We start from the raw sequence: 104931 nt of genomic DNA, 5'->3' as shown, positions 1-104931 counted from the left end.
CAAAGCAACTTGCCATGGCTTGGAACTTGAAGCTGGCAGTCAACTGGTACATCTGGGCTCTGCTGTAGACAGTGACTGTCCATTTCCACCAGCCAAGGATTTAGCCTTAAACTGTAATTAACTGATGTTTTATTTATCAATATTCTTGCAGTGAATATTCTGTGGCTCTTTGGCCATGTGGCTCTTCTTCCTGGAAGCTACATTGTTTTGCATGTTTTAAAGGAATTAATAAATTTTTAATGGATTCTTAAGTGAGACAGAGGTGAAGGTAGAAGCCTTACAGCTGAAATAAAGTGAATAAGCACTATGTTTGAAAGAATAATGAAAGCACAGAGAAGATAACATGTTGAGGGATTTTTAGTACTTTTAAAATACTATTTTTTTTTATTTTATTCTATCTGCAGAAGCATATATTTTACTTAATGATTTTTGAATTTAATCTTATGCCACTACATATTAACAAAAACATATTTGTTAATAAAATGGTCAAAAACTTTTGAAGTATTCTTCATATTTTACTTAAGTGTTAAAACTTTAGTTCAAGTGTGTAGCAATTTTACCTCTCTGTAAAACATTCCTGACGCTAAGGATGGAGAATTAAAAAAAAAAAAAAACAACTAAGTTCTCTCTAAATCAGCACTTGAACTTAGCAAATGGGCAATCTTTATAAGTCTTATAAGGGAAGTACTGTATTTAATTAAGCATATCATGGTTTTCAGGACTGCAAAAGGCAATCAGTTAACAAAGATGGCAGAATTGCATTCTATTTGTCTAACATTTTGTTAATAAATGTGTTTATTTTACACAAGTTTCTGAAGGTTTGTTTACATTTGTTTAATTCAGTCTTGTTTGAGTAACATAAGTTTCTATTCTGGTTTATTAAATGCCTAGGGGACAGAAGTCCTCAAAATAGTAATTTCTAATTGCTTATGACCATAACCATTAAATATTTTGAAGGCAGCAATAACTGTCTTTTGCTATGTACACATTCCTGACCAATGGCCTTAATAGCAGTATAAATGATTAGCACCAATCATTATATGTTATTCTGAATTTAGTTGAAAAGATTGAACTTACTACAAAGACATAAGAGACTGAAGAAGAGAATGAATGAGGGATGTCTAATTAACATGAGGCAAATTTACCCCTGAATTGCTACACTACAAGCATGGACCAGGAGCAGCCAGATTCTTGTGTGATGGTTTGATTCCTGCTTACAGTCCAATAGTTCACCATGTGAAATATTTCAGCTTTATCTTCATACCATTACAACTGCACTGGCAATGAAAAGGAACTGAACTCTCAGAATAAGGAAGGGAAACAAACAAATATCCTCCTTTAGGTACCAAAAGGACCAAACATTTTAGACCTAGTTGACCTTCTTGGAAAGGAACAACTGTAAGTATTCTTAGATTTATCTAGGACACTTTGACATTTAGAAGTACTTGATATCAAACCCTTTCTACGAGTAAAGCTGCATACTAGTATATGGATGGACACTGCTTGAATACTATCTATGACATGCAACTGAGAACTCTGGGCTGAGTTGTTAAGACCTGTGCAGGGTAATTTAATGCCCCATAGCTGAATACAAGTGTAAACAGTCTCTGAGTCCTTTAATTTCAGGGTCATTAAAGCTGGTGGAAAGATAGTCACTAGGAAAGAACAAACTCTGTTTCCTGAATTAAATGTTTGTAAGATAATTTTTCATCAAAAGAGTGATTCTAAACTGAGTACTTTACCCTAAGGAAAAGACTAATGGCAACCACCTATTTGGATATGAAATCATATATCTTTTGTGACTTATATATGCTACTTCTCAAGAACAGCTCTCCTTTATCTCTATAATTGCTTGCTTCTCTTTCCTTTGTACTTTTCAGCAATTTTTATTGACGACAGGACAACAGAATTGAAAGCTGGTTTTAAGAAAAGTGAATTTATTTTATGATCATAGGCACAGTTTATCATTCAACACAATAAAAAGTACATGAACAGCAAAACACTGTTTTAGTAACCCAGCAGGTCCATGCCTCTTCAAGTCACCCTTACCAAAAACAAGTATCACAAATTATTTATTATATTAAATCATCTTTCATAAATTGATAAAAAAATGCCTATAGAGTTCAAAAAAGTATTGAGCTTTGTTGCAAACCTTGACTAAAGACCACTGCTGATGAGTGAAGCTCCTTGTGTATTTTCCAGAAGTTGCTTCAGAAAGGTCAGTGTATTCAGTCACTTGTAACATATAAAGCCTATGGAAAACTGCAATTCCTTCCTGAGAACTGCAGTACCTTTTCTGAAATCTGAATTGGAAGAGTCCAAATGACCTTGAATGCCAACATGCATTTATATGTAGAGTCAGTCTGCTTGTCTATAGGAAACAGCATTGTGCAGATTGAGCTGCCTACTCAAGGACTGAGAAAAATATCCACTGATGGACAAGACTGTGTCTAATTCTTCAGGTTGGGAACAAAGCTTTGTATTTTCTATGAAAAATAAGTTAATATTCAGCTGCTTCAGTTTCTTTCTGTTAAACAATCCCTTCACATTTTACTTACATTCATTTTAATGGCAATTAAAGAATAAGATACACGGTGTCATGGGTAGGGTAATAAGTACTTTTGTAAGCACTTTGACCTTTTTTTTGGTTATGCAAAACTACTACATCATTTCCATAGCTTACTGTTTTGTATCAGTCACATTCAGTCTCACACAAGCATTTGTGTTTCTGAATTCTGTGCCTAAAAGCCACATATTACCATCTTCAAGCAGTTCTTCACTGATGGTAAAACACCAGAATATCTCAGATGCACAGAGATACAACTACTGCTCTGCTGTAGAAAACACAATGAGAACAGAAATTTAAATAAATTACAGAAAGACTTTTTAATTATAAACCCTGTGGCATTAGGTATACTCCCTGAAAACATTTTTAAATGCTTGCAACACAAAATAATTTTTAAATTTGTTGGAAATTTAAAAGTCTTCTACAGAAAATGTAGATTATTTGCCATGTGCTTAATGTATGCCTGACACTCATAATTATTCAGGATAAAAGAGAGCTGCCTTCTGAGTGACTGCATTGATAGATTTTCCAGCCCTGTCATTACCACCAAGTCAGGAGTACTGACGCTGTTGGTGGGTCTGTCTTGGAGGAAGTGGAACAACTCCAGAGTGGTTTTCACTTCTCTTGGCTGAGCGTGCCTGTCACCCCAAGCATGACGTGCTGGTTGAGCAGCTTGTCAGAAATTCACAGCCCTAGGCTGCTCCTGGTGTCAAAAGGGCCTGCCTTAACAACAAGGTCTTCTGTTAACATCTGCAAGTTTGGGAGCTAGCAGTGAGCTAACACATGATTCTCCTTAGAAAATGCTGTTTGGGGCAAGGACATTGAGAACTGGGAAATCTCTAGTCCCTGAATGCTTGTCCTTGCCTGACAGGCAGGAGCAGTCAGTCATGCAGAAAGTCTCAGGTCTCTCCACTTGTAAGGTAGAGGTCCTTTCAAGTCCTCCTGTGAGAGACCACATCAAGCACAGCAGGGCTTGCCCTCGGATGCAGACATCAGGGAATGCACTCATAAATAATAGATTCAAATGTTAATTAAAAAAATCTGCCACTGTCCCCAGCCATGCAGAAAGCATACTTTGCCTGTGACAAGGAAAATCCATCCATTGCCATAAAAATGTGGGGTAATATATTCCATCAGTCCTGCTTGCTCTGAAAGTCCAGTCACTTTAACACTGCTTGGTCTTTTTGAAAAAGACATTTCACAAAATAACCATAACAATGAAATATTTTAAACTATCCCCAGGCCTGTAGGAGCGTATACTTTATATAAAATAATAGACAACCGTTTCTGAAATAAATATTGTGGTATGACTGGGAGCAGGTGTTTTAGTCTTTTTTGCTGACTCTGAAATGCCAGGCTATTCCTCTGCATACCAGGACAGATCAATACTGGGAGGAGTGTCTCTTTTTTAACCAGTTAATGAAACCTTTTTCCCAATTCTGAGCAGAATAGCAAGTTAGGCTGAAAAAACACACAAAAGAGTTGGATAAAGTTGTATTTTAAAAACAGGATTTTCAATTTTCTTGACAATAAGGCAGCTGTTAAAATCATGGCCACAGTTTTCAGGTGGCTTATTGTTTTCAGCATGTCATAACTGAAAAAAAACATTCATAGCAGCCTTGAAAGCTGAGCAGAGATGCCTGATCTACTCACTATTTAATTTCCCTTGTTTCATCTTGCTTTGGTTCTAGATTGAGAAAATCTGTTGATTGGGCTGAATTGATGGAGTGTAGTCAAAAAGCTGAGAGTAAAGGATTTTTCTGTGCCTAATGAGCTAGAAATAGCTAATGAAAAAAAATGAAAAGTAGCTTTGTCTATTTTAAGTTCTTTACACAGACTAATTGCTTTATGCTGCTTGAATTAAATTATCATATTCACAGAGATGGTTTGGGAAGACCTATTGTTATTTTTTTGTGAGCTAGCCAGTTTTCTGAGGGTTAAAATAGTGACATGGCTTACAGTGTTGTAGGAGAACCAGAGCTGCTTTTTGGCCTTTATAGCATAGAATCTGTACTTGAGCCTTCTTTAACAGGACAAATTTGCTCTATCATGCTAGGTGCACCTCCATTTTTCTCTCTCCATTTCAAAAAAGAAGCGAATACTGTCTGCTGGTGATGACTTCAAGCTATAAAAGACCCTAACTTTTGGTACTAAGTTTAAAACATGAACCTGTTAACATGTGTGAACCTCCCCACACACCTACACAGAGCCATTCACACACAAACACATTGTCTGGCTGCACGATGTGTACTGTGTGATGGTTTATGTAATGGTGTAGCTGCAATTCTTGGCAACCACAGGGCTTCTGATGACAGGTAGCATGTGTTCAGCATCTCTCCTCTGCCTGCTGGAAGCACACATAAGTTCAGCTCATCTGGCCAGTCCCCTAAAAGCCCTTTCACACTATCTCACTGCTGCAACACAGGAAGTTCTCACTTCTGCAGTGTGTCTCTGTGGGTTACCTGCCTCGACTGCTGACAAACACACACCATCCACAAGCTCCCCTCATGGCACACGTTGTGTGCTGCACCCTACAGAGCTCAGAGGTCAGCTTTTGCTATTATGAACATTAGGGCAGAGGCTGTCCGAGGGTGTTATGTCCCCTACTCCAAATGTAGATTGCATCCCAGAAAGCTTTCGTTACCTTGTGTGTAATGAAGAAGTTCCCATACCATTGCCTAGAGTGAACAAAGGGGTGTTGAGAATGTGCCTGGAAAGTCTGGAAGTGTTAAAGAGAACACTGGAGAGCCTACAGGCCTGTACTAACTGCCAACAGGATTTTTGAAACTGCTTCAGCCCATAAACAATTCTTCTATACATTAACCATTTGCAGGAATACATTTTTAAAATAGTAACTTAAGACCAAAAAACCCTTTCTATTACACACATTAAATACTTTCTTTTGAAGTTTTTGTATTTATTTTAATGAGTTTTCTTTTTTGAGAAATTAGGTCTCTTGAGAGAAGCTGAGGTATAAATAAAATGAAGTTGCTGTCATGCTGAAGGCTGTTTAGAGAGCCAATGGATGCAGCCCACTACCTGTCAAACACACACTTCCCAACACCACAGATAATAAGTGCAACCTTCAGCAGAGGCCTCAGCAGAGACCTTGCTGCAAACATGTCTGAAGACCAGGATATTCTTCAGACAGCAGTTTTGATGCAGAATGGCTAATGAATGTTGGGAAGCTTTTCAACAACACTCTCCTCTGGAGCTGAGAGCAGAAACATCACGTTTTCACAGCTGTCAGGACTGCACTTTTCAAAAAAACATTACTCTGTGTCAGAGTTTTAATGGAGAAAGGAAGGTCCCCATTCATTTCACGCTCCTCTGCACAGCACCAGGGAAGGGCTCCTTTGCTGCTGTGTCTGGCTGAAGATCCACTGGCACCCAGCCCATCAGAAACAGGGTTGTTTGAAATTGATGGAATCTCTGTCTTGTTTTTTTTTTGCCTTTATGAAAATCATAAACAACCCATCAGTGCTAAAGCCTAAATATGCACAAGAATAACTCTCTCTCATTTTAGGAGTCTGTTGAAGGTCACACAAAAAGGTGATTTCTTAAAAATTCCTTTTTGGATTCAGCAATTTCCATTCTGTTGAAAACTAACAGTTTGTATGTACATGAGGGAAAAAATAAACCCAAAAGACAAATGATTAATGGAAAATTTTATCCAAAACTAAACCAAGTACAGTATGTACCATCTTCATGGCCTAATTCTGAATGCACAGAGGAAAGGTGGGATATTTGGAGTATGTTTTCTATTTTCACTTGGTATCAGGACTAAAAATAAGAGCAAAGGAGAGAAGTCTATAACACGGAATAGAGGAAAAGTCCAAATTAAGCAGCAAGACTATGCCCTAAGAGCAGCAGAGATTAACTAGTATAAAAAGGCATTTTTATTTTTAAACAGGAATAAAATCACTGAAGCACCAATACTTTGGAAAGATGAAAGAAAATAATGTTGAATAATGCTGATATTTGAAAAATCCAGAGCTGCTGGGTCAGATGTCACACTGGGAGAGTGAACAGCTATCAGTCACCAAACAAACAGGTGGAAGAACAAAACTTAAAAAAATTTGGCAAACAAGCAAAGATTAATCATTTTAGATTGAATGACACTCTGTGAGGAGGATAAAAATAACTTCATCCTGAATAAGTAAAGTAAACAGATATTGCTAGGATTATTTCTACAAGTAACAAGCACAGAAGATGAGAAGGACACTAAAATGAAGAGAGTTACTTCTCTGTTCATCTGGGGTGTCAAACCCCATAATCAAGCTTCTTTTACCTAAAAAATTACCTGCCTTTGGACTGCACCCATGAGGACAGTGTTAATTAATATTCAGCAATCTTAAGACATACAAATTTTGGGGTGTATGTAGATATTTGAAAGAGGTAAAAGGTATCTCTCTAGTATTACTTACTACCTTACTTGGCAATACCAGCCTTTCCCTCTCCACGCAAGTTTGCACTTTGCCTCTCCAGCTGTACATGTGGATAAAGCCCAACACAGCCAAGCCAGATTGGAGACTGCTGTGTGAAGAAGCAAAGCAGTGGATTCTGTACAGAAGTAGCAGAAGTTGTCTGCATTATATTCAGGGGGTATTTCCACAAGAGAACATGCATAAGTATTATAGAACCATGGAGCACCTATAAGGCACTAGAAACTAAAAGAGGGTTAAGATTAGCATCCTCTGTGGAAAGTCTTGCTTGCCATAGAATTCATCAAAATATTGATCCCAGTGCATTTCTTCTTTCACTTTTCTTTAAATACCCATAATGCCATGCAGCAATGATTATTCTCAATTCTCCTGCACTTCAATGCACTTTCATAAGTACACAGCTTTTCAAGAACAGATTGATACCATAGCTGAATAGGATAAAGTTGCACCATAACCAATGTACAGTATGAAACTAAAGACATAATAAATTCCAATCAAAAAGCAGCACTGCAACACAGGAGATTGAATTTACACAGGAATGTTTCTAAGGAAGCCTTTCTTAGGCTTCCCTAAAGCTCGACAATGTGTATCTATTTAAATCACACTTCATGCTCAGATTCACTGGAGCACAGAAGTCAAGGCTGCAAGGAATGTGAAAACTATTGGATATGTATCATTTTACTCACCATTCAGTGTGGGAAATTATTTTAACACAGCCAGAGTCAGTCTATTTGCCTAATATATACCTATTTTAAAATGGAACAATCAATAAATAATCCTTAAATTCTGCAAATTTGTTATACAAAAAATATAACATATCAAGGCTCACACACTTAAATCATGAACTCTGACTGTACTTCACATTAGGTGTTCCCTGACAATTACATACACCACCATAAAAAAGATCCAAACCTTTAACAGCACAGTCAGTATGGTTCAGCATATTGACAAAAACTGGCAGTGATCCTACAGCCAAAATCTTGACTTCAGATTTCTGAGATATCCTAATAAATCTACCCATTCTTAATGTGTCAGATAAAAAAAAACAGGCACCCTTGTACCTTCTTCTGGGGCATGGTAATGTAGGATACTAAAGAACAAAGAGGTGTTAGAATTAAAGGCTTACCAATGCTGCCATTCACCTTCTGTTTTTCTGTATTCATTCTCTGGGGTGGCAGACCTCAACTTTCACCTGTCTGGGAGAAAAATTTCATGGTCTTTCTGCTCTGAAGGTGGGATTTAACTCATCTGACTTCTGTATCAAAGCTATTTATCTAAACTAAATCGACTTGGTTCCCTCTGTAGTTGGCAGAGAAAAATAAAGGATGTAGTGGATGACAGGTCACATCTACCTTAGACTTGGTGCTGCTTGAGTTAGTCATTAAATGTCAGTCTTCTTGCATAGCAAGAGTCAGCCTATGAGCCTTAAAAATAAATGTTATTTACTTTAGCTATAAATATTTGTCTAACAGAAAATAATGTCAACATAATCAGCAAACTGTCTATATGTATTTCTGTCACACAACTTTAACTCAGGCAGACCTAATTTATTCAGCCACCACAAGTGAAGCCTGGCATCTTTCAGGTGCTGTGGACCATGAATGCTTCTCCTTTTCTGTCTCTTATGTCTCTTTTAATCCTACCTGCTATTTTTGTTACTCTACATGCACATTTCATTTCTTCCTTTTATTTTGCTGGAGAGAGACCCCAAAATGTAAGAGCCTCCATAAATAACAATTAGCCATCTAACACTAATCTAATGAGTTAGCTGCTTGGTGAATTCTTCTTCCTTTTTTCCTGAACAGATTTTTCAGAAGTCAAACGAATGCTACTATACAGAACACAGAAAGTACCAAAGACACATAGTATACCAGTACATGAATAATCAAGCAACACAGAGTATTCAGATTCTGTCATGGGGCAGTTCCAAATCTGTCACTGAAAACAGAAATTTCCAGGGTTGTTAAGACCTTGTGGATTTTACCCCAGCAGCTCCAGCAGCTGCCTGGCTGTCAGCTGACTGCTGAATCCACAGTAAATGCCCCTGTTAACAGTCAGTCTCCTCTGTCAATTATCTCTTTTCCTTCTTTCTGATATTTAAAGGATACTGAGTTTAAAGTGAAAATGTTATCTTAATTTTTGTAAGAATGTATAAGAACTCCATGTTTGATGCAAATTATTAGTAATGGAGACTAGTAAACAAATATTCAAAGTAAGCTATAACTTCTTCAGCTTCCCACTGCAAACCCAATCTTTTTCTTGTAAAATTCAATACCTTCATTAGAAAGAAAACTCATCCTGATATTTTTTCTGAGCAAGTAAAATAAAAGGCAGTCACAGGTTGATGGTAAAACATTTATCAGAATTGTATGTATGAAATAATACTTTCTAGTAAATGGTGTAGTAAAAGCAACCTCAGAATTTATGCGCAGAACTAGTGACTACAGATTTTTGTATTGTGATTTTTTTTAAATTAATGTTTTGCAATAAAATTTATGTTTGCAAATGCAGCAGACTGATTTAACACTGTATTTCACAGAGTGACCACATTTATCAAATATGCTCAAATTTGCAAAGCTTGTCTATAAAACATGGCTGTTATCTCTTGGATTTTTAAACCAGAGCACAGTCAGCTTCCACAGAGGGCTCACCCCTATTTCAAAGGACACAACCTCATTCTTATACAGTACACCGTGAATTTAAAGCAAATTTGCATTTTAATCTTCTACCTTTGATACAGCACCACAGTAAAAAGTGAAAATGGGAACTTAAACCTCCACAAACTTGGGGAAAATTTTGATGGTGGCTCATTTTATGTGACATGAATACCTCAAATTGCTATTATAAAGTAATGCATGATTGTGTACCCTCCTTTAAATATTTCTCCATGAACTTTTATGCCTTAGGATTAAGGCAGCTATCTTGAAGGTACCATACATACTGCTGCACCAAAAAAACCAAAAATTCCAGGTGCCCATGCTGAATGTTCTGGTTTCCAAGTGTCCACACCAGGACTGACTTAATGAATGTGAGAGAGTTCCCTGCCAGCATGTCTCATTTTGAAAAACTGCATCATATTGCATCCTTCTTAGATCTGTTTTTATGCCATTTGTGCACAGTACCATCCTTGTTATTACATCCTTCTCCACAATAATAGTTTCTCTTCTAGAATGGCAAGGAAAAGAGAAGCAATGTGCTGACAAGAGTTTAAACCAGGAAAGTTAAGGAAGGAGAAACTAATGAATAGAAGTGGCTTGTCAAGGGAGGATTTTAAGGATGACACCTGCAGTAAATCAGAGGCATGACCCTCATCCCATGTAGACCAATTCACACTCCATGCTATAACCTGCTACTAAATAAAGCAGGTTACTAATGCAGGTTATAACCTGCTACTAATAAACCTGTTACTAAATAATTTTTATTGCTAAATGTATCTAGTCCCAAAGCTAGCCAAGGAAGTAAGTTTGGTCCAGGTATGTATAAAACACCATAAAAGCTATCATTAGCATTGATTTGTATTGTTATGTATCTATTACAAGGGCCTTCTAGAACTATCTCCTGCATGTCCCACAAACTATGATAAATGAGATTTGTACCAGCCCAACAATGTTTGACTTTCTTAGCTACAAAAATTATAAATTGAATTTAAAAGTAGTAGTACCAGTGGCACAGCAAAATTCTCTGATAGCCACTGTCCATACTTCTGTATGGAAAGACTTAGAATTATAAAACAAAGAAACAGCACAAAATATAAACTCCAAATACCAAAACCCAGACAGCAGCAGCTTTCAATGTCATGAAAAACCATCCATCGTACATACTGTGAAGCAGCCACTTCAGTTTTTCATGATCCAGACAGCACGTCAGCTGTGACATTTGACTTGAAACTAGAAACTTAATGGGAGCCTAATCAAAATTGTTGCAGGTGTTTCAAAATGTCTTGTAAAAATATTTGAGTACACACCTAGCAAACAGTTAGCATATTAGAATGAATCACTGCAGTGCTTCTTTTATATCTTTCTTTTAGGCAAAAGTAGCTATAACTTCCATTCAATTTTATCTTTCAAGTTATTCATATTAAAAATCTTTCATTCATGTCATGAAGACCACAATTTATAGAGTATATGCTCAAACATCAGTTACTGCATTTTTACAGGAAATGACCCACTGCAGTTGCTGGAGGAAACAATCAGGCAGATTCAAAGCTCATTTCATGGCATTTAAAAGTGGTTATTGCTTCAGTCTCATTGTTTCACACCTTAATTCACATAACTTTTATGACCTCTCTAAGTGTTTCAACACAGATATCAAAATACTTGGAAACCACCCGTGCTATTCATTTGACTTACCCTGCCCAGAGATTTTTCTCCAGCTGAATTCCATTCAGCTTTTCTCAGTAGCTTTTCATTTTCAACTGTTCTTTTCAACTTCTATTTTCAACTTTTCTTTATTAATAGCTCATTGGAAGAAATCTGCATAAACCTTCGAAAACACTCAAGTTCTAAAGTGCTACAGTGAAAATTCACCTCAGATCAAGGGGAAAAGAGGCATCCAGCATATAAAAATTAGATTCAGACTAATACTTCATGCACTCTATATCTAGGATATTTAATTACTAATCTGTTGGAAAACTCAGCATGCTTTACACTGATCATGTCACATCAGTTACAAAGACCTTCAGGAGACTGAAGCTAGGATATAAAGGTAGAACAGTTATCATTTTCAGTAAATTTGTTACTTTTCTCATTTGTCAGATTATTCCCAATTTTTCAACCAACACTTAAGATTAAGAATGTGGGACAAGCTATATACTATAGCAGTCCTTCCTGTTACAGGTGTTTGAGGTGGTAACTAATTAACCAGGCTCACCCACAGGGCAATCCAGGAAATCCGTAATGGTAGTGACAGCATTTCCCAGGAAAAAGGGCAATCATGTTGTGGCTTCCTCCTCTTCAATAGTTTCTCCTTAGAATCCAATAATAGTTCCTTAGCAATTTTATCTTCTGAAGTTGGCTGGGAGAAGCAGTAAATCAGGGGATCTTACTGCTAGAATTTCTATACATTCTCCAAATGTCTTCTTTTGCAGTGCAAAAGTTCTCAGGAAATTGCCAGAGCTTTATATTCTTGCCATTTAGAGACAGAAGTATTTGCCATCATGAAGGAGTCAATATACTGGCTTGAATTCACCTTTGCATTTGCACAGTCTCACATACAACAATAACTGTATAGTAGTTTCATAGTTCAGGGTGAATATGTGCTATTCATTACTATGTTCCCCAAAAAGCACCCTCTTAAATAGTGTCCCAGAAAATCACCTTTTCAAACAGTTAGGGCTGGTACAAACATAATCAGGCCCTTAAGTTAGAAAAACTACTGAAGAAACTTTTAAAAATCCCTGTATGACCTCTTTATAAAAAATGCATTTCCTTCTGTCTGTAAGATGGATACTTATACTCCTTCATTTACAGTATTAGGGAACAGGATGCTGAGGTGCCATGGAAGCTGGGAACTGAACTATTCATCTGTTAGCAGGAGCAACATGCTGAAGAAGAAGTAGAAAACTCCTATAGGTAGGCTAGAAGAAAAGGTATTCCTGCAGAAAAAGAACTAGAAAAAGGAATCATATCCCATCAAATGCACTGGTATAACTTCCAGCATATAAATTCAAGCTACAGCCAGGGGCCTTTGATATCTTCTCACAGCTTTCAGCTACAATTCAAAACTTTATTCCGTCAACCACAAGAAGTAGGATTTTTTTCTTCACCACTCTCCAACATTTTTCCTACATGTCACAAACTGACAAATGGCATGCTTTGCTAGGACTATGTTTCCTCACTTAGCTGTAGTATCAGGAATGTATTTCAATACAGCAAGAGTCCATATTTTTTAGCTTTAAGGTATGAATTTGTCACCTTGAAAGAACCTCCTCACAGTGACGGATGTTTATTTTTCTACTGGTCACTCCAAGGCGTTATAGACTTTTGTACAAATGTTTGAAAAAAACTACCTACTGGTGCATATTCCCTCTGCTAACAAACACTTGTTTTTTTCCTCATTCAGTGCAACAGTGGATAAACTCCAACCTGTTAGAATATTCACTCTATGAACAAATGGACCACTTCAGTTCCAGAATTCACACACAGAAAGTCCAAAACAACATAAAAACTCTTAAAATATTGAAGTACATTTATGGTGAGTGTCTCTCTTGCAGTTTGGTTGACAGACTGTGATCCTTTGCATAACGGATACACTGAACATTCTGGATTATGCTTCACCTAATTTTAAAAGGGTGGCAGCCCTATGAGTGCATAAAGGGACTGAGAGGAATGCTTGGTTTCTACCTCTGTATTACACAACCAAGCACCACCAGCAGACATGTTAAATCTTATGCATTCAGTAAGAATCTTGGAAACTTCTCCACCAAGGTCCCTGCAGTTGAGAACATAATCACAGCTTCTCTCCTGTTCCAGGTTCCCATCTGTCAGATCCATCTGGACTCTGATCCATTACGCACTGATTATCTGCATCTGGTACATGAAAACAGGATGGGAACAGATGCAAAGTACTACACAGGAGCTAAAGAAGGTGACAATTGAGCCACCACAATTAAAGGTTCATATGCAGTGGCAGGAATGCACTAGTCCTATCTATGGACCTACCCATCCTATACATGGGGTTACATACAGAGTAACATCCTATATATAGGGTTATATACAGGGCTGAGTGCTCTCTTGAACCATGGAAACAAGCAAGAAAATTTATACTAAAAGTACCATACTTTAAGTTAGCATACACCAATACTGTGGCAATTAAAAAGGCAAAAAACCCCAAACAAAGTAACCCCAAAAAACAACAACAACATAAAGACCACACACACCCCCCCCAAAAAAAACAGCAAACAAACAAACAAAAAAAAACCAACAAAAAACCAAAACAAAAAAAAACCAACAAAAAAACCCCCTCCAAAATCGCAAAACCAAAAAAACAAGCCTAAGGTCTTCTTACCTATTTTTGTGTTCCTGTTCTTGTGTTATCCATGCCCCTGAGCTAACACAAACATCTGTGAGGTTGCCTGTTAAATTGTGATCTGAAATATATCTGGATTCAAAATAGTCTATTTCTTGTCAGGTTAATTTCAATCTAAGTAAATTCTGAATATAATTCAGCACATAAATCACCACACCGCAATGCAAATGCTTACACTGACAAAGAAAGTAGGAAACATTGAGGTAGGAGCAGGAAGGATTGCATCTTCTAGTAGTAGATCTGTCTTATTCTAGCTTAAAGTGATCACAGTCTAATTATCATTGTGCTGTTTCAAAGCTCATCAAGATGATTTAAGAAGACAGTGCCACCACAAGCAGCAGTCCTCCTCATCACCCACATTCCCCACTTCCTTTCTTGTGTAAGATTTACTGAATATTCAGGTAAGTCTGATCAATTCACTGATCCCACTGAAAACTAACTTTCTTGTAAAATTGATTTTTGGCTGAACCACAGGTGAACTAACTGATGGCACAGTTACACAGCTGGACCAACACAAGAAAGTGGATGGCAGCTCAGACAGGTGAAAGAGTTCCCTTTGGGAGGCAGGACAGCTGAAAATCATTAGATTTTTCTAAGCATAAAACTTCACTTTTACTATTCCCTTTTACTGCTCATCTGACTTCTAAGCAAAGGCTTCTAGTCCTAGCTTATCAGCATTTTTAAACAAGCACTACATACAATTGTGGCACGTAAAGTCAGCAGAAGCAGGGGCTAATTGTCCCCTTTCACATGGAAGTTCTCTACAATTTTTTACTAAACACGTATCTAATGCTCACTCAAAACAGTGAAAAATATAAAAAAAATATTCATATATAAATATATGAAACAATATAAATAGCTTCTAGAATATTCCCAAGTAACTGACAAATAAAAATGTACTAGATAGTAATTTTTGCAGTGTTTCTCAAATACACTTTTTTCTCTTGTGTTACTCTATCTTTAAATGTTAAGGCTCCATGAAAACAGTGATGGTTTTGTGCTTTAGGGCATACATACTACATGATTCTTTTAGGTGGGACAAAAAACATTTTTCAGGTTTGATTGGACAACTATAATATTTCATATATCATGTTGCCAGCAGGCTTAGCAGTTTGAACAGAAAAAACAATAAACAGTCCTTTTCCATATCTTCAGGACTTCAGCAACGAAATAGGAACCTCTACAGCTATGAGGATTACAGTTCTTTGGTCAGACATTTACCAATAAAGCAAAGATCTGCATGCTGAAACCAAAATATTTCAGGCATTAAAATCTGTACACAACAAGCATTTTGGATTTCTTTGCAAGGCACTGCTGTCCTACAGCATAATCTGTTCCTCAGGGCTCTGTAGTAGACCCAGTCCTGTTTAATAACTTTATCAACAACCTGGACAAGGGAATTGAATGTACCCTCAATCACTTTGCAGAAGACACCGAGCTGGGTGGGAGTGTTGATCACTGGAGGGCAGGAAGGCTCTGCAGCTTTGAACAGGCTGAATCAATGGGCCAAAGGAAACTTTATGAGTTCACTTTGGTCCATTGATTCAGCCTGTCCAAAGCTGCAGAGCTTTGGTTATGAGGTTTAACAAGGCCAATGTCAGGTCCTGCCCTTGGAACAAAACAATCCCATGCGGTGCTACAGGTGTGGGGAAGCATGGCCAGAAAGATGACCACTGGAAAAGGACCTGGTCAACCGCAGCTGAACTTGAGCCAGCATCTGCCTGGGTGGCCAAGAAGGTCACTGGCATAGTGTGGCCAACAGGACCAGGCAGTGATTGTCCCCCTGTACTTGGCACTGGTGAGGCCACATCTTGAACCCTGTGTTCAGTTCTGAGTCCCTCACTAGAGAGAAAGGCATGGAGGTGCTGGAGCATGTCCAGAGAAGGGCAAGAGAGCTGGGGAAGGGTCTGGAGCACACATCTTGTGAGGAGCAGCTGAGAGAGCTGGGATTGTTCAGCCTGGAGAAAAGGAGGCTCAGCAAGGCCCTTATCACTCTCTACAAATACCTGAAAGGAAGTTGTAGCCAGGTAGGTGTCAGCCTTTTCCCCAAGTAACAAGTGATAGGACAAGAGGAAACATCCCCAAGTTGCACCAAGGGAGGTTTAGATTGGGTATTAATAGAAATTTCTTCACCAAAAAGGTTGGGAAACTTTGGAACAGGCCTCCCAGGGAAGTCGTTAAGTCACCATTCCTGAAGGCATTTAAAAGGCATGTAGATGTGGCACCTAAGGATGGTTTAGTCGTGGACTTGGCAGTGCTGGCTTTACAGTTAGTTTCAATGACCTTAAAGGTCTTTCCCAACTTAAATGATTCTAGTTAGGGATCCATGTAAGACTAAGACTCTAAATCTTCACCTTTTCATTCTCATGAGTTTTCTCATTCTCCTTTCACTAGAGATAAACCACTAGCTTTTAAAGTAATCAGCAAAAAGTTAAACACATGCCTGTAGTCTCGGTAACAAAATCTTCTCTCAAAATGCTTCCTCAAACTGCATAACTTTTTTTATAATTGACCAAACATTATTTTAGTAGCTGGTTCACCTACTAAATTAAGCTGTTATGACAACTAACTTTATTCAAAGCACTGGGACCCAGTACACAAGGTGATCACCATTCATATCTTCTCCCTAAATGAATACATGGGACTTTTTCTCCCCAATGCATACACAATATTCCCCCTGGGATTTCCATCCTTATTGACTCAGCTTTGGGAAGAAGCTGAATGTTAACCTACTGGACAGGGGATTTACAATTAGATCTCCCTGTGCAACTTCAGAAGCAGGCTCTACACTGTGGCAGAGTTTAGGTAGTGTTTTCTTGTGACTAGAATATAGACGTAGATTACCAGCTGTGCCAAGTTACAAATTGAGTCAACAGAGCAGTTGTTTGAAACTGAGAACAGAATTTGAAGATTCAAACCACATTAAAAAATACCCAAATCAAAACAAGCATTCATATTAGAGCAGGAATGGAAGACATCGAACTGAGTCTCTTTTTGACAGGTCTTTTTCTCCAGATGCTTCAGCAGTAATTCTATATGCTCAACTAAAACACAGTTTACATGTAAAATTATCTTGTGTGAAGAATATGAAAATAGACAATAATATGAACAAAACAAATAACTGCAGTGCTCAGTGCTCTTTACATGCAGATACCCTTTTTCTCATATTGCAAGTCTATTTTTGCTAAATGGACTGTGAAAATCAATAGTAAACTACATTTGCTAAATAACTTGTAAACCCTGACTAGGCTAAGGGAATCTGGATTCAAATGATTTGTGCAAACCTACCAACAAAGAACTCCATGGAAATTCTTAGCTTCTGCCATGTGGTCACTAGCAGGCAGCTTTGAAAGACCAAAGTAATTTTGAGATCTCCATTTTTGAACTTGCACCTATGCATTAAAAAAAAAAAAAAAAAAGATTTAGTCAATAGGCAAATGGTTTTCCCTAAATAAATTACGAGAAATAATTCAAGTATGCTTAGCAATTTTGCTGCTGAAGACACAGTCTTTTGAATAAATCAACACAATCTGAATATGGTCTTTTTTCAGGAATCAATGTGCTTGGTGATCTGACTGCTGACTCTCTCACAAAATTGTCATAATGCTAAAATCAGATGGACCCTCTTATTATTTTCTGTATTGTTTATCAGTTGGGTGGCAAAATAGCCAGGAACCAAAAAAAGCCACTGGAACAAATACAATAATAACAAATACAGTAATTTCAGCAGGAAAAGGGTGTTTTGCTCAAACAGATAAGTCTTGCATTCACCTTAGCTTTAGCAGGATTCCTGGTCCAGCATGTTCCTTAAAAAGTCAAATAGAGGTACCTGTAAGGCATCAAGTCGCTTTGGCACACATAATTTCTCATTTGGGAAATAGGGTTAAGCAACCTGGGCAGCATTAACTGCCTCTGCATTGGGGAGCTGACAGCACTGTACCTTTACTAATGCAGCTACAATGGCTTCGTTGTACATAAGGAAACAGGTGCTCAAACAAACCCCTTACAAGGCCTTAGCACACTGGCATGACAGCCTGGACAAACTCTCTTAAATGCTCCACGAGGAAAGTGTCAGGAATAATTTCCAAAGATTGTATTCCTGACTGATGCAGCGGGACCACAGGAATAAAGAAAAGACTGGGAAGGTTTGCTGAATGCTCCATAAGGAAGGTGTTAGGATTAAGTTCCAAAGGTTGTATTCCTGACTGATACACAAGAACCACAGGAATGAAGAACAGACTGAAAAGGCTTGCTGGGGATAACCTCTTTGCAGTGTGCTGGCTCTTCCTCAGAGGTTGGAGGTGCCCCCTGGTTTTCACAACCATCCCTCCTTTCTGCACACTGATGCTATAGCCTTGTTCCACTCCGCTTGAAAGATACACCTAGAACTTCTGCTCTTTCATTTCTAGATTAATTTCTAAGATTTTTTTTCTAACCAGATAAAAATTTTCTAAACCAGACCTGCTTTCAGTTAGCGCCAAATTCGACTTTTAAATACTAGTCTACTAGTACCTCTGAGTGCAAAAGGTAGTCCTGTTATGTTTTTGTCGCTTACCAGTTAGGCAAGGTCGACCTGAGCTTTTTATTACTTCTTTCAATGCTGTATACTCCTAGTGCACGTGCAGTGGGAAGAAACGGGGGATGACAGCACTTTAGTTAGAGGATACAGGCGATAGAGGGAGGGCAGCACGCGAACCCGCAGGTGCAGCGCCCTTCTGCACCTGAGGAGCTACAGGAGCAGGCGGGGCGGGCTGAGGAACTGCCCCAGGGAGCCCGCACACCTCCCACGCCCCAATGAGCTTCTCCCGTCCTTTCTCCCTGTGTGCCGGGGCTGCTCTCTCCTCGCTCCCCGTGAGCTGGAGCCCCGGGTGTTTCTCATCAGGGGAGGCGGCCGTGGAAGGAGGGCAGGTCCTTTCCCAGGGAGACCCCTTGCCCCAGCCCCGGCGAAGCCCGTCCTTTAGGGGCAGGTGGCGCATCCCGGGAGAGCCTTCCTCCTCCTCCGTCTCCTCCTCCACCTCGTAGCGCTGGTGGCCCGGAAGGGAAGCCCTGCCCCTCCTCCTCATCCAGCTCCCAGGTGGTAGCGGCCATCTCCGTGCGTCTCTCTTCGCTGCCTCCCGCGGCTCCGCTCCACCTGTAGCGCGGCCGCGGGGCGGGCAGAAGGCGACTGCCCCCCGCCCTCCCGCTTCCCTCCGCCCGCCCTGCCTCCCGGGACACCGCCGCCGCTTCCTCCCGCTCCGGCTGAGGCCCTGACGTCGCTTCCTTCCAACATGGCGAGGGCAGGTTGTTGCTGCGGCCGCCGCCGCCGGTGCTGATGGAGGCGGGCGCGGGCCGGGGGCGGCTCGGGGACTGACGGGCGCCGTCCGCGCACACACGCATCGGGGGTGGGAGGAGAAGGGAGGAGAAAGCTTCCTCTTCCCTCAGCCGCGGGGGTTGGCTGTCGGCGTCGCCCGGGCCCACCCCAGCCTCCCCCGGGGGAGCCGCCGAGCGGGTGTCGGGACGCCCTGCGAGGGAGCCCTTCCCCCGCGGCCGCCGCGGCCCCTGGCAGCGCTCCCGGTGGGAGAGGCCGGTGCCCCGCTCTCATTTCCCCCTCCACCCTCCTCCTCCTCTCACGGCTCGATCGCGCCCATGTATGAAGGGAAGAAGACGAAGAACATGTTTCTGACCCGGGCCCTGGAGAAGATCCTGGCCGACAAGGAGGTGAAGAAGGCGCATCACTCCCAGCTGCGCAAAGCCTGCGAGGTGGCACTAGGTGAGGCGCAGCCCGGGCGGGCGGGGAAGGGGCGGCCAGAGGTCGGGGTACGCTTCTAGGCCCGCTTTGCCTGTGTCTGTTTTTGTTTTGCGGGGGGGCTGTGGGGCTTCTGAGGAAACGAGGCAGAGGGGCTGCCCGGCAGGGAAGGGTCGGGGGCGGTGCGGTTGCGGGCTGAGCCGTGGCACAGGTTTGGGTCGTGCAGCAGAGCCCCCCGGAGGTGTGGGCGACTGTGCTGCGGGCGAGCATCGCCCCTCGCCGGGAGCGGCCCCGTGCTGACAGCAGCGGCGAGGGCGCTGCGGTGCCCGCCGGGCTCTTCTCCTCCTCCTCCTTCCCTCCTCCTCCTCCTCCCCGCTCGCAGGATGAATAGGCAGACACGGAGCTGAGCTGACCTGGAAGCAGACGGCCGGCGGGGAGGGAGCAGGTGACAGGCAGCGGTGAGGGCGGAGGGACGGGTGAGGAAGAAAGGGTGGCGGACATCGAGAGACAATGACATCGGGCCATGTCTGGAGCTGGTGGCTCTTCGGAGCCGGGAGGAGGGCTGGAGAGGGAGAGGATGGTCCGGGAGATGTGCGAGGGAGAGCCTTAGGCGAGTCGTTCCTGGTGGAGAAACAGCTGATGGGGAAGAGCACTTCCTTCATGCATGGCAGAGCTGGAGCGGCCACGGATGATAACAGAATCACAGAGTTGTTAGGGTTGGAAGGGACCTCTGGAGATCATCTAGTCCGACCCCCATGTTGTTAGATTCCCAAGGTGTGGGAGCGTTTACTTTTTCGGGCCGAAGGAGGGGTGTTGGGTTGGTAGTGCAGCTGTGTCAGCGCCGCCTCGTCTGGAAGCGTGAGGGAAGTACCGGTGCTGGATAGTACAAAGCACATGTAGGCATCCAATTACAGGCAGCTTAAGAGGACAACTTGGGCTTCACGATTCTGACATGATGAGCGCAGGCGGGCCTTGACCCTCTGTGGCAAAATACTGACATACTTACGGAAAGACTTCTAGAGAAAAACCTGTTTCGTTTAAGTAATACATAAATGGATTATGTCCCTCCCTTTCTAGTGTAATTGTTTCTGTTTTGGAGATAATTATCTTGATTTTGAACAGTAATGTCTGATTAAATGGATTTGTTTGATGAGATAACATTAAATTGAAACTTGCTTGTTTTAAAAATGAGTATAAGTAATTCGAAGTTGTTCCCTTGTCATTCTGTTAATTCGTATGTTAGTGCTTAATTTTATTTTAATAAAAAACCCATCCTTTTCTTGATTTCTTTGTCTGTGACAGATCCTGACAAAGGGAGGGGCAGAATATAACCATACTTCAGCTATTTATTTCTTTTTAATTAAAATAGATGTGAAACAGGTTTTTTATAACATTTTTCATATATCACTAGAGCAGTTAACAATAATCTTATGATTTATGCAGATGAGATTAAATTGGTAATGCTTTGGCCCTTCTGTTGACTTTAGACTGTGCATTCAAGTTAGAAATAAGGCAGAGAATTGTTTTCTTATTGTTAAACTGAATTTCTATCCAGTCTGTATGTCATCCATAAAATGATACTGGGGTATTAATCTTGTGTTTCTGCCGTACTTTATTTCAGTAGCTTGACCCATCTTAAGTATCATCCAGATCCCTCCAAGCATCGCTCCATTGTGTTCCACAGATTATAAAGCAGACCCTCTATACTGTACAGTCTGCCTCTTGTGTCATGTAAATTGATTTGTCTGAGGAGACCCTCAAGCACACATCCCATCTATCTTACAGCTTCATTGAATCCTTCTTCTGTGGATCTGATTAAACAGGAAAACAATGTGATGTTGGCAGGAAAGAAGAAATGGAAGGTTGTGTGTACTGCCTTACACATATACAGGGGCTTCATGAGCTTGAAAAATATCAGATATGGTGTTTTTCTGTAGAAGAGCCTCTAACTACTATAGAGGCTTATTGATTTTTTTTGTTTGTTTGTTTTTTGATTACAGCACAACAAAATACAGTTGGTGATTGTAAATTTAGCATGGTCCATTGTCTTTTTGTGCATGATCAAAAGTGGCAATATGTAACCCCTGAGTATAGTAGTGCTCATGTCTATCTATAAGAAAATTTTTGGAGAAAATATCGTATCATCCATGTTTCACACAGAGTACAGTTAGCTGTTAAAGCTGAGCTGTGATTTTTGTAGCAGTGTTTGAAATAGGATGCGTGTGTTGTGCTCTGTCCCTTTAGCTCCTCATCTGTTCAGAGTACAGCTGGATGCTTCTTTGCCATCTTAAGCAAGGGTTATGGACTTCTTACTGCTTTATTTTGAAGAGCAACAACATTAATGATGAAACATAAGTAAAATTGTAATTTAGAGTTGAATTTAATTTGGTGCTAAGTCTGGCAAAGTCTAATTTTATGGTTTTATTGGATTTTTTTTAAATGGTAGTTAAATAATAAGTAGCTTTTTAAAATCATGGTAGTACTTTCATATCTCCAAATCCATATCTTCCAAATCAACATCTTTTTTTTCAGTGTGAATATTTGATTAGTCATCACTGAAGTTATCTGTGTGCTCCATTAAGTCCTTTTTTTCCAGCTGCCTGATGGTAGTAAAATGTTGCTTTAAATTAACTGCTAATAATAGGTCAGATATTCTAACTAGCAGTTGTTACTAATTCAGGCTTTTTTTATTTCAATCTCTAAAGCCACTATTTGCATTGTTTTATATTATTTGTATAAAATGATCTGCTGTTGAAGTATTTGATAAACAATGATCAGAAATACAGTATCCCTGTGCAACAGGCAAACTAATAGTAGCTCTGCTTTTTAGATTGAATTTAACAAGCAGTATTTTAAGAATCCTTAATGCCCTCCTTTTGTCATTTTTAATCCCCATATATTTTCTTATAAATCTGTTGCATTCCATTAAGATTATACATCATCTATTTTTAATTTGTGAGTCTTAGGGAGAAAAACCTTGCAACATTCCAGACCTTGGTAGTTTGACCTCTGAACAGGTGTTAAGATGAGGTCCTTCTAGTATGACCATTTTTCTGGTGATTAGAAGATAAGAAAGCAAAATACTAATTAAGTAACACAACCTGAATTATAGATGTTCTTTAGCTTTTTAACAGGGATGAAATTAAGCCTGATACATGTATTTGATGATTCACCAGGTTGTGTCTGGGTTTATACAGAACAGTTGAGTTTAACTTTGTCGTTTCTGAGAGGTTTTTTCTCTATGTGGAAAACACAAGATTTATTTAGTCTCCCAATGAAGTACAGTTAAAATAGAGCTTTGTATTGTTTACTTTCACAGCAACAACTCTTAATCTGTGTAAGAAATGAGTTTATCCTTGAAATTGTCCACTTGCAGAAGGCATGAGGCAGCAAGCTGTCAGAAGGTTTATTGGATTTAGAAGCTCCTTTTCCAGTGAGTTACCTCCACTGCTGTTTCTGTATTGCTTTTTTAGCCATGCTACAGTCTAGGAAACCTTACTGTAAAAATGCTATGTCTGCATAAACAATGAGAGGTCTTGGGGGAAAAAATCCTCATCTAAACAGAGTTTTTAATAGACTGAACAAAAACTGTTAGTGCTTTGTGTCAAAATCTCGAGCATGGATTTTTCTGACTGAAAAGGTGGTTTCAGGGCACTAAGCTGGGCTCACCAGAATGGCCTGCACAGTGTGTAAAAAGTCTGCTAGTTCAACTGCAAATCAGGAGTCAAACAACTCTTCCATAAAACTCCAAGCCACAAGTGATAGAAAATGATACAGATAGTATGTATCATTTTAATAATGTACTTTAAAGAAAATTATGCATATGCTGCCTGGAGTTCTGGAGCTACCAACTGAAGAGGGTCAAAACTTAGTTCTGAAAGGTTCTTTAGTGCTCCTTGTATTGAGTATTTTAGTCTGTCATGCAAGGATCTCGCTGAATGATGTAGTGGTCTCATGCAGTGTGAAAGTAGCATCTCTGTTCAGTTTGTGCTGCCTTTATGGTGTGTGTAGGATGATAGAGCAGTGGGAGCTTATAGTTAAGCATTTAGTTTCTCTGGAAACAGGTACTGCTTGGAGTAGAACTAACCTAGGGATGTGAATATCTGTCCTTATCTGTGCAGGTCCGCAAATGACCTCGCACCTAATTAAGTTTTTCTGTCTCCCTTTTTACCTTTCCTGGTTTCATCTTGTGTCCTTTGCATATACAAGCAATTGTGATACATGAGAATGAGTGTGGTTAGTAGATATTGTGTATGTATAGGAAACTCTGAGTGCATTGGAGAATACCTTCCTATGCTACAATGAACAGTTAAAAATGTGTTTTGAAGACCGTAATTGTGTTACTGCACTGAAGTTAATTTTACTGGAGAAGTTGTGGATGAGCTAAATTCCTGTCTGTATTTTGGACAGTGCTGTTTTTGGTGGGCTGCCTTCTATTTTCCATGAAAACTAGTTGTCCTTTTGTAGAAACTGAAGATCAAAATTTTTGGAGTTTTTCTTTGCTGGATACAAAGAGATTGGTGTTGCAATATTGTGTGTTGTCTTCGTGTGCTATAGGCATTTATTTCCATAATCTACAAGTCACTGTTGTCCATTAAAAATTGTTTTCTGGTTGTAATTGTCCTTCTGAAAATCTTGTTTGTGAGCAAGGAGGATAAATGGAGATTTCATGCTAGTAAAAACCAAGATGTATGTGTTTTTTTTTAAAACCAAATCCCCTGAAAATTGCAGCTGCCCTTCCCTCTTATTACTTGCTTTACTGAGCTTGGGCTTTAACTAGCAGCCTTTCAGTGTGGTTAAAATCTCATCTACTTTTGCAAAGATTTAAAACTTGGCTTGGTAACAGTAAGGTTTGTTGGCACTATAACCTGTATTCCAGGTTGCCTTCAGCATTTCATATGTAAAGTGCTGTTTATGTAGAGTTTGTGGGGCTAATTTAAGGAAAGTTGTGTGTGTTTAGCTATTTTGTTGTTTCAGGTGTAATCAGATCTTGGCTGTGCAGAATGACAGTGCTGATGAGATTTAATCTCTTTTGAGAAAGAGGTGTCTGACAGGATATATGTAAAAACGCTTTTCTAGAAAACTTGGTGGATTGTATCTAGGTCAGTAAAATGTTAATGGAGAATGAATATCAAACACTTGGGTTTTGTCTTGGAAGGTAAAAATAGTATTTCTTTTAGATAACTTTGACTTTATCCTGAAATATGTGTTCAGTTAAAGCCTTTAATATTTTTAAAGTTTGAACATTGATTTTCACGATCTTTTAAAATTTATTCTTGAAAGACTTCAACATATCTTTGTGTCACAGGACAGCTTTTAAATACCTGTGTTCTGCTGTATATTTTAGAGCCTTAATTAGAATTTTGAAGCTTAAAATGAGAAGTTGTTGCCTTGTGACCAGAATGCATCTATTCCTGTAAGAACTACCTTTACTGTCTTTGGGGCTTTGGTCCAGTTGATTTTTCTTCCTATACCCCTTTCTAGTGTAAACTTTTGTGATTTTAATATTTTCCTTTTTTTTTCTTGGTTCTTGTTTCCAGCTAACCACTATGTCATTCAGGATGACAACTGTGTCTGTTCTTACGTATCTTCTTCATATACAAATAAAAAAACTTGTTGAGATCACTTGTACATTCCAGACTTTCTAGAATCCTTCAGAAAGCAGTCAGTATTGAGATAGTATTTTGATAAGATTTTCTAAATATGTAAACTTGTACAGTTGTCCAGAAGGATTTTGATGTTTATGGGTGTTATAAAGAGTGAGGCAACAACCATTGGTGTTCTAGTCAGTCTCTCCTGTTCTTGGCAAACATCCTGGGTGAAATCATGGACTTAAAAAGATGAGTAAGGTTTTCCTTTCTTGGGGGGCACCTAGCTGTCAGTTTGGGGCTTTTATTGGTGTTGATACTTCTGTCAGGTTGCTGATTAGTTTGTACTTTAAATGAATGCTGCCAGGAGCTTGGGAAGCAAGACCTGCAAACTTGCCCATGACTCAGTCTATTCTGCAACAGCTAGTGGTAGATCAGTGACTCGAATAGGCAGAGGAAAAGAGTTTTGGGTTTTCTATATCCAGCTGGAAAACTTTCCTGGGTGATGTGTTAATTGCAGGGAGAAAATATTCTGGTCTGTGAAAGACAGCTACTATCAGTTGAGCTTTGTAGCCTGAAAGGACTTGAGAAACAGCTCTGCAGATTTCGAGGAAGAAGGGAGATATCATGGAAATACAGCTGAGTAAGAACTTTGATAATTTTTATCTGTAAAGGAGTCAGACCTTTACTGTGTGTAAAGGCAGAAATAATGTGTAGTAGCTGTGCTAGTCGGATGCATACAGACATAGTTCAGTTAGCCTGTAGTTCTTTCTTGTAACTAAGTAGTAGAAGAAACTATGAGTTATACCTTGGCAAAACAGACCTTTAAGAAAAATCACGTACAAGAGGTCTCCAAACCAGGGAGAACATAAAATGCTTCTGTGGGATTTTATATAAAGAGAATATTGTACAAGGATAATTGAACAAGTAGTAGCTGGTGTTTCTATGAAAAGCACTTTATGTGGTAACCAAAAATGAAGAAGAAAACACAAAACCCCAAACCTACCAAACACTACCACCCAGCTTATAATTTATAGATTCTGTAATGGAATGCAGGGGAGTGTTAAAAAAATCCATTTTGAGGGATAAGGTAGATGATACTTGTTATATGATGCTTTCCATTTTCAGTATAAATGTAGAGAGACACTAAAAATAGGTCTGTCAAGCCCCAAGAGTTTGAAATACTTGACACAATTCCCTTATTGATTTCTAATCAATCTTGGGATGCTGAGAAGATTCCAAAGGACTGGAAGACATCTGCTGCTGTGCCAGCATGGTTACAAGGATGAGCTAGGTAATTACTGGTGTATTGGCTTAATGTTGATCCCAGGCAAAGTAATGGCGTGACTGATAAATATGTCAGTGAGAACAAAATTGGCAATCAGTAAAGATTTGAGAAGAATTTTAAAATAGTTTTCAAAAAAGGCAGGTCATCTACCAATTTTAAAGTTTCGGGGTAGATTATAAGGCATTTTAACCACTTATTAGTCTTTTGTAACTCTTATGTTCTTCAGCTCTTAACTTCAAATGATTAGAAGTAAAAATTGCAAAACTGGTAGAAAAATGGTTGATAACACTTCATTTGCATTGATAAATACTAACAGATTTTGGTGTGAGGTGTTATTTTGTGGTTTTTGGTTGGTTAGTTTGGTTTGGTATTTTTCCCCACTCTGTTTTTCTTGTTGCTTCTTTCTAGTCTACCCTTGGTCTTAGCTTTTAGGTATTCTTCGTGGTCTTGGGTTTCTTCAGGGGTTTTTGATTTGGTGGTATTTGCTGGTTTTCTTTAAGTTTTTCTTTAAGTTTTAAATGTTTTGGTTTAAATCTTTTAGTTTTCTTTAAGTTTTAAATGTATTAGTAGATTGAGATTTTAATTGAGAGGCATGAACATTTAAAAGAATTTTAAGTCTTGAGGAATCAGAGCTTCTGTTATGATGCTGTGGTCAAAAACAGCTTAAAAGCTGGGATAAGGAACGTGGATGTTGTACTAACTCTGTACCTTTCACAACTTAGAGCTGTTTTGTCATGCACGGATGAGGTTTTTTTGTCTTAAGTCCACGCTTTTTATTTTAGAATTGTATAAACAGTTTAATAGCATAGCTACATTTTTCCAAAACCAAAATCAAAGGTATCTTTTAATAGGACATTTACGGCATGATTGCTTTGGACATTTTTTTTTAATGATTTTCAGAAGGTTTGATTTCCGCCCCCCCCCCCCCCCCCCCCCCCCCCCCGCCGCTGCCCCTCTGTTTCTGGTACTGTCATATACTCATGTGGTACAAGATTTGGTAGTTATTGATGTTATGCTATTTATTACTTGTTTTTTCAAATGGTTTATGTCTGCTGTTCAGTGCTCTTCAGTTTTTTTTTCATTTCATGTATTTCTTATGTTAGAAAAATTAGGTTTTAAACAGAATTGAAGTTACTTGCCCTTGAGATAAATGGGTTTATTCAAGCTCTCTTTTTTTGTCTACTCAAACACAGAGGGAGATAAATTTCAAGAAAATTATTCATTAATAACAGCAGTTCTGCACATACTGCCTTTAGCACTTGATGTTCTAATAATCTCAACAGGGTTTGTAATGTTATTCCTACTTTTCAGTTAAAAATAAAAGTGTAATCAGGTTGGTAAATATTTTACATGAAGGTATTTTAGCCAGTGCTGGATCCAGGAGTGTTTTACTCCTTTTTTTTAATTCCACTTGGAGTCACTTGAAGTTACCCCAAGGTGTCAGTTTACACTGCAGTTGGTTTGAATGACCAACATCCTTCAGCATTGAAATGTGCACCTTTGCAGTTTTAGATAAATGAGGGAGGCGATATTTTTAGACTTTGAAATTGTTATAAAACTGTTGAGGTTTACTGAAGACATTAGACAGCATTTTGTACTATAGTCTAAGCTGTCCAGTTGAATAGTATGAGGTAGACTTTCAGAGTTTCAAATCAGTAAATTAAAAATAATTAGTGTGCCCACTGGTATGACTTCTTTGGTAGCTTCCCGTCATATTTTAGTTTTCAAACTGTTCTATGAATTGATGCAGATGTACTTGCACAGAGCATTGTAATTTTAATGCAGGTTGTAAGAATAAGGGGAATGCCCTTCCAAGTGAAGGTTTTTTTGCAAAGGTGTGGTTCTGTTGTGTGTAAAACTGACACTGCTGCATGCCTAGGAAGTGACCTTGCAGGTGTTAACTGTGTGTATAAAGATCTGAGTGGTACTGTTACCTGGACTGAGAGTGCAGGAGCCAATATAAAGTCAGAGTTCTTTCTGCAGCTCAGGAAAGCTGGAAAAGGCAGAGTCTTAACTTGGCTTGCTTAATTTGGCTGATGGACTGTGATGTGTTCAAGAATATTGGCATGGGTCTTGTGTAGAGTGTAGGAAAGAGGATAGGAATAAATTAATCTTTGTTTCCATTATTCTGAAATGGAGACAGAGCTTTATAACCTTAAGTCAAATTGCTAGAATAGAGCAGCTGCATTTGCATGAAAGTTTGAAAGCTGGATAAAAACTAAGTGTCTGAGAAGTGGGATTAAAATTTTGTTCACCTGCATCAAAATGAGACACTTGGATGTTCTCCTTGTGATTTAAGACATGAAACCTGATTTTGTGTGACTATGTATATAAATAGATGTTAAAAGCTTAGAAATTTTGCTATAAAGAGAAATAGTTTGCTTCTTTAAAATTGTACCTAACACTGTGTGATATATAGTCTGTGGTAGTTGGTGATGTTTGGAGAAGCTTCAGGTTTGCATCTTAGCTCCTTTTCTCTTCCACTCTGCACCTAAGTTTGACCTCCATCACAGAGTCTTGCTCAGAACAAAATCTGTGTTCAAGTTATTAACATGCTTTTATACTGAAAGAAAAGCAACACTTAGACCATTCTTTGCTTGTTCACCTTATCACATGAAAGCTGAAGCTGCTGTCTGCTTGATTGCTCTCTAGGCCTTTCAGTGATGAGTTTGAGACAGGTAGCAATTCCTTTGACTGACTGCTATAGTTTCTAACAGTTTTTATTTAAGAGTAATTACTTATACTTTCTCCTTCACTGATCTTGTGCCTTTCCTACTTATTCTTTAGGAGCACTTTAGGACACGTTGTTAAAAAACTGTGAATTTAACTGTATTGTTAAATAGAAAGAATTTGCGTAGTCAAGGCAAATACATTTTTTCATAATACTGTATTTAGAACTATGGGTGCAGTGGGTCCAGTAAATATGGAACTGAATGCCTGAAATTCTTCAGAGTTTGGAAAGCAGTGGTAAAAGAAGCACTTTCTTATAGCATGGTTGGCAACCTGAGTTAGGGTTAATAATACTTGAGTAGAGTTAATAACACTGTGTAGTGATGGCCTTTTAAGTAGCCTTCTACTTGCTGCCTTATGGGCATCTGAGAAAAGGAAGAATAGTTGTCATATGAGTAATTGTCTTAATTTATGCAGTCTGAACTTCTAAAAACACTACTGGATGAAAAATAAATTGTAAATAAATATAAAGAACATGGGAAATTAAGATTTAATTGTATTATTAAATTAATGTATATGTGCTGTACTGAAGGCGGACACACTGGAGCTTTCAATAATACTCATATTCTTATTTCTTATGTTATTTAAATATCTTAGTCTGACCTGCTTCCTATGTCAGCACTTAATGAAGAAATCAGGACTTCAGTAACAGTATGGTCACCTTGAATGCTTTGTTTGAAAGAGCTTGTGACAGGGCTTCTCATTTAAAGTTGGAGCTTTCTAATACAAGTTCAAATTTTTGTTTGGGTGAAAATTACTGACTTGATATGGTTATAACCTTTTGGGGGGGCATACCACAGACATAAAAATAAACTTAAGTCTATAGTTTATTGTCATCTTTTTTGTTTCCTCTATCGAATATGACTATGAGTTGTGAATTTTGTAAACAATCATTAAATTGTAGTCTTCTGGCCATCATCTTGTAGCTGGAAATGATAATCATTTTCTTATAATTTAGAGTTACAGTAGTAGGGAAATGGTTTAGTGCCCTTTTAATTAGAAGGTTACCAGTAGTATAATTCATGTATAGACTTACATGTGACCTTTTGAAGTTTTAGTGTCTGAAATGAATAAGAGTCTTGCAGTGTCACGTGTTTTGTTGCTTTTGAAGTTACTGTAGTGAGCAGGCTGCTTAATGGGAGTGTGTTGGGGGTTTGTTTTATGGGGTTTTTTTGTTGCAATTTACCTTGGAATCATGGACTTAAAATTACCTTCTATTTAAGTCTGAAATAAAGTTTAGTAATCTTCAACTTTTAAATTACCATTTAAACTACCCATTTCCAAAAGAGGAAAAAATAATTGCACACAAATATCTACAGCAAGGTTAAAAATAAAATGTAGATTTCCCCCATATTATGAAGGGATCTTGTTATTTGATTCATAAACCTTGACACTGCACTAGACCTTACTGTTGTTGGTTGTATCTTGTTTTTTGACAAAACATGGTTCTGGTCATTTCACAGAAGAGAAAAAGACCTCATGCACATTGAAAATGTTACAGCAAATGATTGTCCATGTTGTCAGGAGGATAATTAAAAAGCCTGAAGCTTCCCTTATTTCAGGATGTAGGAAAGGTTACTCCCCATAGTTTGATCAGCTTTAAATCTGGATTTTATTTTTAAAATATTCTAGTAGTCAAAGTAAATACCTATTTTGAGATTAAGGTGCTCACATGACTGGCTTAGAATAATCATTTTATTCCGGGATTTCGTTTATTCCATGAGTCTGTTCTGTACGTATATTACAACTATTTAATATGTTGATACTTGTGTTTATGGAGGGCCCAGCAGAGGTGTAATTACTTTTATTGCCTTGGGTAATCTGTGAAACTTGTATATGATAGTAGTTTGTGGTAGTTGGCTATACTAGAAAAAAGTATGGAATAAGGATGTATTATCACTGCTTTGCATGTGTATTACTGCTGAAAAAAAAAAAAAAAAAGGAATGTTCAAAGCATCATGTTACATGACAAAGTCTACTGAAGAGGTGGGCTGTGTGAAGAGGGGGACATGCAGCTTTTGTTCATACTGCCAAATGATCCAGAAACAAGACTGAGAAACATAATGACAGTCTTGTTCTGCATCAGCCTCTCTTTGCCAGAATAAATACAAATCATTAATAAAACATTTATTTCAGTCTTCATTTGTCACCAACCAAGCAAATGTCAAACAGAGCACAGTAGAAAATAACAGAAGTCTCAAGAAATAGTTTCATCAATAGGTAACTCTGTCAAAAAGGAATGTGTACTTGCTTATGTATGAATGCCAGACCTCGTTAAAAATAGTCAGTTGAGAAAGTATCAGTGGTTTTAAAATGAGGCTGCTGTCTTAGGCCAGGAATGCGAAGGGATAATTTGTGGAAAATTCTTAATTCCATAGCATTAATTATGAAGGTAGGAATGTTTATTTGCTGTGCTTGACAGAAAGCTTAGTCATGGTAGGTAAATAAATTCAACTGCATTGACAGGTAACACTGAGTTAAGGTGTACTGAGCAGCTCTTGTGTCCTTCTTGAGTAGTAGCCAGGAATTGGTGTTAGATGTACGTGTAAGATGTAGCAGTTGAGCTCACCTGTAACTGTGAGCAATCCCATCACTGTATGCTTAAACATAGTCTCAAAATCAGCTTTGTAGCAGTAATGAAAAAACTCACTAAAGACCATGGGTTTTTTATGTCAAAAAGACTAACACAGGATGGAGGGATCAGAAAGGGGAACAAAATGCTTAGAGCTGATTGTTTGTCAGGTGTTTTGTTAACAGTTAATACATATCAGCTATTGATAAAAGCTCCTCAAAGCTTTGTGATAAAGCCAGTATGAGCTAATAGCAAAGAAAACACACGCATATCCATATTGCTTGTAAGTGATAACAGTATCACAGAATTATTTGGGGAATACAAAGGTACTGAAGAAGATGAAAACTTAGGTTTTTGCTTTTTGTGGAAGCTGAGGAAGTTTCCTGTAGAGGAATTAAAATTAATGACTTGGTAAAAAAAAATCTCAATTTGACGTCTGAACTAAAGCTCCTGTTATCTTGCTAGGATTAGGAGTTTTTAAATGGCCTCAAATCTGAAATTGCTGGATTGCTTAATAGAACATGTAAGATTTAAATTTCATTATTTGCTAACAAAGGAATGGGAGATGCTAAATGTGACTAGAACCAAGTGGTTGGTTTTGGTTTTTTTAAAGATGCCAAAGATATGAGGGATGAAGAAATCTTGGGAGCTTGAGCCTGGCAAGTCTGAACTGTAACAAAGAATAAAGCTTATGGAGAACAGAATGGATGTGTATGCTGTGGTGAGGAAGAATCAGTGCGGACTTTTCTGAGGGGAAACCTACCATCCCAGATCTGCAGGGCAGAGTCATTGAGTGTATCGATAGAGTTTAAAGTAGTACAGTTTAACAGTGAACCTCAACCAGGTTGCTTGCCCAAGGCTCCTGAAGGTTCTGAGCTCTCAAGGATTACATAACCTGTTTTCCCTACAAAGAGGTATTTCAATTCTGTAGAAGTTTGTGATGTTTTGGGGTGAGTGATGAGATTACAAAGGTTAGTTAAGGAAAATACTTAATAGAGTGAAAACAACCAGCCAAAGGCAGCAGTTGTGCTGTGCTGACCCACTCCTTGATCAAAGGGCACTGTTTGGGTGCTCCTAAATGCAAACTGACCTATATGGAGGAGTAGAATGGTCAAAACTGTGGGTGCACACACATGGGCTTTAAACAGGACCTATATCTGTCAAGAGAGTGCATGGCATTGAATTACTGTGACTGATTCCATCAAAATATTGACTCCTTTGTCAAAAAGACAAATATGAAAACAGTAGAGGAAAAAAATGAAGCTGTTAGGCTGCTTTATAAAGATACCACATGTTCCATGTGCAGTTTTGCTCTCTGCTGCTTTTTTGATGCAGAAGTCAGCAAAGATGATGATTGAAAGTTTGGAATGTCTTGCAGAGGTGATCAAGCAGACTGTGCTTCTTGTTCCCTGAAGGGAAAAAAATGAGAAATGGAAGTGAAGGGAGTTTGTAAAATTGTAAGTGGCACAGACATGAAGAGGGAGTAATTCATTGTAATTTCTCATAATGCAGATACAGAGGGCTTGTAAAGAACCCAGCTTATTTAAGTAAAGCAAAAAAATAAAATCTTTCCTGCCGCTTGTAATTGCATTCATCCCAAAAGTTAAAATTATTTGAAAAGTGATTAAGTGAAAATTTAACAAGGGTTGTCAAACCTGCAGGAACAGTCTCTGCACAGGAAGAGTGTAAGCCACAGATGGCTAAATACTGGTAGGAGGGAGCTATTGCAGCATTCCTGCCCTGCTTTTGTAATCTGCATTTATTTGAGCATATGCTGTTGGCCATTCCTGGAATCAAAATGAAGACTCCATATCAAGGGTTTAAGAAAAACTTGCTGTTCTTGTATCTTTCTTTCTGTTACAGTCAGATATTTTGAGATTTATTTTCTGGGTTTGTTCCCCAGTTCTCAAAGCTCTTACAAACTTTATTTAAAAATCTGGTTTGGGGTAGATCTGTTTTTGTTTGTATCCTTGGACACTGATTTGCTTATGGATTTCATGAAACATTCATTGTATATCAAACTTTATTAGATGTCTTCATTCCTCTTGTTTGATTTTTTTTTTCTATTGTGTCTGCACCTTATGGTGAAATAGCTTTTTGAGCTGGGTACAAAAGTTCAAAACTATATTATTTTCTTTTATTTATGTATGAAAATGCATGGCTAGCTACAAAGAAAAAATATTTCTTCTTAATTAAATGGAATGGGGTTAGTGCATACAAAGCCCTGACTTAGATCATGAAATGATGATTGAAAATACTGATGTTCTGAGAATGGCATAATAAACTGAAGATACACTCATTCTAGAATTAAAGTTTGCATGTAGGTGTAAAAGGCTGTGTTATATCTGAAGCAGGAAGAACAGAATACTTGTATATAACACAAGGAGAGCTCGACTGTTGTAGAATATACTGTAGCTTGATTCTTTCCAAGTTAGATTTGGTTAGGCCTTAACATTTGGATTCACAAAGAACCCAAGTGCATTAAGTGAAAATAGTTTTTGTTTCTTTTAGTTTCTGTGAGTTTTGTAACTGCAACACTTTATGTATGCAACTGTAATACTGTCATTAAAATATGAGGGTATTTGTGCTGAGGAGAAATTGAGAAACTGACTTTGACTTAATGGTTTTTGCTACTTCTGTTACTACCTTGTTCGTGCTGTCATGAGTGTAACCTCTTGAAGCAGGACACAGTTAAAGAGTAAGATGCCTAAGGTTAGAGACCTTCATGTGTATCTGATCCCCTGTATTCCATGATTATTGTTCAGCTCTGCTGAACAATGCTTTGGAGAATGCTTGGGCAAATCCTGGTCCATCTGCACCTCAGCTTCCTCAGCTTGTAATTGCGGTGACAACTTGGTGTTTACAACAGTCAGGCAGACAGCATGCATGAAAACATGCAGGGAGAAACATCCTATATATCAAACTGAATCCTAGCTGGAGTGCAACATTTTGTATTTCTAAATGTAGGTTCTCTTGAATGTTTGATATAATTTTTCAGTTGTAAATGCAAACAGTTAAAATGGTAATTACATTTTAAGAGTTAGATACCTAATAGGCATATTTCTGTTAAGTCTTCTATTTACTGTATTGCTTGACTTCAAGTGAGTGTGCAGAAATTTCTCTCTTACAGGGATTGATATGGTGGGAGAAACTAGCAATTACATTGCAGAGGGGCGAGATAATTTCATGCTATCAGATGTTTGACCTTTTTTTTGAGTTAGACTACTCATGTTTGCCTGCTTTGAACTTAAAGGTCAAACTTAAAGATGATCTTGAGAGAGAAGCTCATTGTGTCCCTTCAGATGAGATTCAAATCACGGGATTTTGTTTTAGATGTATTTCATTTCAGATAAGCTTTATCAGGCAGGTGAAAATGAATTGATTAAAAATGCTATCCCTAATTCAAATGTAATGTTCTCTCTGCAAGGTTTGTTTCCACCTCTGGCATGCATATATATTTTTTTTTAATTAATATTATTTTTGACAGAAGCCCACACTTTTCCAAACAGAGGAATGTTACTGACTTTCTGATTCTAAGAGTGAGGGAAACTAAGCTGTTCAGTTAAAGAAGTGGAAAGAGGGGAAGCCAAACTTGATAGGAAAAGTCACAAGCTTGCATTACCACAAGCTTCTTTTCTTTTTTTGTCCTTATGCTACATTTCCTATCCAATGACTTTCACCAGAAATGTCATATGTAGTCAGTTACGTTGCTTTAAGTTTGCAGAAGAACTGAGGCTTGCTTTTGACTTTTCAAAATTTCACAGGGCAACATATCAATCTGCTGTGGCAAATCAAGAGTTATTGATGACTCGCATTCTCTAGAAGTAGGCAAACATGCTTCACAATTTCAAACAACAGAGCTACTGGTTTCCTTGTGGTTTGGAGGAAGCATAAACCCACTATACCCAGAGAGTGTCTGCAGCCCTGCTCTGGCATGCAGTGCAAGCTACAGCTTTTCTGACTGGAACAAATACTCAATGAAGTGAAGTAATGAATGCTTGAGAAAATTGATAGAAGGACTGGATGTACTGAGTCTCTCTGCAGGATACACTGCTGAGAATTTCTGTCTGACCTGATTTTTCACTCTGTTTTCCCTTTGATGAATATGCTGACAAAATAATGTGTGCCATCAGTTGACTCAGGTAAACAAGAGTTAGGTTGAGTCCCCTTATTTTGCATGAGCAAAATATATATATATAGAGACTGGTGGAGTTACGTATTCCTTCAGACTATTAAATTTTGTCATCATTTGAGGCTTAACCTTTCCCCCTCCCTTAAATTTGAAACTTAATTCAATTAGTAGATTCCCAGCTCTTTTTAGGGAGATTATAAGTGTTTGCAGGAATTCACACAGAGTGCTTTGTAATGTTGGGTTGCATTGACAGAGGTGGTGTAAGTAAAGTCTCACTTCTGACAAGAATTATGCTAATTATAATCACTTTGTTACAGAGTTTATCAATGTCTGTCGGTTTCATTTACCTTGTTATGTGCTGCTTAAATGGCAGTTATGCTTCTTGGCAAGAGTATTTGAAAACTCAGTCCTGAGGCAGAGAAACTGCTTTTTATGGTTTGTTTAGGTTTAGTTTTGTCTATTTGTCTCCAAAGACTTGCAGTGCTTTTCTTAGTCCAGCATGTGCTATTTTCAAGAGAGATACTGGTAAGAATCTTTTGGTAGACTGATCTGTATACTGTTGCACTTAGTGAAATGGCTTTTTCTTTAAGTTGTAGTAATTTGACCTAAATAATTGTAGTGTGCCCTTTGGTCAAACTCTTGTAGGAGGTCTGTCTTATTTTGGTGTTTCTCTGCAGTATTTTTTCCTCTCATGTTCTTTACTAAACAAATAAATTACCTCCTTCAACGCACATTTTCATGTTTCCACATTGAATTTCATTTTCTGTTCCGTTATTCCAGTCTTTTGTAACTTAACAGTCTGTACTTCCCAGCAGTAGCAGTAACACTGGGTAAAGAATTTGTTTTCTTCCCCATCCTACCCTTCATCACATGGTAAAACCAGGTGAAGGAACTCAGTTCATGTTGCGGGATTTTTTTTTTTAAAGTCTTTTAAAAATTAAGTTTAAAATATCAATATTTATGTTTTTAATCTGGTTTTGCTTTGTTACATTTTAACTAGTAAAATCCATCTGCAGTTCTATAGCAGGTGTGCAAGACGGTTGTACTGACTTATTATAGATAGATGATGCAGCCAGGAGGAAAGGAATGTTAAGTAACTTATTTTTTGCTGTTCAGAACACTGAACATCATTGTAAATTTTTCTTGCTGAATAGTCTTTCTTTGTTCTGAGTTGTAGTTGACTCATTTGTGTTCATAGCACATGTGTGCTACCTTCCTTCTTTAAGCAGCAAGAATTACAAAAAAGTAAAAAAAATATCAGAGTGAAGTTTATGCTTTTTCAAAATGTGCCGCCTGTCTCCATTTGAATATTTGTTGCTGTGTTGCTGGGGTTGTAGCCTATAGAAATGGAATTTACAGGAGTGTTTTAATATGTGATGTGAGAAAGAAGAGTTAGAAAAACTATACACATTGTGATTATGAAGAATATACAGCTGCAGGCTTTCTCCCCCTTATGTGATAAAGAAACATTATTGTCTTGTCAAAACTTTATTTCATTATAAAAATAGCACTAATGTTGATGAGACATAGTGGGTAGACTATATAGACTTTTTGCAGTATATTTAGTCCAGTGCATTTTTTGGTGTACACTGCAATGGGCAATTCTGTTCCAGCTTTTCCTTCCCAAAACATGTGATGCTCATGAGGTATGGCCACTCAGGGTCATGTAGATCTACAGTGAGTTGAAATAGTGCTCTGACCTAATGAAAACTAAAATTGTCATGCTGTTTAAATGCAGTGCCTTGGTGGCTATTGTGTAAGGAGAGTGCAGATATGCACAGACAGTGGAATAGGAGGAATGACTTTTTTTGATGGTCACCCTCAGACTGGATTAAAGCACATTGGAAAACTGTCTCTCTAGGCAAGATCCTTTATATAGTCTGGTTAGGTGATTATTTGGTAAGCAACCAAGCTGCTTTTATGTTAATAGACCTTTTCAGCAACTTGTACCACCAGTTTTGAGCACGAAACCAATTCACAGAAATTGTGGGAGGAGGTGCCAAAGGGTGGCACAAGGTATTTGAAAGGTATGCCCTGCTTGATGAAACTAAATACACATGGCTTTCATCTTGTAACTGTTTAAAGATGTAATTACAAGTCTGTTTCCATTCTTTGATATTGATCTAAGAAAAAAACCACAAATTTGGGTGTGGCTTCGAGTTTGCTGTAGATTTAATCAAGTATGACCTATATAGTAATGAGGTGAAGCAGAGGATTTGTAGGAAGTGAGCTTTTCAGCCACATGTTGGAAAATAAATGCTATTAAGAATGACCGGTGTTCAGTTATCCTTGGTAATGTGTGACCTATATGTGTGTCACTGCTCCTCAAGTAGTGAAGCAACTTGACAGTAGTCTCAACTTGGTTTAACAAATAGAAGGATTATTACAGGAAATCCAGTTATAAAACCCCTGTGGATTGAATTATTCTGAATTAATTTTAAACAGAATAAGGCCACTAGAGTAGTTTCTGCTTTTGTATAATTTGCCAGCGATTCTATATTTGAAAATGTTATATGCAGTAAACTGAAGGAGCAGGCACTAAGTTTGACTGAACCAAGACAGGTTGTGCATTCAGGTTTCTAAATTTTCAGCAGAGTTGTATATTCCTGAATGATATATTGTGAGCAGGACTGGGGAGAACCTGTAGTTCTAGTATTATTGCCATCTAAAAATGGCTAAAAAGAAAACTGAGAATAAATGAGAAGGTTGCTTCAAAGAATAAAAAAAAACAAAACAATAAGGTGCATGAGACAACTTTTGAAATGCAGATATAAAAGTAGAGAAACACTTCGACAGGATTTGCTGTGAATCTAGCATATCAGAAAATAGGGCATGGAAAGTAACAACAGATATTGTTCCTTTCCTGTATTAGCACTCTTCAAAGGAGTTAGCATCATCTAAAGTTGAAGCACGCTACCAAAGTCAGTATTTGTGACTTCTGAGTTTTGACTTTGTGTGTATGTATATGTAAATATTTCTTTACATGATTCAAAGGTTACTCCTCCATGTTTTTCAAAGATAATGAGATATGACTTCTCATACCAAGGAAGCATTTCACTTGATTAGGGGATTTCAAGATTTTGTAGAGCACAACGAGGAGGATTTAGACAGAATTTCATCAACAGTTATCAGACTCAAAATATAACTGCTGTTTGTTTGGAATGCTGCTTCTTAAATTAACCTGCTTCCGTGGTTACTCCTTGGATACCTGTAAACATCAAGTTGCAACAGTGTAATATGTTGAAATGGAAAGCAAGTGGAAATGTTCAAATATACTCCTGAGATTCTTTTATTTGTCTGTACAAGAATTATTTTCTGTTATATAAATGCTAAATGAGACCACAGCAGTGATTTTCTTAAATCTGTACAGAACTTTGCTGTTTTTTGTCCCTGTGCCATAGCTGTGTGACCTATAATTTTAAAGACAGAAGAATCTAAGTATGCTGAAAAGGTGTAAATAACCCCAGCAAGAACCAGCAGTTGTACAAATGTTAGAATAAACTCTCATAGAAGGCATGTGCTAAAGTCTGAGCTCAGGAATTTTTAAAGGTGGGGAACACTTGTGATATTTTACAATGGAGAGAATGTACACAGTTAAAAGTCACACTTTGATGCTGTATTGTGCTTGCATTTGCATCTGCATTTCTTCCAATCCCATTTTTCTTTAGATTAGCTGGATTAAAAAAGAACAAAAGCTGCACCCTAAAGGCTTAGTGCCATTATCAGCCTGTTCTTGGACTCCCAAAAATAGGCTTTTTTTGTCCACCTTTTCTAGACACTGTATTGAAGAGGGTTTGAGGGAAGGGAGGGGAGATCTCTGTTCATCCTGGAAGGTATGACGGAAAAAGCTATTCATAGGATTTAGAGGAAGACATAGTGCTGTGGTATGTATCTTGGGAATTCTATTTAAGAAACAATTTCAGCTTTCATAATGAGTGGTTTGTTCTGCAGGCAACCCAAAATATTAATCACTTCAGTACTGTCTTCCTATAACAAATTTTCATTACACTATTACCAGTTTTAGGCAGGTCAACCTGATTTGATAATCTAGCGGAATACATTAGTACAGTGTTGAACTAAACTGTTTAATTATTCTGTGCTGGTTTGAGATCCCAGTGAGGCTTTTTATAAAGCTTTCTTTTTTTGTCTGTTTGCTATTGCATACACTGATACTCCATTGACATTGCAGATAGATGTATTAAAAGTTCATTAAGTTAATTACACCTCTTAGTAGTGCATTTAACTGCCACAGTTAAAAATTAAATAGGACAGGAAAACACCATAGTCTGGGTTGGACAGTTCTCCATACTAGAAAGGAATGTAAGGAAACATACTGAAACTGGGGTAGTTCAGAGGCAGTGACACAAAGGCTATGGGAGCAAGAAGAGTGGTCACCTGGAAGCATCAGTAAAGTCTGTGTGTGTGCTCTGGACACTGTCTCTTGGCAAATATTAAGCTTTGTGGAAGATCTATAAGTGGCTTAGATGTTAGGGAAAATGTTTGGGTGAAAGCAAGTGCTAAATTTGCAGCATGTATTTTTTACATAAATTTACTGGGTTTTTTTGGATGTAATGACTTAGCAAAAATTGCCCACAGAGGTCATCTCTGGATTATCATTTCTTTAGGATCGTGGAGCTTGAGTTAAAACCAGCTGTATGTTTCTCCAGTTCCATTATTTGGGCTCCTTAGAGATAATTATTTTAGTTTTTTTCCTGGAATCTGTAAGTGCTTTTTAGGTGTTAGTAATTTAGCTGAGTAGACAAGAGACTTTCAGCACTGCTTGAAGCCAACAGATATCCAGAAATGGAGTAAGTTTGAGATATTTCCTAAGAAATATATTATCAGAACCCAGTTTGGGAACAAACATACTCAGCATGATCTGTTTGGAATTTCTTCTCTTTGAAGGAGAAACTGTTTTTTTTGTTCCTGTCATATTTATATGGCTTTACTACTGTAAGTTCAAACTTGGTACTTTTTAAAAATTAAACTTTTACAGTATGTGTAATAATCTTATTACATAGTTGGGAGAGTACTTAATTAAAGTTATCTTCAAATAAATATTAAATTTCTGGTCTTATATTACAGAGTTTTTATATACCTTGGAATGGAGAAGGACATTTTCAGTATTGTTAATGAGGGAAAATGTGGGGTCTTTAAATAATTTAGTTGCCACAATATTTTGTATGATACTGGAGACAGTCACTAGAATACTTGGATGGAAAAATGCAAGCAAAGTCAATTCAAGCAAAGCTTTGATGCTTTAATTTGATTTCACCTTTTTTAATATAGATAGCAGTGTAATTTAAATTCATCTTCACTGCTTATTCCATGGATCTTATCCACCTGCTTTGACTTGAAAGAATTGAATATAAATTGCTTCCTTCTCACAGTAGTTTTTTATGGTATAAGTCATGTGAACTCCAAACATTGACTCGTTTCCTTGAATTATTGCAGACTGTGCTGCTTTGCTTAGTTCTACCTTCTGATTACCTAAGGTGGTTACAGTTCTTTAAAATGTCTCTGCTTTCTGTCTTGAATTCGTTATATATTTAATAAGTTTTTATTCTGATGCTTACAGTGAGAATTAGGCTTTAGATGTGCAGATCCTTGTGGAATTAAGAATTATGCATGGGCTTCTCTGGCAGGTAACAAGTTTAGAATACAATATTGTGGGAATGTATTATGTACTTGTTCTTGAATACAATTCTGATTCAAGAATGGAAAAACAGAATGAGATGTATTAAATACTTTTAGATGTGTGGGTATTACCTGTTATCATCTTTTATAATGAACTTGTAAAGTATTTTTCCACCTTATGGTAAATAGCTTGCATTTTTCCCAATAGCAAGTTCCATAATAATTCTTTTTCCTTTAATCTAATGTACAGTTTTATGTTGATAGCATAGAATTTAGCTCTGTGTAGCATTCCTGAAGATAACATTTTAGCTATTCCTTTCTTGATGAGAATGTTGTCCTTGACTTCTGCCAGAGTATCACTCTAGAATATTTTTACTTCACTTAGTATGAGAGAAGGAAATAATACCTAAAGATACCCATTTGAAATTTATGTTATTAGAGATACTTTTAAAGGTTTAAATCATACTTTGAATTGGATACAAGAGGGTAAACAGTGAATTATTCTTAAATTGGAGTTTTGTTCAGTGTTACAATCCAGTATTGCCCACAGCACCTACTTGACCTGCTTGGCCATTTTGATGCTGCTGCTTGGTGTTACTCACAGTCATTACAGAAAAATTTGTTGATTTCCTAGTTGCACATGAGATTAGCTGGTTATAAGGTGTTAAAGGAAAAAAGGGAAAACTGGAAACTAGTTTGGGGTTTTTTATACTGAAAACTGTAAGCAGTCTGAAGAGAGCAAGGAAACGTGTTCCAATGTCTTGTTCAAAGTAGTGAATTAAAGCTGAAGAGGTGAGAATGAAATCATGGATGCCTGTTTTGGTTTATCTCTGGCCATCAACTAAGCCCTACACAGCCTGTCACTGGCTTGTATCAGAGAGCTGGAAGGGTGAAAGTGCAAAAACTTTGGGTTGAGATAAAGACAGGTTAATTGGAAAAAAAAAAAAAAAAAGAAAATGGGGAGAAATGACAACAAAAATCAAACACAAGAAACCTGTGATGCAGAAAAATGCAGTAGCTCAGCACCAGGTGACCAGTTATCAGCCAGTCCCCAAGCAGCAGCAGGGAAACTTCACACACACCCTCTGCCCCAGTTTATTGTTGCTGAATGTGACAACCTGGGGAATGCAATACCCCTGGGGGTGTGTGGGGGTTGGCTGTTGTGGTGGGCATCCCCAGCCTACTCGCTGGTGGGGTGGAGTGAGAAACTGAAAAAAAGCCTTGACTCTTTGTAAGCACTGCTTAACTAAAGCATTCCTGAATTATCAACAGTGTTTCCAGCACAAATCCAAAACACAGCACCATCTACAACCTACTGTGAAGAAAATTAGCTCCAACCCAACCAAAACCAACAACAAAGGTCTTAGATGTTTTCAGAGATTTATTTGAAATTATGATGGTCTGTAAAAGTGTGGATGAAATGGAAAATTATGTTGAAACTCATGTACATGACTCATTTTGCCTGTTTGGTGAAACGATTGATGCATGCCATTGTAAAACTGCAAAATGATATGTCTCTCTAATCAGCTCTAGCTTCGGTGTGCAAAAGCTTTGTGTATTTCCATTAATTCTGTCATAGAGGTCACAGAATTCTATAAAGAGGTCTTCTGGAGCTGTGTGTGAAGGGGAGATTCAGAAGGGGTTTATTTTGTCAGTTCTGCTGCACTTTTAAATAATTACAAATAGTTCCATTTTTTTAGGGCACGTGATCATTTCAGTACCATAGAGTAATCTGAGCTGTTTTTCGTAGTAATTCTGTGTTTACATCACAGAAAATACGGAGGAAGCTGTTGTCCTTCCCTACAGTTTTCATTCCCTTTTTTAGCATCTTACATTCTATTCATTTCTTCCCACCCAGAATTAATGGTGATTCTGAGATACTAAGCTTTTCTGGCTATGAGATAATTTCTGTTGCAGTTTTGGTTGTGTGTTTGGAGAGAGGGAGAGCAAATTAAGGAATGTTGTCAAGCCTGGCTTCATCTTTCTTTTCTAGCTAATTTTTAGTTCTGTAGGGATTACTTTTTCCCATTGGAAAGAATGCATCAGTAACTGTTCTGGTTCATCTGTCTTTAACAGATTAGTTACCTAGCATGAGAATTGTTATTTACCTTTATTATAATTTGGTTTCCTGCTGATAATGCTTCTTGAATTTTTGTATGCTTCCTACTGGATGTAGTTGATATGTGACCGTGAAATTGTACTGTGATTAACTTGTGTTCTGGTGTTGAGAGCAGAGGCAGCAATCAGACAGTAAAAGAAATTAGGTTTTCTCTATTCTCAAGGGTAAAAGTAAAGTTCAAGTTTGCTGTTTTACCTTGTTCATACTAATAGTATCATATCATGCTTCTCTGCAATTACAAAAATTCTAATCTTGTAAAACTAATTGATGTCAGCCACTGAAAGAACCTTTCTTTTTATTTAACATAGGTTATAAAATCAGTGGTTTTGCATGAATAGACTTAGGCAATGCTGCTTGAAATAGTAGTAACATTTAATTAGGATGACACTTGTATAAGGTTTTTACCTCTGATCAGTTTTGTTGGAAACTGTAAACTTGGAAGTCACTCAGTTTTATCTGTTGGTTGATAATGTTGTTTGATGGACAGACTTCAGTGTCTCTCAGGGAGTAGAGTTCCTGGCTGTGAATGCTAAGGTGGGAGGTACGATAATGAAAGGTATGAAGGTGCTGCAAGGGAGGAAGAGAGTTTCTTCTCCTTTATGTTGGTCAGGAATTTGTCTTCAAGTGAGTAAAAGTCATAATCTCATAATCTGGGAGGAAGGTATACTTTACTGAAATATTGCAGACCATGAGTGTTATTATTGCTACTTACTGAGGAATGCTTACTGTCTAGAATATGGAATTATTTTTATGTTTTGTCTAGTCCTGGGTAGCCCAGATTTGATCAACTTCTGGAGTAGCTGTTTCTGGGATGAGCCAATGACCTGCTAACCCCTCAGTGTAAATATGACTGTCAGTTTTACCAGAATTAAGATACAGATTTTAAGGTGATGCACATTGCATATGTTCAGTTTTCCCCGTGTTGAGAAAGTCAGTTAGCAAACATATTTGCTATAAGTGCTTTGTGATAAAATACCAAGCATGAGAACCTGTTTTGGGTAAGTGAATCAGTATGAGCATGTGAAATGGTAAGTGAAGTACAGGAGGCAGACAAAGTGTGTTTTTGCTGCATGGGAGCTTGGTTAGAGATTAAGTTGGTATGGTTTTTGTCAGAATCAATCCATGCCACTAGTTCAAGGCCTATACACAAAATTCAAAGTATAGTGTTTGGTTTAGTTGATTATGGCTTTGCATGTTTGAGTAGGACTTGATACTGGAATAGATCTCCTGAGAAGATTTCTTAAAAAACACACACACGGAGTCATTCTTGATCCTGTACAGTTTATTTCAAGTATGTTTTGCTTCAGCACTGGAAAACCTAGGCTTTATGAAATTCCCTATGATTTAAGCATGCAAAATGACTAAAGAATAGACAAGACTAGTCTTGAATCAAAGATGTTTCCTAAAATTGGTTCCAGTAATTTAAAATGATTTTGAAATGTATAGTTAAAAAAATTGCTGAAAATGTTTGCCAACTATTCATCCTTCTGTTATACTATATTTGAAAATAGTATGAAATAGAGGTGCTACAGACTTTTTTCCTCTCCCTTAGTCAGTACTGTGGTATTTAACACTATTTAAAACCAAGGGTGATAATTGGTCGTTCAGATTTCATGTAAGAACTTGCAGTGGTGGATTGTTTGATTGTGTTTCTGTATAATACATATTTATCAAGCTGTATATATTTTATATCCTTTATGGGTAAATAATTAGTTTGAATTATATTTGTGTTTTCCTTATTATTTCTATATACATCAGCTGTGAAAAGAGCTTGCCAGTGTCTTCACAGAAGCATTCCAGGGACATGATGCTTAGCTGGCATGATTGGATGCAAATTTAAGCATCCAGTTTTTAATATAGATTTGCAAAGTAATTATGATACAGTTAGCAATCAATGCAGGTGGAGAGTACAGGTACTTATGAAACTGTAAACATGTATTTTCTGTTTTATAATAATCCTGGTTTCAAATGTTTGCCTCAGTAGTTTTGCTATCCAGTAGTTTTCTGTTATTTAATTTCATAAATGTTCTTATGATGCCATTTCTATAACTATGCCTTTGTTTCATTTTACAGAGGAAATAAAGGCTGAAACAGAAAAGCAAAGGTATGTGATAGTTCACTGTATTAAGTGATAGTGCTTTTAACATCTTAAAATGTGTTCCATACTTGTTCTGCATGGGGAGTATGGGTTCTCTGAAAAACATTTTCAGCTTATTTTGGGTGGTTGGTGGTATCTGGAAATGTATAGATAGTGCTGCTTTATGTGTCTGGCTGTTCTGCTGCAAGGCACTGGGCTTAGGAGAAGAAGCAGAAGGTAGCTTAGAGGGAGCAGGGTGGTACTCTCTGCCAGGGAGCATAGGAAATAGGAATCAAAGTTGGAAAAGATCTTTGTGGATGCCACAGAAATTTCTTGCAATGTATTGCTGGAAGAGCCTTGAAGTAGATTCAGAGAAGGGGGAAGAATGCAGGTAAAAGACTTGAAGTGAGTGATCAGAGGGAGGAGATTGGGGCAAGGAATGGGAGTGAGCAGAGAAAAGTAATGTAACTGGCAAAGACAGTGTCTGGAAAGGACCTTGTTAGGAAATAGGTACAGATTTGTGAAGGCAGTTCTTCCACAAGTGATGGTAAAACAAAAAATTGACATTGAGCAGCCTTTTGCTGTCAACAAACTTCTAAGTATTGCTAAGCTGTGGGATCTGTTATTGGCACTTTGTTACATGTTCCACAGGATTGTCTTCCTCATCCAGTGTATGTTCCTAACTCTGAGTCAGGACCATGAGGTGAAGACTGTTCGTACCACTTGTTGAGAGAATTGGATCAGTGCGTGAAACTGAGGATGGAAGTGTTCTTAGGCAGCTGGGTGCTGCTTGGGGATATCTGTTCTGCCCTGTAACTGGATTTCAGTATTGGGCAAATCATTGAAACCACAGCTGTCAAAGTTGGATGCTAATGATTTCTGCTTCATCTCCTGGATATTTGAGCAGAAATCTACAATTTTGGTTTAAATTTTCACTTCTAGCTGTAATTAAGTCAGTGGGAACTTTGTTTCAGAAGATGTAAAGGAAAACTTAATATCAAACATGCTGAAAAATTTAGTCTTGCAGCTTATCAGATTGAGTTTGCTGTTTTGCAGAGATTCTGCTCTGTCCCATTGTAAAACTTAGGGGGTGCATCTGATTGAGATTGTGCTTTGCTTTCCCCCAGCGAAATGAAGTCAATACAATGAGCTCACAGTAAGATTGTCAAAATAAATTTCATATTTATGTAGTGTTTAGAAAACATTGCATCCAGGGCTACAAGATTGTCTCAGACAGAAAGTAATAATATGAATTTATAATAGGTTTTTCTTAGAGTGGTATAAATAAAGCAGAAGTCCACATTGTGAAGCATGGTAAGAAAAAATGCTTTATGTTAAATATTCAGTGAGAGATATTTGTTCTGGGCACTGAATAAGGAAAAGTAATATCCAGTCCTGTAGTTAAATATCATGCTAAAACTAATGAGACCACAGAATTAAAATAATTTATACAAATGTGGTTGAGCCATTACTGAACTTCCAGTGTATAATTTCTGCCCTATCAATATCTGAAGTTGTGATATTTTTAGAGAATGTATGTATGTCTTATCTTCTTATAGGCATTTTCTAAATAGATTTTGGGTTCTTCAGTGCTGTCTTTATTTTGACAGTAGCCTTTTGCTACTTTGAAGGCTTTGCTGGACTTGGAAATTGTGGATGGACTTCTCTATTCTTACTGTAGAGTAAAATTGTTTAGGTGCAGTAGAAAATACTGTTTTTCTAGGCCCTAGAATAGAGAAACTTCTTAGTCTATTAAATTATTTTCCGGGTCTTACTTCTGTAATTGAGATTCAAATGTCCTAATAAGGGATTTTTAATGATTAGTGTTTAAATTTTTCCAGTCCCTGTTCAAGGTAACTGATCTCAGTTAACCTGGAACGAACTGAAGATAATTTCCACTTTCCAGAAATTTTGTGTGGAAAACAGCTCCTTTTGTTCTGCTATTTGTTTTTTTAACAGAACTGGTATTTGGTAGTGGGGTGGAGGGGAAGGGAATAAAAAAGTACAAGCTGATTTATGTAACTATTACACAGCAAATGCTGCCAAAATAAATTTCCAGATCCATTATTTGATACATACCTTAGCCTTTCTCTATGGCTAATACATAAATACCAGCATATTTCATAAATCCCATGCTTTGTGGATGCCTTGGGGGAAGAAGGTTTTGGTAATAGTTGCTGGATTTAGCAGCAATTCACTGACATTAAGAAGTCCTTTTGAGTTTCTCTTCTCCCCTCTCTGCTATCCCCTTCCCTTACATTATCAGCAGTGTGAAGAGCTTACTGAGTTGCTTTTCCAGAGACAAATGTGCATCATCTTCCATATTTAATATCTTGCCCATTTTAAAATAGCTTTCAATTCAGAGAATAGGAGATGCTCAAGGCTAATGTAGCAGCTTGCTGTGCATGAGTTCTTCATTTTTGGAATCTCACCATGGCCTGCTCCTTGTTTTGAACAATTCTGGGTTTATTTCCAGACTGCTCTTTTTAACCTAATTTTAATGGTTTCAATGGAGATAATCAGTAGATGAGGTACAGTCTTGTCATAAGACACAAGCAACAAATATCTGCTCTTTCATTCCTCAGAGTAAAGCTTTTATAGGGAGTATCAGAGAGATTCAGGAGCATAGAAGAATCATGTACTTCCTCTGCAACTTATCTGATTAGGGTGTTGTTCAAAAGAGCTCTGTTTCCAGCAAAAAAAAAAATACAGGGCAATACATAAAGCTATGCATCAAAAAAAAAAAAAAAAAAAGCCCAAAACAACTCTGGCTTTCTTCAGAGGTTTCTTTTTTTTTTTTTTTCTTTCAGGAAAAAAATGTGTAGGGATAAATTCTTAAACCTTCATAAGAGATGTAGCCAGTAAAAAGTAGCATCCTAATACTAATTACTCAGTCTTAAGTCTTGAATTTGGGTGCCCTTTTTAAGCAACCTAAACAAGATCTTGAATGTGGTGACAGATATAATCTCAAGGACAATCCTGCCTGCCCCTTGAAAAGCTGAAACTAATTTGTATTGATTAGTTTAAGGCCCACTCCATAATGTGTGGGACTGCAGTCATGCTTTGGATTTATAATGAACTCTTAGCAGTTCATTCTTCTACTTAGGGAACATGAAATTGAGTGCATTCCTTGAAGCATCTGTTTTAATTAGCAACGTGCATGGGAGCTGTATCTGCTTTTCAAGCCTGTATAAGACAGTGTTGTTTACTTTTATCTAAAGATACCTGTGAGTGCAAAAAAAAAAAAAAAAACAAACTTGGGAATGCTTTATATAAAGGTGATGAGTTATTCTATGGAATGAAAAATCTAAAGATTTTGCTTTGAGCCAAAGCAAAACTGCATTGATGCACTCAAATAAGTAAAAAATGACCCATTCCTAATTATCCTTTTGTGGTATTAATGATCATGACCTTTCTAAAGGTGCTGTAATCAATAAAACTTCAACAGCTCAGAATTTTCTTGCTTTTTTACAGTTAGTAACTTCAGATGATTTACCCAAGTGAGATATGTTGGTAACCACTCAACTCTTAAATTAAGTGGTGTTAGTGAAGCAGAGATTGATATGAAGGTTCAGCTCATTTTGTTCTGTTAGTTTGTTGCTTTTGCCAGTCTAGTAAGGCGAGTCCTTTGGTATTTGAGAGGAAGCAAGTCTTCCTGCTTCCAAACCAGCAGGTACTGCTGGATAGCCCCTTAGTGGGCAAGTGGGTCAATTTGCCTGGTCCACAGAGGAGCCATGAAGTATAAAAGGTGTTAAGAATACTTCACATACTACTATTGTTAGAAGTTTGTCTTTCCTAATATGAATTTTTTCGATATTTTATTTCATTCATGAACATTGTGGTGGTGAGAACAATTTGTGTGATCACTTTACAGTATTCTAATACAGTCATTCTGTTTAGTCCCCCTCATGGAGAAGCAAAGTCTGGTTCAAGCACTCTTCCACCTGTGAAATCAAAGACAAGCTTCATTGAAGCGGACAAATACTTCCTACCATTTGAATTGGCATGCCAGTCCAAGTGCCCCAGGATTGTCAGTACATCTCTAGATTGTTTACAGGTCTGTATGAAGATGAGTTTTATTTATCAACTGTAAAATCCTGTTGCTTTAGAGGGGAAGTAGTTATATGTAATAAATAATGTCATAGGGTTTTTATTATTTTACTCGATTGCACACACAACCAAATAGAATGTGTTTCTCACAAAAGATGAATGTATGCCATATTTATTATGTAGTGTATGTGTATGTTTCTTTGTGTATATATGTTTTACCACCATTTCCTGGTTGGGTTATTATGTACAGCAACTTATTTTCATGTGTTTAAATGTGTGTTGAGCTAACACAGTAGATATAGCATTAGCAGATTAATTTTATACTATTTATAATTGCAGTAAAATATTTACAATTTGAGATGTTTAGTCTCTTAAAACTCTTGAGGTTCCTGTAATGTTTTCAGAGGAAATTCTGCAGCATTGTATTTAGCCATTCACTTCTCCAGAGCAGCCCAACAGTGAACTCAGTTTACAGTCACAGACATGTGTGCCTGGCCTGCTCTCATACCATGATGCCACTCTGTGTGGCATGGGGATTTACACATACTCTCGTACGTAAAGTGTTCAAAAGAGAATTTTACTAATTTTGTAATAAATTTCACTTCTAAGTATTGAAGACCTAAGCAAAGCAAAGGATACTAGAACAGCTAACACCAGAAGAAACTCTAAAAAACAGGACACTAGCTAGTGGCTCAAATAGAGAGCGTTAGCAGGTGGTTTATCTGGTATAAAAGGCATTTTTATATTGATTATATATGAAGACTTCTGTGATGTGAGTTTTTAGAATCCTGTTTAAGAACGTTACCTGCTGAACAAAAATTTAATGTTAAACTTGCTGACAAACTTTGTATAGCAGTTGCTGACTGAAAATGGAATAAATCTGGAGGATATGTAAAAAATCCTTGATGTTTTATGATACATGGGATAAAAGGTGCTGTTTTATTTATTTTGTGCAAGTTAGAACTATCAAGTGAATTTATGTATTATAACAAAAAGCTGGCTAATTTTTTCTAAGCTCTTATTTACGTGGGTTTTTTTCCTCTCTCCAGAAACTTATAGCATATGGGCACTTGACAGGGAATGCTCCAGACAGTACAGCTCCAGGAAAAAAACTAATTGATAGAATTATCGAGACAATATGTGGCTGTTTTCAAGGCCCTCAAACAGACGAAGGGGTTCAGCTACAAATAATAAAGGTAACATGTTTAATACTTCCTGTATTTATAGTGGTGGCAGCAGGAAGACGTTATTGACTTCAGAGTTCAGAACAAGAAGTGCTTAGTTTGTAAATGTCATGGTAGTGTTAAAATATTTTCTTCATCCTGTTTCTTGGAGGTGGAAACTCCCTGTTCTTTGCCCTTCCCCTAATTTCTTCCACTGCATATTGGATTGAACTCATGGTTGTGGCCACAAGTCTAGTACATAGAACACAGGGTGAAATTTATTCACAGCAGACCTGTGGAGCCTCTAATTGTGAGAAATTACTGTCAAACAATCCTGCACTCCCAGTGGGGGAAATGGTAATTAAGAAGCAGATTTTGAAATCCATTTTGGAATTTGTTGCAATTAGACCTGGCAGTTGGACACTACCATGGTAGCTTTGTACTGCTGTGTCATACACTTTTGCTTGAAGGAGGTCCAGGGTTTTTTTCCACAGTTTATATAAATGTTGCATGTGGAGTTTGTACAAATGTTTCTGGGGAACCTGTTTTCTGATTGCAGCCATTAATTACGGGTATTTGTTTCAGGAAATTACTATGCCAAGTACTAGAATTTAGTTGCTTAGTGGAAATGCTGTACCCTGTTCCTGTAACAGCAGTCTTTGAATTGCTGCGATGGTGAACAGCAGTGAAGAATACATTTTAAGTTAGTTAAGCAAAATGGAGCATTTGTTACCTCAATCTTGTGTATATGTATCCTGAGGCGTTGGCATTTCTTTCAGATTGTACTTACTTGTATTAATGCAGAGAATTTACTTTGTTCTTCTCCTTTCCATAGCTCAAACTTTCTCTGTTCTGTTTTGCACTCCACTTTTTCTGCAGATAGTTGTTACAAATGTTGGTTCATGCTGCTCTTTTCTATATTTGTTGTGTTGTTTTGACCATACGTTTAAGATGTTTTCCATCCTGTGAAGGGAAGTTTTTATTGATTTAAACTTTCAGTGGCTGAAACTATTATAACTCTCTCTCATTGTAGCACTGTCTCCTTGAATGCCTTCTTACTCCAATCCTCCCTGCCTGAAGGGGCTTTAAGAGCTAATACTCCTTCTGTTCAGGAGAAGATTTGAGGAAGTTCTTCAACAATTGCAAAGTTCGTTAAGTGTGTACACTCTTTTAGTGCCTTAATTTTTTTTGCTGTTTACATGTAGCTAATTGCCACGTTAGAGTAACTGGGAAAGTGAAGAGTGCTGTTTTGACTTTGACTCCATCTTTGTCCAATACAGAGAACACCATAAAAGACTTGGAAATTTTAAATAATCTTGGCAAAGACCAGAACTTTTGACTCTGGAAGAATAATGAAACTTCTAAGTCAGTCATACTCTCTTAGGCCTCCTAACTCATCAATTCTGAGATGAATGTGGACCCTGCTTCTCCAGTATGATTTGAGGGATGATCTTCTTAGACTCTTCTGTGGTTCTGGTAGTTAGTGTGTTGTCTGAAGAATCTTAATTCCATCAGGGAGATAGGTGGCGAACCTGGATCTTCCACTTTTTTGTGCTGGTGTTCCCAGGCTGTTACCCACAACATAAGCAGCACTCCCACAGGGCAGCTGCTTCACCAACACCACAGTGAAAGCTGAGAATGTTGATCACTTGAACACCTTCCTCTCTGGAGGATTGTCTTGGTTCTGCATGCAGAATGGGTGACCCTTGCGCAGTGTGCTGCCCTCCCTCTGGGATCTGGGAGCCATCATGGGGCAGGAGTTATTAACAGGCAGTGCAGGTTTCCTGCTTACTGGGTGGCTTTCCGGGGTGTAGTCATCTTAAGCCAGTTCCCAACTACCAGAGCCACTCAGACATTCTGAAAAAAACCTTTCTGCTGACTACCAAGGAAATAATCTTGCTGACACAGAGAAGTGCATTTTGTCTTTTTTTAGCTGTCTAAGCTTTAGAGTCATGTCCTGCAATGAGAGAGACCAGTTTCACTTTGCTGCTGCTATCGCTCGCATGTTCTCTTCTCTTCTGTAATGCCCTTGTTCTTCATCTACAGGCTCTGTGATGAACCAAAATGGGAAATTGGCCTTTTCCTTCCTTTCCCTTGTAGGGAAACCTAGTTTGATTTGGTATAATTCTGATGTGAAGTCATGCAACTTTTTTGTGTAGTTGTTGTGGTGGGGATTGTTGTGGCAGAAACAATGCAAGTAATGAGGCTGCTGCTGCAATTAAAAGTGATTTATTCAAATTGTGTGAAATAACATCTCTTGATTGAATCTTTCTGCCTCCAGGCTTGCTTTCCTAAGGCTGCTGTGGCATTTGTGGTCTGTGTGTGCAGACTTGCACTGACAGTTGCAGAGGTCTTGAAGTTCTGTTTATGTGTCTTCTGGCCTTTTGGTGCCTGAAGAATTAAAAGTATGGCAAAACTTTTTTCCTTTTTTTTTCTTTTTGATCTGTAACGAAGGAATAAGGATGAGGAGGCAGTATTTAACGTGATATCAACTGATATCAACTGTTTACACTCATGTGTTTTCTTCCCTTAGTTTGCCATATGGAAAGTATATGAGATTATATAGGTACTTTTACAGCTTAAGTTATGTTTGTGTGTGCTTGATAGCTGTAGTTGAAAAGTTGAATGTTATTTAGTGACTTTTTCTTAGTGTCACTTAAAAATTATTTATCTATGCAGGTTATTTGATGTATTTGTTATTTTTTGGCTTAAGGAGTTCAGTTTCCTGTGTTTTTCAAAAGTCAGTCCATGCTAGCACATTATTTTGTGATAAGTAAATGTTTGGACTGCAAGTTAACTTTTAAAAAATTGAAAATAACTCTGTAGACCCTCTCAAAGGAAACAGAATTATGTGATTCTAGTAGCTGATTCACACTAGAGAGAGGAGCTAGGGCTGCTTTGTTTTATATGCTGTTCCAAGTACTCAGGAGTTTCCAGGCAACTGAATTATGAAATCAAGACAAAGTAAGCCCATGCTGATCAGATGATAGCTGTACTGTGTCATAAATCTTCCAAAGATTTAGAGTTGATTGAGAGGAGGAAAAAACTGACCCTGAGTTGAAAATTTTTATCCTGGTTGTAGTTGTATTATTTTGCTGTAACCATGCTGTTCTTATAGAATATTCAGTGTGAGAGGAATCAAAAGTTTAGAGTTATAGATGGATGCTGGATGTTTTTAGTAGAGGATTATTGTTAATTTAGTTTACTTTTAAAATTACATTTGTTTTGCCTCACAAAGCATGATACTTCCTGAACTGTTTTAATACATTTGTTTTAAATAATAGAAAATTGACTTGGCAAATGTGCTTCAGGCTAAAAGAAAAAATACTGTGGGTGTCACACAAAGATATGATAATCTGTAACTCAGGAAGTTATTCTGGGGATTTTTCTCTGTTCCCAAAGCCATCTAATGGTTATTTATAAAAATTAATAAGCTTTATTTATAGTAAGTAGGTGGCAGAACAGGATTGTCGGGTCTTTCCCAAACAGAGAACAATAAATTTGAAGGACTGGAAGGAAAGCATAAGGAATCAAACTCACAGTCAGGATGGTAGCCAGTAGTTTGAGGGCAAGGAAGGCCTGTTGGCTGATGGTATTTTTGCAGGCTTGTGACAAAGAAAGCTTTTTTGGAAGGACCTGAAGGAGAATAAGGTGGCTCTCACCTTTTACAAAGGTTTCTTTCTGTTTCTAAAGGGCAGCAAAGGGGAGGAGTAAATAAAGTAGGCCTTTTTTTTCCTTTCCTTTATTTATTAGTTCACAGTGAGGATACTCTGAGAGCAGATGAGCTAAGCGTGACCAGAAGGAGTGGGACTTCAATTGCAAAAAGCCTTGAGCAGCAAAACTTTGTGGTAGACCAGAGCAGTGTAATGCTGTGACTCAAAGGAGTAGCTTGCTGTTCTGACCTCTACAGAGAGACATTTGTCTGTCCAGGCTTTGCTCCCAGACTTTTCCCTGAGACAATCCCTTGTCCTAGCAAGCATTTAATACTCTGTATCTACTGAAATCACTTATAAAACAACCAAAACCCCAAAACTAAACACCAGAGAACCACCTGAGGGTGCTTTTGTTTTCTGTGATTTTTACTTGTATTGATTAGTTGTTGTTAAAATAGCACAGGTGGCTTCATGCTCTGGACCTGTTGCAAAGTAGGAGTAAGAGTGTGGCTGGGAGGAAAGCAGAGCTTTTGTTACTCCATCTCTCAAGGACCTGTGTTGTGTAGCAGTTTTGGATTTTGAATAATCCTGCTTCACAGGGGGTTGAGGTGATTGTCCTCTACTGATCTGTCACCCCTCTCCCCTCTCTTCTTTGTGTTGGACATAGTTGTTGTTTGGTCACAGAGTAAAGGGGAGTAACATGAAGAAAAGTACTGAAATGAGAAAGTGAGTTCTAACTTGTGAGTTCACAAGGGTTTCAGAGGACAGTACTGCCACTCCTGCTCATAACATGTGGTTTCTCAGGGTTAGCTGTCATGCCATTGTGATAAAGATATCCTCTTCTATGATAGAGAATCAGGTAATGTTGTCTAGGGTATATCATCAAATTGAGCCCTAAATGGAAACTCTCAAGAGGGAAAGATGTTCAGAAAGTAATTGCAAGATTCTTTCTGCCTTCTGTTTGTTCTCATGTTTCTACTGGATTGACATACTAGCAGAAGAGAAATGGCACTGAGATGTGAAATTAGAATAACTAATAGCCTGAAGATTACTCTAAATTTTAAGGAAGATGGAAGATATTAGCAAAAGATCAAAGCTAAAAATGCTCATCAGTTTGCAAATGTGTATGGTAGTCATTAAGATTCGTATCTAGTGCCTGGGAAGGAAAGAAACCCAAAGAAGTGACTATCAACAGCTCTGTAAACTCTTGTATAGTTTGATATCTGCCCTGTAGAAACACTCATTCCTTGGGTTGCACAGAAAATATTAGTCAGTGAATTTGGATTAATATATTAAGGAGATATGTCTCAGTGTGTGTTTGAAGCATTTCTTTGCTTCCACACCTCTAATCAGGTGGTGTGAAAAGGACCAGACTCTGCTATTCATAATAAGCATACTGGAAAAAACTTAGGAAATTCAAGCTGTTAAGCCAATTAAAACAAAAGAGCACATAATCTATCTGAAGCCTTGTCACCTTTCTCTACTAGCTGGCTCTACTTTCTATTATTAAAAGTTGGGTGAAAAAACATCATAAGATTTCACTGAACTGAGATGGAAGTTAAAACTGAATTTTCAAATATCAGCTTCTTGCTCATCCACATATAAGAAGGAGACAGAAGATGATGCAAAAATGACATTAACTTTATGAATGACATCACCAGAAACAGAGTAGAGACTGGAACCCCCTGCACCTTTCAATAGTGTCCTGAGTGCTAGGCTGCAAGAGACCTTGTCTTCCAAGTGAAAAGTGTAGATGGTTCTTAAACTGGTGTATTATTAAGTGTGTGTGTGTACATGTATCAGTGGTATAATTTGTAACTGAGTGAAAGAAATATTAACTAATCTAAATATATACTGTGTTGGGTCTAGACGGTAGTGGTTTGGAAAAAATTGCTGTTCAGCTTGTTTTGAAGAGTGACTGATTTTACTTTTTAAGGGGTTTGAGTGAGAGATGAGTACTAATTCTCCACTTCTTGGTGCCTTGTGTGTGTAGAAGTTCTGACAATGTCAGTAAGAGATGCGAGATGTGGTTTGACGAGTAAATTATCCAACACCTGAAATAACTTTTGTTTTTTAACTGTGACAAAACAGGAGCTTTCCGGTGCTTTCTGTTCTTTCTTTCTTACCCTAAATGTCCCATTAAATGGTACCTGTCAAAGTTTTTAATGCTCAAAATTTCCTCATTCCTTTTACTGGATTACAGTGATGAATACAAACTTTTGCAAACCAGGCTCTCCCCCTTCCTTTCTACTCTCCTATACACATCTATGACAATGTTTTCAAACCCTGTCCTCAGGTTTTATCTGCCTCTATTTCTGCTCTATAATCCAGCCTGCCTCTGCCTCACATAAAGGTAATTTGTTCCTTCTGTGTTATCTGATCTTCCACAGGCTTATGTGCTTTTTTTTTTTTTTTTTTTTAAAGAGAGGCAGGTATTACCAGGATCAGGAAGAAATACACAAAGGGGCCAACACAATTTTCTAGCATCTACCAAAAAGAGCTGTTATAAAGGGCAGTTGTCTGAGTATAGCTGTCTAACCTCATACTCGGTTTTTGTTCATCACATTTACATTTATTTCTAAAACAGCTGTTGGACCCTTTGGCTTCCCTTCGAGGCTTTAACAGGTAGTCTGTGTTCCTGTTTTGTGTCTAGAAAATTTGAGGATGACTTCTATTAGCTACTTCTCTGATGGTTCCTTTGTTTGCTTCTTGCTGTTACATGCTATGAAACATGTAATACTTTGATACGTTGATGAAAAACACTCAGTTTAATATAACTGGTATGATTTTCCAATATGGCTGCAAGAGTATGTGGGAAAACATAATTAAATTGCAGTTCAAAATATTTATTTAGATGTATTTTAGAAGTATTTGTCCAGTGTTGGTATTTATTAATTTGCAAACTTTTTGACTGATAAATGTTTTGACTGGAAAATGTGTATATGTGTGTTTATTTAGGCTTTGCTCACTGCAGTAACATCTCAACACATAGAAATCCACGAAGGAACAGTACTACAGGCTGTAAGAACATGTTACAATATCTACCTAGCAAGCAAAAATCTTATCAATCAAACTACAGCCAAGGCCACTCTAACACAAATGCTCAATGTCATTTTTGCACGTATGGAAAATCAAGCAGTGAGTATCTCAGTACCATTATTAAGAAACTACTTCTTGAAAGCAAACCAGCTTGAGACATTTGTTTCATCATTATTAAGGCTTTTTGGCTTTTCTAACTTGGGTACTTCAGGGAAAAAAAATAATCTGGTATCTGATATTTTTCTTCTTGTGCTTTGCACTCTGAAGTATGTGGAAAATATGGAGTTTGGGGATGGGTGGGGGTGTACAGAAGTCACAGAAATTATTCCCTTTCTGGGGATTCCATAACAAGGGACCACAAAAAGGAGTTTGCCTTGATGTTTTTCCAAACACACCTTGTTTATTGTCACATCAACTCCCTGTGCTTCCTAATAGGGCAGGCAGACAACTGTTGGCTCTGTGGTTTATGTAGTGTGGTCATCCCTTCTTTGATAGTGAAGGTATGAGCTACATGCATAGTTGGGAAGCAGCCCTCTTGCAATGGATTATCCCATGATGCTGAAGTTATTTATTACTAAACTAAAGAAAGATGCATTTTTTTTAAACTCTTACTGTGTAAGCAGAGACAATAGAGATGTCATCTTTATAAAATAATGCATATATCTTATTGTTTTATTTTGATAGTGAACTTCTTCTGTGTTTGCAATGCTTTTGTAGCTTCAGGAAGCCAAACAGATGGAAAAGGAAAGACACAGACAGCAACACCATCTCCAGCAGTCTCCAGTAAGCCATCATGAGCCTGAGTCACCTCAGTTGAGACATATTCCAGCACAGGCTGATCAGCTGTCCAAAGACCATGAGAGAGAGCTTGACCACAGCACAAACGATGTGGACAAGAACCTTCAAGAAGATATTGAGGCAGAAAATGGATCTGACATTTCTAGTGCAGAAAATGAACAGACTGAAGCTGACCAAGCCACAGCAGCAGAAAGTAATCAGTGTGTATTTCTGTTTCATGGAGGGAGGGGAAAGGTCTGTCTGTAAAAAGAAAGGCTTGAAGATTGTCTTTTTGCTCAATCCCAAATCTGGAGTAAGACATAAGTTTTCAAGTAGCTGAGTAATGCAAAATGTCCATTTGTCCTTGTTATTACTGTCCCTCAAGAGCACACCTAAGTCCTGCGCTCTGTAGGAGTCTGTATATAAAATTCCTTTTTGCATCTGTAATATTGTGAAAGTTTTTAAGAACAACATCTCAAAACCCTCAAATTTTCCATGTTTTAATGTATATGAAGATGCAAAATTGATGTGTTTTGTTGGCACAGGCCTGTAGATTAATTGTCACTTACAATGAAAATTAATTAATAATGCAGGTTAACCACTGGAATTCTTGCATTCTTCAAATACCTATTTTTGAAGCATCCAAACATTTATTCTGAAATATTAAGTGCAAGCAAAGTGCCTTCTTAATTTCAGAGTTTCACATTAATACTTGTTTGTGTTTGTTTTTCTTTATAAAGATCTTTCTAAAGCTGATGGAGGAGCTTACGATGGTGAAAGCAATGAGTGTGAAGAGAAGGCACAAGAAATTGTAGAAAGTATTGTGCAGGAAATGGTGAACATAGTAGTTGGAGGTATTGTATCAATATCTGTCTAGTCAATAGCAACTGTGGGCTGGTTCTTGGCCTTAAGAATTACTTTACCACTTTCAGATATTTAACTAAAATTTATTATCATTTAAATATGACCAACATGCTAAAGACAGTTGTGCTGTCAGACTTTAGCAGCGCATTATTTAACAGTAAAATGGACAGGATTTCATACGTTGATTTACACTCTGTACTGTGTTGGCAACTAATGTTCTTTTAAAATACAAATTCTTGGTGGTTTTTTGATTTTGTTTTCTTAATTATTATTTTATTTCTATATGAACACTCTTCAGAAATGGGTCCCTCTCTGTAATAGCAGTGCCTCACCGTATTTTTCAGTTTATTGTAAATTGTTTATCGGACTAGTGAATGGTGTCCCATACCAATACTTCTTGGAAACTTGGTAGAGTGGTGACCCTGACAAGTTAAGTTAATATTAAATTTCTTACTGTAATTTTCATTATTGGGAATTAAGAATATTTGCAATTTTTATAGTTCTGTAGTGCCATGTGAATTCTGTCTTAAGCTCCTCCTTACGATTTTCTTAGTATTTAAATGTTGTTTTAAAAGCTATTTTTAATCTTGTGTAATGTTGGTTAATTATTTTTGCATCTTGTCTGATAGATGTGGAAGGGACTGCAGGTGGTGATGGCACAACCGTGTCATTAGAGGATGGCAGTGACAGTGAAAACATTCAGGCAAATGGAATTCCAGGGACTCCAATTTCTGTTGCTTACACACCATCTTTACCCGATGACAGATTATCTGTCTCTTCCAATGATACTCAGGTACAAGCAGATATAATTGGGAAATACTGAAAAAAAGTGTTGTGTTTTAAATGTTGCCCAATGCTTGTGCAGAGTGATTAGTATAATTCTATAAAATAGGTTACTAAGATGAATTTCAAGAGTTAAGTCATGTTACTCTACTTCAATGCACTACTTAAATTAAATTTTTCTGAATAAATTTTGCATGTGATGTCTTTTTTATCCCAGCATGGAGTTAGTTGTTTCTAGTTGTCCCATGGAGTTACTGTTCAAGAGAACTCAGTTTCCTGTTTCATTAAGTGCTTCTGAGAAACTGTAAAACTAGTATTCAACAGACATAGTGAAACACATAGCCAGTTATACACATGCCTGTGTAATTTTAGTGTGCTCTTTTCAAACAAGAAATAGAAATTTCAAGCTGATGGGTCGATCTTGATTTCAGATCAAGAGTTTCATATCTGAGAGGATTTGATTTTCATTAACAAAATAGATGTGAAAATATACTCCCTCTCTTGTATGAGACATGTGTACACTTGTCATCTGACCAAGAATATTTGCTGTCAGAGTGTACTGAGTAATTAGGTTTGAGAATAATAATTTTAAATTCAAAAAGTTACAGTCATGTAGGCCATACAAATAGAAGACTTAACATTAAACATGTAGCTTATGCATGGAACAATAATACAGAATTGCAAGAAATTAGTAATAGGGGTGTTCATTGTACCATAGACATTTTATCAAATGTATCTGGCAGGAGGTAGGTAACTATTCGTGCTCTATTAAAATGTTTGGTGTTTGGGTCTTTTTAAACTAGTTATCTACTGAAAGGGCCTGGCAGCAATTCCCTGCAAATTACCCTACTTAAATTTGACCTACCTAATTTTGTGACACTTTTTAATTAATTCTGACTTTTTTCTGAGTAGGCCTTTTTTAGTGGTGACTTTCATTTCAGCTGGACTGCAGAATTTTTTTTTAATCTTGATACCATAAGGTTAAAGTGAGTTGGTTGTATCTGTATAATATATAAACTTTTTATTGCTCAGAGGTGGGGATTTCCCTACACACCCTGCTAATGCAAAATGGAATACTGAAATATGTTAACTTCCTTAGGAATCTGGAAATTCTTCAGGACCTACCCCTGGTGCTAAGTTTTCCCACATTTTACAAAAGGATGCCTTCCTTGTATTCAGGTCACTGTGTAAACTCTCCATGAAGCCCCTATCAGATGGACCACCAGATCCAAAGTAAGTACAATTTAAAAGTTTTCCTAATGAATCTAACAATAAAAAATAAATTATATAAATATTTTTGTGAGTCCTGTTAATGAGAAACTAACAGTATGGTGAAAAGAACATAGAAACTTTGGAAAGGTACTTTTATGTTTTAATGCATCTTTTGTATATCTGTTCAGAAGTTTCTTAACACTTAAAAGTACAACATGTTCTTCCTAGTTGCTGTTTATAATGCATTTGAAAAGAGTTTGTATAGAAGATTATCAGGTATTTCTGGTCTTGTTCACATTACTCTGCTTTTGGTCCCTTCTAGGTTTGTATGCATTGCTGGTTGTGCCCCATAATTTCTTTTATCTCTTGCATATTGCTCTTCATCCAAAACATAGCTCTGTGCTTGCCACTGGGAAAAAAATTAGCTCTACACTAGCTGAAACCAGCACATTTGTGTATCCAGTACACATCCTCAGCTCTACTTAACATAAACTCCTCAGCTGGAGCTGATAACTGGTTATGATAAATTCATGTTGAAGCGTTTAATTCTTTTGTTCAGGTTGGACACTTCTGTCAGCCTACTTAATCAAAACACAAATGTTTGATAACAAAGATTTTATTTGGCCGTTTCTTCTGACTGAAGATACCATGTCTTCAGTTTCATTTATAGAACTGTTGGTTGTAAAGCAAATATAGAGTCCCCTCTGTAGGTGGGTGCCAGTAAAATTTGAGTGTCAGCAGAAAGGTTTGCTTTCTGATCTTGCATTTATATGCATATAATTTATATACATTTGATTTGCACATTAGGAACAATTGCTAATAATTTTCAAGAGGAGTGCTTTTTTGTTCTAAGGAGTGTTAAGAGATCCAATTGAAACTGTAGTATGATTTCAAATGACAGTGAATGGCCTGGTATTCTTCAAAATAAAATCAGCTTTACTCTTCTGAGTCTTGCTTTTAAAGCAGGTAACTTTAAGACAGTTTAGTTACATCAGTGGTGTGTGATGTGGATTTAATAAGTTGAAAAGACATTATGGAGTCAGAAGGGTTTGAAAATTTAATCTAGGAACCTTTTTAAATTATCTAGCAATGTACTTTGGAAAGTCAGGACATTAGAGAATGAAGACTGAGGCATGAGGGTTTTTCCTCACTATTGCTGAGAATTGTCTTTCAGGAAATACCTTGAAAATCCTGTGGTTTTAGTTTGTACTCTGAGATTAAAGCTGTCCATTTATTAAAGGTTTTAGTGGATTAACTCCCCTTGCAAGAGCAGTAATAGCTATTGAGGCACTTGGGGAATCTCATCTGAATCCATGGAGTCCTTGACATTCATATTGAAACTGGTGAAGCTCTTCATACAAAAACAAATTGGTGAAAAAGGCATTTAGGGCAACCAAAATTCACTGCAAATACATTTCAAGATATCCCGTATTTGGTGAAGTGCCTAGAATTTATCAATGGTTTTGAGGCATTGATGGCTTTTTGAACTATTACAAACATGCTGTAATTGGAAGAGGAGGCGTAGGATATCTATGGCATTTCAAGAGTCTTATCTACCTCTTTAAAAATCTTACCTTCAATGAAACTTGTTATGAATTCTGTGATTAAGATATTTTTAGATTTTAGGTAACTGAACTTGAAGCTTTAGCTTCAAATCACAAATCTGGGACTTAAGATCAGCATTTTGCTTTCTGGAATAATAAGATGGGAGTGAAATACAGCTCAAAGATTTGCTTGCTGGTTTTTGTTTTTACCTTAAACCTGTTGTAGATTAAGTGGGCTTTACATAGCATACAAAATTGTTACGGTCAGCATGTCCAGGATTTCAGGTGGGAGCTGGCACTTGCTGGAAGTAGGCAATATTTAATATTTTATTTTTGACTGAAATTCTCCTCATGTTTAAATTCATATCTTCCATAGCTAAGTATAATCTGGTCATGTGCTATCTGCACACCTGGTACTATGTGATACAAAACCAAGCCTTTTGCATCAAAATAGATTGTTATGTCAGTGTCCATGCAGTGCCTGCATCAAATGTTTCTTGAAGAACTCTTACAGAGAGCAGTTTTGGATTGACTTTGACCTGTAGCCCATTAGGAGAAATATGAGGGACAAGTTCCTCACTCAGTTCGACTGGCTGTTTTCTTCTCAAAAGCATCTTCAGAAGAAAAATCTGCTGTTGGAATTATATTTTGAGTTTGAAACGTTTGCAGTATGATTTCCCTATCTGACTTTGTTGGGCAGAAATCATTGAGTTTATTTACTTGCAACATACTTGATATTAATTAGCATTTTTTGTTTTAGCTAGACTGGAATTACTTTTTTTTTAAATGAAGCTTTTATATTTGCAATATATAGCAAATGTCCAGCTACTCTGTGTGTCATAGATTGACTCGAAGCTCTCCTTACTGTGTCTGGGCTGTACTGGATGAAAAATTTCCCCTATGTCTCGTAATAGTCTTCTGTCAGGGGTAGCTGTTTAATGAAAGCTGGGGACTGTCCTGTTGGGAAAGCCAGTTTTGTCTATACCCACTGTTCAGAAGATATACAGCCGTTTTTTTAAATGATCAGGTGGGAAGGAGCATCAGGAGTCTCAGGAGAGAATGGTTTCACCTGGAATGTTATTTATTGCATTGGATTTTAGTAGGTGCAGATTTTCTTTATGCTTCTTTCGTGTGGTTTCAGAGGTTTTTGGCTGTTTTGTTGTGTTTTTTGTTTTGGGGTTTGTAGAGCAGTAGCCCTGTTTCTGACAGGAATTCTAGTTTACATGAGTCTGTAAGAATGTTGCTGTGGAGCCCTTGGCAACACTGCCCTTGCCTGACTTGGTGATGGCCATACTTCAAATAGGCACATTTTGTGTCTTACCTGCTCTCAGAGTGGGAATGGGCCCAGTGACTGGTAAGTGCTGTATTTGAGAAAAGAGATTCAGTGTTGGCAGGAAGTATTGTGTTTATAGTCCTTCAACTCTTTCCATGCTGGTGGAAATAGAGGAGGATAAGGAATTTCCACCTTTTACTGCAGGGTTTGGTAGATGGGCTGGATTTTAGATGGGATCTTTCAAAGCTCTGTTAACAGGAAGGAGTGGTCCTTCATCCTCTGGCTAAAAGGGCACCATTGCCTCTAGTCCTGCTGTTCTGTGGTGCAGAAGAGAGAGTGGTTCAACAGTAATTTTTCCTTTTCTGGAAAAGGTCTTGCCTGCATTCTTGGTTGAAAAATGAACAATTTAACAAAAAAAGACCCAACATCTTTCTATGACCCTTTCTGCAACTGGTTGTGTCAAATTTGAGTTTCTCTCATTGACATTCCACTTGCAAAATCATTGTGGTTTGTACTGACTTTTCAAGAGAATGGTTTTTTTTTTTTACTTTTTATGGCTTACACTGGGCTGATGTGCTGTATTGTTTTGTTCTAGATCTCATGAACTGCGATCAAAGATTCTTTCATTGCAGTTGCTTCTGTCCATTCTGCAAAATGCAGGACCAGTCTTCAGGACAAATGAGATGTTCATTAATGCTATAAAGCAGTACCTCTGTGTTGCACTGTCAAAAAATGGAGTCTCATCAGTTCCAGAAGTTTTTGAGCTTTCACTTTCCATATTTCTTACCCTCCTGTCAAACTTTAAGACTCATCTAAAGATGCAGATTGAGGTATGTTAGATTAATTTATAATTAAATGTGTGGGAGGTGTTAAGTGAACATATGTTTATATTTGTGTAGCTTGGTGTTGCTTAAATACATTTGTTTTCCTTTGTGACTCACAGCTTTTGTGTAAGACTTGCCAGATTTTCCTTATTTTGAAGTTTTCTGTTGGGTGTGGCGTGGTACTGTTGCAGAGTGTTGCTGAAACTCAGAATTGAGTAGGTTTGTGGCTAAGTTCAACCAGTGTTCAATGTTGTGATTAAGAAAGCTTAGCCCAGCTGTGCATATTATAAATTAAGAAAATGAACAAACTCAGGAAAAGACTGTGTGATACATGGTTTTGGAAAAGATCTTTAGAATAAAAACTAATGTCATGAAGAGCACTGTGGATTTTCTTTGAGATCCCTTGAACAGATTTCTTTCTCTGGGGGAGCTATTCCATTATTGTAGCCATTTCCCTTTGCTTATCAGGGCTCTGTCAATATATGTCCTGAATAAGATCTCATTTCCTCTAAAGGTGTGCACACAATTTAACTCCTTGCACTATAAATGAAGACAAGTCCATATTCTTTGCAATAAATTCTCTGAGTCCTGGCAGGCATTGTGAATTTTCAGTGGGTCTGTTCTAAATCATAGGGCAAAGGAAGATGTATCCCCGTATGGGCCATTCACTTTAGAGTTGGTCTCAATGATTCTTGCAGATCCCATCCAGCTCGGAATATTCTATGATTCTATGTGTGGAGGGTTTGTTCTTGAAATCAGATCTTTGTGCATAAAGTACAAGCAGCTTCTCAGAGCAACTCTGTTCAGCCACATGGGTATCCTCTTGTGGTGTCGCATTAATTCTGTGGTGAATAAAGTAGTATTGTGTGCAGTGTGTCCCTGCTGTTTATTTTAGTAGTTTCTTGTTTGGGGATTCAGGTGTGAATACTGAAGCTGACAGTTTGCCCCATCCATGTGGAACTTAAGTATGTGAAGTGATGCTTAGAAATGTTGATAAATCTTGCTGTTATAAGGACCTTGAATTCACAGAATACACTTCATCTGTGAATGTCATTGGATAAGTTGATGTGTTACTGCAGCTTTGGAGGAAGAACCTCATTTTGACACTAGCATTTTGGAAAATTATTGTGTTATGATCACTTACCAGGTTATTTTGATACTTCTGTGGGGAAAAAACAGTCAGATTTACAGTGTATGGTTGAGCATAGATTGGATTGAAATGATTGAATATGCTTTGAAAATAAGTTGCCTTTTAAAAAGCTTCAAGGCCAACTGTGTGCTCAGCAAGACTGTAGTGTGTATGCAGGGTTTGGCACATCTGACAGTCTGGGTGGAGCCGTTCTCAATCCCGCAGCCTGCCTCCCGGAAAGTGTTGGACTTGCTGTGTTCAGGGAGCTCACAAGTCAGCATGTAGGTGGTGAACACATTGCAGTCGGCTTCCCTGACAGAAATTTGATAGGTTTCCATCACTGTCAGCCTTTCACAAATTCCTAACAGAAAATGAAGACATACAAGGCAAACTGGATGTAGGATGCCCTGTACTAATGTAGCAGGTTCTAGCGTATGCTAAGGACCATCACCTCATACCAGGGCTACATTTCCTCCTTGTGAATAGCACACCTAACAACTTGATGCTACTGAAGTACCCATTTTTTACAAAGTACAGGCTACAGCAGTTTCTAGAAACTTCTTTCTTTTTCCTGATTGTGAGCTAAGAATTCTTCTTTCAGCTACTGATCCTAAAGGTTATTCTGAAGATGTGGGTAGAAATGTAGATAACTTCACATGCAGTTTGTGTCTTGAAGCTGTAAGGAGAGCCATATGCTCTGATTTACAATATGCAAAATCTATATATTTTGGGATTGAGGCTGCATTTTTCATCTGTGTAAGAATTTTATGGCATGTTTGAAAAGAAAAGTTTCAGATTCTGTTGAAAGTCACCCTCCTGTGGCCTGTTGACTTAAATATTTAGCTAACACTGCCCTCTGACAGTAAAATAGTTTGAGTTGTACCTTAGTTGTATTGGAGCAGTAATTCTGAAGGCGTTAATGAATATATTTGCAGCAAATCAAATCTTAGCTATTAGAGGAGTTGGGGTGTCATTTAGCTGTGCTTACCATTACCACCCTTTCCTAACTGTGAATACCTTCAAACTCATACTTCAGTTGACAAAACATACTAAATAGCTATTTTCTGGTTTACTTTTCCAGTATGTTATGAACAAAGTCTCAACTCTGATGTGAATTGCTATAAGTTATATACTGATAAACAGCATTTTTAAGTAGCTGAAATGTAAACTGTAACTATGGTTTTGAGAAGTTCTTCATTTCAGGATATGCTTTTCCAAAGGTGACACCAGAAGCAAAAAGTTGGCTTGGTCTCAGAGGCATAAAGATCTGAAGTGCCCTGATAGTATGCAGTGCTTCCAGCTATTTTCTCTTCTAGCTTAGATTTGGGTTTAGTTTTTGTCCCTGAAACCTTTTTCTGCTTCATCAGTGACTTCTTTTTTAAATTTCCTACCAGAAAAGAAATACTTTTGCTAGTTCCAGAGAAATATAAAATCAGTGTCTTTTATTGAAAAGTCAGAAAACACTAAATGTATAACTGAGGGTTACTCACAGCATGACATGTATTAAGTTTTTGTCTTTCTCTGATTACATAAAATTGTGGCTAAAATTAGTCTAGTATGCTTAAGTATGTTTAAGCACATGTAAGTCTTGGAATTGTTGTGTGTTGAACTCCTTAGGTTTCATAGGGATGCTTTCCTTATTAAGACAGTTAGCTGACATTGTGCTGTGTGCCTCTGTTTCTCTAAAGAGATCAATAAAATGTAACTATTTTTAGCACATTTTGCTTGACGTAGCTTACCACCAAAGTTGCCTATAAATCGGTGTTGCTGTTTTTCCCCAGATGTATGACTTAAAGTGGAAACAGCCTTATGTTATTCTCTACCTGGCTAATAGCATAAAAATCTCTGTAAAAAATCTGTGCTATGAAGGAACAGTCAATATTAAAACAAGGGTAGTTATATATTTGGATATTTGTGTGATGCTATTGGAGCAGTTGAGTGGCTTGAAACTCTCAGCAGTTGTCTAGTAAAACTGTGTGTTTTGGATTTGGATCCACAGGTGGCTGTGAAGAGCTGAGCTCTCAGAAGTACAGAACAGTGATGTAATATCCTGTTCACTTTTGAGTTCAGGTGCTGTTACAGCAATTGCTGCTGCCCAGGGAAGAAACAAGAAGAAGCTTTAGTTCAACTGCTAAGCAAGCTTGGCTGAATTAGTCAGCCTATAGTGCTGATGAGTCTGGTGAGGAACTAATTGATAGGGGATAAAATAGTTTCTGTTCCAAACAACAGCACCTGTACTAAAATATTTTCAGGGCAAACTTTCCTGTATTCTAGTGAAGAGTAGCTTTTCTGTTAGTGGAGGTGCTTCATGGTGTGTCTGACCAGTACCTTTCTTCCAGTAATAATCTAATATTGTAGAGTGATTCTTTCATGCCAAGGCGTTTCCCTTCTAATGAAGGTCCAGTACTTCAAATTTACATAAGTAGCTGTTTGTCATGTTTGTGCCATAATGTCATCATCATAAAGTATTTTTGTCATGAGGTAATACCTCTTCTTTCTAAAGCCCAAAGGAGCTCTGAATAGCAGTTTAGGCTTCTTCTTAGGCTGAATTGTCCTTCGGGATTTGACATTATTCCAAATTCTTCTGCTTTTGAATGCTTAGAAAATAAACCTGGGCAACACTGCAGAAGCACATAAGTAAATAATACACATTCCTAATTTGCATGTATCAATCATAAGCTGTATTTCTTCCTTTCCTCCTTTTTTTTTTTTTTGCCTTTTCATTATTTCCAGCACTTCTAAAGTGCTGCTTTCAGAATTTTGTTGGGATTTTGACCATCAAAGTTAGTTACTGTTTTTTAATAGACTTTTTCCTTCCTCTTCCTGGAATATTTTTTAGGTTTTCTTCAAAGAAATTTTCCTATATATCTTAGAAACCTCTACTAGCTCATTTGATCATAAGTGGATGGTTATACAAACACTGACAAGGATATGTGCAGGTATGAAGAACTGTTGTTCTCTAGATTTTGTTTTTTATCTCAAAGAATAAAACTATATTTTCCTTTCATTAAATTACCTAGTTTTTGTTCCAAGGTTGACAATGTCACTTTATTTATAGATGCTCAGAGTGTGGTGGACATCTACGTGAACTATGATTGTGACTTAAATGCAGCAAATATATTTGAAAGGCTGGTTAATGACTTATCAAAGATTGCTCAAGGAAGGGGTAGCCAAGAACTTGGCATGTCAAATGTTCAGGTAAAACTTGTACCAAACTTTATGAAATTTCATGTTTCTTGGCATGATAGCTTGAGACTAAACTCTCCAGTCCACTAACTAATTGTTTATGAAATCTTTTCTAGGAATTAAGTTTGAGGAAAAAAGGATTGGAATGCTTAGTATCAATCTTGAAATGCATGGTGGAGTGGAGTAAGGATCAATATGTAAATCCCAATTCCCAGACAACCCTTGGTAAGACATATGATGTGTTTCTTCTGCCTTTAGTAATGAGGTGCTACAGGACTTCAGTGTGGTCTTCCAGTATTCTAATGTTGTTAATGTCCAGACTATTTTTCCTTTGGTAGGGGCAATGATAAGTTTGGTGTTTAAACAAGTTGTCTTGGTTGTCTTTTCCTAATCATATGAATTCCTAGAATGCTACTGGACTGAAAAATGTCTAAATCCTGTTATTCTCTGTATTTCTGATTTTATATGTGCCCCAAAACTTTCTTTGAATCTCCCCTAATTTATTTAATTTCATATTGATTAAATAACTGCTAAAGCAAGCTGAATAGAGAGAGAGCATTTTTTACTTATTTACTGGTTATTTTAAAAATTACTTATTTGCTGAATACTTACTTACACATTATATAGCTGTAGAAGTTTGAATGTTTTAAGCTGTGAAGTAACTAAATAATTACTTGTTTTAATCTTGTTTTCATCCAACCCAAGGTTATGCCAGAATTTTCAGATTAAGCGCTTAAAGTTGGTAGGTGAGCTAGTAAACTTTCTAGGATTGTTTAGCATGGCTGACTTTGTGAACTGAGAGTACCAGCTCCTTGGCATGCCTGAATTGTTTCAGACACCGCGTTTCAAAAACTTAGAATATTTTCTCCAGGTTAAAAGTGTAACTGGATTTGAAAATAAAATAAAAAAGCTGAAGTTGGTTTTCTGAGGTGTTGGGGTTTTTTTTCCCCAAGTGCCTGAAATTATAGTTTAATTTAAGACTTAAATTTCAGTATGTAATGAATTGACAGAATTCTCCTTTATGTTGTCGTGATTTTTATTTCTTTTCGCTGTATGTGTTTTGGATATATGTAACCCTTTCCACCTTATAGGCCAAGAAAAACCCACAGAACAGGACAGCAGTGAAACCAAACACCCTGAGACAATTAACAGATATGGAAGCTTAAATTCTTTGGATTCTACTGCTTCATCAGGAATTGGCAGTTACAGCACACAGATGTCTGGCACTGACAACCCAGAGCAGTTTGAAGTCCTAAAGCAGCAAAAGGAAATAATAGAACAAGGAATTGACTTGTGAGTGCCCTTTTATCACCCATGGGAGGGTGGATTCTTTTGGAGCTATGAAGATTCCTGGGTTTTTCTTCCTTCTCCTCATAGATACTCATCTTGTGTTAGGAAAAAAACTCTGGATGTAACAGCACTTCCTCTGCTGAAAGAGTGCTGAATGGTGTCCCCTTTGGAGCCTGTCAACAGTGTTTTGTGTTAACCTAATTCCTCACAGCTAGAAGATGAGTACTCTGAATGTTTGTTCATTTTTCTCCAGACCTGCTTGTCTAAAAATAAGGTTTTTATATTTGGATAAAAAGAACATTGAACTTGTGATCATTTGAATGTGACCTGCTTTAATGTACATGTTACTGGTGAAAATTCCTATGTGCTTATGCTGATGAGTCCTTATGATTAATTAACTTGTCATAATTAGAACTGGAGAATAGTGTAATTTCTCAGTGCAGTCTGATGTGAATCTTCCATGTGATTTTATCTTCATCACCTTAATCTCCTCAGTGAGGTCAGTTTTATGCAAAAATCAAAGTTTCCTGTTGTACAGTTCTGGGACCCTGCACAAATATGCCTTATTCCTTCAGGGCTTCAGTTTCCTTCAGTTCCCTTGTTCTGTGTTTTGTATGTTTCCATTTTTACAGGCAACTAATGGATTTGTTGATTGTTTCATACAGATTAGGATAAAAATCAACAGCATAATTGTTCTTTTCAAGATTTTGCTGTCTTTGTAGAATTTTTTTTTCTTCATGAGTGCCAGAGTAAATGGAAATGGCTCATTCCTATCTAAAATACTTAATACGTAGATTTTTCAGCATCTTATCTGAAATTATCTGAAATTTCTGAATTTTTTTACTTAGGCTAGTACAGCTTTTTGCATGGGTAAAAGGATTAATTCTCATTTCATCTTGCTCTTTGTTGTACAGATTCAACAAGAAACCAAAGAGGGGGATACAGTACCTGCAAGAGCAAGGAATGCTTGGCACTACACCTGAAGATATTGCTCAATTCTTGCATCAAGAGGAAAGATTAGATTCAGTAAGGAAACTGTTTTCCTGATGGTTGTCTGTGCTCATGCTGATGTGTTTATACTAATTGCAAATCAGCTGATAGTGGTCAGAATGTGTATTACATTATTGTGGAATGAAGAAAAGGAAACCTCTCTTCTAAAATTTGTAAGTTCAAGGAATTTGAGTTGGAGGGTGCAGTAGAGCTCTAGCCTGTGCTCTATGCATCCTGTGGTTCAGCATCCTGTAAAGCAAGAGACTGACCTACTTGAGCTGACTCAAAACTTGTACTTAGTTGCTAGTATAGCTTGAAGCAACTTAGTAAATCCTATAGACTTTAGTACGGAACAGCCAGAATTGTCTGTCCTTCAGAGATGGTGAAAATAATGATCTGGTGCAACAACATTAAAAGCACTTTTTTCTGCCCCCAGAGGAAAGTTAGTTAATTGAGATTAGCTCTTTGATTTTATTTACAGCTGGCAGTTGCTGCGGGACTTGGAAGGGTCCTGCAGTATGAGTGGGAATATCTCATGTTAATATTGTCATGAGAAACCTAACTTTCTGAAACAGCAGTTTTCACCATTATGCATAAAGGCCACACTCATTGGTGCTCATGTTTGCAACTGTGGCTGAATTCACAAATTTCAGTATGAAATGTTGTGAATTGTGAGATGTTTTAATGTCTGATTTAGAATCAGACATTAAAACATTTTTTAACCTCTGTTTGCATATCCAGGCATCCTTATCTGAATGCATGCTCCTTTTCATTGTACTGTGTTGTGTTGATAGTGATCAAGTCAGATGTATTTTGAGTACCAGGTATTTTTATTTGAGCATCCCTTGCATCTGTTTGAGATCAGTACTCTAGGGAAAAAAATGTGAGTTTAGTGAGCTTTTTGTTCTTGTAATAAGTTTCTTAACTACAAACATCATTTTAGCAGAGTACAATCATTAGTAATACTAACTTTGACTTGTACGCAAGTGGAATTCATCTAACAAACAAATGGCATGTGAGTAAAAGCAGAGAAAGGAGAATGTAGGCAGATATATATGAGCATGTAAGAGCATTATGATGGAATAAATGGCCAAAATACTTTGCTTCAGACAATAGAGCAGAAACAGGAATATGTCTCAGTTAACTGCAATACACACCTCTTTTTGTACGACATTTGACTGTTGTTATTTATTTTTCAAATATAAATGCACTAGTTTGTTTTTTCTACTCTTATTTAGACTCAGGTTGGGGAGTTCCTGGGAGACAATGATAAATTTAACAAAGAAGTCATGTATGCATATGTAGACCAACACGACTTTTCGGGAAAGGATTTCGTTTCAGCTCTGCGCATGTTTCTAGAAGGATTTCGTCTACCCGGAGAAGCTCAAAAAATTGATCGCTTAATGGAGAAATTTGCTGCTAGATATTTAGAATGTAACCAAGGGTAAGATGCACTTCTTCTTCAGAACTTTGGAAAGCTGAGTAATTAGTAAAAAATCCTAATAAATTAAATTTGCTATTCTTTCTCTCCTTTTTGCCTTCAGGCAAACTCTTTTTGCTAGTGCAGATACTGCCTATGTTTTAGCTTACTCAATTATCATGTTGACAACAGATCTTCACAGTCCACAGGTAAGTTGCTGGAATAACTATCTGTGTAATTCATAGGCATGTGACTTTCAGGCTTTGTGACAATGTAGTTGTTAAAGCTTGATGTCCAATTTAACATCAGTATGTGCGTAATAAGTAAGGTAGTAGTAAGTAAGTAAGATGCATTAGTGCATCTTTTAAGTAACAGTATTATGTTTCATGGGTGTTGAGGTTTTGAAGTTTTTTTGGTTAGGCCTTTCTGTAAGGTAGTTTTCTGCATGATAGGTAGTTTCTTAGACAAGAAAAAGCTTTTTTTTTTCCTTTCTGTTTTTTTAAATGTACATCTAATTTGACATACATTTGATCTGTGGATCCTACCAAATGTTTGAGTGTTGGAATGTCCTCATGGCTTTGTGGTATATTGTAGATTTGACAGTATAGTCTTGGATGTGTTGAATACTTTAAAATGTCTTCTGAATCAGCAGGTTTATCCTTGATTGTAACTTCTTGTGGGCTGGCCATTTTTATAGGGAGCATTGTAAATGATAAGCTTGCCTCATTTGTTGATAATTACACTACTTTCTGCATTTCAGGTTAAGAATAAAATGACAAAAGAACAGTATATTAAAATGAATAGAGGTATCAATGACAGTAAAGATCTCCCTGAAGAATATTTGTCTGCTATTTATAATGAAATAGCTGGAAAGAAGATTTCAATGAAAGAAACAAAAGAATTAACAATACCCACAAAATCCAGTAAACAAAGTAAGTAGTGGCATTGCTAGCTTTCTTCAAGGGTTGACTCTTCAGTTTCATGAAGTTCTCCTTTTTTAAACAGGAGCTGAATGAAGCAAACACCGCTCACTTAACTCACAGAGTCCTAGCTTCTAATTTCATATCCTTTTCTTTTTAACATAAATGTGTGATGCTAACCTCAAATCTGCATTACACACAACTACTTATTTTCACTTCCCTTTGCATCTGAATTCCTGCCAATCAGTGCATTGACCATGGAGGAGGCAGGTGTTGCTGTTGAGCAGCAGCACAGGGAAATTGGAGGACTCTGTGAAATTGCATGGTTGCCAATAGGTACAGAGCAGCACACACTCACTTTGTGTGTCTTCTTTTTCTTAAGTAACTATTGTGATTTCCTGCAATAACCAATCTGTCTTCAAATATTTTGCAATATTTGATTCTTAGGGCCCTAATTCATACACTTTATTAATTATCTTTTCCTCTCTCAGATCTAACAGAAAAACCTTTTGTGTTTCATACATTGTGAAGATTATGATGTTACTCATTCTAGCTTTTCTACAGAGAACATTAAGAGAGATTTAACTTTTTTCCAACATATTTGTATAATTTAAGTCCTAGGTTACCCTTATGAACAGATTGCTTGCAGGAAATTTGCATCTGAAAAAAAGAAATACTCTTGTTTTCAGTATTCATTCACTTAACATAATGTTTTATTGTCATTTTTAAAAAGATGATTATTACATGCTACTTGGATTTCACTGTCTTCATGAGATGGAGGTTCTGTTATGGAAATGAAAAGGTTTCATGTAGTTCTCACACTGAAAAAGGGTGTCCAGTTATTTTTATTGTTATTTTCTCTGCTGATGGATTCCTATGACATATCTCTTCATTTTGAATTTAACTTAGTGGGTGTCAGTTGAGGTGATGGAGAAGAAATCTCTGTTGTTCAAATCTTGAAATTCTGTAAAGGTTTTAAAATAGTTTGCCTTTCAAATACAAACTAAGTTTAAGCTTTAAGTTAAATTAAAACTTTAAGTTAAATGTTATCTATATTGTAAATGAAATATGAGAAGGCTGGTGTGATAATTTCAGAACGTAAAGATAATACAAAAATGCATCTGAATATTGTACTTAATGAAAAATGTAAAATTATTATATTCCTAAAGATGCACAAATGAGAGAAAAAATGTGTTTGCAGGTGTTGCTAGCGAGAAGCAGAGACGACTCCTGTATAACTTGGAAATGGAACAGATGGCTAAAACAGCTAAAGCTCTTATGGAGGCAGTGAGCCATGTTCAGGCCCCTTTTACCAGTGCAACACACCTGGAGCATGTGAGACCCATGTTTAAGGTGAGATACATGTTTAGATAATCATGTAGAATATCACAGTTTCTTAATACAAAATGCTGACTGACAGGATTTAATGAAAGTACTAAGGATTTGCATCTGCTGTGTTTTGCTCATTTTGTGAATTATTTAACTTGCTACAGAAAAGAGAGGATTTTGAGCCTTCTAATCTAGTTTCATTTACCTTGGAATCTAAGAAGTTTCTGTGCTGATAGAAGAAACATCTTAAGGCAATGGAGCAATTATCAGGAAAAACTTTTCTCTAATGTTGTCTGTTGCAAATTAATACTTGAGAAAGCTAGGGCTCTGGTCTGGTGTAGGGGAGGAAGCTGGACCTGTATTAAACTATTATTCTAAGCACCGTCTGCTATTGTATAAGTGCAAAGCTGTCTGCATCCCAAATGCCTTTTCCATAGCAGTGATTCAGATTCATAGAGTATGTTCAGCAGTGTAGGATGCCTCAGTGTGCTCTTGGATGAGGTCTGTGCTGTACCTAACTGACAGCAGTCATCTGCCATTGAGATAAATTGTTGGGGGCTTTACCTTACTCTTGTTTGTGCCCTTGTTCAAGTCATGGTGCTCACATGACCCCTTTGTGAACTGCTCCAGGGAAGTCTCAGACCTCTACCACTGAATAAACAAATGGTTCCCTGGAGGGATGTGCTGTGAGGTTAGGTGGAGCTCTAGGCCCAAGAATCACAGAACATTTAGGTTGAAATAGACTCTTAAAAGCTTTGAATCCTGCTGTTAACCAAGTGCTGCTAGGTCCACTACTAAACCATGACCTGAAGTGCTGCATTTACATGTCTGTTAAATGCTTCCAGGGTTGCTGTCTGCACTTCTTCCTTGGGCAGCTTGTTTCAACTTCTGTCAACTGCATCTGTGAAGGAATTTTTCCCAGTATTCAATCTAAACCTCTACTGGTGCAACTTGAGGCCAGTTGCTCTTATCCTTTCCTTTGTTACTTGGGAGAAGAGACCAACTCCTGCCTCTTTCACCAGCTCCATTGTCCTTCTTTGGGCTCACTCCAGCCCTTCCGTGCCTTTCTTGCAGTGAGGGCCCAGAACTGAGCACAGGATTCAAAGTGTGGCCTCACCAGTGCTAAATACAGAGCACTGTCCTGGTCCTGATGGCCACCCTTGCTGGCACAAGCCAGGATGCCATTGGCCTTCTTGGCCACCTGGGCACACTGAGGATCTCGCTGGGAGATCGTTGTCTATAAGGCAAAATTATGAGTTCTTTGTCACCTTATTAAAAAAACTAGCATAGTATCTGATTTGTATGGAGGAACACTAAGCACAGACCTTGTTAAAAATTTACTTTTAGGCTGTTCAAGGTGTCACATAGCAGAGATGTACTATACTTTCTCTCTGCTAACTTCCTGAAGGCTGAAATTAAATAATTCACGTGCAGGCATATGTAAAATTCATAGTGTGATTTTCTTCAAGGTACCAGACTAATACTTCCTACCCTTTACTGTCTGAAAAGTGTATTTTCCAAGGTAATTTTTAAAGGAGCAAAATATGAAGCACTATGGTTAAATTACCACTCTAAACATGCTTCATGAAGGTACAAAATTAAGAAGTTTCTACTTGAAGTTACTTGAGGATGTCCATGAACTAATAAAAGTACTGAGGACAGTAGTTTAATGTATTGACCAGAGGGCCCTCTTCTCAAAAACAAGTGAGAACTGTGGAATTTGAATACCTAATTTCACATTTTTTAATTTAGATTTAAATTTTCAATAAAAATTTACAAATTTCTGGGTATCTCACCATTGATCTCCACATAAAATTGATCATTGGAACTGTGTTTATAGATACATTGGCTGAATTCTTAAAACAGCAAAAATTCACTTTCTGCACCCATCTAAGCAGCCCAGAATTGATTGTCTGGATTTGAGGCTTGATTTTCAACTGTATTAACAAAACAACCTACAAATAACAGCATACATCTAGTTACAAAGCACAGTATACAGATATTAGATACATTAGATAGTTCTTAAGAAATTATTTGTTTTATGATTTTTTAAGATTAGTTTTGATTACAATAGCAGGGAGAATTAGGAAGGCATTGGGAAAAAAGATACATTTCTGACTATAAAATTATAGAATAGTTTGGGTTGGAAGGGACCTTTAAAGGTGATGCCGTAGGGAATTAAATCCTGAATCTGTGAATTCATCCAATGCCTTTAAGGCTGTCCCACAGTTACAGTTTGGTATGTTCAAGCATTAAATGCTTTTTGAAGGTAGTGCTTTTGGAGCTGTTGGCTTAAATGAAACTAAAGCTCTGTGGTGGATCATTTTATTATGAAATTAAGTGTGAAATCTCTTGCTCCTTGCTGTGCCCATTGACTCTGTATTTCATCTGGGGTGACTTCAGGTAAAACTATTTCTAAAACCATTCTGAGTTCCGTGGTCTTTCCTCTCCATAACTCTGTGTAGATACAGCAGGATCCTCTGCATCTTCTCACTGTTATTTCTGCCTTTGGGAGGGGGAGCCTTGAACACAAGGAAGGGACTATGTGGTCTCTCTTGCAGTACTCAGTGCCACCTTAGGCAAGAGGAATGGGAAACATCAATAGTGGCTTAGGTACAAAAAGATGGAGGGAAAAGGGCAATAAAAGTAGTAGCAGAGAGATAAGGCAACAGTCATGTCCTCTATTTTGTTGTTGTTAGCTTACTGTAATTTTAGTGTGATTAATAAAGTTTGCCTTATTTTTACTACCCTCCTGTTTTTGTTGTTGGTTTCTTCTGGTGTTATCAGGATAAGCTAGTCTTACTTAAGTATGTACTTTTCATCATAAATCTGTTATCTGGTGTGTTGGTTATTACAATAACTGTTTACTCTGTTTTTCAATGTGTATAGATAAAAGCCATCCTGCGAATACTAAAACTCAGACATCTAATTGACATAGCTTTGGGATTTGGTTTTTACAACTATCTGGAGATGGCTGTATGTTTGTTGCTGAGGGAGAGGACAAGTGCTTTGGAGGGGAGCTCCACTCTGCATTACTTCGGCCTCATTCTGTGTCTCATACCTCTTCTGACCACACTTTTTACTATTACATGTTTCATGTCTGTACATTCTGTTTCCTTTTTGTCAAAAGACAGCTTCAAGGTTGATTATGTAAGTTATGAATGGAATTTGCACTTCGGCAAGATGGTGAAACTGTAACATTCCCCTCAAGTGCCAACAATTGCTGATAATATGACACTTGCTTTGCATACATTGCAGTTGGCATGGACACCTTTCCTGGCTGCATTCAGTGTGGGTCTGCAGGACTGTGATGATACCGAAGTTGCCTCTCTTTGTTTGGAGGGTATACGATGTGCGATCCGCATTGCTTGCATTTTCAACATTCAGGTAAAAAATGTAAGATTGAGACAATGCTTTGATTTATGTACCAGCTAAATGTTAGTGGAATTCTAAGTGTCCTTGCTGGTGAAGCTGTGCACTGCAATAGATAGAGGCTGCCTGGTTCTGACATTACTATTTCATCTGATATTTAACTGGAAGTGTACATGAAGTGACCTTTATTTTTCCTGGTGTTTTTTGGTAAGTGCTTCTGTGCCTCTGTACTGAATGTTTGTTTCTCTAGAAATTGACTACCTTTATGTCAAAGTTATTTTATTTCCAGCATTGTTACAAAGCTGTTTAGACGTGTTGTGTTGTTTTATAAAATGCGTCCTGTAAAATAGTATCTCTGTGAACTGTATTTGAAATATTGTTCTCAATTTCAGAGAGGTTATATTAATCCAAGGTGTCTTTAAATGTGTACCCTTTTAACAGTAATGGCACTGAGAATGGCATTCCTGATGTAATGAATGAATGGATCTTGCATGAAGTGCAATGCCAAGAATGCCAGACTCTCTGGCTACATAGGGTGATGGTGATTAAACTTGGGCCTTTTTCGGCTTTTGTTTTTCTATTTAGAAACCATTGGTAGGGAAGGTACAATTTTGTTATTCTAGATTATTAGTTAATAAATGGAGTACTGCTCTGCCATAAGTCTGTTATAGAGATAGCTGAAGAGAGGGGCAGGCAAAATCCGTATGTTTGGCTTTGTGTTATTTCACGTGTATGTTGAAAATGCTTACCAAGAGAATACACACCAACCCAGAAACCAACTGTGTAAGACTGACTAGAAGATGTTGAACTATGATACAGTAGGGAATGCTTTCCTTCCTTCTCCCCTTGTATTTGTATTTGGCAAGTTAGATAACTTTTTACTCCTGATGTGGAAAAGCACATCGGGACCTATGATACAGCTGCTTAAAAAAGTCCATTTGAGATCACATGAGGTTTCTTTCCTCTGTTTTTCCACCTAATTTCTGCATGACCACCTGTTCCCAGGCTCAATAGACTTAAAAATTTGATTAACAAAGCCTTCCCTGGAGCCTGCAGATGTTCAGTGAAACACACTCCAGTTACTTTTGTTTCTAAGCTGCAAAAGTGGAACTGGTACCAATACCAGTTTTAGCAGCTGCAGAGTTTAGCTCCCAGTGCTGCAGTGGTCAGCCTCCCTGGGGAGGGCAAGGACATGTTTGCTCAAAGATCCCTGTGATTCAGTTGTACCCTTCCACTGGCCTGGGACATGATTGAACTGGAGGTGTTCCAAAAACAAGTTTTTACATTTCAGAAAACGGGAAGCATAGCTTTTGCATTCTCGGTATAAGCGTTACTACTTCTTGGTTTTCTGTGGAAATTCTGTTTTGCTGATACAATTAAAAACAGTACTGCTTTGTTGGTGATTTCAGTATTACAGAATGATTCCAGTTCACAAGGTCTTGATTAGGTGGGATATTGTCTGACTGCAGACACCAGATAGCTCTGATAGTTTGAAGGAGACTGCCATGTCTGGTTTAAGGATCTTTTCTGTTGGAATGAAGTTTTTACTCATGTGCTTAACCAGTGATAGCAACTTTTCCAATTTTTGGTTGTGTAAATGTACAGAAATTAAGATTGCTGTCTATTAAGAATTAACATTTACACACCTTGAGAGATAATGGAAGGACCTGGATTCCCTTAATTTTAAGAAAATTTCCAAAGTACACAATATAACAGTAGTAAGTAAACATCTAGTTTAAGTTATGCATGTTCACCTCTAATACCTCAATTATAGATTCTGGTTTTAATTATTTATACTTTTGATCTTAGACTTGTCACACAGTCTGACTTTTGTCTTTAAACGTCTGAGAAAAGATATGCATCAAAAGGATGTACTTAATCTACTTACATCATCAAGTTTCAATTTCTGGGTGATGGACACATTATTTAGTTGTTTGTCTTCTACTGTGCTGGCTTAGAAAAAGGGGGGAGGGGGGAGTACCTGCATGAATGAGTAGGACTGAAAATGGAAAGTTTTGTTTTTACGGAAAATATGCAGTTCGTAAATTTTAAAGCTTGATTGCTTAGTACTCTTTCTGTGAGACTTCATTTTTCTGTGCTTCTACATAATTTTCTTTGCCTTTGCCAGCATACCCTGCAGTAATGGTTGGGTTTGAATGGGGCAGCTATTCTGTGGTCAGTGGCTCAGTGGCAGTCTGTCCCTTCTACCACAGCCCACTGTTGTGGTGTTAGTGTTTTCTCTGTGGAATCCCATTCTTTCTGGGTTTGGGTTTGTTGGGTTTTTTTTTTTATATTTTGTTGTTTTCTGTTCTCAATGACTTTTTACTTTAAAAATAGCCCTAAATATCCAAACAGTTAAATATTTTTCATAATTGTCATTTGTTTATCTGGTGTACAACCATTTCACTTTACAGCCTTCAGTTTATACATAACAAGAGAATAAAATGCAGTTGTGGGCTCAACTGTAATCCCCTTTTTAGCATTGTAATTGGTTCATGTGAGATTTGAGGAGTTCCCTTTGCTGCTTATAGACACCATACACATACAAATTGGGTAACTGGGTAGAATTTTCTTTTGAGAGATCTGTCTAGATTTTGGTCACTTGCTGTTTACCCATGACACTTCTTCAGAAGCTTCTCAGATGCTCCAAATGGTGCAAATTAAATCAAATAGGTTTTGAACAATTCCATAGAATTGGCATATTGTTCCTTTTAGATAAATTTTTTAGATATTGTTGACAAAAGAATGCTAAAGCTTTAGTGAGTCTGCTTAAGGCAGCACTTTCAGAGTAGGTCTGAGTATGGTACAAGAATATTGAAAAAATAGCTAATTAGCAGCATTTCTTCTGAAACAGCATCCTGTGTTCCCCAAAAAAGACCAAACCAGAAATGTAAGCACATCTTATGTGTCCTATGCTGTCAGACATTACACTTCATGTTCCTGAATAGAAGGAACCTGATTTTATCCCACAGATATCTTCTTACTGGTGAAGAACTTGAGATATTTTCACTATGCTTTGGAAATTCAATTCTAGGAAGAGAAAGGTAAATGGTATAGTTGATGAAATCATAACAGATTGTACTAAGAACAAGAAATGACAAAAATATTTATGAGACTTCTGTTTCTTTCCTTCCCATTTGCAGCTTGAAAGAGATGCCTATGTTCAAGCGTTGGCAAGATTTACGTTGCTTACAGTGAGTTCTGGTATTACTGAAATGAAGCAGAAGAACATTGACACCATTAAAACTCTCATCACAGTGGCTCATACAGATGGAAACTATTTAGGAAATTCCTGGCATGAGGTACAAGTCATTTGTACTTGAACTGTAAGAAAGCATGTTCACTGATTTTCAGCACAGTAGTGTGCTTGTTTGTTCATAAACACAGTGGGGTTTAGGTAAGTGCTGCATGTGTACTTCTTAAAGTAGCAAAACATGTCTAAGTGAGAATATAAACAGAGAGACTAATCCAGTACTATTTAAATTTATATTCATTTCAGGAAAAAAACAGATTTTTTGACCTCAAGTATTGGAATTTTTTTCCTTCTAAAGATTTTTACTTGCTTTTTACTATTTCAAACTGCTTTTGGTTGGTAAACAACTTCTTTATTCTCTGGAATAGATTCTGAAATGCATCAGTCAGCTTGAACTGGCACAGTTAATAGGAACTGGAGTAAAACCTCGCTACATCTCAGGGACAGTGCGTGGCAGGGAAGGTTCTTTTACTGGAACAAAAGATCAGGCACCTGATGAATTTGTGGGGCTGGGACTGGGTAAGTGATGCAGATATGAAGTATTTAATTTAACTGGTTTTGTTCAGAGAACTACTTAAATTTGTTCTGTGTTTTTATGTGAGTTTCTGACAGAAGACCATGAAGTAGTCCTTGTAAAACTTATGCTTTGAATAGACTTACTCCCATTTCTGGACAATTTAGTTTGCTCTGTTGTTATTATTAGGGTGGAAAATATAAGAAGATTATCTATGTTGTTCCCTTCTATTAAAATATCACTTTCCAACTAAAAATGGATTGCAGATGGTATGACCAGGTTTAATAATATTGCAACATTAGTGTGCCAAGTATTTTACCAAGCAAGCAAGTCAGTATGTGTAGGTTAAGCATCTGTTGTGGAGCTTTGTGAGAAATACACAGAATTCAAACCAAGTAGGAGATTATTTTAGCTTAAATTCTGAAATATCATTTCTTTCCTTTTCTGGTTACTTTGGTACTAAGTGCCTTTTTTACGCTTGAGCACCACAATATACTGCAAAAACAAGATTATGTTCTTATCTTCCTAGAAAAGTATAAGACTTACCTTAAATTTATCTTTAGAATCTTGGGAGTTTTGTTCATTTGTTTAAGTGGGAACACAGTTAAAGATATATAGGTGTAGGGTATTTAAAAACTCTGGAAGCATCAAAGTGTACGTAAAAGTCTTTTTGACTCTGAGAAAGTTTCAGTTATACTGTGATGCTCAGTATCTCTTGCCTTTTGTACTTTATTCACAGCCAAACAAAACCTTTGTCTTCCCTCAGTTTTTCATGTAAATTTTTTTTTGAGTAATGGTAATTTTTCTATTTTCTCCTGATCTTAGCCCCCAAACTAGTTCTAATCATCCAGGTTTGTGTTCTCCTCAGAGAGTTTTTCTTCTTCTATGGTCATTCCTTTTGTTTCCCTTCTGCTCCCCTTTGGCCTGCCTCTCTGTGCTCCCCTCACCTTGCCAAGACTTGATGAAGGAAAAGCTTGGGCTTGGAAATCAGTGAGTCTGCCAACATCTCATACACTGGGCTTCTTCTTGCCCTTCCAATATGCATCCTTCAGTATTCCCTGATGACTTGTGCAACTTGGCTACTTCCAAATCCTGGGGCAGTTTCTCTAGGTCAGCTGCCTTTAAAAGTTTTAAGTCCTTATAACTCAAGAATGCAAGTGGTATTCAGGTGTCCCTAAATCATACTTGCCACTCGTTGGTATAGGTCCAGCTCATAAAGACCTTTTGCTGCTGTCAGCTACATTTCTAGAGAAAAACAGTTTATGCCCAAATGCATAAAATGTTTTTCTCTGAATTCAGTTTCTGGAATGCTTATTACAGTGCACATATGGAAACTTGACCATTTTTTTCCTAATAATGTTGCTTCAGTCTTATAGGAAAATGCTGGGGTTTTATGCACTAAGGGGCTGTTTGAACATTTTCTCAACTGTTTTAGTTATTTCACTTCTTTCCACAAATCCTTTTTTGCAGATAGTTTAATTTTCTATGATTACTCCAAAGTATGCATTGGAACTATGGGTTTCAAGCAAGCTTTTTAAAAACCTAAATTCCTATGCAGAACATGTAGTGTGTGTGTCCATATACACAGACATATTTTACAGGAAAATAGTTCTTTAGAGTGAGTCAAGTTGCAGTCTGGTGACACAGAAATTCCATCTTTCATACCTACTTGCAAAATCAGATGTGGATAAGCAGCAGTGCTCACTCTTCTTGCTGAAGTTAATGTGTTTTTTGAAATAACAAAGATCAACAAAACCAGACCCAAAAGCTTCTTTGCTCATTTACTGCCTCAGCAAGGATTCAGGTGTGGCTGTTGAGGCACCTGCATTCAAATGTCTTTGTCTCTTGTATTACCTTCCTGTTGTGGCCCTTTTTTTTTTCTTTTTTTTTTTTTTTTTTTTTTTTTTTTTTTGTTCTTGTTGTACTTGGAAATTCAAAACGTCACAAGCATGGGGGTTGTAAAAATGAATGAATAAGCACCTGGTCTATTGCTCCTTTGGTAGGAATATTGCATCCACATTTCTCCTATGTCAGTTTCTGTTCACAAAGTTGGAAGACAAAACTTGCTGCTGTGAGTAGGTTATAGCCAAAGTGTATGGGCTCCTGGGTAACCAGAAATCCTCTTTGGACAGGGGGAATCTGAGAAATCTCTTATTTTTTAAAGCAGAGTTACCTAGCTGACTCCTGTGTTTGATTGTAAAAGATTTCACAGCTGTTAGAGTGTAAGTCTGCTGTCTGTTCAGGTTTTCAAGCATTGAATTACAAATCCTGTGATAACAGGGAATTCTCACATAAGCTGGTAAAGTTGGTTAAGGCTCTGACTCCTTGGAAATAGCCTTTCAAATTCTCTTCACACTCTGCTGCTCATTTGATCATTTCTTAGCTGACTCATTACCAAGATTCAAGCTAATTGACACTGGCAGCTTGTGTGCTTACAAGAGAAGTCTTGACCCAACCCAGTGGAATTATACAGTGCTGAGATACTAGCATGAGGTTATGTATGTAGGTACAGAAAAGTTGTTCTATCAGTGCCTTAGAAAAGTACTTCAGGTAGGTAAGGTTATATAGATTTGACAGACAGTCATCTCCAGCCACCTCCAAGTGTGGATGGAACACATCAAGGCTCTGAGGCAGGCTGAAACATGAGAAGTTTTTCTCTCAGCAAACCTCTGAGATCAAAACTTGCCTTCTTTCAGTCTTCTCTTCTTTTCTATATTGCTTAAATAAAAAAAAAAGCCCTGCATGCAGGGTATGTGGAATTACCCTAAGTGATTGCAAGATTCCTGCTCTTTTTTTGATGGTGGTTCAAGGGGAGTTTGGAGATTGCTAAAAATGTCAGGATTTTTCTCTCTGCAAAGTTAGCAGTTTCTTCAGAGCTTTCCCAGATGTGGGTTACAGTTTCCAGCCTCCAAAATAAATGATTGCTGGTTTTACTTATAGATATTTCTCACTATTTTTGGGTGATAATTTTGCTGTAATTGAGATGTAGCTTAAAGATGGAATTTTGGTGGAAACTCTTCTTTCTGGATGATAAGAAATAAAATCTTTTGGGTTGGATTTACTCACTCAATGCTAATTAAGTGTGAGAAAGTTCTCCCCTAAGCTATATTCTCAGTCGTATGTTGTGTGTTCTAACTGGCAAGATTACCAAAGCTTCATTGAAAAATTGAGGAAAAAAAGGTGATCCTTGTGGGTTTTATTTTTTCACTTCTATCTGTTGCTTCAAATGTGGACAGTTTTGGGGGACTAATATAATTTATACATGGATAGAGATATAATAATTAGGTAATTAGGATAATTAAGACTTGCAACTGTTCACTGAGATGGCCAGCTCATGCAAGGCAAATTCATAATGTGCTTCCTTTTTTTGTGAATTAAAAATATATTTAATTATACTGGTAGTGGCACAACTTTTATTCCTCTTTCTTCCCAACACATTCTGAATTTTTTTTTACCCAGTTTTCATTCTTTTTTTCTCACTGTAGTTGGTGGAAACGTGGATTGGAAGCAGATAGCAAGTATTCAGGAATCCATTGGAGAAACTAGCTCCCAAAGTGTTGTTGTTGCCGTAGACAGGTACTGTATTAAATTTCTTGTTGACACCTGAAGGTTTTCAAGCAGTATTTGAATACCCTGTGCTAAGAAAAGGACCTTACTAATTTAATAATTTATTTGGAAAAAGCCTACATAAAAACTACCATGGAGAAGTGCTTTTCAATTAGAGGGGGTGGACTTTTTTTTTTGCATCATGGGTGTTTGTGCAAGAAAGAGCAGGGCAAAGATTAGGCAAGAAGCTTTTTTACTGATAAAAAAATTACTGCAGAAGACTTACAGAATGGAGTCTGCTGTAGTGTCTGCTGAATCTTGATCTGCTGTATATAGTAACAGATTGCAAATCTCATTTTGCCTTAGTACTGAGGGCATTATTGTCAGACTCCTTTTCTCCTAAATATAATTACTGACTCCCTGCTTTCCTCTAGGTTATGTAGATGTTTTCTGAAATGACCAAAATTATTATTCCAGTCTTCTGTTCTATGAATCACATTTATTTTAACTGGATTTGGCTAGGCAGAATACATATTATAACATTCCCTGTTTATATCATACAGTAGGGATCAGACTGAAGTGTTCATGGATCTTGCTTGCTCAGCATGTAAGCAATCAGAACATATAATTTTCTTAATGGTTGTCAAAATTGATGAAGAGGTATAATTTTGAAGGCTTGCAAACGTTTCTATGGTTGAAGTACAGGCAGCAAGATCAATGTCAGTTCAGTGAAAAGTTGTCTTGCAGTGAAATTGCATCAAGTTCACTGGAAGCTTGATGTCAAATACACCATAGCTGTTTAGGTTTGCAGTATGCTTCCCTGCTTCATAATGGGAAGTGTTTCAAAACCTGCTTTTCATGGCAAATGCGTATTATGCACTCTGGAGACGTTTGAGTTCTGTATTTCAATTGGGGATGATAAAGCTGACACTACTCTCACTGTGTCTTTACAGTTGTAAAAACTAATTGCTTTTTAATAAATAAAAGTAACCAGAGACTGTCTATATATTGTTAAAAAAAAGACAAGGAGGCTTGAAAACACTTAACAGGTGTTTTTCTTAAGAAACTTTAACCATGTCTTACCGGCACTTTACAGAATATTTACGGGATCTACAAGGTTGGATGGAAATGCTATTGGTAAGTTTCATCCCTTCCCTACCCCTCCCCAACCCCTGTAAACTGGACCTTGGAAAAATATTGCATTAAAACCTGTGGTCATTTTTCAGTGGATTTCGTTCGCTGGCTTTGTGCTGTGTCTATGGATGAGCTGCTGTCTGCTACCCACCCTCGAATGTTTAGTCTGCAGAAGATAGTAGAGATTTCTTATTACAACATGGGCCGGATAAGGTTACAGTGGTCTAGGATCTGGGAAGTTATTGGCGATCATTTTAACAAGGTATCCCTGTTAATGCTTACAGTGCATACTCCTTCAGATATTGATACAGATTGTTTTATTTTGAGCTTTATTGGAAAATCATGTGCTTATATGAATCTTAGTGGTTTTTCTGTAAGCTTAAACCAACAAAAGTTGTAAAGCAGGAAAGACCTGCGAGAAGGCAGAGGTACACAGTATAATAAATATAAAAACAGAAGTATAAATTACATTATTTATCATTACCGGAGTCTAGAACTGGCTGCTGTTAGTTTTGTGCTGTAATTTTTGAGGGTGTTTCATGATGCTCGGTTTGAGGTTGTCTTCAAGTCTAAATTGACTCTCTATCAAATGAATGTTTGACATGCATTTTTAATACAGCTGTTGAAGTCTTTTAGATGGCTTGCTTATTTTAGGAGGTTTTAAATGCCAGATTATTTAACATAGAAAATAGCTGGAATTAGGGATTATTGAATTGCATAAACAGTGTGGTTTCTGAAATTGACTTCTGTTTAATTTCGCTAATTTTTCAGTACTGCTTAGTTCTGCAGTTATCAACTGTAAAGGCAACTTGCACTGAATCCATATGAATTCTGATGCAAGCTTACTCTGCATTTCTATTCTGCATTCTCAGGTTGGCTGCAATCCCAATGAAGATGTAGCTATTTTTGCAGTAGACTCATTAAGGCAATTGTCAATGAAGTTCTTGGAGAAAGGAGAACTTGCTAATTTCCGATTCCAGAAGGACTTCCTAAGACCATTTGAACATATCATGAAGAGAAACAGGTAATAACATATTAACTGAATTGCCTGGGATCACAGGCATCAGCTTTTGCAATTAATATTTCAAATTGCTTTTGTAAAATCAGTCGTTAGAGAATTATACTATTCAAATTGATTATGTAATTTAGTTTAAAAAATTATTGTTTATTATCCTAATTTAGGTCTCCTACTATTCGAGACATGGTTGTACGGTGTATTGCACAGATGGTGAATTCCCAGGCTGCTAACATTCGTTCTGGTTGGAAAAACATTTTTTCAGTGTTTCATCTGGCAGCCTCAGATCAGGATGAAAGTATAGTAGAACTGGCATTCCAGACTACAGGACACATTGTCAGTGAGTATGGACAATATTCAGACATCATGGAAGCAAGTGTCATTCCAGAGCCCAAGAAGCTTTGTGGACTCATAGTAGAGTGCATAGTAGAGCCTGCATAGTAGAGCCTGCTTCATGTCTTGGAACCAGTCATTTACACTTTCCAATTGGTCCTCTGGGAAAATGCTTACCAGAGTCATTCAATTAGAGTTAACTGGTTTTCTTTATGCCTTTAAAAAAAAAAAAAAAACTTGTCTGTTTGTTGCATTCTGTAGTAAAACAACTCAGGCCTTAGATAATTCTTTTTAATTGAGTACATTTTTATTTAAGTGAGGTATTCTGGGGTTTCCCCTAGGAAAAAAAAATACACATATTTTACTAAATTTTTTTAGTAAAAATTTGTTTGCTTACCTTTTTCTGTGTTTCTGAGTTGTGTTTGTGTAAGGCCGGTTTAGGAGAAAGTGCTGAGCTAGGGGGGCACTATGATTTTTTTTTTTTTCTCTCTCTATTCTAATCTAGATCCCAGGCTTTAAGGGATCTCTTTGTTCTGTCTGAACATCTACAAGTTTATAAAACTGTTTCATCTTCAATGAAGTACCTTTTTTTCTTCAAAAGCAGCTATTTAAAAACAAAGCAACATGTTGCTGGGCAGGATTAGATGGAACTCCATACTTCATGTGTCCCTCTTAAGCTGTGGGACAGACTAGTGTTAAACAGTAAGCCTATTGCTCTAGTCTTGCTTGTTACATTTCCCTGCTTTAGTCCAAGGACTACCTTAATTTATTTTAAATACTCACTGTCAAAATTAAATGCCCTCTGGGCAATTTTTTTTCAGTCCTTTTTTTTCTTTAGTTGTTCTTACTACTCAGGCATTTGACAGTCCCAAACAATGAACCAATCTCTCATGACTTCTGTTACAGACAGTTCATATTAGAATTGATAGATTTTAAAGCATGACACTTTTTTTTCCCCCTGTTCACACTTTTCTTTCAGCAATCGTGTTTGAGAAACACTTCCCAGCAACCATAGATTCTTTCCAGGATGCAGTGAAGTGCTTGTCTGAATTTGCCTGCAATGCAGCATTTCCAGATACCAGTATGGAAGCGATCCGCCTCATTCGCCACTGTGCAAAATATGTGTCTGACAGGCCTCAGGTATAGTCTGTGTTAAACTGTAAGTGCTTTTATAAAGAAAATATAGTTATGCTATTTTTTCACAGGCTTTAAAAGTATCAGTGATTTTTCTATTCTTCTTTTATTCCACTCTGCCCATCCCTAACACCCAGTTCAGCTCGCATTCCTGAGAGCTGTTGGAAATCATTGTATCTCAGGATCTGCTCTCTGCTGGGAAATGTGGAGAAATGGATAATGGCATAACCAAAAATGTTTGATATCCTCAAAATGTTATGGTTAGGTCCTCACTTTCAGAGCTATCTCTGTAAAAAAATGAGAGCAAGAAACTCACACTGAACTGCAAGTAAAAACTGGTGCTTGAATATGTAATCTTGTCTATTTTTTGAAGTTTATTCATCATAATATACTAAGCATTAGTTTGAAAAATACTTTACTTTCCCAGTACTACTGTTTTAATTGCCAGCTCATCTGAGGTATCAGGGTATATAATACTGTTGCAGGAGAGATTGTTGCTTACAGTCCAAATTGAGTTTTATTTTGAAGAATCTAACTTCTGTGACTGTATAACTCTGTTTCCTTCTAAAGGCATTCAAGGAATACACAAGTGATGATATGAATGTAGCTCCTGAAGACAGAGTGTGGGTGCGAGGATGGTTCCCAATTCTATTTGAGTTGTCCTGTATCATCAATAGATGCAAATTAGATGTAAGAACCAGGTAACAATCAGTATTTGTAATTCAAATTCAAACTTTTGAAACAAAAACAACTCTTGGCAAATGAAATCACTGTAAAATGACTTATGTATCTAATTCAGGTGATACCACTGTAGAAACAACAAACACCTTTTAAATAGACACTGGAGTATAGGAATTAAGTCTGTGTTCTGTACATTTGAAATTTTGATTTTCTGTTATAATAAGTTATGTAAGTTGTGGTTGCATTGTCTGGCTCATCCCACTTACCTTGGGGATTTTAAAACTGGTTTTATACCATGATTAATTAAGTGGTTGGGGATTGCAGAAATGGTTAAAAAAAGCAAAGCTGTACTCTGATTACATGTAAAACTTGCTTATTTTCCTGGAATATGATTTTCTCTTGTAAAGTGTATTCAGTTATAGTTCTGATGTGAAATATGAGGGGTTGTACACAAATAACTTTAAATTTACACATTGGCATGGGAGCTGTGCATCTGGACTCCCTTTATAGCTGCTGATGGTTAATAATTGTTTCTAGACTTTTGTACTTTTTAACTGGAAATATTTTATTAATTTTATGGCCCTTGCCTAAAGGAATTGATTTACTATTTTAATTTTAATTCACCACAGCTCTCAAAAATATTTTTGGGTATTGCCTGTGACTATAAAGTGCTTTTTTACAAGCTGATTTTCTGCTTATATTTTGGATACTCATGTGTATGTATAATGTTCTCAACAGCATTTGAGTTTGTTATTGGTGCTGTAGTTGTACTAACTTGGTCTTGTTCATGTCTTTCTGTAACTCTTGGTATAAGTTCTTCTTTCTTCATTTCAGGGGCTTAACAGTAATGTTTGAAATAATGAAGACATATGGCCATACTTATGAAAAACACTGGTGGCAAGATTTGTTTCGGATTGTCTTCAGGATATTTGACAACATGAAACTGCCAGAACAGCAGACTGAGGTGATAAAAGTGGAGGAAGATAATTTACATGAGAACAACATTTACAGCAGGAAACTTGTAATATAGCTTAGTCAAGTAATGTAGGGTAAACCTCAAAACTTGGATGGTAGACCTGTGGTTCTAGTAGCCTTGTTTTGTTTTAATGGCATTCCATTGGCAGGTGTTGTCACTTTTTTCATTTTTTAAAGCCATATGTGTAAAAGACATGGTAGTTTACACTAGGACCAGCAGAAGAATATCATAAAATGCAATGTATCTAGGGTTTGTAAGAAGAACTGTAGCTTTTATGTGTGATGTTTGAAATCTGAGACACGCAACATGCTCACTTGAGTGAGGCTTGTAATCAGCAGTGAAGTCACAATTAGGAGAAATAAGTTCTGTTACTTCAAAATTTTTGATGACATGGTGGGGGAAAAAAACCCTCAGCCAAAGGGAAACCAAAAAACCCCATAACCAACCCGCAAACAAACATAAACCACCCAAAACAGCACTGTGCTGTCATTGCACACTTTTGACCAGCCATTCAGGTGTTGATCTGCCAAACCAGAACCAGGTGCTGCTCTGAAAAACAACTGAAATGGGCTTTAAAATGTAACTAATGTGTAAATTATTAGTATTGGAAGCTAGATCAAAATTGTCAGTTGTTTAGGAGGCTCTGTCTGGCTATTTGTAGTAGGATATGTCTCACTTCATTAAATTTTTTTTCCCTGGAAAATGCTTAAACACAGCTTTAGCTTGGTGTTAAATCATTGAGCTAGGATTGGATACTAAGACGTTTGTCTGTTCCTGTAGTTCTGTTTAAACCTGCTAGTTAGCAAAGCAGGAGTTAAGGCTCCAAATTTTGAGGTTTTGAGATACAGAAATTAATTTCATGTCACTATAAAGCAAATTGAGTAAATACAAATGTTCATCTATATGTTTATCCAGAAGTTTCACCTTCAGGTTGTAACTCTCCTTTTTTTTTTGACTCCTAGAAAGCTGAATGGATGACAACTACTTGTAACCATGCACTTTATGCAATTTGTGATGTATTTACACAGTATTTAGAAGTACTTAGTGATGTTCTTTTGGATGATATATTTGCACAGCTGTACTGGTGTGTGCAACAAGGTAGGAACTGCACGAATTATGTTAAAACAATGTTAACATTTTACTCTGTTGAATGTGAATGAACAAATCCCCTGTTTGTCTCTTACAGACAATGAACAACTGGCACGATCTGGTACAAACTGTCTGGAGAATGTTGTCATCCTTAATGGTGAAAAGTTTACCCTAGAAATCTGGGATAAAACTTGCACTTGCATGCTGGATATTTTCAAAACTACAATCCCTCATGCGTAAGACACCTGTTAATATTAATACTTTGTAAAATAGTTTAATTAGATGATTTACCCATTTCAAACTCTTAGATATCTCATGGGTGGGGTGAACAAAAAGCTGTTAAGTGTGGACTAAAGAGAAACAGACTTACTTGGAGCGTGTTGATAAATTAGGTGTAGGTATTCTTCTATATTATTCATGATGAAGTGTTAAAAACGAAAATGCGGTATTAGGAGATAAGCAAAAAAACTCTCCAACAACCCCCAGAATGTAACATGAATCAGTTTTAAGGTTTTGGATTTTTGGAGAAATACTATCTGATTTTTTTTGTTATTTTCTTTTTTGTAATAGAAGATGCAGGTTTTGCTGTTTGCAATTACATGAGGAGCTTTTGCCATAAAATACTAAAATACTGCAACAGTCTTACAGATTTAAGTCTCTGTGGTTGATGGCTGTTTTCCATCATATGTTTATATCAATCTTAGTATTTTTGTGAAAATTTTCTTGGTTATTTGGCAATTCTTTCCATTCATGTAATAACTCTGTGTGAGGTTTCTTGGAGTAAGGCTGCACCATTCCAAGTGCTATGTTTCATCCAGTTCATATTCTTTGCTTCTGGGACCTAATTAAGGCCTGAAGAAAACTGAAGCAAAAGAAACCTTCTGCATGTCAGTCTTTCCTTTTCGTCTAAAATTCCTCCAATTTTAGAGTTGTATATCAGACAGCACTGTAAGAGAGCTTCTTTCATTCATTAAAAGATAAAATCTATCACTGCCTCACCTATTTTTTTTTTTAAGTAAGTAGGTATACATTAATTCCATAAAAAAATAAGTATAAAATGAAGCTGAAATATTTGGGAGCTATCAAGATACTTCTGCATTTTGGTAACTGCCAAAAATAAAATTGGAAGCCACATCTCTGGATGTGGAAGTCCAGCTGAATTAACCCTAACTCACAGGACCTGTAATTGGAAAGATTTTGAAGTTAATATTCACTAGCAAAACATTTGCTTTGGTTTCAGCTTATGATCAAAACTTAAATTTCTGGGTATTCTTATAATTGAATATTAGAAACCTTTCTAGAGCAGCATTTTGAATATCTTAGTATTTAGACATACTCAAAATAGTCTTGTTGCCTTTAGTTATAACTAATTTGAAATATGTGCATTATTCACTTTGATGTTGAGGCCCTTCTGCTTCTCAAATGGGTTCTTTTCCTTAGGAGAGTATCCAACTCCTTCCTTTAACCTTCTCTTTCCTTCTCTTTTAATCTTTCTGTACCATCTTTTCAATGTTTTTCCTTTTTAAATTTCTGGGACGTTCCCAACTTTTGTAGTATTATTTTGATTTTATGTGAGGGTACACATCTTTTTTCTCCTTCTCTTTCTGAGTCCTAGGAGGATACTTCTTTTTTGCCTCTCTTTTTATGGCATCTGGTTCTTTTTCTGAGACTCCTGGTTTGGCTGACATTTCATATTTTATTTCTTAGACCCTCTATTAACCTTTTTTTTTTTTTTTTTTTTTGGTAATGAAGCTTTTACTCCCCTCCCATCCTTTGTTTTATATTATTTTATTATTTTGACAATGCAAAAAAATTTTATCCATTTTATTATACCAGTTTTAATAAAACCACCCAGTTTTAATATTCAGGTTGTTGTGGTGCCTGCCTCAGTGCTTAGAGAAGGCAAATGATCTTTTTACCTTTTTTTTTTCATGCCTGGAAGTAACACAGTGGTTAATGTTGAAATGAAGACAGACAAGTCACACTCTGGTATATATGAAAACTTTATGGGCAAGTGCTTTATTGCCAGTTGTCTTCAAATAGTCAGAGGCTGTGACTCTCTGGAGTGTAAAGTATCTTCTGGCAGAAGTTGTTATTAGTCTGATCAGGAAGGGTTACATTTGTTCTTTTTTAGCATTCATATGAAACATCTTCCAGGTGTTGTGCAGGTTCTGTAATTTAAGAGCTGCAACATTGGCTGCACAAGTTCTGCAGTGTCAGCCTCTCCTGGTTCCTGGCAAGTTACTTTTTTGCTAAGAGAGTTGATCATATTTCCTTGTTTGGAAAATGTACTATAATATTTACTCAGCTACCAATTTCTGCAAGGATCAGTTACTAGAAAACCACAAGCCATGCTGCTGCCAAGCTCCTACAGATCACTGAGGTGTTGATAGCTGAAGATACTAATAGAGAATGGCACAGAATGGCTAAAGCTGGAAAGGGCTCTGGAGGTTTTGTGACCCAACCCCTGTGCTTAGGCATGGCCACCCCAGAGCACTTTTCTCAGAACCATGTCCTGACTTTCAAATATCTCCAATGAGGGAAGCTCCAAAGCCTTTCTGGCAACCTCTGCCTTGTGCTTGATCACCTTCACAGTGACAAAGTGTTTCCTAGTGCTCATAGGGAACTTCCTGTGTTTGTACCATTGCCTCTGGTCCTGGCTTTGTGAATCACTGGCTCTGCTTTGCCCCCACATTTCAGGTATTTATAGTATGTTAATGAGATGTCCTGAGCCTTTTCTTCTCCAGGCTGGACAGTCCCCGTTGCCTCAGACTCTCCTCATGGGAGAGATGCTCTAGTTCCTTCTTCACCTTTGTGGCTTTTTGCTGAACTTTCTCCAGTAGGTCCATGTCTCTCCAACTGGGTAGCCCAGGACTGGCCACGGTGCTGAGCAGAGGGGCAGGATCCTCTTCCCACCTGCTGGCAGCTCTCCTCACACAGGCCAGGATAGCATTTGCTTTCTCCGCAGCAAGGGCACCCTGCTCACTCATGTCCAGCCTGGTGTCCCCCAGGATCCCCAGGACCTTCTCTGCGGGCCAAGCTGCTCCCCAGCTGGGCAGTGCCAGCTCGTCCTGGGGTGTGGCCTTGTTCCTCCCCAGGTGTAGAACTTTGTTCTTCCCTCACTGAACTGCACAGGGTTCCCATCAGCCCATTTTTCCAGCCTGTGGAGGTCCCTCTGGATAGCAGCATGACCCTCTGGTGTATCAGCCACTCCTCCTACTTTTGTGTCATGCAGCTTCCTCAGAGTCCTCTCTGCCCCCTCAGCCAGATCATTAAGATGGACAGATTGAACCCAGTATTGACCCCTGGGGTGTACCACTGGCCTCCAGCTGGGTTCTGGCCACCTAATCACCATCCTCTTGGCCTAGCTGTTAGGTCAGTTTTCAGTCCACCTCACTCTTTCCTCATCCAGCCTATCGATTTTTGCTTTTTTTAATAGTTTCTTTAATTTTTCATTTAGTTTAATTTCTCTTCTGTTTATAATTTTTGTTAATTTAAATTTTCTGAAGCTTCATAGGAGCGAGTCTTGGCTTTCTGGTGCTGAGAAATCCAGTGTGAGTGCCCTCTTGTCTTCAGAAAATGCAAGAGTTAGAATTGGTTCCTTGCACAGATTATGGTGATCCAGCCTCTACCAGCTCATAATGGCTCATTATCCTAATGCCTCAGTTTATGTTTTTGCAGATTTCAAGAATCAGTTCAGTTCTCTGTTCTATTTTATTTGTTGCCTTATTACATGCCTTAAGATTTTCTCTTTTCTTATCTCCAGTTTGTCTTTTTAGTTATCCAGTATTCAGTTTTCTGGAGATCAGTGGTATATTCACTTAGGATGCTTAACTTGCTGTAAAAGCTCTCCCTTAGGAAATGCAGACACAAATGTCCAATATGTGTTACCTCACACAGATTGACACTAAAGAGTTTGAGATCATGGCAATGACAAATAACTCCAGTCTTACTTTGCTGCAGTAAGTTGGATAGAACAAGAAACGATGGGACAACTTAGGTTATTTAATCCAATTTCCCTCAATTCTTGACAGGCACAGTCTCAGTGAGTTACAATTAGTGTAGAAATTCTTTAATGCTAAGGTTAAGATCCTCAAGACAGCAGTGTCCTATAGGAAATCAGCAGGGAAGAGATCAGAAGTATTGACAGTGATTTGGTGCCTCATAACAGCAATGAATCCTGAGTGGAAGTGGTGAATTTTTAAGTGGAAATAGAAACATAATCCTGTAATATACCCCAGACAGACAATGCAAAACTTCTCCAAATGTTCATGAGGTTTGTTCTGGAGTAGATTAATTTCCTATTCTAGCTCAAGCTTGAGGCAGTGTGGGAGAAGAGGCCCACTAATGGCACTAAAACTCTGCCTTAAGACAAATCCAATATTTCTGAGGAAAGCTGATCCACCTCAGCATAGTCCACTTGTCCATCCAAGGTAGTTGTCAGCAATGTTGAAGTTCAACAAACACAGTTTAAATGTGTGAAAAAATAAATTACTCTTAGAATTGAAATTAATGCAAAAAACCCACATCATGTTGAAGGGAGTTTTTAGAGTGTTGGTTCTGATTTATATTTGAAAGGTAGTAAATTTGGGACTGGTGTTGTGTTTTCAAGGCTGCTGACTTGGAGACCAGTTGGTGGGGAGTTCTGCTCTGGCTCTCCTTCTGATGCAAAAGAAAAACTGGTAAGCTGCTGAAATAAATAAAGCAATTTAAGATTGCAAGAGCTCAGTACAAATGTGTTGTGATGTAGAATAGGTGAAAAATATACTTGGTTTTAAATGCATTTTTCAGTTTTGATTTATGTGGAATTTTTTTTCCAGCATAAGTGCTATTTAATGTTTAAAAATGGCAAGGAAGTAATTGATAAAGAAGTATGTATTTGTTTGCAGCAAAGTTGACTTCCATATGTTGGCTGTAGGTAATGTCCTGTCTGGCAGGTTTCTCTAATACTGTATTTGGGCTTTGAGTTGTTTCGTGGTTTGGGTCACAGTTTTCTTTCATTTTGATGTACTGGAAAGAAGAGAAACTGCTGAAGAGGGATAGACTGACAGATTTGACTTTTTTTACCTCCACATTTTCTCGTGTAATAAGACCTTAAATATTTGTTTAAAGTAGAAAATTTGTATAACCACCAGATTTCTTAGTGTTGATTGAAGAAACTGATGTGAAGTCTGGATTTGCCTTTAAGTGACAACTCCTGGAGCTGCTTTGCTACTGATGAGAATTAGTTTAGCTTTTGGACATTCTCACAAGATTGCTGCATCAAATTCTTTCTAGATTAATGAAGCACTTGATACAAGTTGCTCAAGGTTAATGGTCAAATGAGCTTTACTGAGAGAGCCTGACTCCCTCCATTTATCTTTATGAAGTGTTACCATAATTCAGCCTAAACAGAGCTGAATTAATTCAGCTTAAATGTTCTCATTATATGGGTATTGTATGACTCATTTATAGTGGTTTGATCAAAACATATTTGGCTATATTTTTGATCCATTTCTGTCAAATATAATGGCATGCATAAATGGCAAATAAATGTCTTCGTTTTGAGTAAATTAAAAGATGTTTTCTCTTTGAAATAGTTTAAAATTAATGTTTTTAAAATTTATTTTTTTCTTCAGTGTAAAAAGATATTTTGCAACTTCAGAATTAACAGAACTTGTGTAATAAATTATACTAAAGGACTATACTAAAGGACATACTAATATTTTGGCTGTCTCATTTAGTAGGATAAAACCTTTGCAAGCTTTGGATATTTTCATGTCATTTTTGTTTAGGTTGCTCAAATACAATGGATTGTTTTACTATCAGTAGACATGATACCTATTAAAAAATATATTTTTACTTAGTAGAGATGAAAACTTTGCTTATCTACTGATATGAGAAGCTGAGGTGTTCTTTACAGGAACCTGGCACAAACCTCCTACTCTTGGTCTGGTAAAAGCTATAGTAACTCTTGGGTGACAGAAGAAATGCTTAGAGGGATTACAAAAACCTATCTGAAAAATGCTGCTCATTGCCTTTTCTGTGTACTTAAGTATTTGTTACCTGTTAAATTTTCAGTTGTTTCTTAGTAGCTCATCTTTCATGAATGCTCATAGCAAGTATGACTAAAGTTAATGAAAGTGCAGTGTTGAAACAGCAAATGTTTGAGCTCTGAAGAGCACAGCTCTGTTACCAATTACCAGAAGTTTTCTGTAAGTTAATTACTTTATTTTCCTTTTTTTTTTTTTTCTTTTCAGGATACAATCTCCCAGAAGTCAGTAGATATCCATGACTCCATCCAGCCTCGATCTGCGGATGGACGCCCATATCAGCCCAGCACAGGGGCCACGGTAGCAGAAGAAACGCCTAAAGCCAGGCCAGCAGCAAGTGTGTGCTCTGCAGGGGTTTGGAATTTTTATCTGTGTAGAGTAGTATGTACTGGATGTTTGATGCATTAGCTACAGTCCCAGCTGTGATTTCAGAAACCTGATGTGAAGAAATCACAGTTTAAATTTTTGTATTCACGTAGTATGACAGAATTCTCTTGGACTCCTGTGGGTCCACATATAAGAGTTCAACTGCAAGCTTCTTACCCAGAGCAAAATATTTAAAAATAGTAGTCTTCTTACAGTGCTGTGTGACATTTCTTTTCTTAGGAGCAGAGATTTTTCAGTGCAAAATGCAACAGAAGCCGTAGCTGAAAAAGAATTCTGCCTACGATTTGAAGAGAGTCTTATTTAAGATCCTTGTGCAGTTATGTTTTGTTGCTTAAAATGTTCATGTGGTACATTAGTACTTGCCAGCTGCAAACAAGCATGATGCCTCTTGCCTGGGAACACTTTGGCTCTTGCTATTGCACTGGAGGTCCAAGTCACTCGTTTTGGTGATTTTTAGGTAACACTAAACCAGGTTGATGCAATGTGTCACAGACAACTTCAGGAAACAGTTTTTTAAGAAGTTCCAGTTGGTAACATGGTGATCTCTCCTGGTGTTAGTAATTCCAGCAGGTGGATTCCAGGTTTGGTTTACACGTGTGCTTTAAATTAAACCGTTCTTCAACATGCCCTCAAAACAGCTCAGAAAATTCTTTAGTTAACAAGTAACTTTCTTTCCTTTAAAGAATTTCCAGAACAGAAGTTATTTGCTGCTCTTTTGATCAAGTGTGTTGTACAGCTGGAACTCATTCAGACGATCGACAACATTGTGTTCTTCCCAGCAACCAGCAAAAAAGAGGATGCAGAGAATCTAGCAGCAGCACAAGTGAGTGGAACTGATAGGTACTTCTCTTTTTAGCACCTTTTCCTCCAAAGCTTTTAAGGTAAAGTTTCTTGAACTCCTGTAGCATCTGCTAATTTACAATTTTTACATGCATTTGAGAATTTCCATTGGCCTGTTGAGATCTTTTACAACTTTCCCTAAATTGCATTTGCTGTGCCAGGGCAGCACTGTGGAGATTAAAACATGTATTTGTTCAAAGGGATTTATATATCTGGAATGTGGATACAGCCTTTAATACAGTGTTGTTAAAGTACAAGTACAGATGTAAACAGGGTAGGACTGAGTTATCACAGCAGCTTGCTGAAAACAGTTGTGAAATTTTAGTTCAAATCTTTTTCTTCCTGTTTCCCTTTCTTCAATAGAGAGATGCAGTAGACTTTGATGTCCATGTGGATACACAGGATCAAGGGATGTATCGTTTCCTAACATCGCAGCAGCTTTTCAAACTTCTTGATTGTCTGCTGGAATCTCACAGATTTGCTAAAGCATTTAATTCAAACAATGAACAAAGAACTGCTCTCTGGAAAGCAGGTGGGTCAGTCCCCTTGAAGAAATACTTTGTGACAGTGTGAATTGACCCAGAAGTAGGTCAGGAGTACTTTGATGCCAAATGTAAAAGTTAAAGCTTTAGCTCTGTAAGTGTAGGATTCATAAAGGGAGGAGACCTAATCTGTGGAGGTGCAAATATCTCTGGTTTCCTAAAATTCAAGGTTTCACCGAGGTACAGCTGCCAAGCTGATTCTTGGCTGTAGGTGTGAGTCCCATGCTTGGAAACTGCAGGCACAAACACAGGTTTCACAGCCACTTGTAAGCTGATACTAAAAATGGGTGCCAAACATAATTATGGCACATAAATAGGGTAATTTTCAGCAATGCTTCATTGTAATAAATATTATGAGAAGTTATTTACCTGAGGTGGTTCTTCTGTCTGTGTGCACAAGATGCTTAGAAAGAGAAGCAGGGGACTGTAAGAAAGAATGTCAGCTGAACCAAAAATCTAAATGGATGCTTGGAATTCCTGTAGGTTTCAAAGGCAAGTCCAAGCCCAACCTGCTGAAGCAGGAGACGAGCAGCCTGGCCTGTGGGCTGCGCATCCTGTTCCGCATGTACATGGACGAGAGCCGCACCAGCGCCTGGGAGGAGGTCCAGCAGAGACTGCTGAAGTAAGGCCCATGGAGCTGAGCCTGTTGTGTCATTTCTGGTGTTAAAGAAATGGAGTGGGTTATTTAAAAGGATAGACCATCTTTGTTTGCTGTGAACTTCTAGAGCCAGCATGGGTGTGTGGTGGTCACAGCTGATATTAAGAGTTTTATGTTCTGTGGGGAGTGCTGTGCCTCCAGCTACTGATGCTGTCTCTCCTTTTTGTTCTCATTACTTGTTTTGCAGGGAGAACAAAGATTTCTTTTCACCTTTTTTTTGGTATCATGTGCATAGGTGGGGGATCTTCTTTAAAATGGAAAGCAGCTATCACCTAAACCCTGTTTTTTCTTTTACTAACTTCACGTATTTTAGGGAACTGGCACTGTTTGTTCTCATTCTCAGGAATGGACACTGGGCTCTAGCAGCCTTGTGAGCATACAGAGGCCTTTGGCTCTTTGGTAATTGATCCGAATGTTTTTTGTTCATAAATTTTTTCAAGCAACTGTTGGACTAAGGGAGGACTTTAAACCTCAACAGCAACGCTTAAGGCTGGTCTGTGAACCTTAGGACGTTAAGGTTCACAGACTAGGAAACTGAAAACTGCCTGGTTATGTCAACATGAGGTATTCATAAAGGCCACGTAGCATTTTGTCACATACCTCTCAAAGAGCACTTGATACTTTTCAAATACATTCACAGATAGCATAACCACGTTTTGTCAGCTTATTTATTACTGAAGTCCTAGGACTTGGGGTTTGAGTTGAACAAGGTCACTGTTTTCTGTCATTAACCAGGCTTAGAGCAGTCTTCATAAAGCAATGCTGTACTACACCAGGCCTTTACACTGCCAGAATTTGCAAAGCCTAAGCTCTCTTTCTGCAGTAGAGCTCAGAAGGAAATGTGAGCTGTTATTTTTTCATGTCTTTTGTCTCCAGTGTCTGCAGCGAGGCACTGAGCTATTTCCTCACTCTTACATCAGAAAGTCATCGGGAAGCCTGGACTAACCTTTTACTCTTATTTTTGACTAAAGTCCTGAAGATAAGTGATGAAAGGGTAAGTAACTGTTTGGAATGATGTTTGAGATGACATGTACAGGTACGAAGTAGTTCCTGACTGGTTCATCACACACCGTTACAGACTTGTCTTTAAAAGCCCCCTGCTGCTCTGTAGACACTCTTGTGTTGAGGGAATATACATTCAAACTGCACTTGACAGATACTGACACTAATAATTCAGTGTGAAGGTGCAATGAGTGATAAAATGTGTCAGAGAAGTTTAAAGATGCTGGAATCCTTTAGAAGTGTGTGTTAAATTGTTTTTACCCCTCTCCTGCTGAGGAAGACAATTAGCGATGATATTTTATTCAAAGAATTAACTCTTGTTTCTGCTGCCAGTGCTGCAGGTACACGTACACCTTGACCTTCTCCAAAGCAGTTCTGCAGTAAATAAATCCCTGTTTAATCTCCCTCTAAGAACACTTGGCTGAAATAATTAAGTGATGAAAAAGGCCAACTGCAAGAAAAAAGCTCATAACAGAAAAATATTTCCTCTTGGAGAATAAGCATTAGTAAGGAGCTTTGTGTAGCTGGTGAGCATCTGTCAGAGTTTATCACAGCTGTCTTAGCCTTATTCTAGCACTGCTAATTTCAGTTGTAAAGGTGTTTCTGCTTGTCACTTTGTGGGTTTCTCACCCTCATTTGGGAGAATATTTAAAATTCTGATTTTGCAGTGTGCTTTCTGAGGTGTACCCATGTATAATAATTTGTTTGTTTTCTCCTCAGTTCAAGGCCCATGCCTCGTTCTACTATCCTTTGTTGTGTGAAATCATGCAGTTTGACCTTATTCCTGAGCTTCGGGCTGTGTTGCGAAGGTTCTTCCTGCGGATCGGGGTGGTTTTCCAGATATCCCAACCACCAGAACAAGAGCCTGGAATAAGCAAGCATTAGCAGATAGGGACACTCTGTTTCAAAGTTTATATTCCTCATCTAAATAAAAGGACCAGGTAGCTGGGCCATTCTGTCTGGATCTCCATATAAATGGTTTCTTTCTCTGGCAACGTGTATCCAAGGGTTAATGGTACAGAGGCTTCCAATTGTAATTAAAGCTTGCAACACTCCAGTCCCTCTCTTTCCTGGCGGATTCTCTCTCATCGGTTTCTCTTGCCTGGCTCCTGCTGAGCACAGAGCCAGTTTATAGCACAGTCCCCCTTGTCAGCACGGGCTGCAGTGTCCTTTACTGTCCTAGACAGCAGCATAGCAACAGATGTTTATGGCGGGTGTGAAAGTGAGACGTACCCAAAGAAACATATATATGTAAAGGTTTGAGCTTCTGCGAGAAGTACAACTCAGGAGAGCTGTATTTTGAAGGATAAAATGTTTATAGTGAAAAGAAAATGGAGATTATTGTTCATGGAAAAAATATTTAGCAACTATGTCTGATATTCTAAGATTTTTGCACACTCAGGCTGTCTGAGACATTGGTAATCATCCTTCTGTGAAAATGTACAGAGATGCAGATCTGTAATATAAACTCTTTAACACTATACAGTTCTTCCCAAATTATTTTATTTCTGTAATACTGATTTGTTGAAAGCCCATAACTCTTCCTTGTTTACCAAATGCACTAGAAGTTTGGGTTTCTTTTTTGGGTTGTGATTTTTTTTTCTTCCTTTTTTGTTATTTTTGTTTTGTTTTGTTTCATTGTAGCCCAGAAGTTATTGTTGCCGACTTTTGTCAAGAACAGCGGTAGAAATATCACGACTGACATAACTACCTGTAATATACTTGTTTTAGGGCTTTGAAATATAACGAGCCATTGAAATTATGATCCTTCAAGGACTGGAACTTGAATCACTGCAAACAAGTCTAGGTTGTGTCTGCTGTCAGATGTTTTTTGTTTGATGTAGATTTCACTCTTATGTACAGAATTTAATGTTGGATATATTCAAGTATAAAACAAATCTGGCATGGTTTGGGGATGGTTAAATTTATTGGAAATGTATTCATACTGTGAATTGTGCTCTGATGGTTAACAGACGAGATTGTCAAGCATTCTGTATTACAATGGATGTAGAAATTTTTTTCAGATGGACAAAATGTATATGGTACAGATATGTAAAGTTTTCTATGTAAAAAAAAATTCTGTACAACTTTCTGTACAATATTTGGTTCTCATCTGGCATATTCTAATCAGGTTATAGGTCAATAAAGTTTTTGAACTCTTTCATCAGTGCAATCAAAACCAGTCTAATCCACAGCTACTTGTTTTACAGTTTGCTTTGCCTCTCATGCTTTGAAACAAAAGGAGCAAACCCCAGACCCTGGGAGCAGAAAGCTGGGTCCCCTCTGGGTGACTGGAATGCCTCTTCTCACTGTTAAAAACAAATGCAGGGGGAAAAGGAATGGTAAATTTAAAAAAAAAAAAGGTGGGCAGGGCTGGAGGAGAATAAAAGTGCTACATGAACTGGTCAGCTGGACCCTGTGGTGCTGCACAGATAGAAGCTCAAAGCTGCACTTTGCTCTCTGGGGATTAAAACACAAACACCAAACAGCTGCTGGACAAAGGGGGAAGGGAAGGGCTGGGATTGCAGTTCTGCTGACTTGGAACACATCAGCCAGCTCAGCCATGTCAGCATCTTTGATTTTGGTAGTAAGAGTGGAATTGTTCTCCAGTGTGCTCCCACAAAACTCCTGACTGGCACAGGAGAGCAGTGTGAAGAACAAGATGTGTGAGGGAGCCTTCTCTCTTTCAGGGCAATGTATCTGCCACAGAAATTCACAGCAGGCGCCAAAAATAAGTGTAAGCAGTTCAGTGAAATAGCTATTGGAAAAGCCAGAAAAGGGAATCTAAATGCTATGACCTGTGGTTCAGAGTTTGCTCACAAAGTTAATTGGGGTGGAGCAAAACTAAATAGCAATTATCAGAGTAAGAAGGGGTTGAACTGAGGTTATTTGAATTAATTGCAGCCTTTCCTCTTGGGCTGAATTTTACTTGTTCAGTTTGTTGTGCAGTGTTTTAATCTTAAACTGCTGTGTTAGGCCAGACCTAGGGTCTTTGACAGTGACCAGTAAGAATTTTTATGGTGACTATGATGTGTCTCACCCTATTCAGTGTCATACTCTCCCTCATGGCTT

At 37.6% G+C, this 104931-nt stretch overlaps 1 protein-coding gene across 2 annotated transcripts; it reads left to right on the top strand.

Annotated features, from left to right (window-relative positions):
- The first annotated feature begins 19527 nt into the window (after positions 1-19527).
- On the top strand, positions 19528-104023 carry ARFGEF1 (ADP ribosylation factor guanine nucleotide exchange factor 1). 2 transcript variants are annotated; one of them, XM_009085825.4, is made up of 39 exons: positions 19528-19786; positions 45902-45932; positions 49806-49962; positions 51005-51151; positions 57730-57909; positions 58528-58801; positions 59328-59441; positions 60081-60244; positions 61334-61467; positions 64859-65093; positions 69056-69155; positions 69275-69414; positions 69519-69627; positions 70494-70695; positions 71607-71718; positions 72921-73126; positions 73227-73311; positions 73863-74034; positions 75224-75375; positions 78610-78738; positions 81867-82025; positions 82345-82495; positions 85976-86066; positions 87133-87173; positions 87263-87432; positions 88043-88194; positions 88353-88525; positions 89498-89658; positions 90223-90353; positions 91168-91297; positions 92272-92407; positions 92496-92634; positions 97011-97080; positions 98638-98767; positions 99501-99640; positions 100021-100189; positions 100683-100821; positions 101734-101851; positions 102580-104023. In XM_009085825.4, the coding sequence occupies exons 1-39, from the start codon at positions 19663-19665 to the stop codon at positions 102742-102744; spliced, it is 5532 nt and encodes a 1843-aa protein (XP_009084073.2). In that variant the 5' UTR covers positions 19528-19662; the 3' UTR covers positions 102745-104023. The 2 variants fall into 2 exon arrangements, with proteins under 2 accessions (XP_009084073.2, XP_050827459.1); XM_050971502.1 differs by having other exon boundaries at positions 78610-78747.
- Positions 104024-104931: the final 908 nt, after the last annotated feature.

Source organism: Serinus canaria, chromosome 2 (assembly GCF_022539315.1).
Source record: "Serinus canaria isolate serCan28SL12 chromosome 2, serCan2020, whole genome shotgun sequence".
Lineage (NCBI taxonomy): Eukaryota > Metazoa > Chordata > Aves > Passeriformes > Fringillidae > Serinus > Serinus canaria.
The sequence above is the reverse complement of the archived record's forward strand: the minus strand, read 5'-3'. Positions and strand labels throughout refer to the sequence as shown.

Excerpts from the sequence above, each read along its gene's own strand:
- ARFGEF1 (XM_050971502.1), top strand. The coding sequence starts at position 19,663 with ATGTATGAAGGGAAGAAGACGAAGAACATGTTTCTGACCCGGGCCCTG. Across the intron at positions 45,933-49,805 it reads GCTGAAACAGAAAAGCAAAG|TCCCCCTCATGGAGAAGCAA; the intron begins GTATGTGATAGT and ends CATTCTGTTTAG. Across the intron at positions 60,245-61,333 it reads TCTCTTCCAATGATACTCAG|GAATCTGGAAATTCTTCAGG; the intron begins GTACAAGCAGAT and ends TAACTTCCTTAG.